A 142008-nucleotide genomic window follows, 5' to 3' on the forward strand; every position below is an offset into this window, starting at 1 on the left:
GATTAAATTAAACAATTAAGTTAACTAAGCTTCTTAAGGACTTAATTAAATTGTTTAATCAAATTATTGAATTAATTGGCAGTTTCAAAATAACTTTGTAGTTAGGGTTTAAAATTAATCCAAGGTATAAATACCTTGCTGTAACCTACAAAAAAAATGAGAGACAACAACACATTAGAATTCCTTTTGTCTTGCCATTCCTTGTGTGAAAAGAAATAGTTTTTCATTCACTTAATTTATTTTGTGTGTTCAGCCCTAAAATTGTTGTGTGGATTATGAGTTTGTGAAACTCATCTTTGCTAGTACATTGTCAAGGCATAGCACTCCCAATCCTTAAAAAAGAATTTTCTAATTCATTCGTGTGAATCACCATTAGAGGCTGCACAAGGATTCCTTGGACAGCTTGAGTTTGCAACAACCGGGTTGAGGTGGTTAAGCTTTTGAAGGTTAATTTGGTGATTTAACAAAAGATTCATCAACCTTTGTTATTTAGGTAAACTTGATATGATCATATATGTTTTATTAGAACTTAATTATGTACTCAATTTGGCATAAAAGAGATCTTAATAAGGTGAGGCGTAATTTAATTTTTAAATTTATTTTGCTAGGTTTTATTTGTATTTGATGCATGATCAACCCTCACCCAACATAAGTGACATCTAGGACAAAATTTATACCAACACCTTCATCATCTTGATCAAATTGCATAGAACTTCCTGTAGAAAAATTGTTTCTAGCGAAAACACTGTTAACACTCGATTTTGCCTTCTTGAAATTACCTTTACCTTTTGTAAACTTGAAATCTTTAGGAAATCTTATTAACCTATAGCGACCTTTCTTTCCACAGTGACTACACATTAAATCTGCTATAATTTTCTTCTTGTTGTCCATAGTGGCTATCATGGCAAATGATTTTATAGTTAGATTTGACTGTATCAACAAACTTTTCTAAGATTCTTCTCTTAAAATCATATTGTATGCCTTATCCAGCTTTGGAAGAGGTTCCATGGGTATTATTTAAGACCTCAACGCAGAAAATGACTCATTAAGTCTATTGAGAAACCTAGAAACCATATCATTTTAATATTGGTTCGAATACTTACTGAAACAAGTTGGATTACATTTACCACATTCACAGTGTAATAATGACCTAGAGTTTCTCAATTCCTCCCAAATGCCTTTAAACTCGATGAAAAATGAATCAATAGTTTTAGTTCCCTGGTTCACATTACCTAAAGCATATTGTAAATTGCACACACGTGTTTCATCGGGTTGTACAAAATTCTGCTTCAAAAAATTTCATATTTCTAAAGCACTATCCATGCAAAAAACTAGTGATGAGATGGAATCTAAAAGCTATGCCACTATCAAATTGGTACATCAAGTCCATGAGTTAAACGGAGGATCTGCTATGGTTATTTTTGGAATCATTCCATCAAGAAAACCAATCTTATTCTTTATAGACAAAGCTAGTAAAAAAGATATGCTCCAAGTTACGTAATTATTGGAAGTAAGTTTGGGATTCACTACAACCGATCCATGATTATCAGTGTGATGTTCATCATAGGAATATTATGCATTCTCTATATGTTACTTAGTAGATTTAGCGTTTGGAGAATTATTCTCTATGGTTTGTGAATTCCCAACCATAAAGAAAATACCATAAACTCAACAGTGAAGCAACAATTCAATCTCAACAAATAAGATTCCAGAATAGTTAAGAGAAACTGTAAGAAGAGTCTCAAAAACAAAACTAGATCTATATAGTCAAATACATGATCTACTGATGAAGCAAAGAAAAAATCAAAAATCAAACAGTAGATAGAATGAATTGAATCAACTGCAAAACCTCAAGTATTTTGAAAGAGATCTGCATTCAAGAATCCTATCACGTACTAGTGGCTTTGATATCATGTGGGAAATCACGAAAGCTTGAGAGAAACTTTCATGGAAAGAAAAATCTTTTCATTACTCAAATGAAAAATTAAAGAGCAAGATTTATATAAAAGAAAAATAACAGCTAGAAAGTTAGTAAAGTTAGTTAGCAACTAACTAACTTCCTATTTAACAAAAGTAAATAGTAAAAATAAAATTATGAGTTTTAGTAAATAAGCTTAAACACTGTACACATGTCTTTTTTTTCTTTTTAATTGTAAACGCGAGTTGCACATGCTTTTCTTCTTTACTTGATTCTGCTTTCCAGTTTTTCAATCTTCATTAATATTGCAACCAAGTTCTTTAATCTTCATTCCTAGATTAATGCTTTTTACTTTACTTACAGGTTTCGTTCAAAGAAAATAACATGATTGTTGGATTGTAAGTAAATTGGGGGTCAGTCTTGGAATTTTCTTGATTATCTTGTATTGGGAAAGGTGGGGTTCTTTTTCATTTGTTCATGACAGAGGGTGCATAAGTATTTTGAAAGGAGTTTTAGGGTGTTATACTATCCAAATCTTCATGGTTTTTTATTTTTTTGTTGTAAAAGGAAGAGAAAATTTCATTCCTTCCAATTAATGAAGTTTGTTTTGCTTTTTAAAAGAACTATGTCACGCAAGAACAATGATAATAACTTGAAACAAGTGGCAAGTTTATGAGTTAATTTCACATGTTTCAGAGTGTTTGACTTGATGACTCAGATGTGTAGGTAGTAAAGAGTTCTTCCTCTGAATCTTTCATTGAAATACAAATGCTTTATCTTTTCTCTAATTCTTAAGAAACACGTGACACATTATTGTTAAATGTCATTGAGCTCCATTATATCATTAAATCAAAACATCTCCTACTACCCAATATACATAGTGAGTTAACATGATATCCCCATGACAAACATATTCTTATATAATGGATGTTCTTCCATAATAAACATGTTCTTCATAAACATCCTCTTCCCATGAGGTCCATTAAGCACATTTTAACCAATTATTCCTAAGAAACTGTTTTTACTTTGTGTATACATAGGAGTTTGGCAATTCATTTAGGACACATTAGAAATTCAACAAACTCTATATTCTCTCTAAAAGCTATCTCTAAGCTCTTCCCCATTGTGCTTCATCACTACACTTTCTTTATCTCCTATCTAATTTGTATCCCTTTATCTCATGTCACAAAAGCACTTAACATTTTACGACTACTTTAATCTTTTTCTCTGACTTTAGTGTATCTCATTTTACTTGTTACTACTATATTACCTCTCTCTCTCTCCTCAAACAAAAAAAAAAAAGATATGAATTAAAATAAGCTGTGTAGAGCAACGTGAGATCCAAATTTGGAACAACAGATGGAAAAACTAAATTCTCAACAATCAACAGTGAGAAAGACAATGTAAAGGGCCACTTCACTTAACGGTCCTAATCATTTCTCTGGACCGCAAAATGTATCAACATGACAACATTGGGCTCGCAACTCTTTGTGGGTTCCCTCCAATGAAAACCTCGGAAAATAGTGGAACAAAAAAAGGGGTTTAGCATTTTAAGGGCCAGGCATTTTAAGGGTTTATCCACTTAAACCCTGTCCCTGGCCGATGAGGGGCACTATTCACAAATCTAACCTGTAGCCGTTGCCCATAAATAAATTCATTTCTTTTTTATTTTGGAGTACTATTTTTTTTTTTATCAACAGCAACCTGACAAATGAAATCGCATAGCTAAAGCCGAAAAGAGATTCAAGCCCTGCTACAAAAAATCCCTTTCCCATTCCAGTCCTTGTTGGGCTTTAGCACCCAAATGCCTTTGGGGAACTTTGCTGTTTCTGTGTTTTCGACTCTGCATGTCTCTCAGGTGTTTTCTTTTTCTCTTTCTCTTGAAGACCCAGCTGCCATTGTCTCTCCATTTTGGTGCTTTTTTATTAATTTATACACTTTTTTTAAAGAAAATTTTGGTTCTGGCTTTTAGCTGCAAGGTTGGGTTTTTTTTTTTTTGTTATGAATTGTGAATCTGGTTGCTGTGAACTTTAAAGTTGAAGCGTTTTAGGTATTTTGTCTTGGATTTTTTTTTTCTGATTGTATTTTGGCAACTTGTTTGATGTTATAATTCACATTTTACTAGGTTTTTGTGCTCTTGAATTTAGAAAGTTATATCCTTTTTGCATTTATATTTAGTTTTAAGGTTTATTTATTTTATTTGTACGGTCATATTGCCAAGAAGACACTGATAATACTTTAGCTAATTGGCTTTTTTTAAATATTTTTTTAATATAGTTTTTATTTCTATTTTTTGAGTGTTTAATGCAGGTACTGAAAGAAAGTTGACATTGCAACTTGAAATTTAAGCTATTTTGAGACTCTAAATTCTCTGGCTTGTATCGTATCTTAAGTAAATCTGTGTCCTTAGTGGTTCCCTCAAAATGGCGGCTGCTATATCGCCTTATTTTACACCTTCAGATGCTAGACCAATGGGGGTACTTAATGTTCTTGGAGGAAGAGTGTCAATGGATAATCTTTTAGGGAGAGTTGGCTGCCTTAAAACGTGTGATGGGAAGAGTGGGTGTTCAAGTGCTGGCCAAAGGTCTACCATGCCACATTTTAGATGTTCTGCCAACTCTCAAAGTGTCAGTCCATATCAAAATAAAGACCCTTTTCTGAATCTGCACCCTGAAGTTTCAATGCTTAGAGGTGAAGGGAACAATACAGTAACCAATCCAAGGAAGGATAGTTCTAGTGGAAGTGTCACAGAGAGCTTAGGAGACATGGCTGGTTCAAGTAACTATAATGAAGCTAAGATCAAAGTTATCGGGGTTGGAGGCGGTGGGTCCAATGCTGTTAATCGCATGATAGAGAGTGCAATGAAGGGTGTAGAGTTCTGGATTGTTAACACTGATGTTCAAGCCATGAAAATGTCACCTGTCTTTCCTGAGCATCGTTTGCAAATTGGTCAGGAGCTAACTAGGGGTCTTGGTGCTGGTGGGAACCCTGAGATTGGCATGAACGCTGCCAAAGAAAGCAAGGAGTCCATAGAAGAGGCTCTTTATGGTTCTGATATGGTTTTTGTTACAGTAAGTAGCCATCCATCTACAATTTTAATCATTTGGACAGCATTTGGTTTATTACTTATATTCTGACTTATCTGATTTCATGGGTGTCTTTTGAATCTAAACTGTACACATAAAATCGAGCAAAATTTGCTATGCACTAGAATAATAGTTTTATTTTCTGTTTATTCATTAACTAGATCACTCTAGGAGTCAAGAATATTTGTGAAAGAAAATATTTCAATTGGCCTATTGATAGTGAACATTTATTGGTGATATGAGAAACATATCTAATCTAGCTACTGACATGTGGTTTCTTGTTTCATAAAACCTGTTCAATCAGTTGAATGGCTAATTAGTTTCATGAAAAGTTTATACAGTCAGGGAGTTGAAAAAATATGTTTTAATCTCCAACTGCAAGCTCAACTTGTTATTACTTTCTGAGTATTAGATGTGTGTTAATAGCCATTTAAGTTAAACATCCATAATATTTTTGTTATGTATCTGGTCCTACTGTTTCCTAAAGTTTGATTTGTCTTGTATTTGATGACTCATGACCTAATTGAATTTGTGATTCATTTTTGCTCTTGTACGTTAGTTCTTTAAATTGCCAGTTGCAAAACCTTTTGTTCTGGTACTGTTGCACTTGGTGTTTTCTAAGTCAAAAATTAGGATTAACACGTGGCATCTTGGCTTTATTGTCTTCTAGTCTTGTTCTTTTATATTTTACCTAGGACTTCAAGTTTGCATTTGCAGGCTGGAATGGGTGGAGGGACAGGAACTGGTGGAGCTCCTGTAATTGCTGGGGTTGCAAAGTCCTTGGGTATATTAACTGTTGGTATTGTCACTACCCCTTTTTCCTTTGAGGGAAGAAGGAGGGCTGTTCAAGCACAGGAAGGAATTGCAGCTCTGAGAGAAAATGTTGACACGCTAATTGTTATTCCAAATGACAAGTTGTTGACTGCAGTTTCCCAGTCTACTCCAGTAACAGAAGCATTTAATCTGGCTGATGATATTCTTCGACAAGGTGTTCGTGGTATTTCTGATATAATTACGGTATGAGATCTTGAAGAAACTGTTGAAAACCTCCTAATCTAACTATATGGTTTCATGATTGAATTGAAACCCAAATATTAATACAAAAGAAACATAAGTGTAATATCATTTTCTCCTTATATAGTCCTTGAAAATTACCAATTTCCTTCCAATTTTGTTGATGATCATGTGAAGAGAAATATGTGGGAATGTGTTTGTGATATATTATAATCCTCAGGTGATGGGAACATTTGTGCACCTTAAATTTGGGACCCAAATAGTTTTGCTTTAGTTATTGCCCTAGCATATTAGATGGCAAGGTTGAGCTAATAGTTTGCTGCTGCTGGTTTTTTTTTTTTTTTTTTTCTGTTCAATATGAAGTTTTGGATCCTTGGGCTTTGGGTGGTAAAAGTGGTATGTTGATATATACCCTTTATCCATATACTGCTTGGGGGTGCACTTTTTGGTGAAATATCTTGAGCCTTTATTCTGGTAACTCTGATTTATTATCAAGCATGATCTTTATCCTTAGGTTACCTATATGTTCCAGGGTCTATATGTTAGCAGACTAAATTGGTGATAAATATTTGTGTTAGATAGTCCCGATAAATTTGGTCATTGGTGCTGCCGAATCTATTGACACCAGAGTTCTGGAATGGAACCTTAGAGTTTGAGCTTTAAGCCTGTTAAAATCAGTATATTTGCATGACTACCCATTTATGTGTAATGGTTTGGGCAGCACAAACCATACTTCTGCACTCTAATTGGTTGTAAGTTTACTGATTGCAGATTCCAGGGCTAGTGAATGTGGATTTTGCTGATGTGCGCGCTATAATGGCAAATGCAGGCTCTTCACTGATGGGGATAGGAACTGCAACTGGTAAATCAAAGAGATCTTTAGCATTATATTTTAGGCTTCAAAATTTCGGGTTGTTTGTCTCATCACACATATTCTCCTACCTTTACTGAGCAAAAGAACGCAAGGAAAAAATGGGGAGAGAATAGCAGGTGTAAAAATGAAAAATAGAGATTTTTCTAGCTTTACCTCCTGGTTCATATCTTTCTGTGAGAGCCTGGCTCACCATCATGTTACATGTTTCTCACCTGTGTTTTAGATGCTAAATATGACCTAGATTGGACTTTATTTTTCTCAGAAGAGGATTTGGCACGGCCTCAACTTTGAATGCATGAAGTTTCTACCACTTTTTTTTTTTTTTGCCCTCATACAAAAATAATAGTGATGGTAGCTTGTCCATTTCTTTCCATTATCGGCAGTACGTATTGATGTTAGATATTGAAAGAAACAAATTTTTTCATGTCATGTGGCTCGTGATGTCTTCTCATCATGATGCTTTTTGTTTATTAATTGGCAATTTAATTTCCTAAATTGCCTTTTCATTGCCAAGTCACTTGGTCCCAGATTGATTATTATTTTAATATTGTTTCTCTCTGCTTTGTAGGGAAGACAAGGGCAAGAGATGCTGCACTAAATGCTATCCAATCCCCTTTATTAGATCTTGGTATAGAAAGGGCTACTGGAATTGTATGGAACATAACTGGTGGAAGTGATTTAACCTTGTTTGAGGTAATTCTCTGTCTCTAAATCCCTCACTCAGTGTGTGTGTGTTTGTCTTGGGAGGGGGGGAGGGGGTGGGATGGAGCTGGCTATATGTACAGGTAAACATTACCTCTACTACCTATTTATCCATCTTTAATCTTTTTCTATATCTGGCTCTCAAAGGTGTGGGTTATATGTGAGTGCAGCCCTTCCAGGTAAGAGAAGAGTTATTGCAGGCTGAGCAGCACCACCATATCTGATAAATAGGCATATTCCCTTAGAGAGGGAAGCAATTGTAGGAAATATCACCCCTTTAGCCATTAATTTACTTGAGACATACGTTTGAATTATCGTTTGAGCTCTTGTATACCTATTGCTTTCTCAATATCTTTGGCCAAGATTGTATGAATGTTCCTCTGTCGGTCAAGTTCTTAACAGTGTTTTTATATTTTTCCATCCTGATGCATGATTGGCCCTTGAACTGCAAGTGTTTCTCAATGATATCATGCAAGAGTTGTATTCTCCACAGAATAGCCATTCAGCACATTGCTCACAACAACTTACAGTCAATATCCCCCCCCCCCTCCCCCTCCCCCCCCCCCACCACACACACACACACACACCGATAACCAGAAATTGTCGACACTGACTGAAATATTATAAACCGGAGACCTCGAGTATGTTGAATGCTCTGCTTGTTTTACAATATGCCTCCATATTTTATTTCCCTTCTCATATGCACCATTTGACATCTAGGAGTTTTCTGTAGGTTAATGCTGCGGCTGAGGTTATATATGACCTTGTGGATCCGACTGCCAATTTAATATTTGGAGCAGTGATAGACCCATCACTTAGTGGCCAAGTAAGTTAATGTTTGTTCTTTACATACTCATGCCAAAGTTTGGACTCCAAATACCTGCATCCTGATCAACCTAGCTTTGAGTAGGCTTGCCATCTAACTGTTCTTTTAATCAAGCATTTGCATTAACAGCAATTCAATGAATTAAACATTCTGAAAAGTCAGATTAAAACCTGGCAACAGATGGACTTTATGGATTAGCTACATGTTGGTCCAATAAGAGAGGCCTGCCTTTATTGTGTTTACATTAGTAGCTAGTTCTCCTGTGTCTAATTTGTGATTACCAGGAAAGTGTCTCTGCCATATCTATCAATGAAATTAGCATAGGCATTGCATCTCTGCTTCCCCAAGGCTAATTTAATCCTTGATTTGTAGATATGTTAGGTAAAATATGCACAGAGGCATGTAAAATAAGGCCAAATTTAGATGCAGAATTCACGTTGACATTAATGTGAACTGTTGAATTGATGATGAAAGCCATATAGGCTGGTTGTCTCTCTTGGTTCTTCGTTTAGGCAATTAAACAAGGTCATGTGTTCACTGACTAGCAAGATGCCTAGCTGCAACATTCATTGTCCTCAATTTGAACCATTGATTTAATATCAAACATCATTTGGGCCTTTATTTAGGTAAGTATTACTCTAATTGCCACGGGATTTAAACGTCAAGAAGAAAGTGAAGGGAGGCCACTCCAGGTATTGCTTAACTCTCTTCTCTCTCTCTCTCTCTCTCTTTCTGTCTCTCTCTCACCAATTTATACTTGATTCTGGTTTAAATGCAGGCAGGTCAGCTAGCACAGGGAGACATTGGTCTTGGAATCAATCGGCGGCCTTCTTTCAGTGAAGGTGGTTCAGTGGAGATTCCTGAGTTCCTTAAAAAGAAAGGACGTTCACGCTATCCAAGAGCTTGAATGATTTTCTACATAGCATCTTGACCAATGTAGTTATTGGCCTCACTCTGAAATCCCTGCTTAGTTCTGCACAGTCCTCTTCGTTACTGGTTTCTGATTAGGGCTACTAGTGCGAATGCTTGTTCGAAAATGTAGCAGAAATGTAGTGTGTTAGTAGTTGCTTCTATATAGTCTGTTCCCTTACAGTGCAATCAACTACCTTTGCCCCCACTTCCTCAATAAGTTAATTAAAATTCTCAAAGTTTAGGTTATAGCTTGTTTCGGCAGAGCATATTTGAATAAAACTTTAAGTAGCTTGTACAGAGTGGACGTGATGAAAGTAAAGATGAGATTTCTCAGTGTGTTTATTCAGTTGTTAATATGATCTTGTAGTGCCCCCAACGATTTGTTATTAAATATTCCTTTGGCTTCCAGCAAGCTCACCTGCAGATTATCCGGAAGCCAACCTGTTTTGCTCCTACTGGGCATAGCATTCAAAGAGAGCTGCTTAATTTAACTTCGTCCTATTCCATATTTCCCTTAGAAAATCAATTATTTTGCTCCCAATGGGTTGCTTTACCCCTCCCTATATACTAATGTAGTAGTTTTCAATTATTTTAGCCATAAGGTTTATATTTACCACTCTATTTCTAGTAGTTTTCAATTTTATTAAGGATAATGAACAATAAACTATTACCTAATGTCAGATGTTTACTCCCATCTGATGCAGCAGGTACAGGTATACAAACACGATAGCATCTTATCAATCCCCAAGTAAAGAATCAATGAAATCTGCCTAGCAACGACTGATGAAAATAAAAAAATGTCGCCTTTCTCCAATATGCTGTGCTTTAGCCTTTATGCGATGGTTGAGTTGCTGTCCTCAGTCTGCTGTGTAGGACTTCTTGTTTTTATCTGGTTCCTCGTCAACAATCATCTTACTCGTAAACATTGAGGCAAAGATCATTCAATTTCAACTGCTCTCACACATTACTGGGTGAGTATAGTAGCGGGTCAAGTGCATGAATTTATTGTCAAAACTTCAAGATGTCAAAACCTTACCAGAAATCTCCACAAGAACACAACCCCTCTGAGAAATGATGAAATCTACTGTTGTCCCTGACTATAATTTTTCTTCCAGTCACCTTAGAAATGTACTTAATTGCAGAGTGGCAATCCACACACACCCTTAAATTTTTCTTTACAATGATTGGCTTCCCACTTGGCATGCTTATTAGTGCAAATGCAATGGCGATCCTCTCACTGTGATGCTTAAGTATCTTCTCCTTCACACTGACATCCGTATCCAAGGGAATAGAATCTGTGCAAGGAACATATCCAGCCTTCTTTATCTGGTCTGAAAGAACATCAAGCTTCTCATAAATCGCTTTCATTTGATGATGAGACCAGTCTTCAACACCAAAAATATGAGTTTCGTTTCCAACATTAACCCAACTATAACCTGGTAGTTTCTTAACATTACCATCTTGCATCATCTTCCTTAATGTTCTCACTTCTTCCCATTGCTGCTCCTTAGCATAAATATTTGAAAGCAAAACAGGAGCTCCACTATTTGCAGGTTCAAGCTGCATCAACTTTTCTGCAGCAACTTTACCTCTCTTCTTATCACCATGGATCTTGCAAGCTCCAAGTAAAGAACACCATCCAAAGGCATTTGGTTCAAACGGCATCTTGCTCATAAAATCTTCAGCTTCTTTAAGCTTTCCAGCACGAGCAAGTAAATCAATAACACAAGAGTAATGCTCTTCTCCAGGTACTACTCCATAACTCTTCTCCATGGCATAAAAAAAACTTAACCCTTCCTCCACCAAGCCAGAATGACTACAACCTCTCAAAAGACTGACAAAAGTTATTGCATTTGGTTCCACTCCTTCATTCTTCATCCTGTTAAATATTTCTATGGCATCTTTTCCTAAACCATGCTGAGCAAAGACGCCTAACATTGAGTTCCATGCAATTTCATTTGCATTTTCAATCTCATCAAATACCTGAATAGAATCATCAAGCAACCCGCATTTTCCGTACATATCTACAAGACCCGAAGAAACAAAAGGGTTTCCATCAAAATTGAATTTAATCACTTGAGCATGAAGCTGTGCCCCTTGCTCAAGTGAAGCTTGGCTAGCACAAGCCTTGATCAAACTTGAGAAAGTGAATTCATTAGATTCTATTCCTCGTCTTTGCAGCTCAACAAAAACACTTAAAGCGTCCTCCACTCGATCCATCTCGACATACCCATCAATCAATGAAGAACAAGAAACAACATTTCTACACTCAGAGTCAATTCCAAACACATTTAAGGCACTATCCATATCTTCCACTTTTGAGTACATATCAGTAAGAGCATTTCCGACAGAGATCTCCAAGTCCAACCCCTTCTTCACTATAAGTGAATGAAGACATTTCCCAAAATTTAAAACCTTCAATGCTGCACAAGCACTCAAAGTGCTACAAAGAACAAACTTATCAATAGCAATCCCCTCATTAACCATACTCTTATAAGCCAACAACGCATCCCCAAAAAGAGCATTCTTAGCATATCCATCAATCAAAGCAGTCCACAAGATCTCATCTTTGCACTCCATCTCTTGGAAAACTTTATAAGCATTAACCATAACTCCACACTTGGAATACATATCAACCAAATTGCTACCAACAAAAATATCAAAACCAAACCCAAATTTCAATGCAAGGCAATGCATTTGCTTCCCAAACTGAACCAATCCAACAGAAGCACAAGCTTTAATAACGCTCGAAAACGCGAACTGGGTCGGATTTTCACCAGCAATTCTCATTTGGGAAAAGGTTGTTATTGCTTCCAAGTAATATAAATTCTGAGAAAACCCAGTTACCATAGCAGTCCAAGAAACCAAGTTTCTTTGAGACATTTTCTCGAACAGTTTGATTGAGTAGTCTAGTTGACCACATTTTGAGTACATGTTGAGAAGATGGTTGGTTAGAAAAGTGCATAGTCTATAACCAGATGAGATTAGCTGACAATGAAGTTGTTTTCCTTTGTGCAATTGTTTTGTCTGGGCTAAGTTTTGGACTATTCTTGCTAAGGATTTGGAGTCTTTCAGCATGAGATTGACAAATGCCTGTGGTTTTTGAAAGTTCATGGGAGGAAAGTGAAAAACTTTTCGAAAACAACTTCGTTAGCTTTCAGTTTTCAAAAACTTATGGGGTTCTTCACTTAATTACAAAAATTGTTGGGGTGCTTGCCACAATTTTAATAAGTTTATACTTGGGCTGGAAGTCCAGAAGAACTGCCCATAGTGACTCCGCATCCATGTTTTCATTTACCAAGGCTAGCTTGGTAACTAATGTTCTCGGAACTTATTTTCTGAATTTTTTGGTGTTTGGGAACACAAAAAGTTTTTGGTCAACAGAAAAACGTAAAGAAATTTTGGAAATTGTTTTCCATATTTGAGGAAAGGAAAACAATTTCCTCAAGTACATTTAAAGCTTGTTTTACTCATAATTCACTTTTACCTTTTTTTTTTTACTCAACTTTTAGAAAAAGCAATTTATTACATATATATTAAATCTAAAAAATGTGATACAAAAATAAATATTTTAAATTTAATAATATAATAAATTTTAAAATAAAATGTTGTTGTTGTTAAAGTTTTTTTTTTTTTTTTTTTGAATTTGGGGAAGAGGATTCAATTCATGATATTCCTATTATTATTAGATATTATTGTTTTATATTATTAATATTAATTAATCAGTACTGATAATAAAACAATAATTAATATTATATTAGTATTAAAATATATGATATCAATATTAATTTTTTTGACATATAAATTCAATGAGATATCAGCCCTTTTATCTTAGATTTCGTTCTTTCCCTTCTAGATTTAATTTTAGCATATTCTAATTGAAAGTTTCAAAGTTTAAATGTTAAAAAATTATTTCCTTACATAAGAGACAAGAATTCATTATATAAATTCTAACTCTTTTATACTCTATACCTTCTATTTACATGTGTCAAGTAAAAAAATATTAGGCATACTACTTAAAAAAAAATTAAATAAAATTTTATTATTTTATTACATTCAATTAAGTTTAATGTACTTTTTATTTTGAATCAAATAGTCCCTTGTGATTAATAGTTAACTAATTACTATTAATTGAAATATCATTTATTATTTTATGTCGTTTGGTGCTGACATGATATATTGATATGATATGATCATATAGTATTTTCATTCAGCATGTTAGCGTTGCGTATGTATATAAAAATATGATTGAACGTAATAAAAAAATAATCATTTATTTAAATTTTTTAAATAATTCATGAAATTTGTTAAACATTATGTGAAAATTTATTAATAATGTGAAACCAGCATTTGACAAATGCACAAATTGTAGATCACATCTAAACATTATGAAAGATGATAAAGTGAAGGGAGTGCTTCACTGTCCAGAAAGACAAGAAAATGGATGAAGTGGGAATAAAAAGGAGCCTATTTTAAGTGTTATAGTTCACTCAATTATATATTATTATTATTATTATTATTAGAATCTCTTTTCCATTTCTTTCTTTTTCATGGCAAAAATCCTTATTTCGTCAGTAATAGCTAACTAAAATGATTGTTTTCGTTGCCTTATCTAGCCTTCTCTCCAGCTTGAGCTTAATTTATAATCGTTAAATTTATATACGTATTATGTGTTGAAATTTATTTTTAACTATTGAGTATTGTATCATATAGTAACGTATAATTAAAATTTTTAAAATTTTTTATAAAATAACATATATATATATACATGTAAAAATAAAAAATTATATTCATTAACAAAATTGAAGATTGTATGACTTAAGTTGAACAAAATTGTTTTTTAATTTAAACTCTCATGTTATTCAATAAATATATATTTTTAAATAAGATATGTGCTTTGAACATGTCGAAATCAAAAAAGGATTTATTTATTTATTTTTGTAAAGTCTAAATCTTGAAGATTGATATCCATAAAAAATAGTGTATTATGTTTCAATCCAAAAGAAAATAAATAAAAAAATGGGTTTTGAATAAGTACATAAAATAAAATTTGTAAAAAATATATAGTACCGTATTATATGTATCATACTATATATATCTTTTATACTTAATTAAATATAATACATCATATTATTTCGTATCGTTTTTCGTTAATAGCATAACGTATTGAATGATACGTATCATGCATCATATGATATTGATCATTATAATTGAACATTTGGTACTTTTTTATAAATTAATTATCAATAAACTTTTTTTTATCAAAATAAATTATGTAATCTCTTAAATTAATCATAAGAAAATGTGTCTTACTCCATAAGATTTTTGCAATTAAAATTAACATCAACGAGATCTACCAAAACCATATAAGAACTGAGAAAAGGGTAAGAAAATAACAGAAACAAAACATAGATAATGCAAATAAAAACCATATATACTCAACAAACTAAACATCTAAATATCTTATTATAATTTTTAATTACAACAAAAAAAAACAATATTTTTCGATAAAAATCATTAGAAGTTGTGCATATTGAACGAAAGATTCAAATAAGATTGATATGAAAGCAAGTGTCTGCTCAATTTTAAAGAAAGCTCCATAGTATCCAAAGAGGAGAAGGTCATATTCTACAAAATTAATGTGTCGAAAAATGTATATACATATATGTATTTACACGTGTACACTACTTATATATATATATATATAAAATAAAATAGAAAAGGGGCCGAGAATTTTTAGAAAGAGAAAGAAAGTGAGGACCAAAACAAAACAAAAGGTTCGAGAGGGGAGAGGGTAGTTGAGGTGTGCATCTGAGAAAACAAAATATCTACAAAAGGAGTCTAAATCTTATTACATGAAAAAGAACATTATTTCTTCATTTGTATTTATAGTATATTTAGTTAAAGTTCGTCAAATCAAAAGTGGCAACCTGATTGGCTAATATATCCCAAAAATCATAAGGTTTGTAGCCCAAGATCTACATCAACCTCACAATCCTTCCAAAAATCCATCCAAGCAATCATGTACAAAATTTCTCTCCTTTCTTGAACCCTCTTTTTCCGTTCCTTTTTCAGTGTTATTCAGACTTGGGACTAAACCACACACCATGGAATCATAACCATCTTGAAACAAGACACGTACACTTGTCACTTACCATACAACTACAAGAGAGAAACACACCCACTTCCAAAGAGATGACGTGTACACCAACTCCCCACCCATTCTCTTTGGTTTTATTCCCCCACACACTAAACTCCATTTCTCCATGTAAATGTAATCCTCTCTTCTCTCCTCTCCTCTCCTCTCCTCTCCGCTCCTCTTTCAACAAAACGATATCAGCCAAAGAAGAAACAAGGCTTTTCGTTTCAACTTCATGAACGTAGAACCCACAAAAATGACCCACCATACCGTTCAGCCTGGTGAGCAAGCTCATCCCCAGCTTCCGGAAGAACCCAAGGCAAGTGATTATCAGCAGCCTGACGACGTCGTTCATGTTGAGACAGGAAGTTCAGAGATGGAAACCTGCCAATATGACAGTGATAGAAATGGTAGAGAAATTAATAACGAGGGAAGCTCGTTACAGGGTCAGTCTTCGTCAGCTCCGCCTCCAGTAGTTGTCGACCTAACAAAAGAAGCAATGAGGGCTCAAGAGTTGGAAGAAGAGAATGGACGGGAGAGACTGAGGAGGCATAGGATTGAAGTGGCAGGCAGGGTTTGGATTCCTGAAATATGGGGTCAGGAACAGCTTTTAAAGGATTGGATCGATTGTTCTGCATTCGAGGCTTCTTTGGTGCCCAGTGGGATTATGTCAGCTCGTGCAGCTTTGATTGAAGAAGGAAGAACAGCAAATTCTGGCCGATTTAGAATAGAAAACAGGTGTTAATTAATTATTAAATCTTTTGTTTGTTTTCTAATCAAGATTGAAAAAAAAAAAATACATGCGAATGGTTGGTTTTCTCTCTTTGCGTGTGATATTTGCCCGAGTGATTATTTTGCTGCTTCAGATTGTTTTGTTTTGTAGGCAATGTAATGATGAATCTGGTAAAATCTTTTTAGTTACGAAAAATGAGCTTTGATTTAGTTCTCAGGTAAGTAAGGTTGAGATTGCTTTCGTTCATCTATTTACTCAGATAAGCTGCTACTGCTTCATTAGGGAGAAATAATCAATCTGATATGTACCAGCTCATTCAGGATATATAGAAAATGCAATTTGTGAGGTTGGTCAGTATCAGTATTATCCAAACTTGGAAAAAACCCAGCCCACCTTCCAACGAGGCTCCACCGTTTGAGTGGTGCAAGTCACTTTGGGGCATTTCTGAAGGTGACAATTGACAAAAACTATTACTATCTTTTTCCACATTAGTTTTTTCTTTCTCTCTTTTCTTCCCCTAAATTCTTCAATGCCCAATTTTGTGTTAATAAAATTGGTGACCAAGATCAGAAAAGACGGCCAGTATCCACCGTGCATCGGCTGCCTGACAGAGTCGTCTCACCGACGGGACGAGAGAAAATCGTTTTAAGTTACAAGTCTGCTTTCGTTCACTCCAAGCAGAGAGATTAGAATCGAGCATTTCTTTCTTCCTTTTTTTTTTTTTGTTTTTCTCTCACAAATTATACACACAAATTCTGCTCGACTATTATTTCAGCCATGTTTTCCTTAACAAATAATATTTGATTTCTTGACTTTGTGTCTTCGTCAAATCCACAACAACCATTACAAGATCACTTATTCAAATTTATGAAATCATACATATGTAAACCCCAGAGGTATTATAAAAGAAGAATAAAGAAACGAATTTAACAAAATTTTGATCAGGGCAAAGTTGCCAGCTCCCATAGCTTTATCGTCCCATCATCACTTGCAGAAGCAAGTAGATGCTTTTCCTGTTAGTTTCAACAATAATGAAAATGGAAATGTTAGCTAAAGTTCAGACACAAGGAAAATTCGTTTTAAGAAACAATCACAGGGTAGTGCAAGCAATTCTGGCTTCTATTACCAACGAGATTCTGTTAACAATTAACTCCCAAATACAACAGCTCTGAAAGAAAAAAATCCTATAGAATACAAACAAAGAAAGATGCAGTAATAAAAGTAAAAAGGTGAAATTCTAGGCAAATTCTAGCTCGATGTGGTTGTTGGGCTGCTTAGTAAACATTGACGGCGCAATTGAGGGAAATATAGTCTAAAACTCAGACCAGAACAGTAAAGCTAATGAAATGTACATTTAATCACAAGTTGTCTGCATTTTGAATCCTTTCTAGATGACCTTGCCACCATTTCAAATGCATGGGTTTGAGCAATACTAGCAAATCAATCATTACGCCATCAGTTCAGAAAAAGACAAAAAGAACCCAATAACTAAGCCAACCACCAGACTCTACCATGCAAAAAAAAAAATTATCTATATTTGTGACTTATATTCATTTCAGCTTTTATGAGCATGCGCATGAAAGCACGGAAAAAAAAAAAAAAACCTCATTAATTTTTCAGAAAGGAAATCCTACCCCAGGGCACCATTGTACTGAATTTATGTCCATGTCATGGGCCTTCTCCTTCTTAAATAGTAATTGATATGAAGGTCCATTCATCTGCAGTAAGACCACAAAATAGATCAATCTGCTGAATAGCTACTTCAAACCTAAAAGGTATAAATGCAGAGGGGTGACCATCCACTCAAGAACTACAGGACAATATGCTCAAATACTTCAGCTAGAATTTATAGAACCATCCTTCTGCCAAAGATAGGAGAAGGAAACTAATATGGAAGCATGGTTTCTTGCTTGCATGGAAATATGTACAATGGGAGGGTGAAAGAATTACATACCAAGCCATCTTTGCTCTCTACAAACAACCGTATAGCATCATCAGCTGCTCCACTTGCAATAATTCCATCCCTGTAACAGTCATAAGCCAGGAACAACCAATTTCAGATGCAAAACTTGAAACAAAAGAAAGTTATTCAGATGGAAAATAAATATTAAAAGTAGAGGGCAGTGGCTACTTGTTTCTTACATGATCCTCACTCAAACTTCTAACATGCGACCATACAGGCAACAAATCAATCCATTTAGATTAACCAAGTCCTATGTTAAAATAGCCACATACACTTTGTTAATGAACATACTTACTAATTTAGCCAAAAGCAGTTAACCACGTAAAATAGTTTCAAAATGAAAGAGAGTTGTTATAGGACTCCTTTGGCCATAGTCATCCTGTTTTTCACAAAGTTGCTACTAAAATTTTGAAAACAGAAAGTTGTAAGTATATGCAATGGTTAATGAAAGGGCGTTAATTGTTATACACTGAAAATATCCATCAGCACAAGAGTTGTTTCCATAAGATCATGATTATGGCTAATGCGACTGGTACATTTAAGCTTTTAAAAACATCAAAATCACTGGAAAATAGTAATGATGATGCAAATCAAGGAACTTAACTGTCCTTCAGCTCCTTCTTTGGGACAGTATTTTTCTTCTTTTAAGGAAAAAAAAAAGGTCAATTAAAACGAACAAATGGGTAAGCACTAGGGTGTGCCCGGCATAAGAACATAGAAGCAGTTCTGTTGTCATTTAGACTTATCTAACATTTAGAGAGAGAGAGAGAGAGAGAGAGAGAGAGAGAGAGTGAAAGGACTGCTCACTAGAAGCCCTGAGGAGAAAATTGTTACTATGATAATACTGTGTCACTACCTTGACCAGTGAACTGAAAAAACTGTTCGATCATGATAACCTGAAAGAGTGCACAGATGATTCCTGGACAACCATAAAAGTAAAGCTCATTATCATAATGCATTAAAAGGTTATAAACGAGAAGAAAAGAAAGGCAATACAATATATATATGCTGAATAAGTTAAATTCAATCCCTTCAGGACACATGTTATGATTAATAAAGCTAAACATTAAAGTAGATCTTATAAGCTCAGTTCACAACCCGCTCTGCAAAAGTATCAAAAAAGCATGTTAATCACAAAGAAATTGGGTCGTTACTTCTTTGGTAGGAATGCTACTTCTACGACACTATGCTTCTAAGTTTCACAAGGCAACAATGAACTTCTTGACATCAAATTGTGAGCATTAATAGCTTCCCAATGAATATCATAGGCCATAAATTTTATCATTGATTCTGATTTTTAGTTGTGTAAGCAAATTATTGGAGATGGGAAACAAAGTTCTACACATTATAAACAAATGGAAAAACGAGATTCAATGACATTAATAAAATATCTAAGTCCTCCAATATCCAAACCAGCCTAGGCTACAAATCTGATATGACAACCACGACCTAGCAAATGTGAAAGTTTTAATGGAAAAGAGAGGTGGGGGGGGGGGGGGGGGGGGGGCATATTTCTCACCAGGGCGCATAACCATCACCAGATTGCATCCTTATGATGTCTGCTTCCCATATCTTCAGGGTAAGATCATCACTGCAAAACAAGTTCAATTTATTTTAGTCCTACTTCTTACAACTGTTCTGTTTGTTTGCAACAGATTTCTAATCAATGCCATACATCAGCAAAGAACATAATTCCAATTACTGCAGGTTGGAAGGAGAAAATTGTTATACATACCTACAAGTTACCAATTTGTCCCCCTTAGCATTAAAAGAAAGTGACCAAACGGTGGAAGAGTGACCACTGACCATAAGTTATTGAAACAAGAGCTTTTAGTAGTCTGACAATTTCATAAACCAGTAGACAAAAATTTTTAAGGTCTTGCAAACTTTAAAGACATCACAAGACTACTTCATGGGATGATATAAAGAAAGACTACATGTCAGGCAGTACAATAGACCAGAAAATGAGCTGAAACAGCAAAGATAGAAAGAGTTTTAGGCATAGTACTTGCTAGATTCACCTAAAGTTTGTACACAGCTCCAATCACCATCAGCATCCTCTGACCACCAAACCTACAAGTAAAAGTGGATGTATCACAAATTCAATCACGTTTCTTAATCTTGTTGGCATATAATAGAAGCATCAAAAGATCAAAGATTTTTTGGTCTTGTTATAGAGATCAGAGATCCATTTAGCCTATACAGTACCTTGACAGTGTTATCATAACTACAAGAAAACAAAATATCCATAGTAGGATGCCACTGAACCATTTTCACATCTTGAGTATGGCCTTGCAAAACTTGAAGACACTCAAATTCATTCCCTGGCATCACTTCCCAAATCCAAACAGTTTTATCTCGCCCACATGTCGCAAGAAGAGAACCTGATGCATTCCAACATAGACTCTTCACTTCATTTTCATGACCCTATACACCACAGCAAATAAATAAATTAATGGTTCCAATATTATCAACATATGAACCATATATTAACAAAAAAAAAAATCTAAATGCTAAATATTTTCCATATTTGACAATACTTCTAGCTGAATGTGGGAAGCATGATATTGTTTGCACTCCATTTTCTACATTGTCAAGCATTTCCCTTTAGTCACAATTTCACAGTGTAAATATGTTTTTTCTTAATGAATTGCTATTAAACAGCATGCAGGTAACATCAAAACAGACTGAAAGCTCCAAATAAATGAAGAAAAACTGACGGGATAATATAATACCTCTAAAGTGGAAACACATTCAAAGTCACCCCCAACATTTTCCCATATAGCTGTGGTAGCATCAAAGCTTGCAGTGGCCAACAATTTCCCAGAAGGTGACCAAGCACAAGACCGGACCGTTCTAGTGTGCGTTTCTTCCAAAACAGCCTGGAAAAAAAAAATCACCCACCAAGTCACCATAAATCCCTACAAAGCATCACTTAAGCTAACATTTAGAAACAAATTTTAATAAGAGGTGGAATCAATTCCATTTTGAACGAATGAATTTATCAGTAAAATTATAAATTTCAAACCAGTTCAACAAAAATTTTTTCTACGTTAGTTAAATATAAAGGGCAACAAAATTTGAAATTTATAATTTGCTGACCTAGCAGAAATCAAGTGCACTTCCTCCTAGCAATTTTTTCAGCAAAAGGAAAAAGAAAAATAAAAATAAGGAGAAATGAATAAAGAGAGGGAGAGGAGGACCTTGCAGTCCCAGGAACGTGTGGAGGGGCTCTGCTCCCAGATTCGAACGGTCTTATCTCCGCTACAAGAAGCGAAAACCGCTGGAACATCGGTGGCGGTGGTGGCGGGATTCCAGGCGAGGCTCCAAACCCTATCGGTGTGGCCTTGGAGCTTTTGAACCTCTTTGAGCTCTAAGTTTCCATCTAACAGCTCCATTCAACCTAATAACTGAGAAAGAAAATTAAAAAAATGAAAAAGAAATTTGATATTTATTTTTCTCGATTCGATTGGATTTTTTTGTTTGAGTGAGAGATTCGAAGCGGAGAGTAAAAGCGTCGGATTAGCGAAGTGGCAGTAGTAGTCGTAGTTGAATTTTTGGAATATTTTATTTGTAGCTTCTTCAGTGCAAATTTTTTGACGAGAGAAGAGAGGGGTTTCCACGCGCGCAGCCATCAGACCCGTATAAACCGGAGAACCGTGGCGCACTCGTGGCAACCTCAGGTAAATCTCGCTATATTCCTGCCCTTTTTCTTTTTTCCTTCTCATTTTTCGATTTATGGTTTAGGTACTTTAGGATCTTTTATTCACTTTGTATCAATGGTTTGCTAACTTTATTCCAATTTCTAATAGATTTTTATTAATTTGATTTAAAGAAAAAATATTCATATCCATATGCCACACACCAAAAATGTGAAAATGAACATCCCTATGGATACTTTTTTATGAAAAATATTTTTAAATATCTCACAAGTTAAGTTAAAAATTTCAGTTAAATGGTTGACATGCGAAATTGTTAAATTAATAGATTTAAAATTTAGAAAAAAGTTTTTTAATTATCTTATATATTAACAAACTTCATTTTATATTTTTATCTCGCAGTCTAAGTTTCTTGCATCTTATTAGTGTTTATGAGTATCACGTGACAAACACAAAATGAAGGCTTAAACGTTAATGTTTATCATTCTCTACATTAATTCTCACCTTACTAACAAAGTACAATCTTTTTTTTTAATTGCTTGGATTTTGATGTAGCTGAAAATGCTCGATAGTAAAGATGGTTTGCTAATATATTACCAGCATTTTATATATATGCAAAATTTATGATCAAAAGTGTTTGAATACACTATGCTACCTTGATGCAAAAAAAAAATAAAGGCATTCTGACAATCAAAATTTAGTGACTAATCATTAAAAATAGGTGGGCAAAAACTTTGTAGTTGAGTTGTGCTTTTATCAACAGCTTGGTTTGGAGTATTTCTTGCATTGGAAGAAAAGATTTTGTCATTTGTCTACTTAATACAAATCTTCCACTGTAATAATTATTGCATATGGAACTAAACCCATGTAAAGTGAGCTCAAAACCCTATACACTAAGCAAAATGTGTTCATCAATCAAATCCCCTTAGTTGATAGTATAACATTCTTGATATCTGCTACTTGTTGCAGGTGCTAAAGGTACTTTGCATATCTATTATGTTATCTCGTTATTTTTAGGTGAAACATATTCAAGACAAAGATAAATTGGCCAAGTCAACAATAGCCAAAGCAATTTTATGGTATTTAAGTAGTTGTTTATACAAATTCGCCAATAAGTTACACTACCAAGGATTTTATGATATGTGTAGAAGTTCTCGACCCCTTGTTTCTTCTCGTATGTCGTTTACTATGGGATGAAACTTAGTCTAAAGTTCATAACAATAGAGTCGCTAGCCTCTATTTGGTTACTCTTGTCGCTAAAAAAACTTACTCTAATTCGTTCAAGTATTAAAATACACTTCAGTACAGAAGAAAGCCTATTCAATTTACAGCTCTTTGTGATTTGAAACGCAAGACAACAGTGAAGCCTATGAATCATCAACATGAACCACACCAAAAATTTTGGTGCGTACAAGTTGGTAGACTTCATTGCAAATTAAAATTGCTTCCAACAACTAATTTCCTAAATATAAGGATAGGCAATGCACATTGATGAAGGAGTTAAGACTGAAAATATTTACAAAGAGTTACTTAGATTTACAACCCAATTCATTCCTACGTCCCCTTATCATGTTTGCTTAGCAATTTAATCGCTACCAAATATAAAAAGGCCAACATGATCAATAACATAAATGCACATAGGAAGGAAAGTTTAACCATTTTTCAATGTCTCCACTGTAACCTTCTATCTAGTGTTTCTTGTGAAAACCACAACAACAACAGTAGCAACTAAAACTACAGCTCCAATTGATGCCATAATTGAACCCCAATTCAACTTCCTTGCATTCATTTCTTCCTATTGATAACTCTATGATATAAAGCTATTTGAGCTTAATTTTGATGATAATTTAGTTTAGTTCTTGTAGTAATGTATAAAAATTAGTAAGTTTTATCTAAATTATTTTAAGTTAATTAATTTAGGTGAGTCAATCTAATCTTAATTAATTTTATACTTAAATTAGTGTTAATGTGCTTAAGATATGTTGTTATTGATTTATTTGTACTTTTATAAGTGTTTAATGAAAGAAAACTTTCAATGGAAGAAGGAGAGCAATTTTGAGGTATAGATTTTCACTGCACATGTTCTAGTATTTTGGTCATAACTTTCTCTACAGAACTCCAAATGAGATGATTTCTAGATTATTGAAAAGCTAAGAGAAAAAGCTACAATTTTTAGTTTTATCACTTTGACCAATTCTGCTTAGAAGGTAGTCAAAAATCTTGTCGAAATTAAAAAACTGCAACAGTCCTAGAGCAATTATGATTTCTGCTAATTAAATAGTCAAAGTCAGCTTTGGTGGAGGTAGGCTGTAGCTCACATAGTTTGATGAGGAATTCCAAGTTAGAATTGATTTCTTTCTTCACCAAACTTGGCCTAACTTTAAAACTTTATAAAAATAACCTTTCTGAAGACTTTGAGAGACATAACAAAACGTCATATTGAGAGCTGAGAATCAAGCTACAAAATCATTGAAAAAAGTCTCATTGAAGTTGAGAAGAATTTGAAGGATTTAAGAAGATTTGGAGATCAAGATTACAGTTCTTGGGTTTTTTCTATCTTTTTGTTGTTCTTTTATTTTCTTGATTTGAATTTGATGTTTAAACTTAATTTGATGATAATGTGTAATTTGATGAGGTACTAAACTATTTATCTAAGATTATGATTGAACTCAATACGTAATCTGATTTATTTATCTCTCTTTTGCTTATGTTTGATGAGTTTAAGTTTTTTATTCTATTCTGTTTTTAATGTTTCTAATTACCTAATCACGAATTAGATTAAATTGGAAACCTAAGTGAAACCTTGACGAAGGAAATTTAGGTAGATCTTAAATAAAATAGAATATGATCGAATACACTTAGTTGATTAGGTGGGTTGATTTGCATCTATGTTAGACATACACCTATAAGCTATACGTAGCTAGGATTAGAGCATGAATTTAATGAATCTTTCTTCAATTTAATTTGCATAAGCATATAGTAAGTTAATTGGAAGTGATTTTTTATGAGAAACTCGATAGAGACTTATAAATAATTTAAGACTCTAAGTCAACAACTTAATTCATTAAATTAAGTTAAGAGAAAGAGAGACAACATGCAGATGAAGTATTGAAGAACATCATAATCTTAGGTCTGGTAGTCTCTCAAATTTAATAAAGTAATTTTATTGATTGATTTTAGATTAGTTTTAATTTTTTTTAATAATTTTTAAAATTATGTTATTTGAATAAGATTAAGGTGTGTTATTTTAGTATTTAACATTAAGAATTATTCAATTCATCATGGGAACGAATCCTACCTTCTACTATATTATTTGTTTGTGATACGTGCACTTACATAAGAAATCAACAACACTTGTCCATCACACTCCAATTCTCTCTTCCTCTTTTGTAACCCAACCCATCAATTCTTTACTCTTCTTGCCTTTTAACTCCATAATAGTACTTTTTAGCTTCCACAACCTAAACTCCAACTCCCTCATCTTCACCTCCATTTCACTCATCATCTTTTCTAGCCTTTTCAAAGCCTTTACTTCTTCCATCATCATTTTCAAATCAAGTAAACCAAAACTTCTGTAAACACTATAGAAATTATAATAAAAGTTTATTAATTAAAAAATTATAAACAAAAATAAATGAAAATGACAAAAAAATAAATTAAAAAAAAAACCAAAAAAAAGGGGGGGTACGACTGGCAGGGTGCGGACGCACCCTGCCAACCACCACCCTCTCCCTGCTAGACGCGAAAAATTCGCGTCTGGCAGAGTAGTGGGAGTGTGCCCCTTTTAGCCCAGTATAAAGGGGGCACTGTAGCAACCCGGGGGGGAGGAGCCACAACCTGCAAACCAAAAAACCCTAAAAAATCCTAGCAACAAACAGAAAGCCAAAATAAAAAATCCCTAGTCTTTAGCAGCAAAAAAAAAACCACAATCCAAAAATCAAAAAAACATACCAAAAAAATACCAAAAAATCAAAATATGCACAACCCGTGAGAGTATACCCTATAAATAGGTACACATGAAAGAATTTCTTCCACTCCCTCTATTTTAAATTATGCCACGAGATAATAAAGTATCGTGGAGTAGATAGTAATACCCATGATATTACTTATTATTCTCTCATTATTTTTTAACACTCCGCTCTTTCTTTTTACCATACTAACTTAAGTTTATTTTGCTTGTCATATGCATGTTACATGTTCATTTGCATGCATCGTAATTGCATATAGGAGAAATATTGGCTACACAACATCCAACCTAAGAGATCCTGGTTACATCCATGGCATCGTCATCAGCAAGTCCACTCAACATATACAGAAATGACTATGAGATAGAGTTACAGATGGGGTAGATTCAACAAGAAAAAAGAGACTTTTTGACCCAAGGACATATCCCAACTTTACTCGAGAGAGTTCACTTGGACCTTCAGCAGAATGACTTCACAGAGATGATAGGAATTTGGGAACAATAGAGACGTGCTCACCGAGACAATTTTCAGAGCAAGTATGGACACATTGCATGGCTCCTATATGTACTTGTTGATGACCAGATGCTCCGAGCCATCGTCCAGTTTTGGAATCCTTCATACCGTTGCTTTGTCTTTAACAAGGTGGACATGACCCCTACCATAGAAAAGTACTACTCTCTACTCCGGATAGATCACATGCAGCCTGACAAGATCTATTGGAGGGCCTAGAAGACGGGACACCGGCGGAAGCTGGCTAAGTTGCTAGGAATGACTACTGTAGAAGTTGATCAGCACCTGAAGAAGAAAGGAGACACAGAATGCCTTCTGTGGAGTTTCTTTAACGGATATATTAAAAAACACATGGAGGATGAACAAGGTCTCCTAGCTTTCACGATGGTAATCTATGGCTTAGTGGTCTTCCCGAAGGTTCTAGGTCATGTGGAGGTATCAGTCATAGACTTCTTTGATCAGGTGACAATGAGCATAAACCCGGTCCCATCTATCTTAGCTGAAACCATCAGATCCTTGAATTTTTGTCGGCGTAAAAGCGAGGGACGATTCATCAGATGTGCCCAACTCTTAACCATATGGGTCAAAAGCCATTTCGAATGCAAATAGAGCAAATTTCAAAAGCCTTATCTGTCTGCAAGTTACCCTATCCTTGAGTTCTGCGAAAGTGTATGGCCCGACTGCAAGAAGAAAAAAGAGTGGGTCACGAATCTCCGGAGGTTAATGAGCTTTGAAGTAATGTCAAACCCTATTCTATAAAATAATTACGACATCATTTACATGATCAATAGAATGGTTACATATTTAGGAAGTTTGAGAAATCGTTAAAAGACGATATTGCCCCTAATGGTAACATTAAGTCGATTAAGCCTCAACTAGTTCAAATAGGAATTTTAAGGTGAAATTAAGAGTGTCACAGTTCAGGAATGACTCAAAATGGTAATTCGGAGTTCGAGGATCAATTTGGAGTCAAACCGAAATTTTCACTATCTAGGGGTAAAATGGTCATTTGTCACTTGGGGACAAAATGGAAATTTTTAGAAAAGATTTTTTTGGTCCATTTGACTTATTGGAGTATAATTTGAGTATTGGAGCATGATTTGAAGTTTAAAAGTGAAAATTTTTAATTCCAGTATAATTTGGAGTATAAGGGTGAAATGGTAATTTTGCCATCCCGGGGGCAAATCGGTAAATTTTCACCTCGACACTTGTCAAGACCAAGGGATTTTATTCATCATGGAAATGGATAAACATGAGAAATGTGTGGTGGAGAATTAAAGAATTAAAAGTTAAATATTTAAAATTTGAACCAATAAGGAAATGCCATGTGTCATGTTTTTATTATTTTATTATCTCTTTATAAAAAGGCAAAAAAATCAGCCTATTTCTCCCATAGTGATCAGCCAAACCAGAAGAGAAGAGAAACTAACGAAAAACAAACCCTAGGTGAGACAAATCAAAGAGAAAGTGTTGGAATTCAAGGATTTGATCAAGCAAAGGTAAAATTTCTTTGATTTTGCTAGTGATTTACCTTACCCATGCATTTTCCCTTAATTTCCATGGTTAAATTACATGTTTTCATGATGAATTCATGGCTGGTCAAAATGGGTATGGAGAGAGAATGATCTTGGATTAGTTTGATTTTTAGGTATGTTAGTGTTTTTAAGTGATTAATGATGTGTAGCATGAAAACAAGTGAAGAAAACCACCAAAGGTTTGGTGCCCATCAATAGTCGAATTCTCTAAGTGAATAAAGAGGAAGAATGGGATGTTATTCTAGGTGATTTGATTAAGAAATAATAGTTTTTGATGTAGGAATTAATAAATTATGGAGAGAAAATTAAGTAGGAAAAATCACGGAGTTAGTGTACCATTGTTGGCCGAAAGTTCCAAGAAGAAAAGTGAAGATAAATTTTGCCTAATTGTGTGTTAATTAGTTGTGCTTGGTGAATTGAGGGATTGGAAAAGAAATGGAGCAAGTTGGAGTGAAATTGGACGCATTGGCCAATTTATTGGATGAAAAATCGACTTAGGTCAATACCGGGTCTAGATGGCTACCTGTGCATTTTTCATTTCATATCATGCATATATATCGAGCCTGAAATAGCTTATGACTGTTAGACACAATTTAATTGAAATATGTGCCATGGATTATGGCTAGGTGGTGAGCCATTAGATACGGGTAAAGAACTGTACCCGTGGACTGAAAATATGAGTATATCGACTCTTAGAACTGTGAGTAAACTTACTATCGTCTTAATTATCTAGAGTAGATTTATTTAATTGTGTGATTTTATGGAAAAATGGTTTAATTGGAAAATTATTGTGTTTTATGGGAAAATGGGATTTTATAAAATAATTTTATAAAATTTTTGAAAATTTAATAATGATTTCAAAAATAGAGTAATTGGAGACCTATACTATGATTGTGTTGTTTATCCATGATTTTACATTAAATGGCTTATGATAAATGTGGGTATGACTGGTTATTTTTATGATTTAAAGAATATGTGAACTGCTTTGATTTGCCTTGAATGTGTTAAGTGAACCATGTCATACTATTGTGATTTTATTGGTTGGTGGGTTATAAAGTGGGCACTACAGTGACGGGGGTTCCGTGGGCTAGCCTAATTAGAGGGGCACGGTTCTCAATTATTGAGCTTACCTCGATTGGAGAGGCACGTAGGATAACTCCTGAGGTAGGATTTGAGTGCACCTCACGTTCAGGCCACCACGTGAGAGTGAGACTCAGCCAACGCCAAGGAACGGCTGTGTTGTCAGAGGTGAAATGTGTTTGTGTGTGTGACAATAAACAGCCTTGGCGGTCTCGGTAAGATGCCTCCGCGAGGTATCCCCAAGAATGTATTTTTGGCAAGGGCCAAGTTTTTGAAAAGTGCATAAGCCAGTTGAGTAATTGAATGAAATCTAATTATTTATATGGGTTGGGATGAATTATTTTAATTGTCTCCTATTACTCGGCTTTAGATTATTTTGATGATGTCTGTCTACTCACTGGAATTATGTAATCATAATCTCACCCCTCTTCCTATCCATTTTTCAAGATCAGGACAATTTGTTGATAGTTGATTAAGACGAGAATTAATCTCGGAGTTGCATCCTAGAAAGTAATGGTTCATAGCCCTACATCTTCTTAGTCAGTTGGGGGCCCACGTGTCACTGTAAAAGTAATTTTATTCTTCAGTTATTTGATTTAAAGTATGTATGAATATATTTAGCTTTTACACCATGTTTTTAGCGAGTTTCGATATTTTTGAAGAAAAATGACGAAAATACCCCTATGAGCCAGAAAGTAATATTTTATTGTTTTGATTTGGAATGACTTATGATTTTTTTGAAATGTGAGATTTAATAACTGTCGCTCAGTGGGGAGATGCGAAAGTTAATGCTAAGCCTTGCGGGGTTTCGATCGACATTCGAGGCAATGAGTGCCTATCGGGACGTCGCGGCGGTTGTCAAGGGCTCGATGGGAGTTTCGGGTCGTGACAAGTAACTTGGAGAGCTCCATGGATATCGTGAATGCATGTGATGTATAAATGTGGGGACAAGCCGTGGGTGCCGCTGATGGGACCATGGGGAGCCATTAACTATGCACCGATAATGGTACGGAGATAGTTCGGATCTGAGCAATTCGTGCCCATGACTCACCAGCTCAACCAGTTAGAGTTTACATATGGAGAGCCGAAAATGCTAAAGAAAATTGAGGAAATTGCACAAGACTGGAAGCAAACATGCCGAATGGATCAGGGGAGGGTTACCGATGAAGTCACCACAAGATATCATACTTGGCACGACCAAAGGGTGAAAGATGTCGTATGCCCCTCAAAAAATCCATCAAAACATCCCATAAACCCAAAACCTCAAGATGTCCTGCTAGAGAACGAGTTGACAAGAAAGAGACTTGAAAAGGAGATGATGAATATGAAGCGGAGATATGAGGATGAGCTAGAAGAAGTAAAGAAAGAGACGGCAAGAAAGGTACGGATGGCTTTGGAAGAGCGGGATGAGTGGCGAAGCAAGTTTGAGGAAGTGAACGTGGCAAATTCTTCTCTGATAGCCAGAATGCAAGAACTCCAAAGTGTCAACAATACTTTGCAGCATGAGGTACAAAGACAAGAACAAACTATCCAAGAGTTGAGAAATGACTGCGGCTTGTTGGAAACTGCCATGGAGGGCTACAAGGCACAGTATGAAGCAGTAAGGCAAAAGTATTTCCAAATGAGGGAAAAAAATGATTCGTGCATGCAAAGCCTTCAAAGGAAATAAGCTGAAATGCGATGGATACTGAGAAAGATGAGAGAAGTGGCATTTAGAACGCGAGTAATGGCAGACAAGATCGAAAAACTCAGGCGAGAATTCTTCCGAGGGATGAATTGAGTGAGCGGTTGATCGATCACCTCAGGATGGTTAGGGACCAATATGACAATGTTGGTTTTTCCTTTTGGTAGTTATGTAATGGTTTTAGACAATGATGTAATCGGATATTTCAGTTCTATGGATGTGGATTTTCTTACGGTAAATGTTGGATGGCCAATATTTTTCCTATTTTTCTTTTCTTTTCAAACACATTTCACTTGCATCATAGTTGCATGATTCATATAAATAATAACAAATGACAATGCATTCATCAACATAAAATTCTAACTTATCCATTTGGCCCATAAAGAACAAAATTCCAGAGAAACGAACCCTACACAGATACAACACAAGAGCTCGCTCTAAGATCATGGGGGACGAACACTCAGAGAGAATGGACAAGATCGAGAAGAAGCAAAAAGAGATTATGGGTCAGTTATCAAAGATTTTGGAGTTGATGTCGACAGATAAAAGGAAGAGAGTGGTAGGGAGTTCTGGTGCACTAGAAGATGTTCAACAGACAGAAGCCAATACAGGCCCTGTATATCCACCAGGATTCACACCACCACCAGCAAGGAATGCGTCTATCCCCATGCCATTGATAGGACAATATCCATTCTTTGGGATGTCAATGCCTACAGGGCCACCACCGACCTATGCCCAACAGAGGCCAATTGGAGGGACAAGTCCTTCAGACCCCATCTCTGTACCTGATCTGGACGATCTAAAAGAACAAGAGAAGCTCAAGTGTGGATCCATTGAATCAAAGGACAATCCCGATACCCACCAGAAATTTGACCTTTTAGAGGAGAGACTACGCATGATAGAAGGAATGAGAATGTACTGCTCCATGGATGCAATCGAGCTTTGTATCATTCCAGATGTGGTTATACCCCCAAAATTCAAAATTTCAGACTTTGAAAAGTATGATGGAACCAAGTGCTCGGTCACACACATCACCATGTATTACAGAAGGATGGCTGCATATGCCCATGATGACAAGCTCTTGATACATTGCTTCTAAGATAGCCTCACTAGTGCTGCAGCAAAGTGGTACGTCCAACTAGACAGCAATCAAATCCACACATGGAAGGACCTTGCTTGGGCATTTGTAGCTCAGTATAAGCATGTTACAGATATGGCTCCAGATCCCTTTTCTTTACAAAACATGGAGAAGGAACCCACTGAAAGCTTTAAAGAATATGCTCAAAGATTGAGGAATATGGCTTCTCAAGTTCAGCCACCATTGACTGAGAAATAGACCATTGTGATGTTCGTTAACACCCTACGAGCCCCTTACTATAAAAGATTGGTTGGTAATGCTACAAAGAACTTCGCTGATATGGTGATTTTAGGAAAAATGATAGAGAATGCCATTAAGCAAGGGAAGATAGAAGGAGGTGATACGGCACACACAAAAAAATGAGAAACTTTTAAGAAGAAGGAAGGAGAAGCCCAAGCTATCACTTCGGGACAACCCCAAGAAGGAAGTTACAACCCTTACTAGCCATATCCACCATACCCCTATTACCCAGTTGTGAATAACACTTCACAAAGCCCATACCTATATCCACTCATGCCAAATGCCTTTTCTAACCTGTACCCATATGCTCCCATCCAACGGACACCTTACCCCACAAATATCCACCCACCTACTTCCACACCCGTTACAACTTCAACCACACAACAAACAACACCTTCAAACAACCATACTATCGGTGAATCAAGAGGATGGCGAAACAAGTAAGAGAAAGTGCAGTTCGACCTAATCCCAATCCCATACGCTGAACTCTTCACTCAGTTAGTTGCAAACTATCTGGTGGCACCTTTATACATAGAGCCATTAAAACCTCCATTCTAGAGATGGTATGACGCTTCCGCCCATTGTGATTATCATTATGGAATCGAAGGTCACTTGATCCAGAATTGTACAGCATTCAAACATAAGGTGCAAGGGTTGATCAAGGCAGAAATCCTGAATTTTGAAAAGAAGTTGAAACAGAATGTTAACAACAACCCACTACCAAATCATGCTGGGACAGGGGTAAATGCAATCGAATGGGAGGTGTATGTTTAAAGAAACATTCGGGAAGTGGAAACCCCCATGGAGAAAATGTTTGAAGCTTGGGTAAAGGCTGATATGCTCAAGGTTTGGCTGGAATATCTTGACGTGAATGACTCGGGAGATATCCAATGACCATATTGCTTATATCACAAAGGATGTATGGGGCATTTAATTCAAGATTGTAGTTCTTTCCGGAAGGAAGTGCAAAGGATGATGGATGAATCAAGGATTGAATTCTACGTGGAAGCCTCAAGGCCAGCAGTAAACATGATGGCCAAAGAGTCCACTTACCCAATGAAGATAAAACCTCTATGAACCAAGAGGAGAGTTTGTGGAAGACAAAACCCATGCCAAAATGACCATCGAAGTCCCTAAACCTTTCCCCTACAAAGATGACAAAGCTGTCCCGTGGAACTACAATTGCAATGTACAAGTTTCAAATGCGAGAAAATGGATGGCCAAATCTCAAGATAATGCTGCAAATATAACTGGTGTTGGGGGGATTACCCGCAGCAAACGTTGCTATACACCGGAGGCATTGGAGAATCTCAAGAAGGAAAAGGGAAAAGAAAAAGAGCACAATCCGAGAGAATAAAAGGTGCAATCCCAAGAATTGACAGATGGCTCAAAAGGACTGGTGATGAAAAAAGAAGCTGCAGAGTTCCTCAAGTTCATCAAACACAGTGAGTACAATGTGGTCGAGCAATTGAACAGGTTACCTGCTCGTATCTCACTGTTATCATTGTTCCTCAACTCGAAACGACATAGGAATTCTTTGATGAGGATTCTGAACCAAGCATATGTGGATCACGACATTTCAGTTGAAAATTTAGACTACATCATTGGGAACATTTCAGTGGGTAACATAATATCCTTTAGTGATGAAGAAACCCCTTCTAGAGGTAGGAAAAACTACAAAGCCTTGCATATCACTACCAAGTGTAAAGGCTGTACCATCGTAAAAGTGCTGCTTGATAACGGATCGTCCTTGAATGTGATGCTCATGAGGACCTTGGCCCGCTTACCCATCGACATGTCTTACATGAGAAAGAGCCAGATGATTGTGAGAGCCTTTGATGGGACGAGGAGAGAAGTAGTAGGGAACATTGAGATATCGATAGAAATCGATCGGTGTACCTTTACCACTAAATTCTAGGTTATGGATATCGCTCCTTCATACAATTATTTGTTAGGAAGACCTTGGATCCACTTGGCTAGGGCCATACCTTCATCGCTTCACCAAAAAGTCAAGTTCATCGTGGATGGGAAGATTGTATGTGTTAACGGGGAAGAGGACTTACTCATAAGTAAGCCAGCGGATACTCCTTACGTGGAAGCGGGCAGAAGAAGTGCCTGAATGTTCCTTTCGATCCTTCGAGTTTATTAACACCACATATTTTGGAGAAGGAACCATACCACCCATTCTGAGGCTTTCCAAAACCACCAAGATGGCTGTCAGTTAGATAGTAGGGAAAGGATACCGAGCTGGGGCAAGACTGGGAAAAGAGCTGCAAGGCATTAAAAGGGTAATACGTGCTACCAAAAATGAAGAAAGGTTTAGCCTAGGATATAAGCCGACTAAGAAGGAAAGGGAAGAAATGATAGTCGAAAGAAGAAGAGAAAGGTTGGCTCGCTTTAAGGGGCATGGGTTGGAAAACCATAGAATGATATATCCTCATCTCTACGAGACATTTCGATTTGGAGGCTGCATCTTTCTTGAATCACTCAACGTTGGGAGCCGAGAATCAGTGTCAGCATTAGGGGAAGCCTTTTCTGATTTATCAATATGTGTAACGGAGGAAGGCCAAGAGCAGCTAGGAAATGTGGAGGGGATCCCTACTACATACCTCGAACCACCTGAGCTGAAGTTGAGCAGCTGGACCACCATGAGTTTACCAGTCACTTGTGATTCAATTTCAAAGTAATGCAAACTAAACATTCGTGCTTATGCCCAAGAACATTGGAAATTTTATGTGTCGGGCTTTTTATCATTTATCATTCTAATAAATTGACATGCGTAGTGCATTTCTCATATCTCCCCTCATGATTCACCATTTTCATTCTTGTCATCTCATCCCTTTATTTTGACTATTTATCTATACAATAGTTCTACATCTTTGAATTCCCTTTACCTTTCAGGATTCCAAATAATGAATGCGAAGATGATAGTGATAGTGGTTTTGAGGTTAATTTTGAAAAAGGTACAAGTGACAGTGAACTTGACGATACAGAAAACGTGGAGGATTATGATTTAACTCCGGACTTGTTAAGACTAGTAGAACAGGAGGGGAGACAAATTGTCCCACATCAAGAGACACTTGAAACGATTAATTTGGGAAATGAAGATAATAAGAAAAAAGTTAGAATTGGTACGATGTTGGTGCCGACTGAAAAAGAAAAACTAATAAAGCTACTTCATAAATATGTAGATGTGTTTGCATGGTCCTATCAAGATATGCTAGGACTTAATACAGACATTGTAGCCCATAAACTGCCTTTGAAACCTGAATGCAAACCAATTAAGCAAAAGTTGAGAAGGATGAAACCTGAAATGCTATTGAAAATTAAGGAAGAGGTGAAAAAGTAGTTCGACGCGGGATTCTTGGAAGTAGCTAAGTACCCTTAATGGGTTGCAAATATTGTCCCAGTGCCTAAAAAAGATGGAAAAGTAAGAATGTGTGTGGACTATCGAGATTTGAATAGAGCAAGCCCAAAAGATAATTTTCTTTTGCCCCACATCGACACCCTCGTTGACAATACTGCTCGCCATTTCATGTTTTCCTTTATGGATGGTTTTTCAGGGTATAACCAAATTAAGATGGCACTAGAGGACAAAGAAAAAACTACCTTCATAACTATGTGGGGGACCTTTTGTTTTAAGGTAATGCCATTTGGTTTGAAGAATGCTGGGGCAACTTATCAACGAGCCATGGTGACTCTTTTCCATGACATGATGCACAGAGAGGTTGAGGTGTATGTGGATGATATGATTGTAAAAGCTCGCAAAACAGAGGACCATGCGACTAATCTTGAAAGGTTATTTAAGAGGTTACGAAAGTTTCAGCTCAGATTAAATCTGACAAAGTGCACTTTTGGAGACACTTCAGGAAAGTTACTTGGTTTCGTCGTCAATGAAAGAGGAATAGAAGTTGACCCGAATAAGGTTCAAGCAATCCGTGATTTGCTTCCTCCCAAAACTCAGAAAGAAGTTAGAGGATTCTTGGGAAGGTTGAATTATATAGCCCGGTTCATATCATAACTCACACTCAAATGTGACCCAATCTTCAAGCTCCTTCACAAACACAATCTTAAGGCATGGAACAATGAGTGCCAGGTTGCTTTTGACAAGGTTAAAGAATATCTGTTGAGTCCGCCAGTGTTCGTACCACCTGTGGCTTGGAGACCCCTCATTTTGTACTTGACAGTAAATAAAGGATCCATGGGATGTGTGTTGGGACAGCATGATGGAATTGGTAAGAAAGAAAGGGCAGTTTACTACTTGAGTAAAAAGTTCACTGAGTATGAGTCTAAGTATTCCTCGTTGGAAAAGATGTGTTGTGCTTTAGCATGGACAGCGCATTGACTCCGATAGTACATGCTATATCATACCACTTTGCTCATTGCGAAGTTGGATCCTATTAAATACATCTTCGAGAAACCATCTTTATCAGGTAGAGTGGCAAGATGGTAAGTGTTGTTGTCTAAATATGATATTGTATATGTGTCCCAAAAAGCTATCAAAGGAAGTGCAATCGCAGATTTTTTGCCAGAAAAGGTGGAGGAGGATTATGAACCAATGGAGTTTGAGTTCCCAGATGAGGACCTGATGTCAGTTTGTCAAACAAATGAGGAGGAATCAGAGGAGAAAAAGAATTGGAAGATGTTTTTCGATGGAGCTTCGAACACCTTAGGGCATGGCATAGGAGCCGTGTTAGTGTCACCAGAAGGAGATCATTATCCCGTCATAGCTAAACTCAACTTCTATTGTACCAATAATGTGGCTGAATATGAAGCTTGTGTCATGGGTCTTCAAGCAGCAATCGAGAGGAAAATTCACGTTTTGAAAGTGTATCAAGATTCTGCTTTGGTCATTTATCAGTTGCGAGGAGAATGAGAGACATGTGAATCGAAGTTAATCCGGTATCATAAGTATGTTTCAAACATAATTGAAAATTTTGATAAGATTTGCTTCACCCATTTGCCCCGAGAGGAGAATCAAATGGCTGATGCATTAACCACACTGGCAGCAATGTTCAACGTTGGTACCGATGTCAAGATTCAACCCATCATGATTAATCTTCAAGATTGCCCCGCACACTGCTCCAGTGTAGAGGAAGAAGTAGACGGGAAATCGTGGTACCATGATATTGTGTGTTATCTCAAGTTTCAGCAGTATCCAGAACAAAGCTCAAAAAAATGATAAGAAAACCATTAGAAGGTTGGCTATGAATTTCTTCTTAGATGGGGACATCTTATACAAGATAAGTAGGGATCAAGTGCTTTTGAGATGTGTAGATTCAGCCGAAGCTTAGAGAATAGTTGAGGAAGTTTACGAAGGAATTTATGGGGCACACGCAAGTGGCCATATGTTGGCAAGATAGGTAATGAGAGCAGGGTATTATTGGCTCACGTTGGAAACGGATTGTATAGATTTCGCTTGAAAGTGTCACAAGTGTCAGATATACGTAGACAAAATCCACACTCCTGCAAATTCACTACATGTATTGACATCACCATGGCCATTCTCAATGTGGGGCATGGATGTGATTGGGTTAATAACCCCGAAGGTATCAAATGGGCATCGGTTTATTTTGGTGGCAATTGACTACTTCACTAAGTGGGTAGAAGTAGCATCTTATGCCAATATGACCCAGAAAGTGGTATGTAAATTCATCCAAAAAGAAATAATATGCCGCTATGGTCTCTCGGAAAGGATCATTACAGATAACGCCAGTAACCTCAATGGTTCGATGATGAAAGAGGTTTGTGCCAAGTTCAAGATCAAGCATCACAATTCAATACGTTATCGCCCAAAGATGAATGAAGCGGTAGAAGCAGCCAACAAGAACATCAAAAGGATAATTGAAAAGATGACAGATGCATACAAAGATTGGCATGAGAAGTTACCCTTTGCTTTGCATGCTTATCGCACAACAGTCCGAACTTCCACGGGAGCTACGCCATTCTATTTGGTATATGGGATGAAAGTAGTTTTGCCAATTGAAGTAGAAATCCTTTCCCTAAGGGTCCTTAAAGAAGTATAGTTGGAAGAAGCCGAATGGGTTAACACTCATTATGAGCAATTGAATCTCATAGAAGAAAAAAGGTTAACGGCACTTTGCTATGGGCAGTTATATCAAAAGAGAATGATAAGGGCATATGGCAAGAAGGTACATCCTCGTCAGTTCCAAAAGGGAGAGTTAGTATTGAAAAGAATTCTTTCGAACCAGCAGGATCATCGCGGGAAATGGACGTCGAATTGGGAAGGACCATTTGTGGTGAAGAAAGCTTTCTCAGGAAAAGTACTAATTTTGGCAGAGATGGACGGAATGGAGTTTTCCAACCCAATGAATGCTAATGCTGTCAAGAAATATTTTACATAAAAAAATCAAATAAAAAAAAGAGAGAAAGAAAGAAAAATCTTCAAGTTCAAAACCTGAAAAAGCAGCTTGAGTATGGGAGATGTGTTTAGGGCGAAAACTCGAAAGGGCGGTCTAGGCACGAAGGAGGTCCAAGTACTACAAGGGCTTAACACAGAAGGGGTGAAAATCATGATCCGAGATGTTCAGACAAAAGACAAGGGAGCTGACGATTGTGCCTGTTTCGAGATAAAATTTCGAAACTACTGTCAATATCTATCAGAACAGTCATTAAGAAAGAACTGTATCCCTTTGTATTAATTGGTTTTCCCCTGTTCCTTGTCATTATGCCTGATTGTAGAAACGTCCCTTTTTTCTAATGAAAAATAGCCTTTCTGCTTCCAATATTGTCATCATTTTCATTCTGCCAAAAGAGGATATATGAGTACATTGCATTGCATTTGTCATAAAATTGGAATGATATTTAATAAAAAGCATGATAAAGTAAAGAAATGTTTGCAGTATTTTGAAAGAGGATCATAATTGATGGGGAATGAAATGGAGTCTGATAATTTAAAAAAGAAAGAAAAGATTAAGAAAAGAAAGGAAGAAATGGAAATAGCAACAGAATGGAGAACAGTAAAAATGTGAAGAATGATTGGACCATGCATATGATAGAGGAAGAAAATAGTTGTGAGCAATGAATTGGGGAAGACAAGAGATCGAAAACGTGATCGGTTCATCCCCCAATGATCAAAGAGAAGGCTCTAAAACACCCAAAAAAAAACTGATGATTAGGATATTTAAATTGCCATGTTCAAAGGTTTAAAACAATTGAAAAAGAAGGAAATTCATCTTTAAAGACGTAGAACCTCAGATGAGGAATTGATTATTTTTCACCATTTCAAAAAAGGAAAAAAGGTTTCGTTGCCTCAACTTTGAGGAGTTCATTTTTAAAAGTTCGTTGTCTCAGCTTTGAGGAGTTTCATTTTTAAAAGTGTCATTGCCTAAGCTTTGAGGAGTTCATTTTTAAAAGTTTTGTTGCCTCAGTTTTGAGGAGTTCATTTTTAAAAGTCTCATTGCCTCAGTTTTGAGGAGTTTATTTTAGAAGTTTCGTTGCCTTAGCTTTGAGGAGTTCATTTTTAAAAGCCTCATTGCCTCAGTTTTGAGGAGTTTATTTTAGAAGTTTCGTTACCTTAATTTTGAGGGGTTCATTAAAAAAAGTTTCGTAGCCTCAATTTTGAGGAGTTCATTTTTAAAGTTTTATCGTCTCAACTTTGAAGAGTTTCATTTTACAAAAAAAAAAAAAGTTTCGTAGCCTCAATTTTGAGGAGTTCATTTTTAAAGTTTCGTCATCTCAACTTTGAGGAGTCTCATTTAAAAAAAAACAAACAAAAAAAAAACACAAAACAAAACAAAACAAAAACAAAACAAAAAAAAACTTGGTAAGAAAATTAAAGAATTAGTCAAATACAGTGTCTACGTCTTTACACTATTCGAATTTCTGAAATGTACAAAGAGGGGTAGCTGTAGAGACTCTAGAAATTATAATAAAAGTTTATTAATTAAAAAAAATTATAAACAAAAATAAATGAAAATGATAAAAAAATAAATTAAAAAAAACAAAAAAAAGGGGGTCCACACTCTGCCAACCACCATCCTCTCCCTGCCAGACGCGAAAAACTCACGTCTGACAGAGTAGTGGGAGTGTGCCCCCTTTAGCCCAGTATAAAGGGGGCACTGTAGCAACCAGGGGGGGAAGAGCCACAACCTGCAAACCAAAAAACCCTAAAAAATCCTAGCAACAAACAGAAAGCCAAAATAAAAAATCCTAAGTCTTTAGCAGCAAAAAAAAAAAACCACAATCAAAAAATCAAAAAAGCATACCAAAAAAATACCAAAAAATCAAAATATGCACAATGAGAGAGGGAGAATGGTTAGGTTTTTTGGGTGAATTTTTGGTTGATTTTTTAGGGAGGATAAAGCTTGGGTATTTGTCGCTGGTTAGAGTGGGTAAAGCTTGGGTATTTGCCGCCGGTTATAGTGGGTAAAGCTTGGGTTAGCCGGTCGGCGGCAAAGAGGGTGAAGCTCGATCCGGGTGGTAAAGGGAGAGCCCGATTTGGGCAAAGAGATAGCAGATCTAGGCAGCCGGCAGAGGGAGGTCCGGCGTGGGGTAATGGCCAGCGGTAGGAAGAGAGCGGCAAGAAGAGTCTTGTTTTGGGGTTAGCCGACGGCTTGGTAGAGAGAAGGGAGAGAGTTTGGGTTCTAGAGAGAGAGACAAAAGGGAGAAAATGGGAAGAAATGAAGAAAATAAAGCTTAAATAGTTAAGAGCTGGGGCATGTGAACCGGTACCGTTTTGGGCACCAGGAGGCTGAATTCTTGAAGCAAGCTTACTAGCTTTTTGGATCAGTCCGATCCACCTTGAGCTGGGTTGGGCTAAAGCTTTGGGGTAAGTTTTGGATAATTGATTTATTGGGTTATGATTGTGGTATTTGTGTTGATTGTTTAAGTTAGAAAATATTTTAATGTAGCTTTATGTTTTGGATAGTAAAATAATATAAATAAGGTATATTAATGTTGTAGAATGAATTTTAAAATATATTAGGAAAGAAAATCATTAAAAATAATAATAATAATACAAAAATATGTAAGTAAAAAAAATAATAATAGAGATGTTTAAAATGTAAAAATGTGAAGAAAAAGAGAGAGATTGGAATATATAAGAAAATATATAAAATATATGTGCCATTATATGAAAATAAATAATAGTAAAATTAGGTAGAAAGATTATTTAGTTATAAAAATAGATCCAAGAATAAAAATATGTAGGAAAATAAATGAACATTTAATTAAAAAATAATAATATAGTACATAGGTTTAGAGGGACATTGTACATGGAAAAGTAAGCATTTAGTAATATGAATGGATTTATTTAATATACACATAGAAAAGGGAGTATATAGTTAGATTTAGAATATGGTTAAGAAAGAATGTGAAATGTAGGAAGAATTAAAATGTTAGACATAATCATAAAATACATAATTAAGTGAATTTATATAGGTAAAATAAGAATGAAAAATGAGTTAGGAAAAAAATAAAAATATATATAAAATAAAAAATATAGAAGAATAAAAAATAGAAAATATAATAATAAAAAATATATAAAGTAAAATAAAATAATAATTAAAAAATAAAAAATAAAAAAATAGACAATTGCATTAGCATAGCATATATATATATATATATATATATATATATATATATGTTGCATCATGTATATCATCGCATATAAATATTTTTTTTCGAGTTTAAGCCCCAATGATGGGATCTTTCGAAGATCTTGCGAAGGCAGGTATTCCTCGGAAAGTTTTCTAGGTGAAAAGGTGTCCCCGGATCCCACTAGTATGATGGGAGGGCTCGAGAAACATCTTTAATAAAAGGCTTTTGCCCGTATTAGGTTCATTATACACGAAAATATTATTTTTAAAGAAAACATACGATGACCCTGATGATGGGAATTATTCGTTGAATTTACGAAGGCGAGTTTCTCGGGTAATTCCCTAGGTGAGAGAACACCCCGGATCCCATCAGTATGATGGGCGGATTCGGGAGAATGTCCTCGATAAAAGGTTATTCGTCCAACATTTTTATCTCACGCCATGCATTTCATCTTGCCTCACATTTGCATTCCATTTTAGGTTAAATAGGAGATAAATAAGAGAATAATAACTAAGAAAATATAGTGAACTTAAAAATTAAAGCCTAATAGGATAATCTAAAAAATGGTATCGTTCATAGAACGGGCGTCCCGGGGGTGCTAATCTTTCTCCGGGCGTAACCGTACTCCCGAGCCTAGATCTAGAAAACCGTAGACTAGTTTAAGGTTCTTTTCGACGGGCTTAAAATTAATTTAAGGCTTTGTCGATTAGAATCGAGTCAATATGTGGCCAATCGCACCTAGTAAAAAAGATTGGTGGCGACTCCTAGTTTTTTTTAGAGTTTTCATTCGCGTCTGGCAGTCGGGTTCTTGGACCCGCACGTTATGACAACTTCCACTATCCAACATCATCGCCAAGAAACATTTGTGCATTTAGTAAGGCTGCATTGGGATTTCATGTCAATACTTGAAATAATGGCACATAATGAAAGGGAACAAAGAAGATTAAATTAGCTTCACATGTTAAAACCTTTTCTTTTTTATTATTTATTCTTACATATATATATATATATATATATATCTTTTAAGGATGATCATAAAGCAAATATAAGGTTTACCTTTCTAGATGCAAAAGTGTACCCTTTTCAATTCCTTGAAATAAGTCATCAATAGAAAAAGCAATTAAACAAAATAGGTGGCAATGTTGGTTGTATAGCTCATCAATGAGGGTAATAAATCTACATGCCTAAAAGGTGGAAACATATAGTCAATTACGATAGGATAAAGAAGTGCAACAACTTAAGCTATTTGTAATTATAATTTTATTTTTCTCTTACACATTATTTGCTATTTGTATATAAATGGTACCTTGTCCCGGATTTACATATAACCAAGTAAATTGTTATGACAAATTATGGTATAGCCAAACGATGCAACACCAACAATCTAATCACAATAATTCATACATCATATGTGCTCCCTTAAAGCATATATGTTCTTTTATTTTCTAACATTAATCTTCACCAATGCGAATTACTTGTAGAAGAAGTATCGTTGCTTTGATGTTTATTTCCCATTGCTTGTCAAGGGTAGATTCTTGGGTTTGCAACATGGGATCCACAGTTGGATTTACAACAGCATTTGATACAACCACATCTATCTTTCTATATTTTTGAAACAAAACTAGCAACTCTTAAATTAAAGATGTTCTTGCTACAACCTTTCAAAAAACAATGTTCTTGTTACATAAACAAACTTGCTATTGAACTTGACTATTGGATTGCATTTCCCAAAGTAAGGATTTCATTTTTAGGCACTTCAAGATTGAATTTGGAATTTCCAATTTCAAAAGAGAATTATATAGAAGGAAATGATAACTTTATGCTATTAAGAATAAAAAAACATTGCATCAAATACTAACTTCAACAAGCTTTTTAAATAAGATCCTTTTTTTGTTGTGCATTTGACACATGACAAACCACACCCAACACTCGAATTCCTTTCTTCTTAAGCTTTTTGTCTACCTCATCCATGTTTCCTACAAAGTAGACCAAAAAGCATGTCGGCATAATATACATACACAATAAAAATCAAATCAATACCTACATATAAAAGCAATTGCCAAATAGGGTTAATCGAAAAGACCTAAAAAAAATAGTTGAATATAGAGAAAAGAAACACAAAAACACACATTAAACCTAAAAAATATATAAAAATCAAAACATAGCAAATGATAAACAAACCCCCAAAATATTGAAGAAATAATAGCATTTTTTTTCCAATATCAAACATGTCTTGTATTGAGAAAGAAGACAACGATGAAGCCATGCAAACACGGTCAATACGCAAACAATTATTTCCACTCTAGTGCAACACCACCAAAACCCAAAATGCATAAAATATAACTATCACATCTCATTTTTTGGAATGATCATGACTGACGCATGGACCCAGATGAGCATAATCCGGTAGGTTAAAACAAGCTTCTTACCATAACCTTATTAAACAATTCCTCATTATATGCGAAAACGTCTTATAAGATCCATTTACACACGAAACCATCAAGCATGTAATCATAAAACTTATTATACAATTAAGGAACTTCTCAACTTAATTGTATAAACTCAAGCATTTGGTATACATATATATATCTGAAAAAGTGCCATTATCCTAAAGCACATTAACATTAGTTGTCAACAACACCCTCGGGTGTCTATGTAGGCTCTTAAGCCATCATCATAATCTCAAACATAACACTATCAATATAAAATGCCCAACATGGCAACATTAACATAAACATGTTCATAGTTTATAAACATAAATATAAAGTAAAAGACCAACTCATCAGCGGAACGTGACCGACCCTTTAGGCATCAAGTGGCTGCTAGACACCTACCAAAGAATGAAGGCTGGACATTAGTATCCGTGACACCGGTTGTTATCCAATTCTATCATTGATCTACAACAAAATAAATGGGAAAAATAACGTGTGAGTCACAAAGACTCCCTGAGTGGATATTGGAAGGGGACAAGCTAAGGGATAAGAGTATTTCGTAAACATGCACTTATAACCTCATGTCTTACTTAAACAATTTAATCATAGAATTCATAAAACATGTTATTTGAACACATTGAATAGTATTCCTATGAAAACATGTCAATATAGACTTTTGGGAATCCTTTACCTTTGAAATTCTCATCAAACTCAGTCAAACAACTTATTTTGCATTAAAACTGTTGGTACATTTTTGAATATATCGATACTTTCATACATCTATCGATTCATTAGTAAAATGTATGAATACATTTCACACAAAAAGCCTCATAAAGCATTCTGTTGACAATGTATTGATAGTTAACCCATATGTATCGATACTTTCAGCCCAAAACCCCAATTTCTGGGTAAGATCCTCAATTTTTACCATTTCTTAAGTTTCCCTACCTCTTGGGACTTACTTTAAGGTTCAGTCTTTCTCATTAAGCACATTTTCATCTCATTATAGAGTACAGATCATGAACAATGCTCAAACAACATTAATATGCAAAATGCCACATACATAATAATTATGGTCATTCCATAAACATTAAACTCATACTTTGTGACGGTATGTCCCCTATCAGCCTTGGGCCAGTAATGTATAGTCCCATTGCACCTTGGACATTTATGATGCATCATAGGAGTGAACACATCACTTGCACCCATGAGAGTGAAATTAATTGCACTCATAGAGTTCTCATACTCGTAGCATTAAGTATGTGGAATGTCCTTCACATACCAACTTACTCATCTCATAAGGTATATGAAAAATATATCATATACATAATCTCACGGCATTCATCATGTTTTCTCAATCATCTCATGTAGTATGTGGAATATACATCATATACATTATCTCATGGCATTTATCATGCATACTTAATCATTTCATATGGTATATGAAATTTACATCATATATACAATCTTATAGTATACATTATGCATACTTAATCATCTTATACGGCATATGAAATTTACATCATATACATAATCTTATAGCATTTATCATACCAAACATGCACATTATAGCATCTATAAATAAGCATATAATATTTTGTACCCACATTAGTCTGAAGACTGGAGTAATCGAGTAGACTTCAAACATAAGGTGCTTGCCGTCCGTATTGAAAACTAATACATAGTAGATTCGTAAACAATTTGAAAACCATTGCATCAATCATATTACAATCACTAAGAATTTATATTTCTTAGAAAATCATTTTTCATTCTTAAAACTCAAATCCTTTGATAACCACTTTAGAGATATAATCTCAACATACATAAATAATCATTTTCATAGAAATCATGCTAACTTTACATATTAAAATAATTTGAAAGTGCTGTATCCACTCACCTAGTTGGAGATTCAATTCTTACCTCCAATCACAACTCCGTGGAGTTTTCACGCATTCTTATTAAACAACATTCATTACAATCATTTCCTAGAATAAGAATTTCGTAATAATCATTATAGGTACTTTCGAAACTACTCGATTTTGGCTAAACTAATTTTCTAGCTAAAACCTATGCTTAGAATCCCATAAATATTTCATCCTTAATTTAGGTGAGTTTAGATGCTTAAGAAAATCACAAAACTTTTAAGATTTAATCACTAACAAAAAATTTGGGCAATAAAATAACTATTTAAGTTCTAGAAATCCAAAGCCAAAAGATTTAAAATCTAAAAGTGTCATTATTTTCCATAAAAACCCAAATCTAAGCTTTAGAATTATACAAATGGAATATTGGGTTAAAAATGTGTTCAAAGAACTTAAGAATAGGTGTTTTACCTTGCAAATGCGGCTGATAGTTGCCAACCCTAAAAAAATATGATATATTTAGAAGCTAAGATGTGAAAATATTTTTTTACCTCTTTTATTTTTTCTGAAATCGACAAAATGTATCGATACATTGGCCCATGCATCGATACATTGGCCCATGCATCGATACATTTGGTTTTGGGGAAAATGTTCATCAGAAACCCATTCTAAGCTAAATGTATCGATACATCATGAATATGTATTGATACATTTAGGATAGACTGCAGTTTTTTGAGACAGATTGCCTATAAAACCTGCTCAACTTATTTACATTAAATACCATTTAAGTAAATGTCTTTTTTACTTTTACTCTCCATTTACTTAAGATATTTAATGTAAACAAGCAAACAACCCCCCATTTAGATTCAATAAAAATATTAAAAGAATCAAAATCTAATTTTTGGTTTCAAGAACGAAATCGAAAAAGCTTCACTGAAATTAAATTTGTGATTCCCATTTACCATAGCAAATGTACTCCAAAAATTATGAAAAAATAATTTTTGATCATCTAAAAATCATGGGAATCATTACTGCCAATTTTTATTTTCAAAAGATTGTTCTATAAAAATCACATATTTGACCCCTTCTTGACTCAAAAAATTTTCTGTTTCAAAAGTGACGAACAACCAAAACTATCAATGGATTCTTTTGAAGATTAAAACTAAGTTTGATGTTCAAAATAGATAATCTATATGCTCACCTAAGAATTTCGTAACTTATCCTTTTACTAAAGGTGGGATTTCACAATAACCCACACTAAACCTACCAAAAAAATCGTGGCCTGCAAAATAACAAAAATTAGAGAAGCAGAATAAAGAATGCTATAATAATTGAAGAAAAAGATTAAGAGAAGAAATGTATAAAATAAATTTGGAGATCCACTAAAAAAGGAATCCCAAAAACAGAAGACCCAACAACACCTTAAAAGAAAAAGGGAATATAAGATTAACAAAAAAAACCAAAGAACATAACAGTAAATAAAATGAAAAGGAAACTAAATTTTGACTAATCGTTTAAAAAAAAGTACTCAAAGAAAATGGAAGAATAGAATGGAGAAAGACAAAACCAATTCTTATGGCAGAGGAAAAGGCTTTCCAAAGAAGCAAAGAGCCTTGGATGCAATAAAACCAAAAGAAAATTTTGGAACCATAATGGTAGAAGAAGATCGAAATGCCACTAAAAAACTGACTCCCAAATAAGGAAATTAGCAAGAAAAAGATAAAAAAATAATGCCCTTCACTCGACGAATGCATCTAGCTTTTGGAACATGACACAAGCCATAAATGTCAATACATTTTCAGATGAAATGTATGAAACCAACAGTTCAAAGTGTTTCTTGAAGCAATCTGCAATGATGATATTGACATGAAAACACCCAAACACCCTAAATAAATTAGAAAACACCAAATGCATCTCAAAATTAAGCAACACAAGTGAAACTGCATGGCCTATAAGGGACCCACTTCTGAAACAGGTGTTCAACCTAATAAAAAATCCACTCGCTAGTTTCCACATGGCTATCGAGCAGCTCTTCTCTGAAACAGGCCTTAAATCCTGTGAAAGAATAGCCTAACAGATATAACCCATTGCAAAAAAAAACAACCCAAACTCCCCTCTAACCATTGTCTATGTGGCACACAAAGAGGGCCTAAACATGTCACTCAAAGAGAACAAATACGTGGCCAAATGTGGGGGCTTTTTCGGACCTCTTTTTTATATATAAGTAATAGATGAGAACTTTCATTAATGAAAGGAACAAAAGTTTCTCCCTTCCACAATACATTATTAGGTTGCAAGCCACCCCTATTGACAAGAGGTATACATTCAATACCCTTTTAAACTCATACACATAATGCTTCTTGCAAACCCAGTCCCTTGTTATCATTTACAAAAATTAAATACCAATATAAAATCATATCCCTTACACTTAACAAATTGGCAAGTGAAAAACCTAGCCCTTATTTCCATGTACAAAAACAAAACAACTAAAATTCTCCACATTCAAATCAGAAATCTAATAAAGAAAAAGATTAATAGACAAAATCAAAAGTAACTCAATCTAATATATATTATATGTTTAAAAAATTATCCTAAAAGATCATAGGTAGAATGGAAATGTTTGGGTGGTCACGTCCTCCTTAACAAAAATCATGGAGAATCAAGCCATACTTATATTATCAAATAAAAACTAACATTTTCTACTAAGATTCTAACAAAAGTAATGGCTTAGATTTTTACAAATAAATATGGTCTAGATTTAGGGTATTTACAATGAAATAGTCTTTATTTACTAACAAATTTGCTTAAAAATGAACACCATGCAAGAGAGAATCTTGGAAATAATGTTGGTGCTCAGCACAACAATATTGGTGCTTAGGTCAATGCTGGTGTTCGATGCAACAATATTGGTGCCCAAGGTAATGTTGCTGCTTAATGTAAAGGTTGCAAAGGCCATGGAAGGTATTAAAGGAATTACAAGCATTAAAGAAAGTATAAGTTTATGAAAAAAAAAAAACCAATGCCTAATGCATTCAAATGCTATGCAATACTCAAATTTCCAATTTTCTAGCTAGTTAAAGACATTGCCATTTCAATATCAAAAAAGGACCAAGAAATCTAGTTTTAGCTTTTCTTTTTGATAAGGGTATGCAAATCAGATCAAGTATCAATCTTAAAAGAAAAAAAAAGCCATATAATTCTAAGCATTCCAACTAAAGCATTCGAAGAGTTTAAAAATAGAGAATGGTAATTACAAATAGCATAAATTTTACAAAACAAGGGGCTAAAGTATCGCTTTACCCGAAGCAGAATGCATTGAATAGTTGAATCCAAAGTACTAATTTAAACCCTCTCTTGCTCTTTCTTTTATTATCTAAAGTTTCTTATCAATGAGATATCTTCAACCTCACTTCATCTATTTCAAGTAGAAAGAAATTGAATCCAAGTGCAAGAAATATATTACAAACTAAGATTGAATCAAATTACAAAAGAGAGCTGATTTGTTATTTTAACAAAACAAAATATCCCAGATTGACAACTTAAAAGAAACTAAACCTAAAGAGTAAAACTTTTAATTTTGGGGCATTTTAAAAAATAGTCCTTAAAGATAAAATGTTTTTAAAAATAACTCTCTTTATAATTTTAATAATTTTTAGCCAAGTTGAACAAAATTACCCTTAATGAAGTTACACGCTATGATGTTACACGTCATGTACAAAAACCTGTGACAAGCCATGGTTAGCTTGTTACACGTTATGTACAAAAATATGTGACATGCCATGTACAAAAACTTATGACAAGCCATGGTTAGCATGTTACACGTTATGTACAAAAATATGTGACAAGCCATGGTTAACTTGTTACATGCCATGTACAAAAATATGTAACAAGTCATGTACAAAAACCTGTGACAAGTTATAGTTAGCTTGTTACACACCATGTACAAAAACCTGTGACAAGCCATGGTTAGCGTGTTACACGCTATATACAAAATTATGTGACGCACCATGTACAAAAACCTGTGACAAGCCATGGTTAGCGTGTTACATGCTATGTACAAAAATATGTGACACTCCATGTACAAAAACCTGTGACAAGCCATGGTTAGCATGTTACACGTTATGTACAAAAATATGTGACAAGCCATGGTTAGCTTGTTACATGCCATGTACAAAAATATGTGACAAGCCATGTACGAAAACCTATGACAAGTTATGGTTAGCTTGTTACACGCCATGTATAAAAACCTGTGACAAGCCATGGTTAGTGTGTTACACACTATGTACAAAAATATATGACACGCCATGTACAAAAACTTGTGACAAGTCATGGTTAGCATGTTACACACTATGTACAAAAATATGTGACAAGCCATGTACAAAAACCTGTGACAAACTATGGTTAGCTTGTTACACGTCATGTACAAAAACCTGTGACAAGTCATGATTAGCGTGTTACACGCTATGTACAAAAATATGTGACACGTCATGTACAAAAACCTGTGACAAGCCATGGTTAGCTTATTACACGCTATATACAAAAATATGTGACAAGCCAAGTACAAAAACCTGTGACAAGCTATGGTTAGCTTGTTACACGCCATGTACAAAAACCTGTGATAAGTCATGGTTAGGTTATTACACGCCATGTTGAAAAAAAAATATTGTTGTTACACAACATATTCAAAAACATTTTGTTACACTTTAATGCCTAAAATGTTGTTGTTACTTACGAACCAAAACTTTAAATCCTCTCAACTTTTTTCTTTTATTTTTTTGACAATTTGGCACAGATTAAAGTGTTTCTAGCATGTTTTCATAAATCAAAATACAAATGTTTTTTTATCTAAAATACCTACTTTGACTAAAAATAAAAAAAATTTCTTTGAAAACCTAGATTTATAAATTTCAAAATTTTGAGTTTATTGGTATCTAGGTCCCGAATTGATTCAATTAAAAGTTATTTCATACATTTGTGATTATTTCTACCATTTTAATTTTATCCAAAATATCTAAAAATCGAATTTTTCAAACAGTCACCCATCCAAGCACGTTAAAACCATTGTTTGGTGTCTTGAAAGCATAAGAAAGAGAAATCTGAAATCGCGAGAGAGAGAAATTGGAAGCATAGCAGACGTATACCGAACAGAGAAATCGATAAAATTTGAGAGACTGGGATGGTGAGAGAGAAATTCGAAGTACAAATGGGGAGAAATGGAGAGAAATTGTGATAAATGGTTTAATTTATTTGAAATAGTTTAAAGGGTATTTTCGTTAAGTCATGACTAAATATGGTTAAAAACAGTTAAACTTATTTTGATGGTTATTTTTAAAATGTCTTTATGAAGAAAGGTCATTTCTCACAATTTTCTCTTTAGTTTTTCTAAGTACAACATTCTTTTATTGTTTCTTACGCTTGTTAATGTTTAATATATTTAAGTATTTAGGGATTCACAATAATATTTTGATTGTAAACTACATAATGTGGGTTTCTTTCAATAGCATGAAGAGAAAATGGCATAGAGGGCTAAAGTTTTAATATATGAGCTGAAAATGGAGAATGAAGAATTGAGAAAGGAGAATAAGGTATTCAAAATGATAAATATAGGTGAAAGTTTCATTTCTAATATTGTTTACGAAATATAAGAATCGATTTTATCATGTGAGGATATAAACCAATTGAAAAGGAAGAAAATTTTTTATGCTGTTAAGATGTACATATCTTGATTTCTTCTTTTTTTTTTTTGCAATATTTGTTATTGTTGTTGTATGTTTTACAAAGTAGATTGATGTAGATATACAACTTCTACTTTATAAAAATTATTGCAAACTGTGAGGATTTTTCTCTATTCTAAATCTTGATTTACTATTCAATTAAGGATAAGAGAAGTTATTTAGAAATCATGGTGATCTTATGAAATTGAAAAAAGCTTAAAAAAAAGTATAAAATTTACATCAAATTGCTAACCTATAAAAAATGATTAATCAATTTTGTTAAGTAAGTAAAATATAAAATTGTTGTATTATAAAAACGGCTTAATCAATTCTATTAAGCAAAAAAAATGCTTAATTAATTTTATTAAGCAAGTAAACTATAGGTAACATTAAAATTGCTATTGAAGTTTGCATTAATAAATAATAACAAAACATATCCATGCATCATAAGTTTGCAACATACTATATTGCATAAATTTTTTGTTACACAAAAAAAAACTATTATCATCAATTATTTCTTACACAAAAAATATATCAATCAATCACCACATGTCAAAATTTTGCATTTACAAAAATAATAAAACATCATTGTATATAATCTTGTGCTGCATTTGAGATTAGATTTTGATTGTCTTGAGTTCTAATTTATGAAGGTGTAGTTGTCCTTTTCCCATTCTTAGGTACTTTCTCATCTCTTTGTTGTTTGAGTTCCTTTTATATCATGGTTTTCTTTCCTTTTCATTTTAAATCAAGATCTTTGTGAACATGGTCATATGTAGTGAGATTAGTTATCCCAATTTTTTTCTTTGTTGAAAGAGTCTTTTGACTTGGTCTCTCAGTCTATCAACAATAATAACATATATACATTGTCTAAACATAATTTTTTTTAAAAAAAAGTAACAAGTTTAGCAACTACTTACATTCTAGACTTGTTTACTAGTGTGTGGATTGATATAAATATTAAATACTAATCCTCTTAAATCTTTTCTTTTCTCCTTATTAGGGGCTTTCTTGGGATTTAGAATCTTTTTACTTTTCATCTTTTCCTTTTCTTTCCTTATTGGTTCCTCTATCTACCACAGGTGGATAAAGCATTAGTTATTTTCTACAATATTTAGTATCAAACATGTGGACAAAATTCAAGATTTGCATAAGTTAATGAAAGCACCAAATTATTTTAAAAAAAATACTTACAACGCATTTGGTTCATAAAATATAATGGAATGGAATGGAATAAAATAGTTATTATGAGATAATAAAATAGAGAATGAATAAAATATAATAGTTATTATATAGTTTGATTCATGAAATGAAATAGTGTAAAAATTGTTATTATGACTTATTTCAATGTTTGGTTAGTAAGAATACTTTGGAATAATCAAGGAATAAATTATTAAAATAACAAAAATATCTTTTATTATAATAGGATTTATTTTCATCAAAAACAAAAACACCTTTTATTATAATTTAATAAACTTTATACCAAAACTCAAAGTTACCCTTGACTATAATTTTTATTACATATTTACATCAAAAGATAAAATTATCCTTAACTAGAATTTAATAATATTTTCATTAAAATACAAAATTAGATTTTATTATACTCTAAATAAAAGTTTATCAAAATAAAAAATAGAAGTTGAATTACCTCTTTTCTATTTCTCTTTTGGACTGTTTTATTAACATGATGTATCTTTACGTACATATACTTCAGCTGAAAAACCACCTCTTGGAATGAAGCGAAGAAATTTGTCAAATTATTAATTTTAACAAACTTCAATTAAATATTGCCGACCTTTACAACTTTCAATGAAGTAGTAGGACAAATAGTGGTCTCCTGAAAGATATTTGTGTTAACATATAATAGTTTGCTTTTGAGATGAAAATTTGAACATGAGTTTACACACCCACTACAACTCTTGGCTCAATCTTTGGTTTTCTCAATGAAAATAAAAACTCTTTCCCTGACACTTCAAACAATAAAACTAGAAAAATAGTGTAAAAATGTTGAAAATTAAGTAATGAAAATGAATAAACTGACTAACCTATTGTTGTTCATGGATCTAAGACTAAGACTAAAGTAACAACTGTCATCACTAACATTTTATCAATGATTTGTGGAATAAATCCAAGGTGCCCCCAACTTTAGAAATCTCTCAAGTTCAAACTTAGTCATATCCAAGAAAAAAACATATGAGGGAAAATGAAAAGCTTCAAACATTTGAAAATAAGTAGAACTAATATTTATGATTAAGATAACGTTTACATAATCTGGTATCATTCATCATCTATTGCTTAAATATTTTAAATACTGTCATTCATCATTCATCATATAAAATTTATATACAAAATATGGTTTAGAAGCCAACCATACAAAATCAATCCCACCTAGCTACAAGATCTTAGCTAAAAGGTCCTAGAAAGTTACAATTTCAATCACTTACCTTGTGATTAAGTTTCAAGCTTGTCAATCAACCTCACAACTTACCATATTGCAATTATAAGGTCCTAAAAAGTTCCAATTTCATTAACTATCTTTCTAAAAAAGTTTCAATATGGTCAATGAACCCTATAGTTAGCATCAACGTCAACCACAAGCGTCAAAAAGTTACAATTTTATTAACTTAGCTTCACAAAAAGCTTCAAACCAATTCGAGCTCAATGGTCAGCAAGAAACTTCCCTAACCATCCAAGTTTTCGATTAGATGTAAGACTAAAACCCACAAACATATGATTTAGAAAATCGAGAAGTTTTATTCAAGCAAAATCCATTTCCATATTTGTCAATCCCTCTGCTTGACTTAAAATCCCATCCAACTCTTGCCAAACTTCTTTCTAGCCTCTTTTATATTTTCACCTAATATCATGACTGTAGTAATAATTAATTCTAATGCAATAGGATGTAAATGGAGTTGATGTTTAAGGTTGAATATTGGGGAAATCCCCTTTGTCCCATATCTACTTACGTTTTTATCTTCAATTTCCTCATTTATCCCATCGTTACATTCTTGCATTTCTTCAAAGATATCTATTGCAGTTTGTGCATCTTTTTCTTGTTGCACGATCTCTTACACAAATATCACTAAGCTCATTAAGGAAGGGGCACTCAAGCATTTGACTTATTAGTTTGTGCATAATCTTCTTGCTAAAAAAGTAGAATTCGAATCCTTATTCCTCTAATCCAAAAAAAAAAAAAAAGCTTATTAAAAAAGGGAAAACTCTTTCTTCTAAAAGGGCAGTCTCTTTGTGACTCTAATAATAATTAAAAATAAATATTATAAATTATATTAATATTAAGAAACTAAAAGGAAAATCCTTAAACAAGTTCAAATTAAATACTAGCCTATATGGAAGATTCTCATACAAAATCTTCAGTAACAACCATGTTCCTTTGATGGTCCCACCCAAATTTGCTAATTTGTGGCTCTTGCATCATATTATATGCAATAACTCATTCTTTTTCAAAGTTTTTATCCTAGACTCTATATGGGGTTTCACTTTCAAGTTTGAATTTAGTAATTTTGTTGTAAACATTTTTTCAAGTTTTAGTAAATAACCTCTTCTAAAACCAATGTCAGCATTATATTTTCCTATATTATGCAAATCAATAATAGATGAAACTAATGCAACATTTTTTTCATAATTTCACTATTTTTTTTTGTTCGTTTGGAACTTTAAGAAACAATGGCTAAAGATGTAGTTATTGTTTTCTACTATACACCAAATATTTTATTATAAAAAAATAATTCCTAAAAGATAAAAAAATATATCCAATAATATATTAAAACTTGTTGAACTTTATTCACATGATAAAACGTATAACATAAACAACAACTAACAACAACAAAATAATAAAACACTAATAATAACAAATGAGAAAAAAGCATAATAACTTTTAATGGCAAAAAAAATAACACTAAAATAGTTCTTAAAATAACAATATGCCTAACAAATGTTATTCCTCATTTTGCCTAATTGCTTGCCATTCATTAAACATTTAATTTGCTAATTCCATTCTCCAATTACTCTAAACATCAATGGGATCCATATTTCTTTTTGGATCCTCCTCAACTACTATGTTGGTTTGAATATATTCCCTTGGATCAACTTTAATTGGAACAAAACTCATCTCTCTCCTAATAAAAGTATGAAGTAAACAACAAGCTATAATAATCTCATTATGTATCTTAATCAGATAAAATGATAGACTCCTAAGGATAACCCATCTCATTTTTAATAACCCAAAACACATCTTTTTAGTATTGGGAGTAGTTGCATGTTTTGTATTAAAAAGTTCTTGAAGATTGCTTGGTTGATAGCCTTGATGCCATTTATTCAAATGATATCATTGACCCCTAAAAGCTGCAAAAAAACCTTCACAATTTGTATAACTTACGTCAACTAGGTAATAGCAACCTATATAAAAAACACTAAATAAGTTATTTATTTACTTAACATAATCATGTAATGAAAAATTTGAAATACCTTCTTATTATCATAGGAAAGCTTACCATCAGGTACATTAAGTCCATTCTCTTCCTTATTTCATCTCAAAAAACTCTACCATTAACTATAGACCGTTCCTAATTAGGAAGAACAAAAACAAATTGGATGTGAAGTGTATATACACCTAATATATTTGTTGCAACATCCCCTTTATGAATGCGATATATAAATTTATTTTCATTTTGGTACCTTAACCTAGATATATGTCCCATCTATAACACCTAAACAATTGTAAAAATCAAATGTAATAAATTATTATAAGTAAACCTATTGATGTCTTATATATATAGTTACAAAGGTAATATGATAATTAATCTACCTTAAACCATTTCCATCGATTTTCTATAGAATTTGTTGGAATCGATCAAATTTTCTAAACAAATGTTCTTGCAATTTCATCACTGCATTTAAAACATTATGAAAGTGCTGACTAATTGTCTCACCCGATCTTTTAAAATTTAATCTAGTTACTTGATTCTTAACATGATGAGTAATAATATGTAAGAATATTGCTACCTTTTTTGTTTTTGTGGTTGGTTAGGCAACTTCCAATAAGAGGCATTATTATGTCATTATCTTTTGTCCAAAATGTTTTCCCCCTAGTTGGATACAATGAATACTTATAGACCTCAAGACATTTTTCTCTTTCTTATGCCAATCAGACACATAAGCTTCAAGTCTTCTATTGTCCTGATATAATGGACAAATTTCATGAAGACGTATAATACCATTTAATTTCCAAGGCTTACATGTGCATTTCATATCTTTCGTACTGACAATATGTAGATCATCTTTATGAATTATCTCAAATCCACCATCTCCATTCCAAGCTATATTGCAATTAAATGACTTCATTGTATTCTTCTTTAACTTGTCGATGCACTTGGTGTTACATCAATTTTCTATTTTTTTGCCTTTTCCCCTTTTCCATGCATCTTGATCCTCACATTTACCCGTATTCCATCCAACATACTGATGACTGATTTAATCTTGACTCCGAGATCCAAAATTTGAATGCCTCTGCAATGTTCTTATCCACCACATCACACATTGATTTTGAATCCATGTAAGCCTGGCACCAATACTTTGGTGGCATCTCTAAAACATCATTCTCTCTATCCACTTGAATTTTAACTATGATCCCTAGATTACTATGCAACAACTTTGCTACATAACCCCACAACCTAGCATACTCCTTTATATAAGTCCTTCTTCTCATGCATCAACTATTCTAGCCTTTTGACACATGCTCATTATGATATATACTCCCAACTCCTCTTTACATAACTCCTTTAAACCTCTATCTTTCAAACCTAGCTGAAATAATATCTCATCCTTGTTTTGTTTAAAAATGTATTTTGTAGACAAACTTATTCTCATTGTTTCTTATACACTTGTGCTCATAGTGATATGTCTTCAGACAAAATTAATGATATTTAGAGTCATAGTTTGCAAACAATGTTCACAAGTAATTCTTCGTGGCTACTTAATATATTAAGTCAATTTTATTTAAAAAAATTATTATTTAATTATGTTAATTTTATATCATTTACTTTTAATCATATATTCTTTCCTATTTAACTATTATCAATGCAAAATACTTATAACGTCATATTTATCTTTTACAAAAGATTCAATCAAAATTATTTTTCATTAATTAAACAACATCTAAGATTGACAACATCAAAAATATAAAGATGGGTGAAAGATTCTATGTATTGAATATTGTAAATATAATGTCTCCAATGTAACACCTTAGTGACCAAGACTTGAAATTTTATTTTGGAGGTTTTAAATTTGAACTCTAGAATAAATGGAATGAGATTTATGAAGATAGGAGAAGATTAAGTTTTTTGTAATTGTGCAGTATAAATTATATATAAAAAAATTGTAAATATGATAAACTTATGCTTTGATTTTATTCAAAGGATGCCTTTGTATTACTCTTATTTACAAGTGGCCGAATGTCAAATTTAATGGTTGAATTGTTAAATAATAATATTTATAAACGTTTTATAATCAAGATATTATTTTTTAAAAATTAAATGATTAAAATAAAAAATTTTAAAAAGTCAAGTAACCAAAAACAAATTTCGTAAAGGATAAACCCGCTGGACCGATGACCCAGCCAGCAAGTCTAAATCCATATCATTCGGTTCGACCCGGTAACCCTTCTCAAAAGTTCATCATTCCAAATAAAATTCCCCAGTTCTTCGCATCCAGATTCTCTGCAAACCCTAATCGCAGATCCCAGCAAGAGAGACTCCCACTACCTTAGCGAACCGCCATGGATTACGCAGCTCGAAGGAGAAATCAAGGAGGCCTTTTCGAAGGTCTCTACAGAGTCATCATGCGCCGCAACTCCGTCTACGTCACCTTCGTCATCGCCGGCGCTTTCCTGGGAGAACGGGTAAACTTTAATTCGTTTTTTGCATTGATTCTCTTTATTTCCACTTTTGATCCGTTGTTTCGATTAAATTTGATTGTTGATTGAAGAAAAGGTTAGGGTTTGTTTATTTACCGTTTGGTCTGAGGATTGTTATTTTTTATTGATTATTTTGTTTTTGATTCTAGATGGCGAGTTTCTAAAAATGTTTAGATATCGGCTGTTTTTAATGAGTTTTGGTCTAATGAGACAGAATGGTGAAGATTCTTATTGTAATTGATTTGACTTTTGCAGGCTGTGGATTATGGAGTTCATAAGCTCTGGGAATATAACAATGTTGGGGTACAATTTCTAATCTTACAAATATCAGTTTCTCCATTCCTTTTATAGCATATGCAGTTAAAATATGTATGGATTTATTTGGAATATTAGCAGTAAATTTGTTAATCAATTCATTATTACTTTGCACACTAACAGGCTGATTTGTATTTGATAGCATTGTGGAGTTTATAGTGACAAGTTGTTTAGACTGTTAATAGCACTGTAGGTTGCCTGAGGTGCCTCTCCTTTATCAGTTTTCTGTAACCGAGTGCATTCCATTGTGAATTTTAAAGTATCTGCAGTCTTTAGGAAATTGCCAATTTTCGTTTGACAACTGTCATTAAACTTCCACAGTTCCATTAGAGCCATTAGATGCTTGTGTCTTTAGAACCAGTTGCAAACTGTGGGACTTGTTGTTTGGGATAGGCTTTCTGGAGAAAGAATCTGGGAAGGATTGTAGTTTCCTTGTAAACTCAAATATCCTAAACTTTGAAATTTGGCTTTTTAATGAAATAAATGTTTCAATTCTGTGGAAGGCTGTAATGCCTGTTGAACTATTGCAGTGTTTGATTTTGTTATCAAGTGTCAAATAATGTTACTTTTACCTATTTCATATTGAATTCTTAAGCGATATTTCTTCAACTCTTCATGTCCTTGAATTACTTATGTCTGATAAATATCTGACTGACATGTGTATGAAGGTCGGACCCTTTAAATATGAAGAAAAACTTAGAAAGATTTGAACTACCTTGTTGGACCACATACATATGTCCAGCATTCACCCTCAGGTCTGAGTAAATAGCTCTTAAGCTGCATTGGTATTATCTTTGTGTCAGTTGTGTGCATTGTCCCGTGTAGCCAAAAATGATGGTATTGTTTTTGCTTCTTTGCTCTCTCTCCTCTCTTCTCTTCCTAAATAATGATGACACATCTAGCATTCTCTAAAGCTGTAATTTCTTCTGTTCTTGCAAGTTGGAAGATGTGTTGCAATTTGATAAACAATTCTATAAATTTTGGCAGCTTATCCAATACAATGCACCCTCAAAATTGTTTGCCTAGTGGCTTGACAACTGCATGTTTGCTGATATTTGTCTGCAATCATCAATTACTTCCAGAGCTTAGGCATTTTTTCATTCTAGTAACTTGTACATTTGATATTATTGCTGTACGACAGAAACGGTATGAAGACATTCCAGTGCTAGGACAGAGGCAATCAGAGGAATGAAGTGAACATGCTCTTTCTGGATATTTTGAAGTTATTATTGAGGATTGGGTCTGAGCATGTATGTGTTAGGTAGCAATGCTCATTGTTGCAATAAAATGTTCTTTGTTTTGGTGGAACAAATTGTTTTTAACCATGAGTTGGTTGAATTATCTTTGGAAATTTTGGAGTATTTAGAATTATGGATGGCTACAATGTATACTGACTCGCTTAATGCATCCCCGTGCAATTTGCAATTGTGGAATGTAGAATAAGCTCAGCATGAATGACCAAACGCACATTTTCCATCATAGTTGCATTGGTCTCAAGGATTAGGTTCTGTATGCGTGTGATTGGTTGCCTTTAGTTGAATGTTGAGCGGTGATTTGAATGGAATTTGAGGGGTAAAAACCAGTCGCGGGCCATTTTTGTTTGGAAATGGCATGCACTTGGGGTAAAAACCTCACTTGACATCCGAAGTGGGAGTATCCTCTACTCTACTGCCCTGCAGTTGTCCATTGTTTTGTCAGTGAGCAGCTCCTATAGTGAAAGCTGCTCTGTGTCTCTTTTTTTTAAAGTGCTTGTTCGTATACAATGGGAGAGAGCCATCATTTAAACTGCAAACTTGATCGACATTTTTTAAAGCTAATCTGAAGATTGATAGGATTCAATTTCAATTGCCAACATTGGATTCTTCTTCTACCTTGGAAGTTTTAAATTAAATTAATTGTCTTTTTTATTATTTTTTAATGACATAATATTTAAAAAAAATTAAATTATTTAAGATAATATAAATAAGTTTTTATACTTTTATTACGTTTAATTAAGTTATTATATTTTTATTTTGAATTAAATAAATTTTTATATATATTTTTAAATCAATTAAATTTTTATGATTAATAATTGATTTAGAGCTTGTTTGATTGGGTAATTATGAAGCTTTTTTATGAAAACAATAGTTTTTAAAATTAAATTAAAATTATTTGATAAATTTACTTTTAAAAGCTTTTTTTTTTAGATAAATTGTTCGGTAAAATAATTTATATAAGTTTTTATTTTGATTAAAAATACTATAAAAGGTATTTAATAAATAACTTTTTAATTAATCATGAATTCTTTTATTCATAATGAAAAAAAGTTAATTTTATTTTTTATCTATTTATAATAAAATTTTGAAAATATAATAGATGGGGGAGAGATCTATTGAGGGAGGGAGGAATTTTTCAAGAAGGTAATTTTAAAGTTATTTTTAATAGATGAGGACATTTTTAAAACGAAAAGAAAAATTCTCTTGAAAAGCTTATGTATTTAAAAAAAGAAAAAGAAGAGAAAGTTTCCTTTGAGAGCTTTTTAGCCTTTTTAAAGTTTTTTTTAGATTTTTTTCTTAAAAGATAATTACTTTTTTCTAAAGAATTTCTTAACATCTTATTTGACTCGATTTTCACTTTTAAAAGGTAAATAAGTTAAAAAAAAATCGGTTAAACAAGCTCTTTGTTAAAATATCATTTCTTATTCTATATTATGTGACAATGATATGACATGTTATGTTAACATATTATTAATATATTATAATTGATGATGATGTGACATATTGATATATCATAATTGATAACATTATGACATGTTAATTTGACATAATAATATTATCATGTGATATTTTTTACTATTCACATTAACGTCATGTTAGTTTCATGTGGATATAAAATGACAAGTGAAATTTTGACTAATGACAATTAATCAATCATTAGTTATAAAGGCTTATTTGACTTAAAATAAAAATACAAAGATTTGATTAAAAACAATAAAGGAATAAGTGCTTATTTGAATTCTTTAAATAATTTATAAGCTTATTTGAGCATTATACCTTTTTTAATTATTTGAAAAGTCTATGAACTATTTGAAAAAAATTAAATAAATTTTTATTTTTATTACGTTAAATCAAATATAAGTATTTTTGTTTTAAGTCAGACAAGTTTATAATTAATGATTGATTAATTATTGTGAGTCAAAATATCACTTATCATTTTATATTTATATGATATTAACATAACATCATGATATATCATAATAAATGATGACATGACATGATGAAATGTATGAATATCAAGTAAATATAAAATAATATAATAAATAATATTTTAATTAATAATATTTATTTAATTATTAATCATAAGTGCTTATGTTATCTCAAATAAAAATACATGGTTTAATTAAATGTAATAAAAAAATAAAATTTATTTAAAATTTTTAAATAGTTTAAAATTTTTTCTAATATTATGCTATTATAATATGCTAAAAGTGAAAATAAAACTGACTAACAACGGACAATAAATTCGAGACACGTGCTTCTATATTATTAATATAATCTATCAAAAAAATTCATCATCTAAATTAATTAACTCTTGAACGAACCGGGCCTGAATGAAGACCCTTTTTTTTCGGCTATTGAAATTGAACCGGCCGGTCCAGCCCTTAAAACCCTACACGAGTTACTCCTTGCATCTCCTCTATCACTCAGTCGCGAGTCAGGTTCGTTCTACCGCCGTCTCCCACAAGCCCTCCCTTCTCAAAATTGCTTCATTTTGATATCTTCATTTTTATTTTTTATATTAACAACTTTTTTATTCGATTTTTTTTTTTCACATTGTAGAATTCCTTGCCAAGGAGCCAAACAAGGAACAAGTAACCATGAGGTATTCATTCTTCTTCTTTTGTATCAGATTTCTATGGCTTATCTAATCTATTTATTTTCAAAAGATCGACGGATTTTATATTAACGATAATACATTTAGTTAGAAATTTTTTGTTTAGGTTAAAAAAAAATTGGTTTGCTATGACTTTTTGATTCACGTTTTGGTTTATTCGTTGTTGCAGTAAGCTTCAGAGTGATGCAGTTAGGGAAGCCATTTCCACTATCGTTGGTGACTCGAAGGAGAAGCAGCGTAAGTTTGTCGAGACAATTGAGTTGCAGATTGGGTTGAAGAACTATGATCCCCAAAAGGATAAGCGTTTCAGTGGTGCCGTTAAGCTTCCTCACATTCCTCGTCCTAAGATGAAAATTTGTATGCTTGGTGATGCTCTCCACGTCGAAGAGGTAGTTACTACTTATGCTGTATCGTAATTTTGTTACTAAAACTAAACTGGAATCGGCTATTTCATTATTCAGAATGATAATTGTTTTTGTTTGGAGTTGAAGCTTTATTGTTGGTGGTTTACATTTCCGTTTTCGTGTGTGCTTGATCTAGGCAGAGAAAATAGGGTTGGACTGGATGGATGTGGAAGCATTGAAGAAGCTTAACAAGAACAAGAAACTTGTTAAGAAGCTAGCCAAGAAATACCATGCCTTTTTGGCTTCTGAAGCTGTCATCAAACAGATTCCTCGTCTTTTAGGACCTGGTCTCAACAAGGCAGGCAAGTAATTCTATTTTTAATCGTTCTTAATTATGTTGATTTAAGAATAGGATTAGAGTTTCTGCTTGGTAGATTGCTGCTATTCTCGTGCTCCATGGACAAGGTTTTGTATTGTAATGGGATGGTCAATAGTTAAATTTTATACTAGAAAATCTTCTATCTGTTGTTGGTGGATTGTTTTGCCCTGCACATTTTTTATGAAACATCTATGTCGTTGACTTGTTGAAACAGTGGGTCTGTTTGGTTAGATGAATGGTTTAATCTGCTTATATATGTATAAATCTGTCATGATCATAAACCATTTTTGAGAAATGATTTGAGTTTTTTTAGTAATAGGCCTTCCTTTAAGGTCCATGCATTAGAAACATGCTTTATTTTATTATCCTATTATGGTTATAATGGCTCTGAAAGAACAGTCTAGAGATAAGCTCGCTTGTAGAATTTATTTCCGGCATCATGTTTACATGCTGAGGACATGGATGCAGGGAAGTTCCCAACACTTGTCACACATCAGGAATCTCTGGAGTCAAAAGTTAATGAGACAAAAGCTATGGTTAAATTCCAGCTTAAGAAGGTTCTCTGTATGGGTGTTGCTGTGGGGAATTGCAGTATGGAGGAGAAGCAGATCTTCCAGAATGTGCAACTCAGTGTCAATTTCCTTGTTTCATTGTTGAAGAAGAATTGGCAAAATGTAAGTGCCTGATCCTTGACTGATTCAATGTTTGGAAGCATACAGAACTTAAGAATTCTTAGGAACTTTTTAAGATATTTTGTTGGTTTGTTGTCCTTGTTGTAAGAGCTGTTAAGGCATATTATTATCTATATGAAGATTTAAGGTTCGAAGTTTTAGCCGGTGATTCTGTGGCATTAACTTTGTGCTTTTATTTTTATGTGCACATAGGTGAGGTGCTTGCATCTGAAGAGCACAATGGGGAGGCCACAACGTATCTATTAGGAAAGTTCATTTACTTTCTGGGGATCGTTTTTTGAGCAAGCATGAGCAAGAAACTTTTGTACTCCAGACAGAGACATTCTCTGGAATGGTGCTGGATTTTGTGGTTCTGTTTTATTGGATTCTTTTGTTTCCAACTTGATCAATTACAGACTTCTTGATTAATTTGGTAGATTATTTGGTATCAATTTCCTTTCTATTGGCTCATCATATGCTTTGCTTGTTGTGCCCTAATCATTCATAATGGTGCTACATTTTAGTGCTAATGTCCGCTAACGACTGTTGACCTAGCTGCACTTCGGAAGCTTGTGATCAGCTTAGTGAAGGATAGACTTTTGCGCAAGAAGTAAAGAATGACAATGTGTGTTGTTTAGACTGCAAGAACCAAGTTGAAGCCATGGGATTGTGATGTCTTTGCAGGTTCTATAGGTTCAATTCTTACTTTCGATGTTGAGGGAAACCAGAAGCTATGCATGGGGGAAAAAGAGCTAGTAATTAACCAAGAGCATGCTTTCATCTGACTAGCACCAAAGCACAAGGCAGTATTAGCATTCAACTATTTTGCTTTAAATTGTGATTGTAGCTATCCCATAGCAGTGAAAATTGCATGTCCTCGTAGCCTTGCAGCAGCCAGGATTAGAGAAATGATGGGAATTATAAATTATTCAAACTAATCTTACATATTCTGTTCACCAATTTTATAGGCCGCTCAACTCGAGATCAAGTAAAGCACCTTCAAATTAGTAGCTTGGAAAAGACCCAAATCAACTCAAGTGAACCGGGTGGGCAAAGCATCCATTTGAGTGTAAACAAGTAATAAAAGTTGCTAACGTAACCCTCATTAACAGATGCGCAGCAGTGCCCCCCCTACATTTATGATGTTACACATGAAATATGCATAATGTTTGTATCCAAATAATCAATATGAGAAAAAAAATCAGGCAGACTATTGATTCAGTAACTCATTCAACCTACTGAAACTCTCAGCCTCGCCGGAAATATGGGTAGTAAACTTGAAAGACCCTACTGTTTCACCATGAATGAACTTTTACAACTGCACCCTCCAACTGCACTTGGATTTGTTGTTACCTGCACAAGAAATTGGGACTTAGCCACTGCAGCCTAGACCTGTCCATAAGCCAGGCCCTGGACCAGATTTTATAGGCATGGGCTCGGCCCAGGATATTATTGTATTAATAAAAAAAATTTTATTTAATTTTAATTTTAAGTTTTAAAATATATTTAAGATAGTAATATAATTTTTACAAAAATATTTTAATAATATAAAATTAATTTAAACGGGCAGGCGTGACCCAGCCTGGCCCCATGCACACCTCTACTGCAGCCCTCACTAATGCCATATCATTCTAGGTAAAAAAATTATGGAAACCACACCAAAAAAGTGGCAACACAGAATAGACATATACTAGAATCAAGATCATTCACATAAAACCACACTGCAGCTAATTATTCGGTATGGCATTATAAACTCTAATTCTGTGAATTCATACCACTGCACTTTGCCTGTGGCTCATAATCCTTTGAACCATTTGATTACAACCAATGATACTGTGCTGATGAATATGACAATAGTAGAACGAAATGTGAATAGAATCTTTACATAATGAAGCAGTAATGCAGACAAAATTAGAGTGTTTATGTTATCTTACCAATAGTTAGAATCATTAGCTGTAACTTATAATTGATCAGAGAAACATTTTAAGGTGGGTGCAAGATTTCATCTATGGATAAAGGTTACAGTCACACCTAAAGGGTCAATAAATAAGTCCTATAATATCCCAAAGTCACTCCATATAATTTCGTTCCCATCTCATACCAAGAAAAACTTTTCTGAATGAGCAAAGGGCTATAGAATGAATGTTGGATACAATTAACTTCAAAGGTAGTAGCTAGGCCACAAAGGTAACATCACACTAAAGCAAAATTTGGAGGGCAAAATAGCAACCATTAAACAAGTTGACAAGATCCAAGAGCTATTTAGAATTTGACTAGGAAGACCATCTAATGGTCATGTAAGGCAAAATCCACAACAATGAGTTAATATTTGCGAGAGGAGAACTAGATAATGTTCCAAATCATATGTAGAATTTGGGTATTCCCATCCTCCATGAATGGGTAGCCAAATAATAAAAGAAAAAAAATGTAGAATTTGGGTATGCCAGTTTCAGGTACAGAACAACAAAGCCTTTCTCTGGGCAAACTTGATGACAAATAGTCCACCTTTCCCCAATCCAACCAAATAAAAGACAAATCTAATCACAGAGATTCTAGCACCGTTCTTTCAGTCGCATGAGTACCATCTGGACAGTGCTTATCTCTCTTTATGCTAGCCCTAGAGCTAACACAGGTAGAATAGGGAAATATAAGTCTGGACATTTAACTTTCTCATGCCACCATAAATGAAGAACATTATGTGAGGTCTCAATTATTCACACTTAGGGATGCAGCATATCAGCAATCTTTTAGAAGAATCACTTAGCTAGAGGAAAATTACTTCTGTTCTAGGACTTAAAACAACATTACAGATGCATTTATAGACAAACAAGATAACATGACTTACCAAGAAGGCGGAACGAATCAACTCCTCAACATAATCGACAGTTGCCCCTTTTACAAAATCATAGGAGATATTATCAACTACCAGTTTTACTCCTTCTCTCTCAAAAACTCTGCAAATAAAATACCATACAAAAAAAAAAGAAAAAGAAAGAAAGGTTATAACAGTAACATGAGAGAAAGAATAAACATACTTCTCATCAAATGAAAAAAAGAGAGAAAAAAACCTGTCATCTGGATTGGTTTTGTCATCCAAATCGAAAACGTACTGAAACCCCGAACATCCACCAGTTTCCACACTCAATCGAAGCAGCTTTTCATGAGATGATTCTTCACTGGCTTGCAACTCTTTCATTCTCTGTAAGGCATCCCTAATGTCAATGAGAAAATGATCACAAGAACCAAATGTAGATCTTCTAAGCATTTGGGCAGCATATTTATGACCAACCATAAAAAAAATAATTCAAAGAAAGAAAGAAGCAAGGTTATTCATTCAAATCACATCACCATGGAGAAAACGGTACTGGGTCTATACTATCCCCAAAATGTTGCAATTTTCTTACAGAATTTTATACAATTCATTCAATAATCTTTAGTGACATAAAAAAGGCAAGTTTTTTTGCAAAATATTTAATATCAATTTATAACAAGAATACTGATTGAACAAAAATTAGACAACTTCAGATGAAAGGAGAAAAAAGGGGGTTGAGTAATTGGGTGGGGTAGAAAGTGTATTGGGATTTATAGAGCAGCTGAATGAATGTGTCTTGTGATCCAAAATAATAAATTTTACACCAATTACATATATTATCCCATAAGCTACATATCACACAAAAAGAATCAAGATAATTCAAGAAAGTAGGTCTTTTCCTGCACTTTCTCAACACCCAAACAGAACAGCAGTACCACCCCGAACCCCTCCCCCCGATTAAATTACAGAACACTCTCAAAAACAACTAATATGGAAAAAGCCAACAAGGCAGTAGTAGCAAAATTAAAACAAAACAAATTCCATAAACAATACTTAGAAATGGTAAAAAAATGAAAATGAAAAGATGAAAGATAGACCAACAAAAGATTCATGAAATACCACATAGCAAAAAACAGTTTTACCTTGACGCAATTATCAGCGATGTGAATAGCATCGAGAGAAGAAGATGGAGATTCAGAAGATTCAGGAGAAGCCTCATGAAGAGCTGAAGAAGAATAATTATGAGAATACGAAGAAGACCTTAGAAGTTTGTGGTTTTGCTTAATTCGAGCTATGAAAAATGGAGAAATGCGTTGAATCAATGATCTCGACATGGGAAATTGATTTTCCTATCTTTTATTTACTAACTAATCATATCATGTTCCTGGCTTCAAGATTCGCTCTGTTTTTATCTGTTTCTGGGTTTTTCCGTTGGGGACAGACGAATAAAATAGGCTCGTGCCAAACACAAACTCACGTGCCGTCCTTTCTTTCTTGTTAATCTCTGTTCACTCAACTTTACAAGTGACAACCTTTGAAAGGGGTATAATTACAATTAATAAAAACTCAAGGGACCGAATTATAATTATTAGAAAACCGCAAGACTAGTATAAAAACATCGGCTGCATCTCAGTCTAGGCAAGAACTTCATCGAACAGTTCAAATGCATTGAACTCGAACAGGTAAGATTGGCTAAACCCTTTTTCTTGGGTTTTTTTTTCTATTTATATTGAATATTAGTTCAATTAAAAGATTCCTTTTTTTTTAACCATGTAGAGAATTGGAAAAAGATAATGGAGAACACTAATTCATTAAAAGAAGAACACCGTTTTCAGGTTCGAAAACTGGAACTTTCAGACAAAAGCAAGGGATTTATAGAGCTGTTACAACAACTAACTGTTTGTGATTCTGTTTCTGACAAAGAATTTGAAGATAGATTTAAGGAAATAAGTACATACGGTGATGATCATCTTGTCTGTGTAATCGAAGATGATTTTTCGGGTAAAATTATTGCGACAGGGAGCGTTTTCATTGAGAAGAAGTTTATAAGGAACTGTGGTAAAGTTGGGCACATTGAAGACATTGTGGTTGATGGGAATGCAAGAGGATTGCAGTTGGGGAAGAAAATTGTGGGGTTTCTTTTGGATCACGCTCGTTCCATGGGGTGTTATAAGGTTATTTTGGATTGCAGTGTTGACAACAAGGGGTTTTATGAGAAGTGTGGTTTTAAGCAGAAGGAAATCCAGATGGTTAAGTATTTTGTTTGAATGTAATATTTTGCTTTCGCCTTAATACAAAGCGCATTTTCTTGATGAGATCCATGGCATTTTTATCGGAATCTCTTATATTGTGTTTGTCTGTGGTATTATTTATTGCTTCAAAAATGATCAGTATATTTACTTTCTCTGGAACGCAATTCTGGATTTTAGGATGAATGTGCTTTTGATATATAATTGGACTGTGCTTAGCAAATATGATGATAGGAGTCACTAGACTTTTCACCGCAATATTGAACTTGTCATAGGATCTTGCAGCTAGAGGAATCAAACCATAAACTAGAGAATAGTTTATCTTATCAATATCTAGTACCTTTTGCCCACATTTTGTGTAATCATTCCTTTGAGTTTCAGGCTTTTAGCCTCCCAATGAGCTTTAATGAGGCCTTTTAACTGGCAAAGTTGATGAAGCGGGGAAGAAGCTTCATTCATGGATGTATCTGATTGTGTTTTAGTTCTACATGATTTATAATGCATGCTAAAGTTTCAGCTTTAGTGTTTCTTGTGACAATATGGATGGATTTGTATCTTGAATTGTACTACAATAAAGGGCAAAGTTATGCATATGGTGTTTACCTTCTTCATGGGACAATCCTTTCTGGAGAAAAAGAATTGTGGGATTCGACTTAAGCAGTGATATTGATGTTTGTTGATATTCCCTCATTGGTTTACAATGGAATGTTATGAGCTGAATTCTTCATTCATCCTTCCTGAGATGAAGCTTAATACTTGACAAAATCTTATAACCAGCTGGTCTGATCTTATGCAAAAAGTGCTGCTGACATTTCTAAATTTGTTTTCCCGTAGTATACTATTTTTTTCTGTTTTATGACTGAATAAACAGTATGGTGCTAATCTTTTGTTCAGCATATTTAATCTGAGGGTTTTTTTGTTTTTGGTGCAAAATCTGAGGGTTAGTAGTTGCTTATATTTTATAATTTGAACAACTTGGAGCTGAAATTTTGCTGTTTTGATTTAATCTTCTTCCCTTCTTTTTGAACTAGCTTAAGTGGTTTAGGAAGCTTTATTTTTTATGTCAGTAAGGATTAAGAGTTGCTGCTCTGTAACGAAAGTCCTACTGGTTCTTGTGCTATCTTATGCCAAAATGTCTATAGTTGTGCTTAATTAGGGGAAGTTGAAAGTAAATGATTTAGAGGACTTTGTAAAAGTAATGTCAAGAATGCCAAAGTGGTGCAGAATATCGTAGTTAATTATTCTGAAGTGTGAACTTAGGTTGAAGGGAAGTCTAAATTTCACATGAAATTACTAATTTTTTGTATTAGGCTTAACCGAAACCTGAAATTACTGTTTTATGAATTTTTGCAAGCACTTCCTCTTATTGCTTTTTATCAGCTAACAAAATTTCCAGATGGTTGTTAATGAGAGACTTCCTCTTATTACGCTTGGACTCAGGCAAACAGTAGCTTTCAGTTGCTGCTTCTTGTCTGCATCTCTTCTTTTGCTTTAAGTCAAGAATGTTAGGTTTCATTACTGAATTCATTAAGGATGTATAGTCTATGCACTTTGCAAGAATGATTGGTGAGTGGAGTCTGAATCTCACTCTCTTTCTGTTCTGGCATGAGTTTGATCAGTTACTTCTCTTGCAAAATTAAGAGCTGAAAAGTCAGTATTGACCTGTAAAGCTTACTCAAAGCCCACATTGATATCAATCTTTGGATATAATTTCATAAATTGCATCAGCCAGGAAGCAATCTCTCTGTAAATATGTTTTGATGATTGCCTTCATAAAGTGCCTTGAGGAAGACAAAGGCTGTCAAGTTTAAAAAAATTAGATATGTGCTTATAAATCTTTTGACCTATTTTTATTTTCAAGCAAGAGAGCTGGGAGCAAACATTTCTCACCTTCCTATCACTAGTATTTAATATTTTATTTTTTTGTAAATTAATTAATATTTCAATTGGATATAATTAAAATTTTTTAATATTTATCTAAAAATTATTTAATACTATTATACTTAAGAAAAATAATTATTTTTGATAGAAATAGTTGAATTGGATAAATTTTATTAATATTTATGATAAAGAAAGTCATTCGATATAATCAAAATTTATTTATATTTACAAATTAAATGAATTTTATTAATATTCATAATAAAAATATTTGAATATAAATTTAAAAATATAATCATTTTCCTCAATCAAAATTTTTTTTTCAATACCGGTATTCTTATTTATGTTAGTATTGGTTGTCATGCACAATGCACATGAATATTTGTTTTTTTAACTTTATTGTCAAATATAAAATAAAAACATTTTAAAGTGTAAACTTCAATATATAAATATATAATTGAAAATTTTTAATATAAATATATAAATTATTCAATACTATTAAAATTAATAAATATATTTTTAATAAAAATTAAAATTAATAAATATATTTTTAATAAAAATTAAAATTTTTATTTATAAATTAGATAAATTTTATTAATATTTATAATAAAAAATATTTACAAAAATTTAACAATGTAATAAATAAATATGTCCAGTTTCATCGATTAAAATCTTTTACCAATATTCGTATGTTTATATATATATATATATATATATATCATGTTGTTGTATTGTATTAATATAATTTTGTGATGGTCAAGAAGACAAAGATGAGGTTGACAGCCGTCAAATTCATGTGAATAAGGTTGTAAGAACGTGCCTATTCCCGTGTGATTCCTTTTGAATTTCGACAATGTTTGAGTGGCAATTACAGTCAATAGCCTTTTTTATATATAATTTTGAAAAAAAGGTTTGAAATTTATTCTCTTTAAAAGGAAAATTATATATTAATTAATAAATAAATATTCGAATGTCCAACTAATAGCTTTTGATTAAATGAATTTTTACATATATATATATATATATATATATGTGTGTGTGTGTGTTAGGTAAAATAGTTTAATTTTAGTTTGATTAAGTAAAAGTAAGAGGTTAACAAGATTGTTTAAACCAACTAATTTGTTGGACGATAAAAGAGACAAAAGGAAAACAAAATGCTAATTATTGAAGAAATTTAAACCGAAAAGACGAAAAACACCTTCACATCAAAATAGTATCCTTCTTCTTTTCTCTTTCACTGCTTGCCCCAACTTTTCCTGCAAAATCTACAACTTAATAACCTGTTATTGTTAATTACATGTAAGACTAATTCATCGCTTATCAAAAGGAAAAAAGATCGTCATTTTCTCTGCAACCCTAAAACCCTAATAAACTCCCAATTTACAGCCGAAAAGAAATAAATAAACTCACATGTATCTGTGTATAACTTGAAATTCCACTTTCAAATTCATTCGATTTTCATTGAAAGAACAATACCCTTTTCCATTTTTTCTTTCGTTTATTTCCTCGATCATTGCTTAGAGTTCCTTTTCTGGTTGGTTCCTATTTGTTTGGAAAGCGAAGGGTTTTAATTTTTAAATTTCTACCACGTTTATTTCATTTTTGTTATGATAATATAAAGAGAATGGGATCGAGCTTGCTTCAATGGGAATCCGACCCTCTGTTCTCAGCAGCCGAAGTTGTTCAAGATTCAGCTGACAGGTTTTTTCTTTTTAACACCCATTTTGAAAGTTTTCATTTTTATTGTTTTCCTTGTGAAAATCTTTTTTTTTTTTTTTATTGTGGAATTTGGTTTCTGTCGCAAAGTCGCTAATGCTTATATGAAGTCATCTATTAAAATTTATAAAAATTAATTAGATACGGACTTTACAATATAAATAACCTTTAGGACTTTTTTTTTTTTGGAATAATGGTAGCTGAATAAGTAAATGCTGGTTTAGTGAGTTTGGTTTTTGATTCTTACGAAGTTTGCCTTCGTTGTTTGTACTGAATTGAAATTAAGCTACTTTAAAAGACTTTTTTATGCTTTTAAAATGGCCTAGTTTTCTGCTATTGTATTATGTGTGGAGTGATTTACTGTGCTGAGGGATATTCTTATGAAAGTTCAAAACTAATGATTTTGATATAATATTTTCAGGATGGAATCCATTTTTCGCCTTCTTTTGCATGATCAAAGTCTTGTTCAAAGCAATCATTCTGACCCGAAGCTGCTTACCTCGATTGAGTATCATAGGCGTGATCTTGTTACCATACTCGAAACAGCAAAATGGCAGGTACTCATTCATGTTTATTCTTTATTTTTATATCCTTTTTGCAACCTTTTTTTTTCCCAGTTTCTTCAATTACCTAATTTTATTCTTTGCTTTAATTAGTTGGAAGATTTTGAACGAGCAGTTAGCTCATCAGCTAGGATGGACCAGTCACACGCTAGGGAGGATGTGATTTCCAGACATAAACAGTTTATTAGAGCCATTAGCGAACAGATAAATCATGTTGAGAAGAGCTTGGAGAAAATGTCAATGGGAAATTCCTTGAAAAACTCGGAGTGGGGAAACTTGAATAAACAAGATAGAGATGGTTTGGCATTATTTCTTTCAGGGGGGAATCATAATGAACACAATCACCGTTATGACTTGGATGATAGTGACATCTTGAAAAGATTTCTTGAACCAGCCACAGCTTCTTGCTCAACAGATGCTGGACTTGTTGGGAATGAATGTGGAGAAATTGAAGAAGTGACTACAAATGGTGTTGCCTATGGTAGCCATTATTATGATTCTATGAAGGAGAACAATTTAAGGAAAGTGGGTTCTCATTATTCTATAAAATTGGGTCTGGATGCAGTGGATTCTTTCCAAGAGAGTTCCTGTAACAGGAATGCTGGAGGTGGAAGTTGGGATTTAGAAGCTAGTGAAGTCAAACCTAAGAGTTTCTTCCAGGAGAATAAGTCAAGAGGTTCTTCAACAAGTCCCTTTAGGTTCTTCAATAATCTATGGGCTGCATATAGGAGTAGGGTTCCTAGCAATTATACTAAGCGATTGAAAGATGGAGAAGAAGAGCATTCCCCATCATACATTGATGCTTCTCGTGCAACACAGGTATGTTTCTTTACCTATGCTAATACTTCAATCCATCTTATCATTAGTCTTTGGAATTCATGCTGGTGGTTTTCTAAGGTAAACAGTAGTCAAGATCTGGAAAAGTAGTTAGCTCGGGATTCTGATACTAGCCTTGAGCAAAATTGAGTTCTTAACCTCAAAAGTTTATAAAACTTAAAGAACAACCAAAATTTTGAACAATCTGCTCTGTAGTTTTGGCCCTATTTTCTTTGACATGCCTTCAATTGCTAAGCAACACAGGGAAGAATAATGATCAATTCCTGTATAGCACAGAGCCTTCTTGCATTGGTCAATCACCTCATATTATGGTCTGTATCTCATAACAGGTTCAGTGTATTGGACTAAGGTCAGCACCTGGAGACCATGGTCTCCAGGGATTACATGGGTTTCTCGTAAAGGTCATGCACCTGAGAAGGACGCTTGGGGCATGTAATGCCAGATGTGATAGATTTTCATATCTTGTCAAATTTAATCGACGATCCGTACAAATGATACTGACAATAGTATTTGCCTTCACACTTTTAGGTAAGCTCATGATTTGTATGTACAACCTTCTGCTAATTATTTTTACTCTTCTAATTACTGCTAAATTCAAATGATCTAATGGATTTTAGATCCTTGAATGTTTACCTACATTTTTAACTTGTTAAGCATTCTCTCTGTAAAACCCTTTTCATGCTTGTTTGTCCAATTACCTTTGAATGCTCAAACATAGTACAGTGCTGTGGATTGGAGATTATGTGACTGGTCATCTGATGTATAGAGACCAAGCCATAAGTGTGTTTTCTGATGATGTTATCTTTGGGAACCTTAATTTTCATTCAGCAGATAAATGGAAAGGGATGTCTTTTTTTTTTTTTTTTTGAAAGGCAAACAAAAAGAATTTATTCCATAGGAGGTAGATAAATGAGACCATGAGGACATCTCCTTTTAATTTAAGCTTTTTGCTTTGTTTGTTTGATTTGAAAAAAAAAAATTTCATAGAGGGTTTCTTTTAATTGTAGTTAGCTGGTTTCGCGGGATCTAACTGCTCTCATGCTTAAACAAGTAGGGAGAAGAATTTCTGAAAGAAGAAGTGCTTATATATGGAGTTGTTAGCTAATGTGGATGGGTAGTCTCTGGTTAAAAGTTATTTAAAAATCAAGATTCAACTTCAATCTAAAAGAAGTTAACCTTGAAGGAAAATAATTCTGCCAAGCTGCATGACATTATGAATTTTATTTTAAGCTTCCAAAACAAGGTACATTTTTTAATATATAAATTCCATGGAGAACTTTCAGCAAATCAAATTGTTTATTACTACTTGAGTTCCTTACAAAAGTCTTTAGCATGCTAAATATAGTTAGTAAGGATATCATGACTTGGTTTCTGTTTACATCTTGTTAATCTGTACAGTATGATAGATTTGTGTATATTTGACTTTGTTTTTAACATTTACGTCCTAGTGGGAGTGAAACTAATTTTTATCCTACAATGCAATTCATGCAGGCATATTGGTATTCCATGTCACTTGAAAATGGTCGTTTGCAGTTTGATAGAAACTTCATTTTGGATGCCCAAAGTGGGTGGAAGCAATATTTTCTCACACCTTCTGCCCCTTAATCATGTGGTTATGAGGACTGAGGACTTGTTTGTGCCTGTTGAAATTCTCCACTGTGTGGGTTGTTTCTTGTAACAATTATTGAGCATATAATCACTGATCATGAGTAAAACCCTTTATCTGCTTGCAAACCCTTCTGGGGAATATTCCATTGATTTGATCGTTCCTAAAGGTTTCATGTTGAATTGCTATCTATTGGCTGTCTGTGCTGGGTTTTCAGGTAGTGTCGCTGTGCAGATTACTTGCTTTGCTCCTGTAGCAAGCTGACTATCACAAAGTAACATTCGAATTTGGTAGCCAAGCCTGGAAATTTGCTATCTGTAATAGAAAAACTCGCTATATCATGTACCCTAGTGCAGCAAATCTGAGAAATTTATTCAGTATTTTGTGCGGCCTGTCTCTGATGTTACAGGTCTACTGCAGTCAATACAATCAGTTCAACATTACCATCTGCTTAATGGTTCCTATATCATCATCCATCTTTCAAAGCCACCTCAAACTCTAATCATAGTTACTGTTGAATTTTGTGGATCTGTGGATGCCTTGTCCGCTTCTCCACTCATTTCTTTTGACATTGTTGCCGTATAGACATAGACCATGAAGATTTTGAAATTTACAAATGAAATTAATGTATTATCACATTTACCTATAATATTTAAAAAGGTTTTTCCCAGGTTTTTTTAAATTGCAAGTTTTTATTATAATGTCAATTTAGGGATTTTATTTGATGCACTGGTAGTAATAAAGCACATAATTGAGAACTGCTCATGATTTTATCTTTACATCATATATAAATGTGTACAATTAAGTCCAAAAATGTTGTCTTGACACCTAATAGAAAGTAAACCACTGCTCGCTCAAGTCTCAATACTATAAAAGGATCATTTGCAGTTTGCACTACATATTTTCCTTTTTAAGAAAATAAAAACAAATGGAGAAGAGGATTTGAATTCACAATGCTGACCTTTCGTAAATCTATAATGAGACATATTTTTAAGTTCCTAAGCAAAAGGTGAAAGGTAGCAGAGTCAATCTATATTTCTACCCCTCATTGCTATTCCGGGCAGCACTGAGGTAAGATTGCTGATTCTCTTTTGTAGAATTGCCTCTTCCATCAATGGTATATCCACAGATTCGGAGTGACACGTTCCATGTCGAGCACTGCATGCAATGATGCTTTGGTAAGAGTGGCACAAACTTGAGCCGCCGAAGCTACAAATAAATATGGAAAGAAATAGGTAAAAATATATAGTAAAAATTTTACATTATTGACACCTAGAAAACTCCTTTGAGATCTAAGATACACACATCTGATAGAAACTCTATCAGAATAGCAGCTTGGGCTTTAGACTAATATTGAAACTAACTTTTGTAGCCAATAGACGTTTCTCCTAGGGTTGAGGTTCATGATTCAGACTTTTAAAAGTTCAAAATGAAGTTTATGCTCCAGCCATGTCTGTTTACGGCTGATGCATATATATATATATTTAAAAGAGAGAGAGAGAGGAGGGGGAGCTTACCATGTAAGCGTATTCCATATAGCCTCTTCTTATTCTGACTTCTCAATCTCTCGGAATCTTCTATCCCACTCTCGTGCCTCGTAATCTTGCTCAACCAAGTCTCTGTCAGTACTATACACAATGCGATCTGGTCCTATTACTGTTTTTTGTGCCATATCTCGAGCACTTAATAGCTGACATAATATACAGAGAAGAAATAAAGAGATTATTCCATGAGAATAGATTCACCTATGTGATCTTCTACAAGAAAAATAGGATAGTCAACTTCAAAATAAAATGATATCATTATACCAACTATAACATCATTAATTAAAATTAATCTCATAGGAAAAAAAGATTTCAAATATACAAGGGCAAAACTTTAAAAGGTAATTTTCCTGCATTGCATATTTGTGAAGTCTCAGGGACCCCAACTCCCATTTATTTGCTCATGACAGAGGAGGCAAGAAGCACAGAGAACTGCAATATAGCGTGCAAAAATTGCATACTGGTGATCCACCGGTGTTTGAATAATATATGAAGATAAATCAGAAAAGAATTGCCAATGATATTATCAATCATTACATTGATAGATGCTTGTATCTTAAAAATGATTTCAACTTTCATAACAATGTTAAAATGTTTAAAAATGCATAATTACCTTTTGAAGAATAGAAGAGAGTACTGAGCATAAAGCTATTTACTCAAATGGAAAATTATGACCAACAACTACAATTATCAGAAACTTGATGCAAAAATCAAAATGCAGGTGCTAAGATGGCTACCTTCCGCCTCAGTGAAAGATCAGGCAATTCAAGAGCTCGTGCAAACTGCTCTCTTACTTGGTTTCTCTTCTCTATATCAGTATTCCTTTGACGAATGATGAACCACCTAAGCAAAGGAATTGCAAAGAAAGAACCAGCATAGATCTGCAAACAATTGTTATGTACAAATTTTGAGAAAGCAAAGCTGAACAATATTTCATTCTGAACATGGGAAAGAAACCTGAATTTTTAATATTCTATAGCTGTAATGAATGGATAATGCTTAATAAAAAACAGGTAAAAATAATCAAGCCAATGATACTTCATTTCCTAAAGCATGGGAAACAAGTCATGGAAGAACACAGGACAATTTTATCCACTTTCACATGCTAAAACTCAAAAAAATAAAAGGCAACTCTAAGATCTAATCTACACTCATATGCTGCATAAGTAGCAACTCAACTTCAAACAACATAAGTATGTGTGCAGGTCTGAGATAATAAACAGGTATATTAATATATAGGACAGATATCAGGTCCTCCCAACATGAAACATAAAAAAGACAGAAACCAAGGTGCACATGCATGGCCAGAAATATAAAGATGAGGTGTCTGTAACATTATAGAGATTCTAGGATCCTGTCATGTCAGAATATGTAAAACCTGTCATGTCAGAAGCATTTCCTCCAACAAGAACACTACATGGTTAAACAGAGGAAAGGGACTTGTCCATGCTTCATAATGGACATCTCATTCAAGGACAAAATGTAAAATCATAATGACCTCATACTTATCATTAAAATTATGCTGTTCAAACAACCAATCTATTTAAGAAGAGAAACATCACATCATACCTGAAGTAGAGGGAAAATGTCCGTGACAAATTTAATAAATCCACTCGGTGTAACAGCAGCAGTATCTCTTCAAATAAAAATTAGAGCAAAGCCATAAGAGAGATAGAAAGTAAGAAGCACTGACTGAAAGTAATACTGAGAGAGGACTGTACTTTAACATAGCTCCAAGAATGATAACTCCAAAGAGGTTAATCCCACCCAAACCAAAGACCATTGCTGTCTCTGATGAGCTTGTTTTACTGCAAAGCAAATGCTTACCAATAAAATGAAACTCAATAAACAGAACGGTACCTACCAAATAAATGCAGAACATAAAACACACACACACTGAAGAAGAAGAACCTGAATTGCCACTTCTTCTCCCTAAAAAATTTCTCAATTCCCCCAACCCAATCGCTCCATCTTCTTCCTACATATTCCTTCCTTCCACTCCTCTGAGAAGAAGCTGTACGTTGCAGAGATGGAAATCTGTAGAGGATATTTCCCTACACAAATAGTTTTGTGACTTATGAGGGTGGGCACTCATCTTGCAAGAAATAAAACATGTGATGACATAAAGTCTTGATCTCAGAATCCTGATCAAATATTGGTCCCTCATGTCAAACTCGTAAATTTTAAAGTTAGTTACATGTTACGGTGACAATAAATGCAATTCTTTGTAGTCCACACACACATCCACATTATATATACATATATGCATATACATTTTTTCTACATACCTCTTCATCTATTTCTGGCTGACCATCAAACCGCAGAAGAACAGGTAAGACATACGATTCATCACTCTAGAACCGACAAGAAAAAAAAAGTCAAATAACTTGACAAGAAATACAAACAACATGGATGCAGGGTACGAACTAATTAGTAATTGATTGACAGGCTCAAATGATTTGAAATAACGAAAAGTCACAACTTCAAAGAATTTTCAACATGGACAATTTGAAATATTCTCCAACAAGTTATAAACATTTTGTAAAAGACAAAGGAAAAACAAGAATCAAATATAGTGATTGTGAAGCTTTCTAAATAGAACCTTCAGGAAACACTTATCATTTGTGAACTACCTGACCATGAGTTACTTATGATATCAAAGAAGTAACCATCAAATATATGACCAGGGTCAGAACACTATCGATTCAAAGGATCTGTGATGTACAAAATGCAGAAATAAATATGGAAAGACAATGAGCTGGAACTACAATGCACATAAAAGAAAATATCTAAGATCTACTAAGTTTATTCATTAAATTTTTTTTAGTTGGTGCAATTATGAACCAAGAATAGTTGTATCTTTCTAACCAGTTTGAGAAATAAATCAAAACTAGTGAGATCTTGAGAGCAAATATTTCAAATTCAAGGCCAAAAATATATACTGGTTTTCAGAACAATTTGTAACAACAAATTACAAGCCAATTATATTAGCATTAATACACTATCATACCATTGCTCCATTTGTGGTCTGTAGATCAAGATATGGAGCAAGTTCTTCAGCTGCGACAACACCACCATTAGAAGCTATGTATTGCCCAATCTGCAAATTTAGGTTAGAAATTGGTGAAACTTTGTAAAGGGAGAAATCAAACAATAGATAATCTGTATAACTACTTTCAGTAAGTTGAAATAATATGTTGCCCGGATGCACCAATGAAGTTAGTGCTCAAGTATTACCAACTTCCATCTTTCTTCTTCAATTCCTTGATTTGGATCACCATCTCCAAATACAAAAGAGAAAACCTAAAAACAAAGTTTCAAATAAAATTAACTTTCTTCCTCTGAAGCATAAAGTAACTGAGCAAAGCCATACATGATTCAAATATTTTATTTTCATATCTTACAGATTCAATAAAGTTCATCTTCTCATCATCGTCGGTTCGTAGCCGCCGCCTCCTATAATAATACGGATCCCAATACCTTAAATAAAATAAAATTAAAAAAGGTTATGTAAGTGTTTGAACATGTGAAAACAGGAATACAAGCCTACGTTATCCTTCTTATATGCTCTTTATGAACATCATCTAGTTGGCCAGATGAGTGAAAATTCTCAACCATAATTTAACACCCCTTTACAGTTCTAAAACTGCTAGAATTATTAACAATATAAAACTATTACCAGAACAAATCAGTTGGACTGAAGTAGAAGGTGAATCCTGTATCATATGATCTGCCTCGTCTTCCCCGATTGTCTTCATCACTGTCAGCAGATCACATTGTCAACATCTAGCTTTCAACAACCACAGGTGTAGAATAACATTATTGCAATAATTTCAAAATGTAAAGGCTAGTGGATACCTTCTACTAGTAATAAGAGCAATAATTGTTGTATAAACAAGAACAATTGAAGCTATAAGTGCTGTCCCAAAGGAAACTCTAACTAAATACTCAAGTGCAGCCTGCCAAGCAAGGAAATGACTAGATTATTTGCCCAAATTGTACAACATCAATAATTTTCCCTTGACCACTCCAAAAAAATATTGTAATCGATGTTTACCTTTGCTTTGTCAACCCAGGGTTCAAATCTTATCCTAAGAGACTTGGCAGCAAGCTTTGCACGATAATCCTTTGGAAAGACATAAAGGACATCACCTTCATCCGAAACCTGTTAAACCCATCTTGAAAACAATGACACTCACAAATCAAGAACTTCAAAGATCCTAGAAATAGAACTAGTAATACTAGAATAAGTCCCAAAGAAACAACACGGTACTCCACATACAAAGATCAGCAAAGGCTCAACTAGAGAAAAAGTCAATAACACTGGTTGGATCTAGTTTACTTCACCAAAGAGAAAAAAAAAATCCAATATGACATAGATGGCATATACCTTTGTTTTATTTTTTTTAAAAAAAAGAATAGACAGCATATACTTATCCAGAAAAAAAAAGTAGATAGCAGCTAGAGTTATAGAAATGAACCGTTAGAAGTCCAACTAAACCATGTACTTCATTTCAGTATCTGTTAGTTAACCTAGTAATAAAAAATGCAATTACTCTTTTGACTGTTCAAATCATAACCATCTAACAAAACTCCCTTAAGTCCAATAATCAACAATAAGTAGCATTTAAGCATAGCAATCGAAATACATCGACAGAAATTATTGTACTCCACATCACTTCCAGACTACATCTACATTCCATTTCTGTCTCGAATAAACACAAAAAGCAACCTTTTTATACGCGCAAATTATGTTAACTCACATGAAGTTGTTCAATTTACAATCTACTTCGGTATTTCAGTTTCTCAAACTAACAAAGCTTTTTTAAAATTTTCTAGTGCTTCAGTTCAAATAGTAGTTAACCCTATCATAGATCAAACTTTTTGAACTTAAATGAAATAAAAAATTCAAAAATAAAATACCTCCAAGAAGCCATTAGTATCAGAAGCGAGTGCTTGAAGAGCCTTTTGAGCTTGATTCAAGTTAAGCCCAGCTTTACTGGAGACATCTCCAATGGTAACCCTCCCACCCAACGCATCAACGGCCTCCATTGTTCGCTTTCTTACATCAGACGGTAACTTGTCAGTCTCCACCGCACCTCCAGGCCTAATCGAGTTGCTTCCGACATCAAGACTTGCCTTTACGACGGGAAATGAAACCCTGGGTCTGAAAAAATTCCCGGTTTTTCTCGGGGAAGTTGGGCAAGAAGTTAGTGTTTGGATTCCCGGGAAAAATTTGAGAGAAACTGAGGGTTTTGTTGTGAACAGGCGGGACTTGGGCAACAGAGTAAGGCAAGTAGAAATTGAGGCCATTTTTTTTAATTTTATATTTTATTTATTTTCGGAAGAATTTTTTAGAGTTTTTTCTGAGCTTTGGCCATGGAGGAGTTGGTTTAGAGAAAAAGTGGTTAGCTTGGCGAAGGAGAGGAGAGGGATAGAAAGCGGGAGGATTGTGTTACTGGATTTACTTTTTTACCCTTCATGATATTTTAGATTGATGGACAGTGTGACTTATAAAATTTAATTTAATTTTTTTTATATCAAAAGTTCCTGATTTACTCATAAAATTTTAAATAAAGTTTTATTCTTTATTATATTTAATAATTTTTTTATATTTTTATTTTAAATCAAATAGATCTTGAAATATCACTTTTTATTTTATGTTCATAAAGTGTTACCATAATAATGTGTAAAAAGTAAAATATCACATAATTAAATTATTATATCATATAAATATATTAAATTAATATTTATAAAAATTTTAAAATTTTTAAAATAATTTAAAAATATTTTTAAATATTATATTTTTTTTTCTTGGTCGTAGTAAGGAGGAGAATTTCTAATGCAATCTCCTCAATTTCAGTGCTTTTGTCTACTTGGTTTTCTTTTAACAACTAAAAGTAAAAGTAAAAAAAATCATACTCTTAAATTAACAAATATTAAAATGCTACTACTTACACAAGAAATGAAGGTTGGATTTCAAAAACAAATGAATTTATATATATTTTTTGGTTACATAAACTAAATTTACATTTGCCTCAAAACAAGTTATACAAAATTCATTTACTACATAAAATAAAAGCTTTACAAATTTTACTAGAAAATCCAAATGATTAAACAAAAAAAGTGCCTGACAATGTGAGATGGAGCTCTGATGTCAGTGTCTTCCCCCCAATTAACCTGTAATCATGGGAAAAGAAGAGATTGAGCATACAAGAAACTCTTATCAACCATGCCCAGAGCTGATCAAAGTTGCATTTGTTTGGGAACAAGTTTCTTGAAATACAGAGAATTGTTGCTACCTTGCCAAATCTTCAGCATGGCTAATGGTGGCCATGAGAGGGGCTAACATTGGAAGAAAGCTAGGAAGATCACTAGCTTGCCAATTAGAAAGAAGCAAGTAAGATCATAATCCAAAGTCCTTAGATGTTAGAGCTAATGAAACTTTTTTGTTTTGTTGATGGTTGTGTTGGAAAAAATTATGAGAAACAAAGGAATATAAAACAAGTAATAACAGTAAATGGTCTGAGGCGTGGTATTACTGTCTTTAAGGATAATTTTCGCTCATTCGGAGTATAAAACTCAGTGTAAAAGGATTGTAGCAGTTATCCTCCAAGATTCAACAGACCTTTTCTGATAGTTTGCACAAACTAATAAGGGATGACAAGAACAGCAAAAAGCAAGAACCCAGCTAGGAAAAAAAGGAAGTAGAGAAGATTTAAAAGAAGATGAAAGACTTTTTTTGGTGTGTTGTGAGTGAAGGTGTGAGGCTGTATTTATCGGCATGGAGTGAAGTGAACGTTGCACCAAATAAAGTGAACGTTGCACCAGATCAAGGAGTTGAGAAAAACTTGGTTAGCATGTATACTAAGTCAAGTAGTCAGATAGGTGTTGGAGCAAAACCAAGAGAACTAGGTAAGTATGGTAGAGTTTGAGTTTGATTCAATCAAAAGTTGAAAAAGCTTAAAAAAATAAAACCAAGGTACCAAAATTTACTTGGCTATAGCCCAAGTGTATATTCGCATGCAAGAGGGGAAAATCTGAAATTTCTAAAGGTCTGGTTGAATCTTGTGTACGTGCGAGCCCACTCCATTTTCCTTACTTGCAATAAGCCCATAGTGGGTTTTCATATATAAGGCATTCACCTTTTATGTAATTTGGTAATGTGAGATGTTTGAATTTTATGAAATACACTATTTTTCAACAATTCCCCACATATTTCGTAAGGTTTTATAGGAAGTTTTGCTGGGTCAAATTTCATTTAAGTGTAATGTATGGCGACTGGTGCTTTTTAAGCTATGAACCACCCCTAGAAAGAATGAAACATAAGTCACAAAATTTTTGGTGAAGTTTGTAACTTATATGATCCAAAATTCTTTATGTGAAATATAGTTTTCATCAATCACATTACACCCCCACAATTTCTGTTGTTCAATGCGGTTTTGCGCGAAGAGGCCATGCGTATGTCTGGTTATTCATAAGTGCTCTAGAGAATTTACCATAATTCTCATAGGAGCGACCCCATTTCACACTTATATAGGTTGATTCCATCAAGTGTATACTGTAGTATAATATACTACCCATAAAGGATATGGAATGCATTAAGAGTTTAACTCAGCCTCTATTGTATTGCAGTTTTGCACTATTCCCACACCATAGAAGGGATAATAATTTCAATAGGGCATTAATTTATCAACAAATAACTTGTTATTAACCATATGAACCTAATTCATGAGATCTCCAATCACATCAGTTGGGTTACTATTATTTGTTGATTTCCTCATTTGGCTTAAGTCCCATTTCCCTTAATGTAGCATTAATTAATTTTCTTCCCAAGGGTTTAGTTAGAGGATAAGCCAAATTCAGCTTTGACTTCATACAATTAATGGATATAATTCCATCTCTAAGCAGCTATTTTACTACATCATGTCTCAAACAAATGTGTCTATTTTTACCATTGAAACTTTTATTCTTTACAATGGCTATTGTCGCTTGGCAATCACAGTGCATGGACACATAAGGTGTTGGTTTCATTCCCAATGGAATATCTGCTAAGAGGTTTCTCAACCACTCAGCTTCATTGCCAGCCAACTCTAAAGCTATAAATTTTGACTCCATTGTAGATTTAGCAATTATTATTTGTTTGGCTAATTTTCAAGTTATAGCACCTTCACTAAGGGTGAATGCATAACCACTTGTAGATTTCGTCACATCTGAATCTGAGATCCAGTTAGCATCACTGTATCCTTTTAATACAGTGGGAAATCCATTATATAAAATACCATAATTTATGGTACTTTTTAAATAATCTCATCACCCTACTCAAGGCAGTCCAATGATATCTATTGGAACTTTGTATTTATTTGCTCAGTCTACACACAACATAAGCCATATCTGGTTGAGTATAATTCATTAAGTGCATCAGACTTCCAATAATCTGTGCATACTCAGACTGAGCTACACTATCACCTTTATTTTTCTTTAATTAGATATTACTATCATAAGTAGTACTCACAAGTGTGACATCAAAATGTCTAAACATTTTAAGTAGCCTTTCAACATAATGCTCTTGTGTTAACATTAAGCCACTATCACATCTTATGATTTTAATATCCAAAATAACTTTGGCTTCTTCCATATCTTTCATATCAAATTTAGAAGCCAAAAAATATTTTGTTTTATTGACCACATCAATGCATGTACCAAAAATAAGCATATCATCAACATATAAGCTAATAATCACACATTCACTATCAACAGTTTTTGTGTACACACATTTATCAACTCCAACAGTAGAAAATCTATTACTAACAAGAACTTGATCAAATTTCTCATGCCATTGTTTTTGTGCTTGTTTCAAGTCATATAATGATTTAATCAATTTACAAATTTTGTTTTCTTGACCAGGAAGAACACATCTCTAGGGTTGTGCCATATAAATTTTTTTTTCTAAATCACTATTTAAAAAAGCGTTTTTACGTCCATTTGATGAACAACAAGTTTGTAAATTGAAGCTAAGGCAAACAAAACACGAATTGATGCAATTCTTGTTACTGGAGCAAAAGTATCAAAATAGTCAATATTTTGTTTTTGAGTAAAACCCTTTGCAACTAATCTAGCTTTGTATTTATCAATAGAACCATCAAGATTAAATTTTCTTTTAAAAATCCATTTGTAACCAATTGGTTTGGCTCTAGGGGGTAAATCAACTAATTTTCAAGTTTAATTTTGTAAAATTGAATCAATCTCATTTTGTATGGCTTTTTTTTCAAAATAAACTTTCTTTAGAAGAAATTGTATCAGCATAAGTTAAAAGATCATTATCTACAAAATAAGTATAAAAGTCATTATCAAAAGAAATTTCTTTCCTTGGTCTTTTACTTATTCTCAAATTATCATTTTGTATTTCAAAATCATTTTTACTAAAAGGTGTATGAGAAATTGTATCAGTTCTAAATGAAAAAATATGCTCAAAAAATTCAGCATTCTTTGTTTCAACAATTGTATTATAATCAAGAACATCACTTTTTAATACAAGAAATCTATATGCAGTACTATATTTAGCATAACCAATAAACATGCAATCAGATGTCTTAGAACTAATTTTTCTCTTCTTAAATTCAAGAAGCATTACCTTAGTTAAACACCTCCACATTTTTAAATATTTTAAATTAAGAGAATAACTTTTTCATAATTCATAAGGTGTCGTACCAGTTTTCTTATAAGGTATTCTATTTTGAATATGACATACAGATAATAAAGCTTTACCCCACAAATTTTCATATGCATTAGAACTAACAAGCATAAAGTTCATCATTTCTTTTAATGTTCTATTTTTTCTTCAGCTACACCATTTGGTTCAAGAGAATATGAAAGAGTAATTTTATGAATTATTCCTTCTTTTTCACAAATATCATTAATCGGTATATATTCACACCTTCTATCTGATCTAACTCTTTTTATCTTTTTATTCAGTTGATTTTCTACTTTAGTTTTATATTTGATAAACATGTCAAAAGCTTCATCTTTATACCTAAGTAAATAAACTTTAGTAAATCTAGAATAATCGTCAATAAATGTAACATAGTATTGCTTACCACCTCTAGTCACAGTTTGTGTTAAATCTCCTAAGTTTGTATGAATTAAACTTAATGGTTCAAATTCCCTATTTATTGAAATATAAGTTTTCTTAATTGATTTTGTTTTAGCACATATTTCGCATTTAGTAAAGCATCCATTTTTTATACTAGAAATTAAACCTAGTGATTGCATTTTCTTGAAGCCTGTTTGGCCTAGCTTTTTTTTTAAGTTAAAAGCTATTATTAAACTCTTATGAAAAATAATAGCTTTTAGAATTAAGCTAAAGCTGTTTGGTAAACTGTTTAACAAAATAAATTATGTAAGCTCTAATTTCGATTAAAATTACCATAAACGGTATTCATATAATCTTCAATCACCTAATAAGCTATAATATTATGCTTCAAGTTTATATATAATTTCATATGTTAAAATCGAAGAAATCAATCAAAAAAAGGAATAACTTTCAAACTTGTATAGTAGCAATAGTATTAGATTTTTGTTGATCTAACAAGCAATCAGACCATATGCTTCAATTCCCAAAAAATAAGAGAAAAGAGGAAATAATGTATTTAATATTAAAATCTTTTTTGATGTAAAAGAGAGAAAATCTTTAAATAGTATTTGAATACAATTTTAAATTTTAGATTTTTTTTCTCTTAATCTTTGTAAGATAAAAAAAATTCTAGATTTTTATATTTTATTGTTGAGTTTTTTTGTTTTTTTATTAGTTTTTGTAGAGAGAGGTAAAGAAGAGGGAAATCGTGATTTACGTTGAAGAATAGTAATTTGCAGAAGGAAGAAGAGGAGAGGGAGATTAATTGAGAGAGAGGTATTTCCTGAAAATTAATGTGTTTTTAAAAGAAGAAAAGAAAAAGCTCTTGCTTGGAGCTTTTTTTTAAGCTATTTTTTAAAAAAATTTTGTTCTTAAAAAAAAAATTACTTTTTTTAAGAGCTTCTCAACAGATCATGTTTGGCTTGACTTTTGCTTTTAAGAGGTAGATAAACTGAAAAAAAGCTAGGCCAAACATACACTTAATATAAGGAATGCTAACATGTCTTAGTCTACTACGCCATAAATCAACAGAGTCAATCATATAAGTGGAAGAATTGCCATTTTCATTCAAAACATTGGAAATGTTAAGTACAAGGAATCCTTAATTGCAATAACCCTTATCCACAAACACATTATTTTTTGTGATCATGATCTTGTCAGATTCGAATGACATTTTCAACCCAACCTTGCCTAATAAGGCCATAGATACCAGGTTTGCCCTTATATTGGGAATATGAAGAACATTATTCAGAGCTAGGGTCTTGCCAGATGTGAACTTGAGAAGGACTTTCCCTTTACCAATAACTTGAGCAATTTGAGAATCACCAAGGTATATTGTCTCTTCTCCCTCCTCTATTGGAGTATAGGAGGTAAAAGCATTTCTGTTTGCACAAATATGCCTGGTAGCACTTGAGTCTACCACCCATTCCTTCAAACTGGCCACCATATTTGCTTGTGAAATGACTGCAGCAATTACATCATCAAATTCATCTGCTTTGACCAAGTTGACTCTTGAATTAATAGGTTTATCATTTCCCTTTACTATTTTCTTGCATTGTGCTGCATGATGCCTTGGCTTTCTACAGACAAAACAACTACCCTTCTTTTTGAAAGTGAGATGAGGAGCTTTGGGTTTATGATCAGGTTTGTAAGGGTATCTTTGTTGACCCTAGATTCTGCCTTGCACCAGATTGACTTTAGTTACAACTTCCTTAGCTTTGGAGGTCTTAATCTCCCTTCGGGTTGTGTCTTCAATGATGATGTGCACAATCAAATTTGCAAGTGACAACTGTTTTTCATTGTGCTTCAGTTGTTGCTTGTATCCATTCCAGGACTCTGGTAGCTTGTTAATCAACAACCGAGCAACGAACTCTTCTTGCAAGTTAATTTTTTCAACCTTCAAATCATCCACCAACTTGTGGTATTCATTGATCTAACTCTTGATGTCCTTGTCATTTGTCATCTTCCGTCGATAGAAGTTGCCAATCACGAACTTCTGTTTTCCAACATCTTCAGCAGTGTATTTGGCTATCATTGACTCCCATATTTACTTTGCTTCTTTGTAAGGACTGCATACATCAAACAACTCATTAGAAAGTGCGCTAATAATTGTATGCTTGCATACCTTATTTGCGTGCATCCATGGTTCTAGCATCTTGACATCATCTGACTTGGAATCAATTAGTACAAAAGCCACCCCATGAACATCAAGGATTGAAAAAAAATCCTTTCTTGCCACCTTTTGAAGTTTCTGCCATCAAAGACTTCTATTTTGAAAATATCTGAAAATGATTTGGCATATGAAACCGAAGACATAAGAGGAATGGTCAACGGAGTGGGAGCTATGGAGGAATCATTTACAGTGGTGGCGGCAGTAAGGACAGAGGCAATATTAGGAATAATGGTAGCAACATTATCAATCTGGGAATCCATTATTCTTAAGAATGTTAGAAAAAATTATGAGAAACAAAAGAATATAAAACAAGTAATAACAGTAAATGGTCTGAGACGTGGTATCATTGTCCTTAAGGATAATTTTCACCCCTTTGGAGTATAAGACTCGGTGCAAAAGGACTGTAGTGATTATTTTTCAGGATTTAACAGACCCTTCATTATAGTTTGCACAAACTAATAAGGGATGATAGGAACAGTAGAAAGCAAGAACCTAACTATGGAAGAAAGGAAGCAGAGAAGATTTAAGAGAAGATGAAAAACTTTTTTTGGTGTATTGTGAGCGAAAGTGTGAGGCTATATTTATAGGTATGAAGTGAAGTGAACGTTGCACCCAATAAGATGAACGTTGCACCAGATCAGGGAGTTGAAAAAAACCTGATCAGCATGTATACTAAGTCAAGTAGTCAGATAGACGTTGGAGCAAAACCAGGATAAACGTTGGAGCAAAACCAAGAGAACTAGGTAACAAGGTACAAAAATTCACTTGGACACAGCCTACGTGTATATTCGCGCGCAGGAAGGGAGAAATCTAAAATTTTTAAAAGTCCGGCCCAATCTTGTGTGCGCGCGAGCCCACTCCATTTTCCTTGCTTGTAACAAGCCCATAGTGGGATATTTATATATAAAGCATTCGCCTTTTACGTATCTTGGCAATGTGCGATGTTTGAACCTTATGAAATACACTATTTTCCAACAAGTTGTGTGAATTGATTCATCTTGGTTTTAGTAGAGAGCCCATTTTGCAAAAGAAGAAGAAGAAGAAGAAGAAGAAACCTGCCGTTCATGCAGGGCTATCAGTTACCACAAAAAATCTCTTTGGACGCTTAGTATGAACTAATGAAAGCAGAGGCATGAAACTTACCAAATCCTTATAGCCAATCAATCTGACTTCCCAATCTCCAGAAATCTGCTATTCCAATTTGAGCTTCATAATTTTGCTCCAGCAGGTCTCTATCACTAGTGTAGACAAAACAATCCTGTCCTATAACTGTTCTTTAGGCCATGTGCCTTGCACTCCTAAGTTGAACAAATAACAGTAAAGAAGTTAATCCTCTCCCTAGCAGAAGGGTCAATTATACTGAGCAAACATTTTACTGATAATGTCCTAACAGAGAATGTCAACTATGTTTCAACAGAAGACGAGTGCCACTTATTTAAAGTAAAAGGTAACAGACAAGAGGTGCAACTTTTGAATCATAAAGGAAGGGGGAAAAGGCGAATGCCAGCGAAATTACTCAATGGAAAGGAGAGATATCACTGCAGCTCAAGATTGATGGACAAGTAGAATAATCATTTATATGATTACCTTCTGTTTTAGTGAAGGACCTGGCGATTCAAGCATGCTGTTCCCTGACTCCATTTCTCTTTTCTATCCCAGCATTTCTCCTGACAAAGGAACCAGAGAACAACAGGAACAATGAAGGAAGGAGCATAAATCGGCAAAAGTGCTGGTTATAGTTCTAGAAGAATTGCCAAACAATTGAAAGAGCAAAGATTACTCATTGATTTATTATGTTCTAAGAAAAAAGTCTGTTTCAAGTTCGAATGATAGCACTCAATGAGTGCAGTTTGTTAATGACCATGATTAGTTGCCATTTTGGCTTACCCTAAGCAAGCATAAATAACTTTCACTTCAACAAATGGCCAGTAGATGGGACTATAAGTTCAAAGAGAGCACAAAGTGATCCCCAGAATGACGGATAGCAATTTATTCATTTAGAACGAAAATACAAATCTCACCTGAAGTAAAGGATATAACGTAGCCAAAAATTTGATATTCATTTGATACAACTGCAGTGACCCTTCAAAAAATATTCATGAGGAAAACAATTGAGAGACGACTACTAGAAACCATTAAAATAACAGTATTCTCAACTATAACCTGAAAGCAAGAACAATAACCTCAAAAAGATTAAGTGCACCTAATCCAAGGACCATGACTCTCCTTGAATCTAGTTTTGCTTCAGGTAGACAACTCACCATGTTATATTGAACAGAGTGGCAAAGGAGTTTTTTAAGTACACAAGTGTGGAACCCAAATAAAAAAAAAAAACTTATAAAAACCTTAATTTCCATTTCTTCTCTTCCAGAAACTTCATGTCAACTTGTCCACCACGATCAGAACATCTTCTCCCCTCCATAGAAGTTGTATGCTGTAATGTTGGAAATTAATACAAAATATCATCCTGCACAAAAAATTAGTTAAAATGAATATCCATAAATAAGATGTCTGAGTGGCTGTGTGCCAGTAATGGTAATAAAAAAGGTTACTCCTGAAGACTCTGACTGTTTTATTTGCATATACCTCTTTATCAATCACTGGATGACTATTGAACCACAGAAGAACAGGTAGGATGCATGATTCATCATTCAAAACCAAAAAGAAAATATGTTAAAAGCCCATGTTAATGAGTAGGCATGTGTGCCAATTTTTTCATTTATTTTCTTTCTACTTCCTTTTTTTTCCTAAACAGGGCTGGGGGCTTGAGTATAAAGTAAATCAGCTGGAATTTGAGCATAAGCACACATCTCAAATTCAAGAGCAAGAAAACAAACAATACCTGGTATCTGATGATTTGCAAGATGCAGCAATATAAACATACCAAGGTTTTTTCTGAAGTTTCAAAATCCAGATATGGGCAAAGTTCTTCAGCAGTGACAACTCCACCATTTGAAGTTATTGATCCAATTTGCAGGTGAGAATTACAGAAAATCATCATATTCTCACACATATTCAAGTCTTATGAAGTCATTTTTAAAGCTGATTTATAAGCTTTAATTCATGTGTCAATTTTTTAGAGTTTAAAAATATTTATTGAAGTTATCAAATCATCACCAAGCCTACCAGCAGCAAGATAAGTTGGTAGTTCAACCAATAATTTGAGGAAAACGCTGAATTAGTGGGTGCATTTAGAGCTCCAAATTTACCAACTTCCACCTCTCTTCTTCACTCCATGATTTGGATCACCATCCCCAAATACAAATGAGAAAACCTGCCAGATCTCTGTGAGTTCGATTTTTTTTTCTTTGATGTGTAGGAAATAAACAAATAAAGCTCCAGTAGGATTCAGTTTAGTTGTATTTAACATACTTATTCAAGGAAGTTCATTCCATCCCCACTCTACACCTTCTTCGATAATATGAACCCCCAAATCTAAGATATACATGCGAATAAAATAAATAAAGGTTACCCCATCTCTCTTTTCAGTGTCAAACTTTCTATCTGTAAAATGGCAAGCGGGTTACCAAAATAAGAAGAGCAAGAAACAATTTTAAGACTGCATAGCATAAGTAAATGAAAAGAGATGATATGCCTACTTTGTGCTTGACATAGGAAGATAAAATGTATATATATAGAAACAGTACTATAATACCAAAGTCAGATGATCAAGGGCTTAGCGAACTCCCAATATGAGTTTACATGAGGTATTGTATCAAGAAGTACAATAACTTGCTTTTAGATTGGATAATTAATGGAAAGAAAGACACTATCATACCTCTTCTTGAACCATATTCCTATTTGACTATTCACTTCCATTAAATCTGCACAAATTGATATTTTTTCTCAAAGCAACTGACCAACTGAACAAGAAGTTCACATTTCAATTACCTAGAGTCATGAGGGGTCTCTGATCTGATTCTGCTGTAACTTCTGTCTTTTCAAATAGCAGTGACACTAAACAGTTTCAACTAATTTGAACATCCCCTAATTATTCGCCACTTCACTTAAAAGGGCTACATTTTACATATTAAATTTTGCCAACTCAAAATACAATCCAATATCTGACCATCAATGATATAAAACTATTAGCAATTCAATCAGACAGATTAAATCAGAAAGGGAATCCCAAACCTATTGAACTGCCCACACAAAGAATGATAGCTCTCTCCCACGTCAGTATGGATGTTAGAACCTCCAGAAGAACCAGAAATCGAATGATTATCTTTACCAATTTCCACATAAATATAACTGTCACCAAATTTCCCAAAGTCAACTATATATGCTTCAAAAATATTAGTACCAATCTATTGATTGAAGAAAGTATGGAACCAGGATTTTTGCAAGGATTTCAAGCACCAAGGTCAACAGATACCTTTGACTCATTATAACAATCAAAATGATTGTGACATAAACAAGCACCAATGAACAAATTAGTGATGTTCCAATAGAAATCTTCACGAAGTTCACATATACAGCCTGTCAACAATGGAAATTAAGATTCAACAAACTTAGGGATGACAATAAGAACACAAATTATTCATTTCTTTAAAAAAAAAATGGAAATACCTTAGCTTTTTCATGCAGAGCTTCAAATTTTATCCTACATGACTTGGCCGCAAGCTTTGACCTAAAATCCTTGGGAAACACATAAAGTACACCACCTTCCAGGATCAAACCACCGCAATAAATAAATAAATAACTAAACAAAAAGACGATGCAGGTCAATTAACATTGAATAAGCTTCAAAGGTAGTGCCTCCAAGAAGCCATAGTGTCAGCAGCAAGAGCATGCAAAGCTTTTTGAGCATCACTAAGCTTGACATCAGCATTGCTTGCCTCGTCACCAACAGTGACCTTCCTGCTGCAATCGTCAACGGCTTGGATCACTCACTTCCTCACATCAGATGGTAGTTGATCGCTCCTCCTTTGACACGGCCTGGCAATGCCCTCACAGCTGGAAATGGTGGTGTTTGGTTCCAGGGTAACAATATTGATAATCTTGGAGTGATTATGGAGTGAGAATAATGATGATTTCCAAGTTTTACATAAGGATAAAGAGGCCATTTTCACCTTTGAGAGGAGCTCTACAGTTTCCAGAGAGAGAATCTGATGATAAAATCAGTTGTCACTTGGACTTTTATGTCAGTCATTTCACTCCTTGAGTTGTAATTTAAGTTCAAAATACTTTCTTAGAAGTTGTAACTTTTTTTTTTTGGGATCTTTTCTTGGATACTGAATTTCATGGAAATTCATCTTGTTAAAAGCAGACAGATTTTGGTCATTGGGGAGATTAAAACAATGCACTTTGATTGCATAATAGCCATATCATTTCCGAAGGTAGTATAAATAATTTGTTATGATGTTTACTTATTTCTTATTTTCATAAGTAAGAAGAAAAAGACAAAAATGTGGTTTGTGGTTCAAAACACAATTTGGATTTAGTAACTGAGAGCATACCACTTTTGTGAAATCAACACCAGTTCTACATTTTAATTTCAAGAGAATATGTTATTAACTCATATGCCTAGGAGGAGCCTTAAGAGTTGCCACTTAGTAGCATTAAGAGTTTAAGAACTCATTGCAGCTAAGGATTTCATATTTTCTGATATCACCTAAGATGGATTGAGAGGTAAAGTAAAGATTTGTAATTCAAAAAGTAAAATAATCTCAATGAATTTTCATTAGGTTTATTACTCTGTGTAAGCATAACATACAGAAATCACAAAGGAGGACCTATAGCAAAAGGAAATGAAAAAAGAGAGACAGGCAAGAGGGGTACTTCTATTTGCCGTGTTGCAAAAGTGTACAATAATAAATGTTACAGTTTGTAATGTATCAAGTTGAAATTTGCGAGTGACTTTAGCACCATGCTATAACTTATAAACTGGTACAAAGCAGCATCTAACTCTGGCTTGATTTTCACTTCACAGGTTTTTTTTTTTTTTTTGAACGGCCACTTTGCAGTTTAAAGTGAAAGAAGTCTGGAAGGTGCACGTGTACCATTATTCTGTAGGTGAACCCATTGTTTATTTTTAAACATCCTAAAATCCAATGTATACCCAATTTTCTGCAAGAAGTCTGCTGCCCTGTCATTCAGGCCATTGCTTAACAAATAAATACGGTTAAGACAATCATACGCAGAAAAAAAGCATGGTTTTCCAAAGACCATATAAAAGTATAGCATCATATAATATCCCATTTTGCGCTCCCTGAAGAAGATTTATTTTTAAAACAATCCTTGAATTATTATACACTGAGGAAGGATCCAATTCCATCTAAGTGCCTTTGATAGGTAGCCATCTTCAGGCCAATCAGAGAGTGGAAGATTGCTTTGATCAATTGATTTCACTTAGCAACCAAAAAGCATTTGGCAATTCATCACGTCCTAACCATTTTATTCTCTCTGAAGTGGATTTATTGTCAAATTCCCCTTTGCATTTCTCTACATTGTGGAAGATGCAATTCTAAGTGCATTTGCTAGGTGGCCATCCTCAGGCTGATCAGAGAGCAGAAGATTGCCTTGATCAACTGACTTCACATAGTGACCGAAGAGGATTTGACAGTGCATTGCTTGCAATATCTTTCCATTTCGATCATCACACTTTCATTCTTCCTTAACTACTGTCCCTTCTCGAAATCAACTTATAACATGGGCAGGAAATTAACCAAATGTCATAAAACTTAGAAAAAAAATTCTTACTTGCTGTTCAGCAAGAAATCTAAACAAACCAAGATAAACTTTGGCACTGACATCAACAATCACAACTCATGCTGACCTACGACAAGCACTAACTTTCTTCAATGTCAAACTTTTAGAATTGGAGAGCCCATCCATCAACCTATTATACCTAGCAATGTCAGGTATAAATCCTTTATCCAACATCTCATCTACCAAAATTTCTCCCTCCTTCCTTCTGCCCTCTCTTGTATATCCATATATCAAAATGTTATAAGTCACCTCATCTGGTTCTAAACCCTTTGACGAAGCCACTAATCTAAATTTATTTGCATCCATCGTTCTACCCAAATCACAAAGATCTTGCATAAGACAATTAAAAGTCATAATATCCGGAACAATACCATCTTTAAGCATCTTATCCATCAACCTAAATGCATCTTCTCTTCTCCCCAACCTCCTCAAACCTTCAATCAAAGTGGTACAAGCAATCAAACTCGGTACATTTCCTTTAATCCATAACTCATTAACCACCTCAAATGCTCTACCTGCATTTCCTTTACCACAAAGCTCCTCCATTAAATCACAATAATCAAATCCCTTTGGCAAAAGCATCCTCTTCGAAAAATCAATGACCAAGTCACACGCCTCCAAAAGCCTCCCCTCCTTACACAAACCATTGACCAAAATCTCACAAGTCACACTTGAAAAATCACTTCCCAACTGAATCATCTCATATGCCATCTTAACTGCTTCATCAACCTTCCTTTCCCTAAAAAACCCTCTAATCAAAGTGTTAAAAGTAACCACATTAGGACTACAACCTTTCTCCTTCATTTCCCTAAACAACTCCAATCCTGACTCAAACTTTCCATTCCTACAATAACCATTGATCAAGGTATTAAATGTATACACATCTGGCTTCACTCTATCCCTTTCCATCCTCTCATAAAACCCCAAAGCCTTATCAAAGTCCCCATTTTTCAAATACCCGTTAATCAAAACATTATAAATAACAACACTAGGCCTTCCATCAATCAATTTCTTCATGGTTTCGAAAGCAAAAACAGCATCATTCAACTTCCTAGCTCTACAAAATGAATCGATAATGAAACGAAAAAGGGGTTCCATTTGAGGACAAGAGAAGATACCTGGAGAACAAGGGCAAGGATTGGCAGCTATAAAACTAAGAAGAGAACGAAGCTGCGAGAAACGATGAGAGGAAGCTAAGGAGTGAGCCATCCATAGGTAAGTTGAGTGGTCGTGGTGGAAAGAGTCAATGGTGGAAGCCCAAGAGAAAACTTGAAAGTCATAGTGGGTGAAAACTGGATGATGGTGGAGCTTTATCTTGAGGAAGTGAAGGAGGGTTTTTGGGGTTAAGGGTTGGTGGGTCAGGTAAGTTTTGAGGAAGGAAAAGAGCTGGTTCTGGTGATGGGGCTGAGGAATTGTGGGGAAGAGAGAAAGGGAAGGTGTTGGTGTTTGGGGTGAGTCCAGGAGTGGAGAAAGTGGTGGCAATGGTTGTGGGGATTTTGACTGAGGGTTCTGGAGAGGTTTAAGGAGGTTTTTCTTCATAGGTAGTCTTTGTTAGATTGTAAGAACGGAAAGCTCGTAAATTTGCAAATCAGAAAATTATGTATCGGAGAGAGGGACAGAGGAGAGGCTACGTTGGCAAAGGAACTGCCATTGCCATTTGCTGCTTTGATTACGGGTCAAGTCTAAAAAGGGGCCTAGAGCCCATTTTCTCTAGTCTACTATGTAACATTCTCGTCAACCCGTTTCCCCTTTCTTGTCTCTGGCCTCTGAAGTATAGTATTAGTATCTTTATAGATTCCAGTCTATATAAAAGGTACTTTGCAGAGGTAAGTCTGTCCGGCGTTCCCTCGCATAAAAACGACTTTGGCGTCGGGTCTCTCTCGTTAGTCTGGAGTTTTCACCCCAGAGATGAGAACTTGCAGCCTCCACGGGACTTCAATCTTGGAGCTTAGTAGCACTTCCCCGAATTTCAACTGCTTTTATGGTTCTCCCAAGCACCCATATGCCAGAGTCACGCCTTCACTAAGTCTCAGTATTTCTCAGCTTCTAGCATTTTCACTTTTGATTTTCCTTATTGGGTTTCTTAATCTCACTTTTTTCCTTAAAATATTTTCTTTCAGAATCTTGTCATTTCACTGTTCGTTGCGATGTTAGTTTCCGACCTTGCATTGATATTCACAAGGTAATTCAATACAAAAGAATGGGTTTTTTTTTTTATTTAATTCCAAATTTGGTCCTCGGAAAGTGTTATTTCGCTTGCTTTATATTGGTTTCAGCAGAAAGCTCACAAATTTCTTGTTCTTTATGACTTTTGTTGGGGAGGAACACTGTAAAACTAATTGTATTTTACACCCTTCTTCATGCACAAATAATATTTTAACAAATCAACTGTTGGATTTGAAAAACTAACATATACCCGTCATGCTCTTAACTTTTCTAGTCAATTCAATATTTGTATCACATTGATTTAGAATATGCTGTTTGCAATATATATTTAATGTTCGAAATTTTATTCTTACCAAACAAATAGTTAGACATTTTTAATTAACTCCAAATTTGGCATGCATGATCTATATGTCAATAGAGTATGAATGTCAATGGTTGGATCAAGGAAATGATTTAGAGTGTAAAACTTAATTAGTTTTACATTAATGTAAGTGAATACTCCCTGACTTTTGTTACTGTGCAATTCCTATAGATTTATAGTGACCATGTCATTTTTGAACTTAGGTTGCTTGGTTAAATACTGAGAGTCTGAGACAGCTAATAGCAGCAAAAGCAAAGCTTCATTTGTTGGCATTTTAGAATAGATAAAGGCAGCTAATGTAGCTTATTCTTTCAAAATAGATTGTGCTTTCATGTTTTTATTATTCTTTTGTTCTTATACCTCGCAATATGGGAGGAGAAAAGAGTTTCCTCATTATGCATTGGTGCTTGTGTGGATTGGCTTTAACATTTTTTGCTTTAGTTCCTGACACTTGATATATGATTTGTTTTCAGGGGAAAGTGAAACAAATTGTTGGGTCAACTCTTACAGATTCAAAGGAGGATGGATTGATCCTTGTAACCAATTTTGAATCGGATAAATCAGCAGCTGAGTTTGCAAAGTTGTACAAAAATGATGGGCTAAAGGGTGGTCATGTAATCATGCTTGGAGCTGATCCTTTAAGCAAAGCAGCAGCCATTGAAGCATTGCATGCCTATCCTGGTAAAAGCTGATATTTTAGATTCATATTTTGTGGTCTATTTATTCTAAGACGGGCTTTATTGTGTGTCATGGTACTTTTTGGGATAACTCCAAAATGTTTTGTCCTTAAGACGGGTTTAATGTGTACACTCAAAAATCATGATGCAAGCTTCTACCGTTTGTACTGAAATTTCAATGAAGTTATTGAGAGTGGCTGTTTCATTGTTGTTCTCTACCTTTGATAATATGTTTATAAAGACCTTTCCTCTGCTGAACTTATTTTGAGGACCGGAAAATTCTAGGTGGCTTGCAAGTTGGAGGTGGGATCAATTTGGACAATTGTTTGAGTTACATTGAGGAAGGAGCCAGCCATGTCATTGTCACTTCAGTATGTTAATAAATTTTGACATTCTGTAAAATTTTTAGCTGCAAGGTGTGAAATCATGACATTTACAGGGTGTTCTCTTTGAGATAACATGTTTACAGAATCTCATGTATAGTTTTTTCTTGGATTTGTTGCAGTATGTATTTAACAATGGGCAAATGGACCTTGAAAGGCTCAAAGGTCTTGTCTGTGTTGTTGGGAAGCAGAGACTTGTCTTGGACCTTAGCTGCCGAAAGAAGGTAGGAAACATTTCTGTCTTCTGCACCTTGAATTCTAGGAGGAATTTCATTTGAATATGGGTATTGCGTGGAACATTCTACATCCTTCTCCTCCCCTACTCTTGAGTCTCCGATTTTACTTCCTCCCTCTGAGTGTTAGTTCCTGAGTTGATGGATTCCTAAATTTTGGTGGTTGTTTAAATTATAACTTTGATGGCAGGAAGACAAATATGCCATTGTCACTGACAGATGGCAAAAGTTCAGTGATGTCTATCTGGATGAGGAAGTATTACATTTTCTTGCCAATTATGCGGATGAATATCTGGTTCATGGTGTGGATGTTGAAGGGAAAAAGTAAGTTCTAACTGTAATATTTATTACATCATGCAAATTGCACTTATTGCTAGGTCTTTACTAGTTTTTACCTGGTTGCTCTTTTTAATCATGACAGTTGAATAAGATTATGACGTGTCAATTATTTGATCTGGATTTAACTTTTGTAGTCAGTAGTCAGTATGTTTATATGAATTATGTGACTCTGCTGTTTTATCAGTTATCTCTTGTTCTTTCTGCTTTGCATTTGTTAACTATTTTTTAATAATCTTTCCGTACAAATGTTGTTGAAATCCCTGGACTTCATATTTGCTTCCAGCTTGCCTTTATCTACCTCCCTCCTACTTGCTTCTACTAAATTGCTACTTATTACTACATTGAGAAGTTCCATGTGGATTATACCTGCTGAAATGAATTGGTGCCCTACTGCAATGGCGATTCTTGCTCAAACATGTGGTGCCTTCATTCTTTGGTAAAAGTGCAAGTTTTAACTTGTTTGTTTGCTTTTGTTGAATACATGATATGGTAGAAATACCAAAAGGGAACCTAGGTGTATTGTAACTTCATATACCGTGATAAATGGCTTTTATTGTTCTTGCTATCTCATATTTCTGTTTGATGTATGCTGCAGAGATTGCCATGATACTCTATCAAACTCCTGACTGACAGTTTACTTTTGTTTAAATTGGAGGACTCCTGCTTCTAGTTTGTTACAATCAAATAGTTCCTGCTACTACTCATTACTAAATGTTTTGACTGTTGGGAATCTAGTGCCTTTGCACAATGTAATGACGCTAAAGCTATAATTTAAGCCAAAGTTATTTTAAATCCTATTAAGTATCTGATTGAAGTTTGGAGGATATTGATGCATTGAGGCTTGTCTGATTTAGAAAACTTGTAAAATGGTGCTCTCAGAGGCCCATCCCTCAATTTTCTGGACCATGACAACCAGTCTACGGTATCCAATCAGCTTTATACATGCTTATATGACTGGTTTCCACTACGTATCAGCTTCAAACTTTATATGAAGAGCAAAAGGGTTAAATGTTGTATCTTCCGATGTATTATAACTTCCAATGATTTAATTATTACAGGCTGGGAATCGACAAAGAGCTTGTGGCATTGCTTGGCGAGCACTCTCCGGTTGGTAGCTTGTACTTTTGCCTCCTTGATGGTGTTTTAGTCCCTAATTTGGTCCTTAGTGCATTTTGCTCTTGTTTCCTCATTGCTATCATGTGGTTATAAGATGCCCAGGGACACTAGTAGATTTCTGTCAAATTCTGCTGACATATTGTTGTCTTTTGTTCCCAGATTCCTGTCACTTATGCTGGTGGTGTCACTGTAATGGATGATTTAGAGACAATCAAAGAAGCGGGGAAGGGACGTGTGGATGTTACTGTGGGAAGTGCGTTGGATATTTTTGGGGGCAACTTATCTTACAGTGATGTTGTTGCTTGGCATGACAGTAACAGGAGGGGGCATAAACAAGACTTCTAGTGCCCGGCCTGAGCCCTTCTTCAGGGCACTGCCGTAGGAGTTAGCAGGTGCTCCCTCAAGGTGGGTTAAGCCTTAGACTAATCCTCAGTTTCTTCCAAAGCAAGCCAAGTTAGTGGGTCTAGTAGTCCTTCATGGAGCAAGCAAGTCAAGGGCCGATTTAATGGATATTTACTGAGCTATTGCCATCCTTTAAGAGTCAAACCCTTGATCTGTTGAGTTCGAAGGTCTGCACCACTAGACCATCACCTTTCTTGGCGTGGAGGATCATCTACCTGTGTTGTATTACAGTAGTTTATTGGGGAAGCAAACGGATATTACCCACCAATTTTTTTACATGAGACTTCATCTGTTTTAGTGCAATGCACTCTACAAACAATAAGTGGTTTTATTTTTTTTTTCCACTTTGGGTAGTTATGTTGAGAATATGTGAAGAAAACTTTATCCCCTTAAGTTTGAAGTGAATAAACTGGAGAGCTAATGTTCTTTTCTATACATTGATATTTAAAAATTAAAAGAACACAATATGTTCAATGTCAAAGTATTTTTGATAAATATTCATGCTCGATATAAAAGAAAAAGATTGCATTACAATAATGGTAAATATAATCTGCAATAATCTAAATGTTTTTGAATTATTTAAAATGATTTAAATAAATTTTTATTTTTTTATTATGTTCAATCCAGTGTTTATATCTTTATTTTGAATCGAATATATTTTTATAGTTAAGAATTAATTAATTATTTTTAATCAAATATTATTTATATTTTAAATCATGTGGTATTAATGTGATGTGTTAATATGTTATAATGACGATAATGCCTTTCATATCAAAATCAGTTAACTTGAAAACTAGACAAATGAAATTTTAACTAACAACAATTAATTCATTGTTAATTATAAAAATTTATTTAATTCAAGATAAAAATATATGAATATATAATAAAAAATAAAATTTTGTTTAAAATTTTTAAAAATAATTTTGTTACATTTCCTTTTTCTTGCTCACATCTAAATAAGACAAATTCTAATTACATAAATAGATAAAAAGAAATGAAGAAGCATTTTTTGGATTACCAAAATATCTAGTATACATTTATGGGCGTAATCCTTCCCGGGAAAACTCCAACCGCCTCAGCGTCGTGTTTTCTTCTTTCCAACAGAAATTTAAACAGGAACAGCCTCTAACAGACAATTTCCACCTCCCCACCCCACCCCACCCCACCCCACCCATAAAACAAGCAAATGCTTCTCTTCAAGCCTTCAATGGCAGCTCAATCTCTTCCCAAAACCCTAATTTTCTCTTCAACACAAAGCCCTAATGCCCACCGAGCATCCCTGGACATCGCCAAGTCCATGGTCACGACGGAGAGAACTGCAACAACGACCACCTTAGCTCCGCCGCAGAGACGAACCGTGTCTGCCTCTGAAGCCCGAATCTCTCTCGTTTTCGCTCTTGCTTCTCAAGCTTCCTCTGTCTCTCAACGACGTAAATGTTCAGTTTCCAATTTTAAACTTTTGTTTCTCAAATTTTGTTCAACTTCTCTGTTTTTCATCAGTCTTTGAATTTCTCAAACTAATTTTTCTTGCAGTTTTGATGGACTTGGCCTCGGAGACTGCGAAATACGTGTTTCCAAAGAGGTTTGAGAGCCGGAATTTGGAGGAAGCGTTAATGGCAGGTACTTCTTTTATTTGGTAGGTTTAATATTAGAATTATAACTAATCACCTCATCATACTTGATAGTATTAATTAATGAATATTTTGAAATTTTTTGATGATGTGGTAAATTGTTGTTTATAGACAAAGAATAAAACTGTGTATTGACAAACTTTTTCTTTAGTACCAAAACAATAAACTATATATACTTTTACTTTTTAGTTTGCTTCATTAATATAGATATTTTTTCTTTTTCATGGACTTATTTATGTAGTCCCGGATCTTGAGACTGTGAGGTTTAAGGTTCTGAGTAGGACAGACCAATATGAGATAAGGGTAGTTGAGGTATGTACATGTGGTGTTATTATTATTATTTTTAGAATTTATGTTTATGATGCCTAGTCTAAAGAGAATTATGATTGTTGTAAAGCCTTATTTTATAGCTGAGACAACAATGCCGGGGAAGACTGGATTTGATTTTAATGGTGCATCTCAATCCTTCAATGTTCTAGCTGAGTACCTGTTTGGTAAGGTAGTTAGGATTTTCCATGCTAAGTTGGAACATTTCTTTCTAGAACTACCTCTTTTAATTTGCTTATTTCAGATGTTTGGTGCTTGTAGAATACAAGTAAGGAGACAATGGAGATGACTACCCCTGTTTTTACAAGCAGGACTCAATCTGATGGGGAGAGGATGGAAATGACAACACCTGTGATAACGAAGAAGGTAAGATTGCTTGTGAGTCATAAATTTAAACTTTCAAGATGTTTGTCCAATGCACTTTCTGGAAAATATTGTAAATAACTCAATTTTAGGATTTATACTTTTTTTTTTCATGTATGCAACGGATGTTTGTCCGATGCCAGTGCAATTTGAAGACCTAGTCTCTTATTCTTGTTAGTTAAGGTTACTCGAAGGAGATCCCTGATTCCATGCATGAAATTAAGAATCGTGCAGTTGATTTCAGATGACAAACATATGTTTAGTTCAGCCACTGTTACTCTTTTTGGTGTTTTCAAATTTGATCATTAGTTACTTGCATTTGTATTGCATGCACTGCATTATGAGGGTTTGGATATATAAATTTTAAGATTTATGTTCCTTTATATGTTTGTTAATTTAAAGTGGTTATTTATACCTTTATCTATTTGACTACTTATCATCTAGGTGGAAAAACAAGGTAAGTGGCAGATGTCTTTTGTCATGCCGTCAAAGTATGGTTCCAATGTGCCATTGCCTAAAGATCCTTCAGTGAGGATCAAAGGGGTGCCAAGGAAAGTTGTTGCAGTTGTTGCCTTCTCAGGTTTGTTCTTAACTTTGTGCAGCAAAAGCATCATATATGTTGTTATCCAGTCACAAGAAAACAAAAATAAATCAGGCTAAGATTTTCTGAGTAATATGTGAACTTTAATGGTTGATCTAGAAATGAAGTTGTTGCATGTGTTAGTTCTAAGTACATAGTTGCAGAATTGTTCATTGATTCAGATATTAGCTGGTAACTGTTCGACCATCAAGATTTTGAAATTCCCTGTTAACCTTATTTAAATCTTCTTGTTAAGAGCATATCTATTTAACTAGCTTACTCATAAAAATACAGATCAATTGCAATTTAAGGAACAAAGAAGGTATAGTATTGATACATTAAAATCTTTTGATTGTGCAGCTCTTGGAACTAACTTTGTTTATGAATTATGATCATGTTCTTGGGTCAGGTTTTGTTACTGATGAAGAAGTTAAACGACGGGAACTGAAACTACGAGATGCTCTGAAAAATGACAGGCTGTTTCAAGTTAAAGAAGGTGCTTCAGTAGAAGTTGCGCAGGTGAGATCTATTAGAAATTATCTATGATGAAGTCAGTCCCTGAATAAGTTGCTTCTGGGCCTACCTTTCTGAATAACTCCATAATTGTGGTTGCAGTACAATCCACCGTTTACACTTCCATTCACTCGCCGTAATGAGATTGCACTAGAAGTAGAAAAGAAGGAAGGATAACTCAGGATAAGGGATTGTAGAACCCCGAGGTATCTGCTTACTGAATATACAATAATGTTTTCCCTGTAAACTCAGTTAAACCACTTGTTTTAATATTGGTCTGACTGACCAGGTGGCATCAAGTATTATCTAATGCACTTGTGGAATCCATCTATATGATTGTACAAATTTGGTGAATTATTCCTTTTACATTTCAATCCCACACCACAACTTGTGTGTATAGTAGTGGGAGAGTCACAAACTAAATTGATTGTTACTATGCAATTTTTGTCTGGAATTTGGTTGTTTTGAACAGTTGATTCGTACATATATCAGGGAGGGTACATTACAATTTTTTTTTATAAAAACAATGGATGCTAATGTTTTTAAGTAAGTTGCAAAAGCAAAACTAAGGTGGAAAATGGAAGATATTCACTGTGGCTGGCTTGTTATTTGTTAACTGGTCTTGTGAATCAAGTTATATAACATTCAGAAATGCACTTTGACTAGCAAATTACCCTCCTCCGATCTTTAGATTTGGGTCTGAGAATACTTTGACAAAGGTGAAGTCCCATTGGATGATAGAAATTGTTATTAGTATCTTTTTGGGAAAGCTTAGTGAAGCAACATTTGCCTATGTGAAGTGCTCCAAATCCCTTTTTCCAGGAAATTAGTAGAAGAATAAAAGGCATAATACTTCAAAATTTTTTGAATTATTTAAAAAAATTTAAATAAACTCTTATTTTTAACTACATTTAATAAAATTCTTATATTTAAATTTATAGACCAAATATATGTGTCTTTATATCTAATAGTTGATTAGTTGTGGCTGATCAAAATGAATCATGGTTTTTTTTTTTTTTATCTTTTTGAAAGGTGAATTTATTGGCCTTAACAACCAAGTGCTATTCCAAATCTCAAGCATATTTAGCATAAGACTTTCCATGGCATAGAAACTTGGTTGGGACATGAAAAAACCTGTTCAATCACAAAAGAAATCACCGCCGTGAAGCTCCAAATGTTCTCTAGCTGCATCACAAAAATAATTTGCAGCTCAAGGTTCCAGGAGGCAAATCCTGGGCAAAAATGATCAATCAACTTGCAGAGCCATACATTTACAAATCCAAGCTCCAAATCATGAAACCTATAAGACCTAGAAACCATACCTGCAAAGCCCTAATAATGAATCATGTTACTTTGATAGCACTATACATAATACTGATGTAATATATTAACATGTTATAGTAAATGTTAATGTGATATGCTAATGTGATTATTTAATAATTTTACTTTTTATATCAATGTCACGTCATTCTCACATAAACATAAAATGACATATCATTTTGACTAATTACTAGGAAAATATAAAAATTTTATTGAAAGTAATAAAAGAATAAAATTTTATTTAAATTTTTTAAAATAATTCAATAATTTTTTAAAGCATTTCGTCAAAAATAAATAATTGACCATTTGAAATTGGCTGCTATTTTTTTAATCTTTTTTTATTTATTTTTTGACTTTTCATTTTTCTTGTTTCTTTTCCATTTACCAAAATGGAAGCCCTATATGCATTATAGGCCACTAGATTTAAAAGCTTAATATGAAGTCATCACGCTTGAAAAACAGTTCTGCCACTGCCCTTTTTTCTATCTTGTCTAGAGGGTTTCGGGAACTGCATTTTCTTCCCCTTTCTTTTTCTGTAAAAAGTGAAATAAGGATTGAATTAAGTTACACATTAAACTAACTGATGCAAATCAAATGACATTTGATACGGTGATTGTGGTAGTGCCATAATATATAGAGTTCTTTTCACAAATAGGTCCCATGCATAAAGGGTTTTTGAAAATAAGCTTTCCCATAATTTTAACTATTTTTTGGCTAAGAGAATTAATATTAAGACAAAATTACCCTTAATGAAATTGACTTATATGTTTGGCTCTACGCCTTAACCCGAACCATATTAACGGGTCAAGTATGTTTACAAGCTGTTGTTCTCGTCGACAGACCATACATCTCCCTACAAAGCATTCTCTCAAAAGCATTCCTCACCGGTTCAACTTTCGAGCATTTTGAGCAGTGATAGAAGCATTTTGGAGTGGTCGTTCGCATAAAGGTAGTTCACATATTGAGCATTGAGAGGAAGTTCGTACTACAAGGAGAAAGGTAGGCATATATTTTTATTTTTATTTTTAACTATGTGGAGAAATGTTTAAGGCTATTGTTATTCTTCATATTATTCATTTATGGTTTTTGAGTCTAAACGTAGGCATATTGCTTGTTCATATTAATATTCTTGTTGTTTGAAATTGTTGGATATAAATTTAAAGTTGGTATTGTTGGTGTTTTTTGGGATTGGAAGGTGAGAGGGCATGCGTGACTGGTTGATAGGAATTGGGTTTAGGGTTTAGGTATTGCATGACTGAGGGCTTGCATGAGTGGTTGACACTTTATGCATGATCGAATTTAGGCATGACGTCACTTAGGGTGTGCATGATTGTGTTAGGCATTGCATGACTGGATGATAAGTCATAGCATGATTGGTTAACAGGTCATTGTGTGACTAGTTGATAGGTCATTGTGTGAGTGATACATAGGTAATTGGGTGGCTAGTTCATAGGGCAATAGAATATTAGATAGCCAATTTTGTTGAGGTTGTACAATGATTTTTCCTCGTAGCACCTTGGAAAGAACTCATCATCATAGGAAGCAGATCATATTTGGCCATCACCAAATGTTGAAATGTGTTTGGATTTTTTTCCTAAAACACCTAAACCTTAACATTAAAGAATACAAAGAATGTATCCCTAACCTTTATGAATGATCACAAAATCTTTGAGAATATGGTGAAATATCGTAGAAAAGATCCTTGAAGGAAAATATTTGCAAAAATATCTTTCAACAGAACTCACGGTAGAATCTCAATGAATAAAAAACAAAAAGCATGTCATATCTGTCACAAGACATGCATGACTGGTCGATAAGCACACGTGACTGGTTGATAAGAATTGGGTTTAGGGTTTAGGTATTGTGTGATTAAGGGTTTACGTTAGTGGTTGACACCTTATGCATGATTGGATTTAGGCATGGCGTCACTTAGGGTGTGGGTGATTGTAATAGGCATCGTGTTTAGGGGTTTGACATTGTGTGACTTAATGATAGGTCATAGCGTGATTGGTTGATAGATCATTGCGTAAGTGGTTCATAGGTCATTAGGTGATTGGTTCATAGGGTTAATATAATATTGGATAGCCAATTTTGTTAAGGTTGTACAATGATTTTTCCTCTTAGCACCCTGGAAAGAATTCATCATCATAGGAAGCAGATCATATTTGGCCATCACCAGGTGTTGAAATGTGTTTGGATTATTTTCCTCAAACACCTGAGCCTTAACATTAGAAAATCATACAAGCCTTGAAAGGATACAAAGAATGTATCCTTGACCTTTATGAATGATCACAAAATCTTTGAGAATATGTTGAAATATAGCAGAAAAGATCCTTGAAGGAAAATTTCAGTAAAAATATCTTTCAACAAAACTCACGGTAGAATCTCAATGAAAAAAAAAACAAAAAACATGTCATATCTATCACAAGGCATGCATGATTGGTCAATAGGCATGCATGACTGGTTTATAGGAATTAGGTTTAGGGGTTTAGGGTTTAAGTGACTGAGGGTTTGCGTGAGTGGTTGACACCTTATGCATGACTTTTTAGGCATGGTGTCACTTAGGGTGTGTGTGATTGGTTTAGGGGTTCTTAGCATTGTGTGACTTGTTGATAGATCATTGCGTGATTGAATGTAAGTAATTGCATGACTACTTGATAAGGCATTACGTGACTCTTATCTATATGGAAGTGCGCGAGTCTTATAGGTGTGGCACTGCATGAAATTTATATGTATGGCATTGCATGACCGTCATTGTGTTCACTTTGTATTATTTTGAGTCAACTGTAATGTTTTAATATGTATATGTTGATTTACTTAATAATCCATGCTCCACACGTGCATTAATTATTCTGTTTTTTAGGTATGCAAAAATAGTAAGAAATAGTTATTTTTTTAACCTACAATGATTATATTAACTAAAATGGAAATGTGATATTTATATATTTTATGTTGCAAATGGCCAGAACAAGAACAAAACAGGAGAATGTGAGATCATTGCTTTGTGTGTCGAGGGACTAGTAAGGCTTCAACGCTGGCATTAACATCCACTATAAGTGGACGCAATTGCATTTGATACGTGAGATGCTGCGTAAAGTAAATGAGTTCGAAGCCTTAAAGAGAACATACTTCGGGCATATGATGGATGTCGAATCAGACGAGTTTATTTTGCGTTAGTCTTGTGTACAACCTAATACTATGCAGAATCAATCAACCCAAAGCCATCGACGGTGAGTTATGGTTTGCCATAGGCAAATCAAAGGCCCAGTTCTCGAAGAGAGAGTTTTGCCTGGTGTAAACACTGAAGTTTGGTACCATGCTAGCCTTTATTATCAATCCTTATGAGGTTGTCCCCAGAGAATTCATCAGCAATATTGGGGAGCGGGGAATGAGGTAAAGATACAACAAGTTTTGGAGATGTTCAAGAGAGAGCAGTTTCAACAGGAGGGAGATGTGACCAAGATTGCCCTCGTCTTGATCACGGGCAATGTTTTATTCGGTCAAGATTACAGGCACTCAGTGGTTCCATGGTCGTTGTTGCTGATCGAAAAATTGACTAGTGGAATGCGTTCTCATAGGGCAAATACATATGGAGTTTGACCGTCGATTACTTGTTCAGGGGTTTTAAACCTCTAGTGGTAGGAGTAAAAGATAAGAAATGTTGCCACCTATATGGATTTGTATAGGCATTTCAAGTAGTGTGTCCTACCTTAAGGTTTTTCATTTTTCTTTTTGCATAAGATTTTATGAGGCAAGTAAAATGTTTTACAATTGACGTACAGTTTTGGGTATTGGAAGCAATTCTTGATGTCTAAACCTTGTTTGGAAGGTAGCGCCAATCTGGGCAGGTTTATGCAAGAATGCTGAAATGGCACTATGACGAGAGGCTGTAGGTTTCCACGTCAATATAGCAAGTTTGGAGAGAGAAGGCAAGGTGATTAAAGCAACCATATTGTTTTTATTTTATTGAATTTTATTTTGCTTGTCATAGGGTAACTACCTTTCAACCTAATGGCAATGTATGTTTTGGTATAGTTACGTGCAATTAAGACGTTGGAGCCAACTGCGGAAGAGATGTTGACCGCATATTAGGCTGACATTGATGTCAATATCTTCGAGGGGCAGCAATTCTTTCCATTATGGAAGTTGGAGGATGGGGTGGAATTCAGTCCTCAATAAATAAGGAAGATAATGGACTGCAAAGAGAAAAGTACGATAAGACAAAGTGTTAAGCGGAGTTGCACCACGGATGAGGAGGTTCATGGCCAATTCACTGCTGTTGAGGTGCCTGATTCTCCTTTTGCTGCTGCTCCTCCTGCTCATGCAAGCAACAGTCGTTGCATCCTTAAATGACTACAAGTTTTAAGGGAGAGGTGCAACGAATGAGGACGCCATGGAATAAGGATCTACAATTAATGCAGATAAAGATACAGATGGACATGCAAATGTAGATGCAGTCGTTGTGGATGAAGGTTGAGTGAGACATGCAGATGCATATGCAGTCAATGCAATTGGAAATCCAATGACAAATGCAGCTGCAGATACAATCAATACAGCTGTAGATGCAATCAATGCAATTGGATATCTAGCAATCATTACAAGGGCTGGAGGATCGGATTGTTCCTCGGTTGATTGATAGTTATGAGGTATGAGCTTTTATCTTTTTTTCATTGCATGAGTTATAACATTTACGATGAATTTGATGTTTTAATGTGTTTGATTTTTTTTTTCACTATGTAGAGTCGATTGATGGGTGAAGAAGATGGTGTGCGTAACGAAGAGGGCATCGGTAATGGGGTTGAACTTGAAGAGGTAGTTGGCATAAATCAGGCAATTAAATCGGCTCAAAGCTCACATCTTGCTGCCCCTATCGAAGATCATCCTAAAATCGTAAATGCAACTGAGGCACCTCATCCTACGAGTGGTTCAACCACAACTTCCTCATATCTTGCTTTTGTCCCAACTCCACTAGAAACCCCCCCAACATGATCAGAGCACACCTTCTCTTGAGGCTCCACCTTCACCTCAGGTTGAAGATGCACGTGTGAGCATGGCCAGCAAATACCTTTGAAGCCCATACTTTAACCCACTATTAGTCCAGTGCAAAGCGAATGATGTTTTGAATGACAGTTATGAGTTCTTCATGAAAAATGAGCAAGCCAAGTAAAATGATAACATTACATTATATTAGGGTTAACAACTCTAGATTATTGATTCTATCGACCTTTTGACGCGGTATTTTATAGATGCAGGGTTAACATTCTATGCATTGTAGGGTAGGAGGGCCCTAATTTTTTTTATCAATTGAAGAAGTTCGATGAGTTATTGGACAACCAACATATTGATGCATGCATCAGCGTTATGTGTAAGTGTGCGCACGAGCACCATCCACAATTCTACAAGCAGAAAATATGCATTGTTGACACTTACTTTTATGTAAGTATATTTTAATAAGTTGTAATTATTAAAATGTATGTTCAGTGTATTAGTTCATGGCATCTAATTATTGTGCGTAACTTAATTGACAATTTATTTTGCTAGGTCTAAGTTCTAAAATGAGGCCTCCCTTAAGTTATAAGATATTTAAGCCAACTTAAGTGGTTTTGCCAGAACATCTACTTGAATATGCGAAGGGTGGGAGTTCTCCGTGTGGTTTGACATGGCACGAGGTGGACTCAAATCTTGTACCATGCCTTTTCGAAGGCCATTAGGCGATAGTGCACATCAACTGGCTGAAATTGAGTATGACGTTAGTTGACTCATCTCCAAATTATTCTTTGATCGTATCACTTCCTAATTATTCTTTGATTGTATCATTTAACAAAGAGAAAGATAATAAGAACAGTTCAGTATTAGTTTGACATTTAAGTTCACACCAAAAACGTACTGTCAATAATGTTTATATACAGAGAATTGAATAATATCTTATGCATTTATAGAACCTTCTCCCCATTTTGTTTTGTTTACCAACTGCACATTATTAGGCATGGTCTATCTATTATGTTGTATTTGTTATATACATTATAATGACCATATAATGGGATTGACTTGGGATGGTTCTAATCAACAAAACCTCAGATTAGCATTAAAAGTGGGTTATTTTCCCGTCTCTTCCTACCTAAATTTCCATTTTTAACTAGCGAGTCACCCATTGCAATATTCTCATAAAATAATTATCATAAGTTATAGTGCATCGCATGACTAGATGTGCAAGAATTTACATCATTTGTTTTGCAAGAATTGCATGACTGTTTTTTAATTTAGTTCGTGCGTAGTTGATAAGGCAATGGGTGACATGTTGGTTGTCATAGTGTGACTTATGTTTTACGTGACTAGTGTTAGTGAGACCATGGACAGCAATTTGATAGTCTTGTGACATATGACAATTTTCATATGGCATTGCGTGACACGGATTAAAACTGCACTGCATGCGTAGTTGGAAGGGCATCATGTTACATTTTTGGCATGCATGCCAGGCTTGGTTTTCAGAAGTTGTGTGACTGAGTAAACAGTCAATGCATGACATGTTGGTCATCATAACATGACTTATGTTTAGCATGACTGGTATTAGGGAGTTTATGGACAGTAATTTGATAGTCCCATGATGCATGGCAATTTTCATTTGGCATTGCGCGAAACAGATTCAAACTGCATTGCGTGCTTAATACTAAGAACGTTTAGCTCATACGTATAAAAGGTGAGAATTTTCACTAACTATTTGTCTCCTAAATCCTCTAAATCGAACCTCATCTTTCAGCATTTATCAGCCCCCTACCTTAAACATTTCATCAAACCCTAAATCCCAAAATCCTTAGACAAAATCCATTTCAGTCGAAGTTTTCGTCCCAAATCCCTCTCATTTCCTTATACCCTACCATGAGTAAAAGGGAAAAATGAACCAAATCTACCACGAACAGGCCTTCAGGTGGCTCTGTTGAAGTCAGTTCTTCCTCCTCCCCTGATAGGAGTTATTTTCTTGCCAACTTCACTTATACGTCGCATGCACAAGAATTTACAGACAACTTCGGCAAACGAAAGGTAATGCCGGGGTGCATTGTTGACTTTGAGTACCTAAAATCTATTAATTTTTCTTATCTTAGGCTGGACGCATTACTTGAAATTTAATCGAACGTATTATGAGAACTTGGTTAAGGTATTTTATTTCAATGCGAATCGAAAGTTTCCTGATTCGGAGTCTAGTAAATTAGTATCCCATGATGATACGTTTGTCACTCATGGGCAGACGCATTCTTGTCATTCACACAGTCATTAATCACATCCTTCGAATTCACACTCGTATCGATGATCAAACCCATGTTATTGATGATGGCCAACTCTAGTCCGCTTTTGTTTATCCTCCTCCTAATGACCAAGTCGGCTCTAATTGCATGAGGCTTTATTTCATTGATCGCGTACTGTTGTTCAATTTTCTACCGATGCAAGTATATGTATTGCAAAAATAATATAGAGATGAATAGAGTGTCGATCCCACAGAGAATTGAATTAATCCTTACTATTAATTACTAAAATTAACACACCCTAATTTATCTAAATAATTAAAATTAAAAAGAAAAATTGAAACTAATAAACTAATATATCAGTAACATTACTTCTAGTGATTATTAGACCTAAGATTATGATATCCTTTAATACTTCATCTAAATATTCTCTCTCTTTGTTAACTCAATTTAATGGATTGAGTTGCTGACTTAGAGTCCTAAATTATTTATAAGTCTCTGTCGAGTTTCTTATAAAAATACATCTCTCAATTAATTTACTATATGTTTATGTAAATTATATTGAAAAAAGATTCATTAAGTTTGCGTTTTAATTTTGGCTACGTATTGCTTATAGGTGTATGTCTACCCTATATGAAAAATCAAACCACTTAATCAACTAAGTGCATTCGTTCATACGCTATTCTATTCAAGGTCTACCGAATTCTCCTTCGTCAAGGTTTAACTTAGGTTTCTAATTCAATCTAATTGGTGATCAGGCAACTAGAAGCATTAAGAGCAAAATAAAATAAACAACTTAAATCCATCAAATATAAGTAAAAGAGAAATAAATAATTCAGACTACATTTTGAGTTCAATCATAATCTTAGGTTAATGAATTAGTTTCCCATCAAATCACACATCATCATTAAATAAAATTTTAACATTAAAAACAAAACCAAGAGAATAAGAGAATAACAAAAAGATAAAAAAAAAAAAACCAAAGATTGTATTCTTGATTTCCAAATCTCCTTGGATCCTTCAAATTCTTCTTAGCTTCAATGACTATGTGGCTTGACTCTCAGCTGTTAATCTAGTGTTTTTGTTCTCTTTTTTCTCTTTTCAAAAGCCCTCAAAAAAGTTATTTTTATAGGCTTTGAAGTTAAGCCAAGTTGGGTGAAGAAAGAAGTCAATTCCAATCAAGATTTCCTCATTAGACTATATGGGTCGAAGCCTTGCCTAATTAATTAACAAAAATCTTATTTGCTTTAAGATTGTAGTGCATTAATTTTGGCAAGATTTTTGACTGCATTGCAGGTCGAACTGGATGAAGTGGTAAACATGAAAGTTGTATCTTTTTCTCTTATCTTTCTAATGGTTTAAGAATCATTTTATTTGGAGCTCTGTAGAGAAAGTTATAATCGAAATACCAAAACATATGGAGTGTAAGTCTGCACCTTGAAATTGCTCTCCTTTTTTCATTAAAATTCTTCTTTCATCAAACACCTACAAAAGTACAAATAAATTAATAACAACCTATCTTAACTACATATACACAAAATTAAGCATAAAATTAACTAAGATTAAATTAACTCACCTAAATTAACTAATTTAAAATAATTTAAATAAAACCTACTAATTTCTATGCATTACTACAAGAACTAAGTTAAATCACTATCAAAATTAAGCCCAAATAACTCTATATCATAGAGTTATCATGTACTCTACCTTATTATCGTTAATACCATCTGCCTTCACTGATCCAACTACTCTACAGTCACCAAGAAAGATCTTTGGTTTATCCTCAACATCAAATTCAATCATCAGATTAATCTCGTGAAATTCATAATAGATGACATGTTGCACATCATCCATGGGGGTGTAAAAAACCTCCTTTATGGTATGTTGGTCAGTGAGATAATTGACTTCTCTTTCGTCGACACTCGGTGTGATCCACCTAAATCCCATGCTTTTTTCAACCCTATTAATGAAATGACCATTATGAATTTGGGATTTCAGTTGAAGAACGCCTAATAGGTCAAGAAGGCAGTTGATGAGCTTCAAGTTCATGATGAGGGCAATGAGGGGGAACAGATGAAGTGGTAAAAATTAAAGTTATATCTTTTTCTCTTATCTTTCCAATGGCTTAAGAATCGCTTCATTTGGAGCTCTGTAGAGAAAGTTATGCTCGAAATACCGAAACATATGCAGTGTTAGTCTGCACCTTAAAATTGCTCTCATTCTTTCACTAAAATTCTTCTTTCATCAAACACTTACAAAAGCACAAATAAATCAATAACAAACTATCTTAACCACATTAACACTAAATTAAGCATAAAATTAACTAAGATTAGATTGACTCATCTAAATTAATTAATTTAAAATAATTTAAATAAAACTTACTAATTTCTATCAATTACTACAAGAACTAAGCAAAAATACTATCAAAATTAAGCCTAAATAACTCTATATCATAGAGTTATCATGTACTCCACCTTATTATCAGTAGTACCATCTGCCTTCACCGATCCAACTACTCTATGGTCACCAAGAAAGAATCTTTGGTTCATCCTTAACATCAAATTCAATTGTCGAATTAATCTCGTGAAATTCATAATAGATGACATGCTGCACATCATTCGTAGGGGTGTAAAAAACCTCTTTTATGGTATGTTGGTTAGTGAGATAATTGACTTCTCTTCCGTCGACACTCAGTGTGATCCACCTAAATCCCATGCCCTTTTCAACCCTATTAATGAGATCAGCATTAGCAATTTGGGATTTGAGTTGAAGAATGGCCAACGGGTCAAGAAGGTAGTTGATGAGCTTTGGGTTCATGATGAGGGCAATGAGGGAGAACGGATGAAGTGGTAAACATGAAAGTTGTATCTTTTTCTTTTATTTTTCCAATGGTTTAAAAATTGCTTCATTTGGAGCTCTTTAAAGAGAGTTATGATCGAAATACCGAAACATATGCAGTGCAAGTCTGCACTTTGAAATTGTTTTCCTTCTTTCATTAATATTCTTCTTTCATCAAACACCTACAAAAGTATAAATAAATAAATAACAACCTATCTTAACCACATTAACACCAATTTAAGCACAAAATTAACTAAGATTAGATTGACTCACCTAAATTAACTAATTTAAAATAATTTAAATAAAACCTATTAATTTCTATGCATTATTATAAGAACTAAGCTAAATTACTATCAAAATTAAGTCCAAATAACTTTATATCATAGAGTTATCATGTACTCCACCTTATCATTGGTATTACCATTTGCCTTCATCAATCCAACTATTCCATGGTCATTAAGAAAGATCTTTGGTTCATCCTCAAGATTAAATTCAATCATCGGATTAATCTTGTGAAATTCATAATAGATGACATGTTGCACATCATCCATGGGGGTGTAAAAAACCACCTTTATGGTATGTTGGTTAGTGAGATGATTGACTTCTCTTTTATCGACACTTGGTGTGATCTTCCTAAGTCTCATGCCCTTTTTAACCCTATTAATGAGATCACCATTATGAATTTAGGATTTGAGTTGAAGAACGACCAATAAGTCAAGAAGGCAGCCAATGAGCTTCGGGTCCATGATGAGGGCAATGAAGGGAAACAGAGTGCTTATCTTGCTAGCCTAGCCACTGCTTAACCTAGTGCACCAGTTATGGCAAGACTCATTGACGTTAAGCATGGCTTCACTCAGTTGATGTCATTCATAGAGGCCATGGAATCATGAATGACTGCACGTATGGAAGTCTTAGAGGAGCGTACCTTTGAAATTTCGCAACGTCAACGAGACTTGGAGGATGATATGCGTTCCCACTTTCCACTACCACAGTGATTTTCATGCATCATACCATTAATTGTGTGATGATCTTGATGTAGACATATTGTCACAGCCCAATTTTCGGGCCATGACCGACGTATGGGCCCAATGGGCATAGCCCACTAAGCCCAAACAAGCCTTTTTATGCAATCCCGATCATCATTCCCAGCCAGCATTTCTAAAATCACACATTGTAATTCTCAACTATAAATATTTCAATTACATTTTATAGCAACCCAATATTTACATTTGTAGTATGTTAAAATAATGTCACTCATTTGCCAACCTATAATGGCATCAGTAATCAAATATACATATTTGATTTATAACATGAATCTTAATAGTCTACATTACTTATACGTATACACAAGCATAAGACTTTTGACCGTCAGCGAAGTGACCTTGGGTGAAGGCATAGCTATTGAGATGCCATAATACCTACCAAGAAGGCAAGCATATGTGGACAACTCAATCTAGGTCTCAACTGCCTCTGAATCTAAAAACTTGAAGTTTAAAAGAGTGAGTATAAAACTCAATGAGTGAACATAAGAAGAAAACAAGCAACCGATACGAAAAGATTTTAAAATTATGATGCACTTTTGTTAAAAACAATGCAATTTAGTTTAATTTCTTGTAAAACCCCATAATTCGACCTTTGATTATTAAATCCCTTAGTGTTGAAAGATCCATGATAAACCATGAAGTTGAAAAGAATGAAAATTTCAACAAATGTCTAAGCAAGACAAGCAAAACAAAGGGTTTCTCGCTGCAGCGAAAAGGCATTTTTGGTTTGCATATGTTTTGGTTTTTTAATCATATCTTCCACTAAAAAAAGTCCAATTGAAATGATTTTTAAGTCATTAGAAAGCTAAGAGGCTGGGCTACAACTTTGATGTTTACCACTTTGCCCAGTTCTAATCGGAAGGTGGTCAAAATCATTGTCAAAGTAAAAACACTGTACCATAATTTTGGAACCACCTGAGAGTTTCTCGCTACAGTAAGAATCCATTTTCGCTGCAGCGAAATTCCTTGTTGCAGCAAAATTCAGAGCATGGATTAAGGCTGCCTACCCGAGAGTTTCTCACTGTAATGAAAATGAAGCTCGCTACTGCGAGAAACAGAACAATTTAGTTGAAGGGGTCTTGTTACATCAAAAAGCCATTTTCTTGCTGAAATGAAAAGCAATTTAGGAGCAATTAACAATGCCAACATACAACACAGTCACAAATATTTTCATAACTTTCTATAACATATATATATATATATATATATATATATATATATATATATACATACATCATCATGCATACCATCCCGCCACACTCAGCTCATGTGCACTCCCTACTCGCACATAGCCAGGTCATCATCAGTTCATGTGCACTCCCATACCGCACATAGCTGGGTCATCATCAGCTCATGTGTACTCCCACACCGCACATAGCTGGGTCATTATTATCACACAAAAGGAGGATCCAAAGCATAATATACATAATGTGATAACACATGAACTATTTATATTGTACATTTCACAAGATATAAACATTTCATCAAGGGCTTGCTCCCCAAGTATATTTTTTTAAAGCAAAAATAAATGAAACTTTCAAATGATTTATTTAAACATGATGTAGACACTTCCCAAAACATTTTGAAATGCAAGTTCACTTACCTTACGATAGTAGGATATTACATCGCTATTTGTTCGAAGGCATATCTCGCTATTCCTACTTGCCGATCGCTCGTTATTTCCCCCAACACACCACCACAGTACACTACCTTTACTGTTGCACTTCTTAGCAACAATCCCAATTCAATATCTTTAGCTTACATCATTTATACTTTCCTTTTTCATTCAATCACGAATCCTTATTCAACTTAACTTTTCTTGACACAATTTTTATCAAAGTTGTTTTTATCCCTTGCTTGCGTAATTTTTTAAATTATAATTACCAGCAACTTGTTTATGACTCTAACACATATATTAATCTTTTCTAAGGATATTTATCAAGTTCAACCATCTTTTCCACAACAACCACAATTTCTCACAATATACCACTTAAAATGTCAACTACACAACAATACCCAATTTCTCAAGATTCCTCAACCACACTTAAAACATCATTTGTCTTTACCTTTATGGTTGCTTAACCCGTACTTGCACTCCAATATTCCTTCAAAACATTAATCATCAAGCTGCCAAAATGATTCACACATTATTTCTCCAAAGATTTAACCAACCATGAACTTAAAGCACAAAAATCCTTACCTTAGCTTGCTTGAATTACAAAACCAAGCTTTTCTTCCTTTCTTTCTTTTTCTTTCTTCTTCTCCTAGGGTTTAGATGTGCTGGAAATTGGGGTTAGAAGCTATAGGTTTAGTGCCCAAGAAATTTGAGAATCACATGAAAAATTTTGATTTTCATGAACTTGAAATCAAAATGGCGTTGGAAGCTTTAAGAAGAAGAAGAAAATATCTTGCTGAAGGAGATAAGGACGGTCATGGCTGATAAAGATGAGAGTCAAAGCTTTCTTTGGAAGCTTTGACCAAACTTTACGTAAAATTATTGTTTTACCCTCTAAGTTTCTTCCCTTTTTAATTTAGTCATCCCAACACTCTTTTAACTCCAATTTTCTTCTATTATCTTCTTTTACACATGTACAAACGAAATATAAAGCTTGTACTCTAACGTGGCGTCTCCATAATATTTAAAATATATTTTTTTCCCGCGTTAGTTTTATTTAATAACGCGCTGGCCCCACTAGCTTCATTTTTCTCCAAAATTTCCTTATTCTTCCTCTCCCCCACTTAGATTAACTGTATACTCCTTCATGAAAAATTTTGACACTGAATAAATATTAATATTTTAATATTATTTTATTTTAAAATTTTTTGCTTGTCTCCTTAGTACCCAAAATACCTTATTATGCCTCAATTCACTTCCAAATCACTTTTTATCTATCAAATTCTTCCCCAATAAAAATATTATTATTTTATTATTATTCTTTCGAGTGCGAAATATTTTATCTTAAAATACTCTTTTCACCTTTCCTCACCTTTAAACATTATAATTAACTTCATTTGGCATCCGATAAGCTTCATTAGCCACCATGTCAAAGTACGGGGTATTACACATATAAAATCGAATGTTTGTTCATTTGATTTTTTTCGGGTTTTGATTGATGTTTTTGGGTGTAATTTAATGTGTTTTTTTTTCTATATTGCTATTTTTGGGGTATCATTGTAATGTTTATCTCAATTATCTGCATCGTGTATTTCCTACACTAATTTTTGAGGTTAATGTTAGGGTAAGTTGGGTATCTTAAAGCTTGAAACACCATACATATATGTTACATTGGGTTAGTATCTTGAAGCCTTTAATGTAACAAATATGTATGGTGTTTAAGGCTTCAACATACCCAAGAGGAGGGAAATACACGTTGCAGATGATCGAGATCATAACCAATATTGACCCACTATTGGGAATAAATTTGTTTTTTTTATTCATATCTTATATTCTGTTTGTATTTTACACACTTTACATGTTAGAGTTCATGAGTTTACATATACCAACAGTGTGACATTATGGACTGTGTGACTTGTTGATAGTGAATTACGTGATATAAGCATGTAACACAACACGTGACTAGTCGATGCCTTTTGTGTCACAAGTTGATATGGCATTGTGTGAATGGGGTGTTGTCATATCGTGACTTATGCATTGTGGGAATGGTGTGTACGAATTGCGTGACTAGTTGATATGGTATCGCGTGGCTACTTGGTATGTATTGTTTACCAACTTTACATGTCAAAGTTCATGAGTATGAATATGCGAACAACGTGACTTTTTGTAATGTGTGACTTGTTCATATGATATTGCGTGACATAGGCATGGTCGGCAATGGGCGACTGGTCTATACCCATTGGTGCAAAGGTTAATATGGCATTGCGTGAATGGGGTGTAGTCATTGCGTGATTTATGCAATGCGTGACTAGTTCGTATAAATCGCATGAATAGTTCATATGTTATCACCTGGCTGCTTGGATACTAGTTGAATCCAGTTGAATACCTAAATCCTCAACTAGAAGTATGAGAAAACGCATGAAAGTTATATTACAAAAAAAAAAGCAATAAACCACAAATTGTTTAGCAAACAAATGTTAGTCTTACTAAACCCGTTAACAAATTGTTCATCTTTAAACACAATATGTGAATCTTCATCTACTCTGCTTGACTCAGCTAGAACCAATGACAACTGACTTCCTTTTCTCTAAGTTTCCTATTGGAGAACCTCTTTTCTATCTGTTTTTTTCGACCCTGCTTCTACTGCCCGATTAGTTGTATCTGTTCTTTGCATTAGAAGATTCTCAACATTCTGTATCCTTGCTTCCAATTTTTGCATTCTATCAATTTGGTTAGTGAGTTTTTCATCAATTCTCATAAGCATATTATACATCACATCATTCAAAATAAGATCTAGAATAACTCTAGATGGACCAATGGAAGGAGTATCATGGACAGGAAGGACCGTGTTGCCTTCGATAGAGTTGAATGGCTCATCAACAATAATTTCGTATCCCTTTTTCAAAAGCCATCCAATAAAAAGATTATGAGGCTTGCGACTAGTCCAATTAGCTAGGTACTTATTACTCCAAATCCCTTTCTTCTTAACAAAAGTCGATATGATGTTTCCATATGGTAGAATCGTCTCATTCTGTAGGACGATGCCTCTCATTATTTGAATTATATATTATGCAACATTCACATCCAACTAGCTTTCAATTGATCCCATCATCCACAGGTCCTCGGCGTTAATGTATCTTAATCGACTACTCTTTCCCTACATTAAGAAGGCCAAAAAATTATGTAACAGCCTAGTATTTGCATATTGTAAATAACGAGCAGAACATAAATTAGTTGTGAATGGTTTTGTTCTTCTTGTGACTAGGCCCCACATGCGGGATGGTTCATAAAATGGGGGAAGTCTATCATGTCCCTTTTTGTACTCCATTTTCAAGACCTTCTCAATATCGAAGGCAGTCACCGTAAACTCTATTCCTTCCAAAAACACGTTCAAAACATACGGATTAAAATCACTAAGAATTTCCAAGTCATATTTACTCTGGGCTATGTTGGAGTAAAATTCCCTAACAAGGGTCAGGCTATAATCTATATTTAGAAAGGCATTTAGACCTTTAAGTTTACCTATGTCAAAAGACATATTTAATTCATGCTTAATGTCTACGTATTCATCAAAGCTTCCCCAATCTATAACTTTTTTGCATGATACAGTGGCATTCTCTATTACACTATACTTATTAGCATGTGCGTTGTTCTTAAATAGTGAGGACGAGGACGAAGTGTTACCTTATTCAATGGAAATCTAGATTGGTGCAGTAGGCAGTTTAAGAGCCACTTTCCATTTCTTCTTAAACCGTAGAGTAGAGTATTCATCATCACGCCTAATTTCTTGGACAGTGTCACTAACATTGGTAGTGCGAGAAGATGCGGCCATTGATTTTGATGATGTTGGAGGCTTCAGGTTTCTCGACTGAACTTAGAAAGATTTCTTTTGAATTATGGGTTGGCATTTTTTGTATTATGCGTGTTGAATATGATGCATTTTGATGTGTGATATGTCAACCCGTTAACCCAAGATTTAGGGTTTATGGTGGCTTTCTTGCCCCTCTCGCTTTTAATAATTTTTCCTTTTTCAAATTTTCTCGTACAATTTTAAACCAACCAATGATCATAACTTCAGATAGTGCATCGCGTGGTTGGATTTCATACTAGACAAGTGACTTAGGCTATGCGTGATTTGTTTTCATTCGTTGTGTGACCCAATGTTAGCATTGTGTGACCTCATATTAAGCATTGCATAACCCTATATTATGCATATGACTCGTTCACATAGCGAAACCCCAATTAGGAATTGTGTGACTAGTTTTCATGTATAGCAATTCAACCTCGAATATAGTGAATGGTGTTGAAAGAATTACGTATTGTGTGAACCCACGACCTCAACTGCATTACGTGACTTAGGTCGAGGCTCGTTGGCTTCCATCTATAATTGGAAAGCAAAACCAATGGTAGACTATACAGTTAAATTTTACACAACCAAGCCAAGTATCTTGCTAAAATATCGTTCCATGTTTGAAGCCATAGTACAATGGGACAATGAAAGAAATGAAGCAATGTGATTTCCTATGAGAGGTAGTCTATTTTAATTTATGGGTATGCATAAGTTTACCAAAACACTCATTGATTAGACTAAAGACTTTAAATCTCTCACTGACGTTTCAGGTGAACTTATAAAACCCAAATTGGAAATAAATATTACCATGATGACTAAACCAAGAATGATAAAATGTATCTACACTTTTTGAGCTATGTGAAACACTAAAGAAGCCGAGAATATCAAAAGTTCATTTCCTTATTGACAGATTGATCCAGCATGTCATTCTTAAATCAAATTTCCCCTATAATTTATGCCATATGAAATCTATTGTGATTTTATTTAATTGTTTACAAAGATAAACAAATTATAAACATGCACAATGCATTTGATGATCCCACAATATTATTTTGGGAGGTAAACATCTTGATAGGGAAGTTGTTAAACATTAGAGTATCATATCGAGACTAGGTCAAACTCAAGTTCAAATAATATGATTCAATGCAAAACTGAAACAATCCTTAACAACTCACATCTGTAGAGCCACTGTCTTCAGCTACGATACCCTATAAGTTCTCAGAGTTTCTCATTTGCATTGGACAACTGCTTTGCGTGTGCTTGATTTGTTTGTAAATTGAACATTCCTTAGGTCGTTGTCGTCGTTGAGTTGTCAGCTAAGTAAACGATGGTATCGGATTTGTCAATGGACTTGCAAACAGCGTCAAGCAATTTTGTCTATTATGATAATAGCTCTTACATTGTGAATATCTACGTCGTCAATTGCCTTTCCCAATTGATGGAATCCTTTTCCTCTTAGGTCCTTCCGCTTGACCTCGCCAAGTTAATGGAAAAATGATAATTTGTTGAACGTAATGAGGGATGTCCCATTCATTAAGATGCCCAACTGGGCGAATGGGAATTGCATATCCCTCTACCCAAGATCGAGTCTTATAATAGTTTGAGCAAAATTCAATGGCTACACGTTTGCACTTACTACCAAGACAATGAAATCATAGTTAGTGAACAATTTAATATCTCAATGCATTATAAAGTAAATAAGAAAACATGAATATTCATACCTGATTACCACCATGGCATGCGTTTAGGGGAGTAGATCGATCTAAAACTCACTGTATGAACACGTCTTGATGGACAAGTTAACGACTCTGTCCTTAATCCCACTTGTAACTTGGAACTCTAATCAATTGATTGCTTGTGTGGAAAAGTGACAAACTTCATCAAATCGTGTGTTCAACATATTGGTAGCCGAAATGCTGAGGGGCATGGTCCAATTCAATGCCTCCTTGTGCTGGTCATGGAACCAACGTTGGAACATGCCTTTGATGCACTCAATCAAGACGATTATTGGCATTTTTCTTGCATGCCTTAAACATAATTTAATACATTCTGTAGTGTTGGATGTCATGAGCTTGTAACGCTTTATTGGTGACCATGCATGTGCCCATCTCTTAGGATGTAATATCATAAGGTGGTCGTAAGTAGGTTTGCAAAGCTGTTTCAGCTGATTTATATGTCTATTAAAATCGACGAGCCAGTAGCAGTTGGCGGTGAGGGTGAAAATCATGGCAATTTCTTCATGTTTGAACTTGTTTTTAACGTTTTTTTTTCCAAGTGGTAATTGTATATACCGTGGTGCATGTCATGGTACATTTTCTCAACTACATTCTTAATGCCAAGATGTTGATAAAAAATGAACATTGCATTTTCAAGAAAACCAATCACACAACACAATTGGGTAAGAAACCACAACCAAGACTCTTCATCCTCCATATGGCCAATGCCAAATGCAACTAGATATATATGCTCATTCACGTCTTTGCATATTGCAACAAACAGAATACCTTTGAATATGCCTTTCAGATGTGTGGCATTGATAGCAACTACAGGCCGCATTACAGTACTGAACACCTGAAGACATGCCTTGAATGCTCAGAAACAATATTTAAATCGTTGTTCCCCATCAGTAGCAACAGTTGTAATAGTACGAGATTTTCACGTTTCAACATAAGGAAATAAGAAAGGAAAAGTTGGAATGACTCTTTCGGGAGACCGAAAATAAGACTCTCCGCATACTTCTTCGCTTGCCAAGCCTTACCATATAGGCATTGCAATCGCCATTTGCAATTCATTTCTTCCATTATTTACTTAGGTCTCAATGGTGTTACATTATTTCTTTGCAGCTTAGGGGAGATAAGCTCACCAATTAACCTCGCAATAGCAATTCAGAAACCACCTTGCAAACCATCAACAGTGCACGTGTGTACTTTGTGGAATGTTCGAACTTGCCAATATTCTGCCTCAGGTAACTTTGTTGCACGTAAAGCAAACTTGCATGCCTTCTCCTTACAAGCAACCTCCTAACAAGTGTGATATGACTTTTTAACACTAATCTTGAAATGATCTTTTAGTGCTAACAAGCTCAAAGCTTGTTTCAATTCGGCCTTCGATGGAAATACTTTTTCGCTATATAAGTGGTCATCTATTGATCTAGACTCTTTGGTCTCAACTTTTTGGAAGGATATCATAGCTACCCCTGGAATAATTCATTGATGAGACACCCCTGCATTTACCTTCTCTTGATCACTGTCATCAAGCAAACGAATATCATTCTCACCAGGGATGGGGTTGTCGTAAATAGGGTCATCACACTCAACATCTTCTAAGACAGCAGTTGTGGCATGGTCATCGCACTGAACCTATCCTAACACAACAGTTGTGGCATGTTCTGAATTACCATATGCAAGATTGTAATACGAAATGTCATTGTCCTCACCCCTATCCTCTTCTGTACAACCATCAAGTCCGCCAACGAAATCATTTTCACAGTCATCGTTAATTTCATCATTCCAATCCGCAATGTCTTTCTCTTTATTATAATCGTCAATTTGATCAGATGCATCGTCATCACTCACAACCATCACAGTATCATTTGCGAATGGCAATGGACCCACTGTATTTTCGAGTGATGGTTGTGCCTCTTGTCAAGAACAAAGTATTTTGTTTGATGCACATTTCGATTGAAATTGTGCATACATCATTTGAAGACACCATATATGTGTATCGGGCTACTCAAACTCATGTGTATACGTCAATGGTGATTACCATTATTGTTTGTTAGGAAATGCATGGTGTGGTATGTCTGAATCATTAAAATTCTATAGTAGGTGAATACTATGTTGTACACCATGTTCATATGGAATAACATTTACATTTTGTTCCTTAACTATCATAAACACTACAACTGCCCTTTCATCTTGCAGAATACTTGCTACATCTTCATCGTCCCCGATAACTGCACGTGAAACCCTTACGACATGACTGAGCAATGCATGTAGCTTGATCTTTTTATTATGTGAGTTGACCCCAACAACCTTTTCAACCAATTTCACTAGGCCCGAAAATGACAAATCAATCCCAACACCCTTCACTCGTGTCTCACCACCCTTGTAAGTGTCATTGACCCAATGACCACTATGTAATCATAAGCTTCACAATTGGCATGCGACTGAAAATTAATAGATAATCAGTGTCACAATCAGTCAATTTATCAAAAATTTCCCCTCAATGCATAAAAATCAATTACACAATGCCTACCTTACACAATAACATCCAGCAGTCTCGTAATGTCAATACACATTCACACAATGCCTAAAAACTAGTCCATAAATGCCTCAAAACAAAAGATACATTGCACAAGTCACGCAACGCCTATAAGCCAGTCTCACAATACATAATAATAAGTCACTCAATACCTAATATCCACTCACGTTATGCTAACCTAACCAGTCACGCAATGGCCATACGTCACGCAATACATAAAACCCAATCACGAAATGCCTACAAACTAGTCAAGCAATTCTTAAAACCTAGTCAACAATGCACATGTCACGCAATTACTAAAATCTAGTCTCACAATGCCTCCTATCTAGTCCTATATTGTCTAATATTCAATCACATAATGCCAATTAAATAGGTTACGCATTTCTAATATTCAGTTATGCAAAGCTTAATATCCAATCGCACAGCTTAATATCCAGTGACGCAATGCTTATAAAATATTCATGAATTGCCTAATAACTAATTGATTTCGCTACTCCTAGCTAGGTTTAAGTTGCTAAAGTTAGTCATACAATGCCTAATATCCAGTCACACACCCTCATATCCTGTGATGCAATTCCTAAAAAATATTCACGACACTCCTAATAACTAATTGATTTCACTACTTCCAATCAGGTTTAAGTTGCCAAAGTCATGTAAATTGCCCATCAACTTTTGGGTTCTATGAATATAAAAAAAAAAAACTAAGAACCCATAACACATACTTTGATATCATCGCTACTCTTTAGGATGGTGAGAAAGTCGAATGGCGATATAAACCTTGATGGCGTTAAAGAGCTGGACGGCAAAATAGGTAAATCAAGATTTAATTTTATAATTTTTATTTGAATGACGAGAAAGGAGAAAGAAACTAAGACCATTTAATTTGGAGTAAATAGTTTAAAGCGCATTTTTGTCAAGTCATGTCAAAATTTATCTGAAAATAGTTAAAACTATAGTGAGGGTTATTTTTTAAGTGAGCTTATGAAAAAGACTATTTTTGACAATTTCCTCTAATATATATAGTTCATATTAATTAGAGCATAAAAAATTTTAGGTTGGAGACCAAGTCTGTAACTTATTTAAGTCCTTAATTGCAGCATTCCAGTCAACCACCAAGCCTCATAGTGGGGATGCTCCACGATGTGAACACCCTCTTGAGATGGAAGAAAACTCTTTCTTTGGGCTCTTGAGTATTATACCTACCATAAAAATGGTGAAACAGAAGTAACTATCATTAATACTTTGAATCCTATGATATTATTTGTAAACTAGTACTGCAGATTATGACATCTGACATCTGACATATACATTATTTCATTTCATCTCCATTGTTGCTCTAAGTTAGAGACAAGGTACTATACAAAAAGTTTTGGCTCAGCATATAAAAGAAGGCCACTTATAGAGCAGAATTGGTCACATGGCCCATTAAATAAGCCGATTATGATGGCTGATTTTCAAGCATGTGGTTCATGTATTTTGTTCATAGCTTCTTTAGTTGACATACTTCGGATGTCAAGATGAAAAGATAGGGTTTTGTTATTTATTATATCGTGAGGGTTTGAATCCTTTAATTTATCTGTCTAATTGGCTTCTCTGTATATCCATATATATTTTACCATGTTTATAAGAATTGAATCCTTAACTTCCATTTATAAAACGTTTAAACTTGTGTTTCCAAAAACTATGATGCGTCGAAATGATTCTATCTATGAAACTCCGAGAAAGTGGTAAATATTGCATGGAACATATATGCGATCAATCCTCTTTTACCTTGTTTTCGCATGTTTCCCATCTGATCACTGCATCTAAATTGTTTTCTACCCTTTTTTGTCAGAATATTTCTTCTTTTAATTTTACAATTTTCTTTTTTGTTTTTGATTTAGGCTAAAGCACTTCCATGATATACTGGTCTGAATAAGATATGCAAGTCTATTTTCAAAGGAAAAATATGGAACAACACAAATTGAGAGCTTGTGTGGTCTTGGAAATAGACTTACCTAGCCAATCTTTGTATAATTATTGTATAAGATTATCATGATCCATGCCTGAGACACACCAAAGCAAAACTCTCTTAAGCTTTTCCCACAATATAATTAAATTTTACTGGGTCAAGTTGACTTGTCCTATGAATTTATACATGAATTGCCTTATAATTATGAGCAATAGCACCAACACTATCATGGATGGAGCAGTAGACGCACCAACATAACCCTAATAATTACCAATGCAAACCATAATTATCTATTCTTACTATTAGAATTGTTTTTAGTATGATTTTTAGGGTTGGATTTCAGCATATATAGTTTAGGGTCTAAGGGATTCATAAGTTGCTTTCATTCCTTTTTCCTTTTCAAACCTCTTTTAAATATGAGAAGGCTATTGGGAAAGTTCTTTTTTAGTGACTTGGCAGGTGAGACTGGAGCCTCAAGTGGCTTAGATACATCAGCCCATCACCTCTTGTGTGGCACATATTAATTTAACTTCTCTACAATGTGGGTGAAATATTCTAACATCTCTCCACTTATGGAAACTTGATTCTTATTGACATAAAAGGGTGCTGAGATTTGAGACTTAATTTGTTGTTAGGTGAATGGTTATACTTGCTTGTTGGGGCTTTTACCAATGAGTCATTGGCTAAAAACAGCATGTACCATGGCTTTGAGGCAACAGAAGTGCCAGCTCTTGAGTTAATTTGAGACCTGGGCATTTTGTTTGGCGGGAAGGGGCGGGGGATTGTATATTACATTGATCAAATTAAGGTATTTCTTCCATTATTCAGAAAAAAGAAACAAAGGCGTTTTATTCCTGTTACTTACAAGCTTCAATTAGTTCATTGAGTTAGCATGTGCTAGATTGATTGATATCCTTTTTCTTTTATTTTTTGGGTTGTTTAACTGGATGGTAGATGCCATTTGAATGAAAGCAAACATGACAAAATGAAATGTTCACAAGGACATGGATTCAAGAGCACGTATCTTTTAATCTGCCGATTTTCATGAAGGAGACATCATATATTGTTGTGGTGAGAAGCGTATTGTTGCAATATACTTTAGGATATAAATATACAGTTTCTGTAAGGTAATCTAGCTAAGAAGAGTGATTAGTTTAGTAGATGATATGCTTTGCTAGTTTACTTCATCTATGCTTTCTAATACAGGCTTCCACCCTTTGCAGTTGTCACCACCATCAGATTTGTCAACGCCCTTTGTGCTTTCTTTACTTTGTATCTGAGAGATCATATCATGAACGGAAACTCTTTCTTTTTGAAGCAGCTCTTGCAATTCTTGCTTACTGATTATCAACTTAATCCTTACAACACCTGCACTTCCTTGTTCATCGTTCACCTCTGGAGTCGAAAACCTCACCTTCTTTTTCTCACCTTTTTGGTGTGGGGATGGAACAGGTACAAGGTAATACAACTGCCCGCGAAGCAGCTTTGCATCTGGCCGAAGATGCTGCAAGCCTGAAAATGAATCAGACAGTGCATGACCCGAGAAGTCTGATAGCACTTGTTGAACTTTAATGGGAGCTTGATATTCGAGGATTTTTCCATCGGTTTTCATAACCTTGATTATCTTCAGGTCCAGAACTAAGCAATTCCCCATGGCTTTTGTTTGTATGCTGCTTAGAATAAAAATCTTATATGTATATGAAAGGTGATCAGTTTCTGAGTGGGGGATGTTTAAAGTGCAGAGTGTTGTATTTAAAGAAAATGATTATGGCAATGCCCTTAAAACATACAACATATTACCAAAATGCCTCATCTTTCTCTGGACCCCATTTGTTGATATTGCTGGTGTGTAAGCTGGACTTGAAAGTCATTGCTCCTCAATCATTCCTTTTTCACAACTTAAAACAAAAATTGAGTCAATAGAGTTCTTTTGAGCTAAATGGAGCGGACCAGCCAGGTAAAGTAGGAGAAAAGCAACGCTGAGTTATCAGCATTAGGATGTGCATAGGCAAACAACTTGCTCTTTCCCTTACTTTTTTGGTACTGCAACATGATAGTTACTTCTTACTTCGTCTTTCATTTCATATCATTTTATCATGAGTTCGACTCCATTGGGTTTGAGGTGAACAAGTCCATGGTAGAACTGTGTTCTCTGCATTTGGACGGTAAGTGGGTTGTGACCAGACCGCATTTTCACAGCATAAGATCAGCTTGGATCCCGTAGGACCACTAAAACCAAAAGCGTTTGACCATGTTGCTTCATGGAGGGGGCTCTGTCGTTGACTACATATATGCTGCAACATTGACTATTTCCTTGCACCAGTTTCATCAACAACATGCGTGTTTAATCTCTCTCATAAGGTCGGTATAAAGCATGAAAGCACCATTTTTGTTCTTTTTTTATCTTGTTTTCATCCATGCTCATTGGCAATTTTCATTACTTCTTCAACTAATTTGCGAGCATTCTAGTGCCGACCAAATTTCATGGAGCTTTGTCATCTAGTATATTAATGGCTTGTAATTAATTAATTTATTGTTTATTTGGAATGAAGCTATCAATTTTCAAGTACTCACACTCAGAGAATCCTTTTCCTCTTTTTTAAATAAGGACTTACCTTTATGCATTCCTTATACTTGAAGAAGATTATGAGCTTTCTTTTACCTGGCTTTTATGCTGAATAAAAAGGAATGAGTTGGTGCAAACAAGTGTGAAAACTATCATCTCTTGCTTGGTAATCAATGTCAAGAGAGATCTGTATTGACAACCCATGAATTAGCCGCCTTTCATTTGAGTTCATTGCAAGGTACAAATGCTTCTTCAGAAGTGTACTCTCACCCTATTTTTATTGAGAACTAATTAAGAAAGAAAGATCCGGCCTGAATTTCAGTCACACACCTAGCCACTGTCATGGAAACTCGAACTCATTCATTCATATCTACCAAACCCTCTCGGAATACTAAATTCTTACCACGTCCGAAGATTTCTATTCTCATAGCACCCAGAGGGATTTTCAACGTAACTTGAACTTGAAGATTTGCATTTGAAGTGAACTAACATAGGCAAGAAAATTAATTAGCTCTGTTTTAGCCAACTTCCATGTTTAGTGTCCTTGTCCATCTCCATCTGGACACTCCTATACTATTGTGATCATCCAACTGATTGACACAAGTTAAAGAGTCCCCCATGTTGCCGGTCTGAGGCAAGTGGTGGTCCAGCTAGTCAAATAAGTGCGCGGTTAGCTAGTTCCGGCAGGCCGGTGACTTTATTTCAGCCTTCCAGGAAGAGCCCAGATGATACGATTTTAATGGCAGAATTCTAAGTCATAGGCAAAATATGGCTCTCTTTGTTGGACAGAGAATGAAATGAAAATGATTGAGACCCACTTGTGATAAGATTATGAATTATGGAGAAAAGTTTGCTTAGTGGTGAGTGATGTTGTCAACACGCATGCTTTGCTGAAGGATTATGGAGTAATTTCCTTAAGTAGTGGGAGTAGAAAATTGAAAACCTCTTTTGGAAATTTCAGGTAGAAACAAATAAAGAAAAGCAGGAGACTGATAGGGCGCTTGTTTTTTTTCTTATTTTTCTCTCTGAGATCAGCCAAGAGGACAATGACTAGTGACTTCACCAAGGGGGCATCAAACCTTGTGGCCTGCCCTGCCCACTTCAATCCGGTAATTGTTTTGGTTTTTCACATTGAAATTTTCTCAAAATTGAAGTGAAATTAGACGGAAACTACACAAAATTATAAGTCAACTGTGAAATCCATGTTTCTACGTGACAAGAACATACTAGACCTTACAACTGAATCAATTGGTTGTTTGCAAACTGCACAGAAGAAGGAAAATTAAGTTGTCGAAGAATAAATAAATAAACCATTATTTTGTACTGACATTCTTCTGCTACACCAAATCTAAAAAGAAGACCGTACAATATCTTGCTTCTCTATTAGAAAGTGGGATTTGGGTATGTTATCCATCAGTTGCAGCTAATTGCCAATAAAGAAAACACTAGTGTGGCTTTACCAATGCTATAGATAATGACAGTGTTTAGGTACACAGAGAAACAAGATTTCCTCATTTGTTCAATTGGAAAAGTTCATCCCTATCAAGATAAATGGCAAGACATCATTTGCTGTTGGTTCGGATGCTCGTACTACTTTGGTGAGCAAAAGATTTTTCTGGGCTAAAGAGGGCCACAAGGAAATACTACAAAAATGTGTAGTCCTTTTGCCTGTTGCTTTAAGGATATTTAAGATCCATTTAGAACCATAGCTATCATGTGCTGATCTACGTTATAAAAACAGAAATAGACCCCATATTTCAAGAGTGCCTGTACATATATGTTTGAAGTAATCATGGCAAAGTGGCCCATTTTAAATGCATAAAGGCATGGACTTCCAGGTTGTGTCTGATGTATGTCATGAGACATACATATATAGAAGCTGAAACTACGTTAGCCTGATGAATGCTTACGCTCATCTGTATTATTAAAAAGAAAAATGAAAGAACCTACTCTTTAAAGACATTGCTTAGAATTTTGAGACAATCTCACAATCAGGGCATAGCAGCCCCATTGACTCAAATTTTGAAATTCTCTTTATCTCATGAGAAGTCATTGTCTTCCCCTGGGAAAGAAGCAAAATCCGGACCACCTTTTTGTTCTTTATTGATCAGCTTTTCTTCATCAAATTGTTAATGCTTTCTTAACAAGACTATTGAAGCTCTCTGGCATGCTTTGTGCACTTCGATGACAGTTACACGGCTTTTGTCATCAACAGTTGAATACGAAGTCCCATTGTTTATTCCATTGTTTTGCACGATTTAGTAATGTTTTCCAGTTAATTTGTTCTATTTGTCTTATTGCTGTCTGGACTTATACATACCCTTTATGGAAGAAGTAAGATTCCTTTTTGAACCCAAGAATTCAGCTATTCACGCACAGATTATGAAGTCTTCCAAGTCTTTCAACGATTCAAAAATGGAAAAGCAATCCTGTTTCAATACCAGATAAATATTCCTTTCTCATTTCTCTCGTCTTGTGTTAAAAGTCTAATAACTTTGCCTTACCACACAAGTATGAACCTCAAACTTTGATTTTTCTTGCAACATTTCCTTTATGCCTGCAACTTTCCCTTTTTTATTATTTTGTGTGTGTGGCTTCTAGATATGGTCCTGAGAGAGCACCATGGTCGGCTGACATGGCGCACGGGATTATGACAGTTGGCCTCTCAATGGTTCCGCGGCACCGCCTAGTTGAATTCTCTTTACTTTAGCCAATTGTTGTCGACTGATATACTCTTTACTACCACGACACGTGGACTTGTAAGGTGATGTCCTTGGTCGTCATCGACTTCTTCTTCTTCTTACATTGATCAATTAGCTGATGCTTTCTTCCTTCAGAGTAAATTAACTGGGTAAGAAGTTGTGCTCCAAAGTCTTGAACATGCATGATTGACAAGTAGAAAACGAATGGTCTTGTCGGAGAGTTTTCCTTAGCCAAGACTAGAATTTACCAACGGCTTGCATGGACGATGGTCTGGATTCAGAATTTACAGATTATTTGCCGTTTTATAGCCATTAGTATTTCCCAAAACTAGACCAACGGCTTTTTTGGCTGCTTGAGATTTTGATTCTTCTACGCTTTTGCTGGAATGCAGAGCAATCTAAACTGCTCCCAAAATATAGCATTTGCTGGGTTTATATGTACGTACTTGGTCTTGCACTTCAACTTAACTTAAGTAATTGAATTAACCGTTTGATTAAATGTTTTATAGGTACACGTATGAAGACTGCTTATAAAAGAATACAATTAAACAAAATGTTAACAATAATCTCAAAACAGAATTATGAAATGTAAATAAACATATATATATATATATATACATATAAGCAATATATAGATTTATATTTGAATATTTGATTTATGATAGATTCATGTTTCAAAGAGTCAAGTTTGATTTTTTTTTTCCTTCTTTGAATAAATATATAGATTCTGTCAAAACTTCCATGGACGGACCCACGTCGGAAGAAACGGTGTTGCATGACAACACTCACTTTTTAAAATATTTTAATTTTTATACAATTTATTTAAGATTCAAGATAATTAATATATTAATGAAACCTATTATATTTTTTTACAATTTTACCGAGAGTGGGGTCAAAGACTTCAAGTAAAAGTGATTTATCAAAAAAAAAATATTATAATTTAAGATTTTATTAAAAAAGTCAAAACCTAAACTCTCTTTGTTTAGAAATTCAAGTTCTTCCCTTTCTTGGTCTTTGATTATATTTTTTACTCTCTCAAAACAGTTCATTTAGACTTTAATTGTAAGTAAATATCAATCTAAATTAAGTTTTTAAATATTTCATGTTTAAATATTTTTTGATTAGTTTGATAATTTGGATTCATAATTATAATTTAACTAATAAAAAATAATATTATATGTCAAATAATATCTTTAAATTATGAGTTTTATTTTTTATTTATTTTGTAGATATATTATTTGATTATTTGATTTTTTTTATTTAACTTTATTTGGTTTATAGGTGCTTATATTTAGTTTTGATTAATGAATAGAAAATCGTCATATTATTAGTTATTAAACTTGATAATTTGCTATGTAAAATCATATTTTATTTAATTTTAATATTTTAATTTATACTAATGAATAATAATTTTTAACTAGTTTTATAATTTTAGATAAATAAGTCATTGGAAAGATATTTTAAAAAAAAATTATCTCACAAGACTCAAATCTCGAACAACAGCAATAAAATTCTACTAATGATGATACTTAATAATATTTTTCTAAATAAAATTAAATTTAATTTAATCTAAATACTCTCTCAATAGATTTTATATTGAGAAAAAAAATTCTAAATATCATAATAGCACTCAAAATAAATTTTAGATCTACCTGTAACTTTATCCATCCCCTACTTTGTCTAGAAAAAACTCAACCTAAAACGTAAAGGTGTCAGTGAATGCTCTTCTCACCCAAACTTGCAAGTCGAACTTGATTTGGGTGGGTTAGAATTAGATATGATTTTTAGATTTGACTTGACTCAATCCAAGAATATTATTGTACTTGATAAATAATATATTTTTATTTAATTATTTTAAATATTAATATAAAATTATAAAATTTTCTTAATGTTGTAATAATTAACATAACATAAATGCCCAAGTTGAGCCAAACTGCAGTCGGTTGGGACTTTGGTTTTCAAGATTTCAATCAAGCTCGATCCGACTCCGACCCATCGGCAACTCTACATGTAAGAACTTCCAAATAGAGGTGGCGAATGTGTTGTGCAGGTCAGCACGACCCGTTAAAAATGAGTAGCCCATGTGTTAATGGGCAATGCCGACTAGACAACACGACTGGTTAAGGTTAAGAGCATGGCCCAACACGGCACATTGCCCACAACCTTCATGGGTGGTGCGGGGCCGTGCACGGCCTGGTCAAGCACGGTTGTTAATAGTTTCATCAGTAACATCAATATGTTACAAAATAAAATTAAGTAAAATGGCACATGCTTTACATAGTTTTGCAAAATGCCTTCGTCCACAAGGAGGGTAAAAGGAACTCGTCAAGGAAAAATATTGAGATTTAAACAGATAATTTATATCTCTAAATTCCAAAAAAGAAAACAGGCACATTAAAAAATTTACGACACAATGTTATCATTCTATTGAAAAAATATTTTGAAAATTAAGCAAGTTTCTCCATGTAATTTGTCAAGTCATGGTTTTCTTACATTTTTACTAGTAATTTAGTTTTCATGAATTTTTTTTTTTGATACAACAGAGTAAATCAAAATGAAAAGATTGTAACTTTATCACTCAATGATTTAAATAATTCATAAGGGAATTTATATATGATACAATTCCATGTTTATAATTAAAGTAGTAAGAGCAAAGAAGCTTTTACTTCCCATATATGATAAAAATAATATAAAATACAGTTTCGGGACTGGCGGGTTGAGTCGGATTATAGCAACTATAAGCTAAAATGGCATTGGCATATTTGCGCTTCATACCTGCGGGCCGTGCCATGGGCTTCCCCAGCGTACCTTCAAAGAGAATTATGCAAGAATTCATGAGAAGCCGTTGACATAATAATTATGAAGGCTCAAATTAACATTCGTACCTACTACGTGGCAAGTCTCACTCTCTTTAATTTGAATCCTTTTTTTCAATTTGATTATTAGAAAAAAATATAATATCTTAAAAAATCTTTGAATTATTCATAAAATTTCAAATAAGTTTTTATTTTTTATTATATTCAATCAAATTCTTATATTTTCATTTTAGATCAAATAAGTTTTTATAACTAATGATTGACAAATTATCACTTGTCATTTTATACAACGCATTGATAATGTGATATACTAGTATATCATAGTAGATGATAATATGACATACTAACATATCATAATAATATGACTATGTGATTTTTTTAACATCACTAAAATAACAAGTGACATTTTTATTAATAACAATTAATTAACTGTTAATTATAAAATACCTATTTGACTTAATATAAAGATGTAAAAATTTTATTGAACGTAATTAACAAATAAGATTTATTTAAATTTTTTTAAATAATGTAAAAACTTTTTAAAATATTATACTAAAAAATTATATATAAAATTATGAAATTGAAAAGATATCATGAATTTTCCCCTAATAATTACGTGAGATTTGAAAATTAATTACTCCTGACAATCCAGGAATCTGGATTTGTATGAAGAAATGGTGAATGGCTACTATTTGTACAAATTTATTAGTTTTAATATTTATAGACATTATTATAAAAATAAATATTTAGTAATTTTATATATTTAATATTTAAATAATTAGTATTTAAATATTATATTATTTTTGTTATGTTATTTTTTTATTATTTTAAAAGACAAAGTTTGAAAATTTAAAAAATTGTATTAAAAATTTAATTTTATTGAACTTTATATTTTCAAATGTAATGGTGATTTTGTAAATTAACATTATATTTCAAGTGCTTTCAAATTAAACACGGTAATATAATCTTCTCAGTGATCACATTCCCTACAATCATCACATTTTTATGTATACCTAACACTTTAATATTATCTTCCTAACAATCACATATCCAGCAATTATTTTCTGAATATAATACCAAATGCCACCATATAATTGAATATGATATTACCTTCATTTATATTAAACTCTAAGTTTCTAAAGTTTTTGATGGATAGTAACCAATCATCACTTCTCCTTCTCAATGAAGTTTCTCTTTTGTCATGAGTAATTAATTTACTACTTGAACATGAGTTTTCTTTGCCATTAAAGACAATGAGCTTGTAATGGAGTAGAGGAGGATGTCATAATCCTAGCAAAGAGCCATTAATCTCACATTAGGGACGATATCATGGTCCCAACAAAGAGTTATGAATCCCACATCAAGAGAAAATATCATGTTTTCAAAGGGAAACTATGAATCCCATATCAATTGTTTACTAAAGTGAGATTGAATATTTAAGAGTTCACACCATCTTTAATTTAAGAGGTTAAATCATAAGACCCAATAAGTCAAAGTAAACAATTTTTTATAAGTTTGTATGGATCGTGGCAGAGTGAGAATAGTTGTGTTTTGGTTAATGGTTTTTGATAAGTGATGCTTTTTTTATAATTGGATGTAAGGCCGAATGGAAGGTGGCAGCAAAGACTCCTTCATTTTTAATTTTTTTATTATATTGTAAAATTTGAGATATATAATTTTATCATTCCTACTAAGATGAAGTAGCTTGTTTTGCTTTTCATAGAAATGTCCTTTCCATGACCCATGGGAATGCAATTTTCATTGATCACGAAGGAAATGTGAGTTTCCCATTTGCTTCACATTATATACTCTCTGTCACAAAGGCAAAATGTAAAGCGGTTGAGAACACTTAAATTTCACTTTCAATAAAATCGACAATTATATAAATGAATGCGATAGTTTATATTAGTAGTCTTAACATCACTGAATCCAGTAGCTCATGGTAACAACAAAGAAGCTTGTTTAAGCCATAAATTTGGGATTGGCTAAGGGGAAAGAAAATCTTCCTCGGGAGAAACAAATCAACAATAACAACAAAAGAAAAGAAAAGATAAGAAGAGCCTTAGAACTGGAGAAATCTGTCCCACTCTTGAGTCTTGCCCAAAAGTTGGGACCCCAACTTAATCAAGGCGACAACGGAGTTGAACTTCTCTAGTTTCACAGCCACTCTCCTCTCACACAAATCTCTCATCAAAAAACTCCAATCAACCAGAAGCCATGGTGGGAGTCCTTAACATCCCCAAACTCCCGCTTTTCTCCCCACTTTCCCTGCGTAAACCATCAAGACCCTTCATTTCCGTTAAAGCCTCTTCGGAATCTTCAGATTCCCAAGCCAGTCCTGCTTCTACAAGCACCAAGGAAGAGCAAAAACCAAGCTTTGCTTCTTCTTCAACAGCAACAACATTTGCTCCTCCTCCAAACTTCAAGCCACCAGAGCCGAAGCGGTTTACGGTTAGACCAGATAAGACTTGGGATATCCTTGGGGCATCTCTTGCCTTGTTCTTCCGGTTGGGAACTGGTGTTTTTGTTTCTGGGTATGGAGACTTCTTTTCTTTTCTTCTTTTGTTTGTTTATTTTCTTTTGTTGGAATTCTTTGGACTTACTTGTTCGTTCTGAGAAAATCGAAGGGTTTATATAAAATGGAATCAAATTTTAGTTATGTGGAAAGTGGAATGAATTTGAATTACTTCATAATTATTTGGTACTGGAGCTCCGGTGGCATTGGACTTGTAAGTGGCAGAACGTAGATTGAGTATGCTTGACAAACTAAAGTCTGAACACAATGAAATTGAGGTCTATAAAGTGTAAAAATCAAGTTGAATTTTTTATCTGGATATTTGGTGTTTTACACCTCTGGAAAAATTGTTAATGATAATTAATGTTTACGAACAAAATGTAGATAGTCCTACATTCCATTTCTAAATAGAAGAAGAGGCTGTATTTGTGGCACTTCACTTGATTCTTGGTAATGACATTGGCCTTGTAGGTTTCTTCTAATAATCTTGTATGTTATTGTACTGTGGCAGCTATTCCGCGTCTTTTGTTTCTGAGAATGAAATTCCACCTGGCCAATATTGTTTAGAAGTAGGAGGTATGGGGTTACTTTTTGTTTCATTTCCTTATCATTTTTGTCAAATGTCTGATGCAAGTCCAGATTCTGGTGAAAAAAGGGAAGCAAAGCATTTATTTTGTAGTTGAGTCTATTTGTCTAAATAGTATTCAGATTTCAAATTCTGGAAATTTCATAGTTAAATTTTGATGGGATAGCTGTATTGAACAGGCTCTAGGGTGAAAGAGACCTCAAAGATAGGCCCTCGTCCAGAGAAGCCTATTGAGATATATGAGTTTGAAGGGTACTCAAATTTCCATTTCTTTTTCTTTTTCCCCTGTTTAATGCTTGCATTAATTGCTGACTTTCATTATCATTTTTACCCTTTATCCTGTCCTGTAGCATTTCATGTTTCATTTCTGATGAAGAAAAGATTGACTCTGCGTGTTTTTTGTTTTTGCCCCTTGAAATTATGGATAATGGCGGACTGCATACAACTCCAGTTGTCCATTTTGTCGAAAGGTATTAAATACTCCGCATTTATAACACTTTTTTACTTTTATTGCATTCAATAGTTGGGTTTTCTTGCTGTCATTATGGAGATAAATGTAATGGAGCAATTGTCTTATTAGATACTATCTTACGCAACCTAGACATGGCCATGTTACCTTGTTTGTGGAAAATACCAACTTCAATATAACACCTGGATAAGGTGATACTCTGAAATTTGATTGAATGGTTCCATTTAACATGACAGGAGTCACAGACATCATCATTTAGCTCTTGATGCATAGCATTTGTGGTTCTAGTTGGTGATAGAAATACTTCCCCAAATTGCCCCAAAGAGGACCTATATTGAGTTTTGCTGCGCATATTTCCCTAATAAACCTTTAGTTGGAACTATAGTCGCTAAGCATGGTGTATTAGGGCCATAAGGAACTTCAATTTTTTTCACTGACATACGACTAAAATCATTTTCCATGAACTTCCTCATGTTTTAGACTGACATTTTGTTCATATGCAGGTTAGGGAAATTGTTGCAGTTTTGGATCTTGATGTTCTGTTTTATCCTTGCCCCAAAAATGGTCCAAATTTTCGTCCCAAGGTCACTCAGATGGGTGGAAAGCAGCAGTTCCCCTACATGGTTAGATATGGTTTCTGTCCTTCGGTCCTCAGCATCTTACTGAGTTTATTCTTATCCCTCACCTTTTTCCCCTGGTTTGGTTCTTGAGTTTTGTACTTTTGTTTGTATTAAAGCCTTTGAATTGATATTAAAAAGAGTGATGCCAAGTTGGAGTTCAACTTAAACGTTGTTTTTCATTTCAGGTGGATCCAAATACAGGAGTTGCTATGTATGAATCAGATGAAATAATAAAGTATCTGGT

The 142008-nt window shown here is 34.1% G+C and overlaps 15 protein-coding genes and 1 long non-coding RNA gene across 26 annotated transcripts in view; 9 read left to right on the forward strand and 7 right to left on the reverse strand.

Annotated features, from left to right (window-relative positions):
- Positions 1-3517: 3517 nt before the first annotated feature.
- On the forward strand, positions 3518-9674 carry FTSZ2-1 (Tubulin/FtsZ family protein). 2 transcript variants are annotated; one of them, XM_088806563.1, is made up of 8 exons: positions 3518-3776; positions 4217-4989; positions 5722-6021; positions 6790-6880; positions 7461-7585; positions 8328-8420; positions 9047-9112; positions 9199-9674. In XM_088806563.1, the coding sequence occupies exons 2-8, from the start codon at positions 4342-4344 to the stop codon at positions 9325-9327; spliced, it is 1452 nt and encodes a 483-aa protein (XP_088662689.1). In that variant the 5' UTR covers positions 3518-3776; positions 4217-4341; the 3' UTR covers positions 9328-9674. The 2 variants fall into 2 exon arrangements, with proteins under 2 accessions (XP_088662689.1, XP_017977266.2); XM_018121777.2 differs by having other exon boundaries at positions 3519-3776; positions 4229-4989.
- Positions 9675-9953: 279 nt separating this feature from the next.
- LOC18598232 (pentatricopeptide repeat-containing protein At4g33170-like) lies at positions 9954-12540 on the reverse strand. The gene has a single exon (XM_007027671.3). The coding sequence runs from the start codon at positions 12444-12446 to the stop codon at positions 10365-10367; it is 2082 nt and encodes a 693-aa protein (XP_007027733.3). The 5' UTR covers positions 12447-12540; the 3' UTR covers positions 9954-10364.
- Positions 12541-15567: 3027 nt separating this feature from the next.
- Positions 15568-16290, forward strand: LOC18598233 (uncharacterized). Its single transcript, XM_007027672.3, has one exon. It carries the CDS (start codon positions 15707-15709, stop codon positions 16214-16216), a length of 510 nt encoding a protein of 169 aa, XP_007027734.2. The 5' UTR covers positions 15568-15706; the 3' UTR covers positions 16217-16290.
- A 694-nt stretch (positions 16291-16984) lies between these two features.
- EMB1345 (Transducin/WD40 repeat-like superfamily protein) lies at positions 16985-21795 on the reverse strand. 2 transcript variants are annotated; one of them, XM_088806558.1, is made up of 10 exons: positions 21371-21793; positions 20903-21049; positions 20376-20594; positions 20176-20240; positions 19903-19968; positions 19687-19758; positions 19024-19086; positions 18159-18228; positions 17839-17922; positions 16985-17217 (listed from the first exon to the last, which is right to left on the reverse strand). In XM_088806558.1, the coding sequence occupies exons 1-10, from the start codon at positions 21563-21565 to the stop codon at positions 17146-17148; spliced, it is 1053 nt and encodes a 350-aa protein (XP_088662684.1). In that variant the 5' UTR covers positions 21566-21793; the 3' UTR covers positions 16985-17145. The 2 variants fall into 2 exon arrangements, 1 of the variants encoding a protein (XP_088662684.1); XR_016026356.1 differs by lacking the exon at positions 16985-17217 and adding an exon at positions 18347-18417 and having other exon boundaries at positions 17862-17922; positions 21371-21795.
- Positions 21796-58202: 36407 nt separating this feature from the next.
- On the forward strand, positions 58203-60274 carry LOC18598235 (ubiquinol-cytochrome C reductase UQCRX/QCR9-like family protein). The gene is made up of 3 exons (XM_007027676.3): positions 58203-58463; positions 58734-58781; positions 59935-60274. Exons 1-3 carry the CDS (start codon positions 58341-58343, stop codon positions 59983-59985), a joined length of 222 nt encoding a protein of 73 aa, XP_007027738.1. The 5' UTR covers positions 58203-58340; the 3' UTR covers positions 59986-60274.
- A 2125-nt stretch (positions 60275-62399) lies between these two features.
- Positions 62400-64512, forward strand: LOC18598236 (large ribosomal subunit protein uL1-like). The gene is made up of 6 exons (XM_007027677.3): positions 62400-62490; positions 62612-62654; positions 62836-63055; positions 63207-63372; positions 63858-64063; positions 64274-64512. The coding sequence occupies exons 2-6, from the start codon at positions 62650-62652 to the stop codon at positions 64325-64327; spliced, it is 651 nt and encodes a 216-aa protein (XP_007027739.3). The 5' UTR covers positions 62400-62490; positions 62612-62649; the 3' UTR covers positions 64328-64512.
- Positions 64513-65038: 526 nt separating this feature from the next.
- On the reverse strand, positions 65039-68335 carry LOC18598237 (Iron-sulfur cluster biosynthesis family protein). Its single transcript, XM_007027678.3, has 4 exons — positions 68015-68335; positions 67129-67259; positions 66906-67014; positions 65039-65413 (listed from the first exon to the last, which is right to left on the reverse strand). Exons 1-4 carry the CDS (start codon positions 68204-68206, stop codon positions 65348-65350), a joined length of 498 nt encoding a protein of 165 aa, XP_007027740.3. The 5' UTR covers positions 68207-68335; the 3' UTR covers positions 65039-65347.
- Positions 68336-68449: 114 nt separating this feature from the next.
- GNA1 (glucose-6-phosphate acetyltransferase 1) lies at positions 68450-69288 on the forward strand. Its single transcript, XM_007027680.3, has 2 exons — positions 68450-68554; positions 68649-69288. Exon 2 carries the CDS (start codon positions 68666-68668, stop codon positions 69137-69139), a length of 474 nt encoding a protein of 157 aa, XP_007027742.1. The 5' UTR covers positions 68450-68554; positions 68649-68665; the 3' UTR covers positions 69140-69288.
- Positions 69289-72216: 2928 nt separating this feature from the next.
- LOC18598239 (uncharacterized) lies at positions 72217-76176 on the forward strand. Its single transcript, XM_018120603.2, has 5 exons — positions 72217-72700; positions 73137-73272; positions 73372-74097; positions 74445-74643; positions 75607-76176. The coding sequence occupies exons 1-5, from the start codon at positions 72624-72626 to the stop codon at positions 75630-75632; spliced, it is 1164 nt and encodes a 387-aa protein (XP_017976092.2). The 5' UTR covers positions 72217-72623; the 3' UTR covers positions 75633-76176.
- Positions 76177-76472: 296 nt separating this feature from the next.
- On the reverse strand, positions 76473-82728 carry LOC18598240 (Iron-sulfur cluster biosynthesis family protein). 2 transcript variants are annotated; one of them, XM_018122151.2, is made up of 14 exons: positions 82189-82728; positions 81323-81430; positions 81124-81224; positions 80945-81025; positions 80670-80745; positions 80503-80568; positions 80276-80365; positions 79554-79619; positions 79177-79319; positions 78987-79073; positions 78835-78901; positions 78003-78146; positions 77239-77411; positions 76473-76879 (listed from the first exon to the last, which is right to left on the reverse strand). In XM_018122151.2, exons 1-13 carry the CDS (start codon positions 82576-82578, stop codon positions 77268-77270), a joined length of 1563 nt encoding a protein of 520 aa, XP_017977640.2. In that variant the 5' UTR covers positions 82579-82728; the 3' UTR covers positions 76473-76879; positions 77239-77267. The 2 variants fall into 2 exon arrangements, with proteins under 2 accessions (XP_017977640.2, XP_017977639.2); XM_018122150.2 differs by having other exon boundaries at positions 76473-76930; positions 82189-82727.
- A 5732-nt stretch (positions 82729-88460) lies between these two features.
- On the reverse strand, positions 88461-92680 carry LOC108661880 (uncharacterized). The gene is made up of 4 exons (XR_016026244.1): positions 91916-92680; positions 91592-91653; positions 91158-91237; positions 88461-90868 (listed from the first exon to the last, which is right to left on the reverse strand). It is a non-coding gene; the product is annotated as an uncharacterized LOC108661880 (long non-coding RNA).
- Positions 92681-95333: 2653 nt separating this feature from the next.
- LOC18598241 (pentatricopeptide (PPR) repeat-containing protein) lies at positions 95334-97963 on the reverse strand. Its single transcript, XM_007027685.3, has one exon. The coding sequence runs from the start codon at positions 97818-97820 to the stop codon at positions 96339-96341; it is 1482 nt and encodes a 493-aa protein (XP_007027747.3). The 5' UTR covers positions 97821-97963; the 3' UTR covers positions 95334-96338.
- A 76-nt stretch (positions 97964-98039) lies between these two features.
- Positions 98040-102393, forward strand: APG10 (Aldolase-type TIM barrel family protein). Of its 5 annotated transcripts, none has more exons than XM_007027687.3 (8): positions 98040-98313; positions 98402-98463; positions 99282-99489; positions 99771-99856; positions 99991-100092; positions 100292-100425; positions 101499-101547; positions 101716-102393. In XM_007027687.3, exons 1-8 carry the CDS (start codon positions 98190-98192, stop codon positions 101899-101901), a joined length of 951 nt encoding a protein of 316 aa, XP_007027749.3. In that variant the 5' UTR covers positions 98040-98189; the 3' UTR covers positions 101902-102393. The 5 variants fall into 5 exon arrangements, with proteins under 5 accessions (XP_007027749.3, XP_088662709.1, XP_088662711.1 ...); XM_088806583.1 differs by having other exon boundaries at positions 100296-100425; positions 101499-101533; XM_088806585.1 differs by having other exon boundaries at positions 101499-101533; positions 101716-101895.
- A 572-nt stretch (positions 102394-102965) lies between these two features.
- LOC18598243 (SOUL heme-binding family protein) lies at positions 102966-105843 on the forward strand. Of its 3 annotated transcripts, XM_018120636.2 has the most exons (9): positions 102966-103394; positions 103492-103578; positions 103831-103901; positions 103987-104088; positions 104178-104282; positions 104724-104859; positions 105269-105378; positions 105475-105578; positions 105662-105843. In XM_018120636.2, exons 1-8 carry the CDS (start codon positions 103145-103147, stop codon positions 105547-105549), a joined length of 936 nt encoding a protein of 311 aa, XP_017976125.2. In that variant the 5' UTR covers positions 102966-103144; the 3' UTR covers positions 105550-105578; positions 105662-105843. The 3 variants fall into 3 exon arrangements, with proteins under 3 accessions (XP_017976125.2, XP_017976124.2, XP_017976126.2); XM_018120635.2 differs by having other exon boundaries at positions 105475-105843; XM_018120637.2 differs by having other exon boundaries at positions 102968-103388; positions 105475-105843.
- Positions 105844-130481: 24638 nt separating this feature from the next.
- On the reverse strand, positions 130482-131232 carry LOC18598244 (uncharacterized). Its single transcript, XM_018121223.2, has one exon. It carries the CDS (start codon positions 131142-131144, stop codon positions 130665-130667), a length of 480 nt encoding a protein of 159 aa, XP_017976712.2. The 5' UTR covers positions 131145-131232; the 3' UTR covers positions 130482-130664.
- An 8302-nt stretch (positions 131233-139534) lies between these two features.
- Positions 139535-142008, forward strand: part of LOC18598245 (Thioredoxin family protein) — a 4567-nt gene continuing 2093 nt past the window's right edge. The window contains exons 1-6 of one of the 2 annotated variants that reach the window (XM_088806941.1): positions 139535-140108; positions 140601-140665; positions 140855-140927; positions 141127-141145; positions 141648-141767; positions 141950-142008. The exon at positions 141950-142008 is cut by the window's right edge and continues 11 nt beyond it. In XM_088806941.1, the coding sequence (XP_088663067.1) occupies positions 139792-140108; positions 140601-140665; positions 140855-140927; positions 141127-141145; positions 141648-141767; positions 141950-142008 (653 nt within the window). In that variant the 5' untranslated portion in view covers positions 139535-139791. The remainder of the gene's footprint in view (positions 140109-140600; positions 140666-140854; positions 140928-141126; positions 141146-141647; positions 141768-141949) is intronic. The other variant, XM_007027693.3, reaches the window with a different exon arrangement.

Source organism: Theobroma cacao, chromosome 5 (genome assembly GCF_053813885.1).
Source record: "Theobroma cacao isolate CCN51 chromosome 5, ASM5381388v1, whole genome shotgun sequence".
NCBI classification, from domain to species: domain Eukaryota; kingdom Viridiplantae; phylum Streptophyta; class Magnoliopsida; order Malvales; family Malvaceae; genus Theobroma; species Theobroma cacao.

Coding starts and splice junctions, on each gene's coding strand:
- APG10 (XM_007027687.3), top strand. CDS start 98,190: ATGAGAACTTGCAGCCTCCACGGGACTTCAATCTTGGAGCTTAGTAGC. Junction 98,464..99,281: donor CTTGCATTGATATTCACAAG/GTAATTCAATAC, acceptor ATTTGTTTTCAG/GGGAAAGTGAAACAAATTGT. Junction 100,426..101,498: donor GTGGATGTTGAAGGGAAAAA/GTAAGTTCTAAC, acceptor TAATTATTACAG/GCTGGGAATCGACAAAGAGC.
- LOC18598243 (XM_018120635.2), top strand. CDS start 103,145: ATGCTTCTCTTCAAGCCTTCAATGGCAGCTCAATCTCTTCCCAAAACC. Junction 103,395..103,491: donor TGTCTCTCAACGACGTAAAT/GTTCAGTTTCCA, acceptor TTTTTCTTGCAG/TTTTGATGGACTTGGCCTCG. Junction 104,089..104,177: donor CTGAGTACCTGTTTGGTAAG/GTAGTTAGGATT, acceptor TGGTGCTTGTAG/AATACAAGTAAGGAGACAAT.
- LOC18598239 (XM_018120603.2), top strand. CDS start 72,624: ATGGGATCGAGCTTGCTTCAATGGGAATCCGACCCTCTGTTCTCAGCA. Junction 73,273..73,371: donor TCGAAACAGCAAAATGGCAG/GTACTCATTCAT, acceptor TGCTTTAATTAG/TTGGAAGATTTTGAACGAGC. Junction 74,644..75,606: donor ATTTGCCTTCACACTTTTAG/GTAAGCTCATGA, acceptor CAATTCATGCAG/GCATATTGGTATTCCATGTC.
- LOC18598240 (XM_018122151.2), bottom strand. CDS start 82,578: ATGGCCTCAATTTCTACTTGCCTTACTCTGTTGCCCAAGTCCCGCCTG. Junction 79,074..79,176: donor GAGAAGAAGTGGCAATTCAG/GTTCTTCTTCTT, acceptor TTTGCTTTGCAG/TAAAACAAGCTCATCAGAGA. Junction 77,412..78,002: donor ATCTTTCACTGAGGCGGAAG/GTAGCCATCTTA, acceptor ATATTATGTCAG/CTATTAAGTGCTCGAGATAT.
- LOC18598244 (XM_018121223.2), bottom strand. CDS start 131,144: ATGGGGAATTGCTTAGTTCTGGACCTGAAGATAATCAAGGTTATGAAA.
- LOC18598232 (XM_007027671.3), bottom strand. CDS start 12,446: ATGAACTTTCAAAAACCACAGGCATTTGTCAATCTCATGCTGAAAGAC.
- GNA1 (XM_007027680.3), top strand. CDS start 68,666: ATGGAGAACACTAATTCATTAAAAGAAGAACACCGTTTTCAGGTTCGA.
- LOC18598235 (XM_007027676.3), top strand. CDS start 58,341: ATGGATTACGCAGCTCGAAGGAGAAATCAAGGAGGCCTTTTCGAAGGT. Junction 58,464..58,733: donor GCGCTTTCCTGGGAGAACGG/GTAAACTTTAAT, acceptor TGACTTTTGCAG/GCTGTGGATTATGGAGTTCA. Junction 58,782..59,934: donor GGGAATATAACAATGTTGGG/GTACAATTTCTA, acceptor GCTGTACGACAG/AAACGGTATGAAGACATTCC.
- LOC18598233 (XM_007027672.3), top strand. CDS start 15,707: ATGAACGTAGAACCCACAAAAATGACCCACCATACCGTTCAGCCTGGT.
- EMB1345 (XM_088806558.1), bottom strand. CDS start 21,565: ATGGAGCTGTTAGATGGAAACTTAGAGCTCAAAGAGGTTCAAAAGCTC. Junction 19,759..19,902: donor GACAAATTGGTAACTTGTAG/GTATGTATAACA, acceptor CTTGTTTTGCAG/TGATGATCTTACCCTGAAGA. Junction 18,229..19,023: donor TTTTCAGTTCACTGGTCAAG/GTAGTGACACAG, acceptor TGACTGTTACAG/GGATGGAATTATTGCAAGTG.
- LOC18598236 (XM_007027677.3), top strand. Junction 63,373..63,857: donor ACCTGGTCTCAACAAGGCAG/GCAAGTAATTCT, acceptor ACATGGATGCAG/GGAAGTTCCCAACACTTGTC. Junction 64,064..64,273: donor TGAAGAAGAATTGGCAAAAT/GTAAGTGCCTGA, acceptor ATGTGCACATAG/GTGAGGTGCTTGCATCTGAA.
- LOC18598237 (XM_007027678.3), bottom strand. CDS start 68,206: ATGTCGAGATCATTGATTCAACGCATTTCTCCATTTTTCATAGCTCGA. Junction 67,260..68,014: donor TCGCTGATAATTGCGTCAAG/GTAAAACTGTTT, acceptor GATGCCTTACAG/AGAATGAAAGAGTTGCAAGC. Junction 65,414..66,905: donor TGATTCGTTCCGCCTTCTTG/GTAAGTCATGTT, acceptor TTTCTTGTGCAG/GTAACAACAAATCCAAGTGC.
- FTSZ2-1 (XM_088806563.1), top strand. CDS start 4,342: ATGGCGGCTGCTATATCGCCTTATTTTACACCTTCAGATGCTAGACCA. Junction 4,990..5,721: donor CTGATATGGTTTTTGTTACA/GTAAGTAGCCAT, acceptor TTGCATTTGCAG/GCTGGAATGGGTGGAGGGAC. Junction 8,421..9,046: donor ACCCATCACTTAGTGGCCAA/GTAAGTTAATGT, acceptor GCCTTTATTTAG/GTAAGTATTACTCTAATTGC.
- LOC18598241 (XM_007027685.3), bottom strand. CDS start 97,820: ATGAAGAAAAACCTCCTTAAACCTCTCCAGAACCCTCAGTCAAAATCC.